Source organism: Cenococcum geophilum, assembly GCF_001692895.1.
Source record: "Cenococcum geophilum 1.58 unplaced genomic scaffold K441scaffold_8, whole genome shotgun sequence".
Classification (NCBI taxonomy): domain Eukaryota; kingdom Fungi; phylum Ascomycota; class Dothideomycetes; order Gloniales; family Gloniaceae; genus Cenococcum; species Cenococcum geophilum.
Window position 1 is genome coordinate 2,045,032 of NW_027137566.1, and position 142,880 is coordinate 2,187,911.

The window sequence follows — 142,880 nt, forward strand, 5'->3', positions numbered from 1 at the left end:
TAATTATAGAATACCGTTGTAGTAGCTGCATATTATAAGTATTTACCTAATATATATAGATAATGCTTACTTCTCTATACTTTACTTAAGCTTTTTATTAACCTCTACTGCTTAGTGTAGACGACTGCTACGCTTTTAGAGGTTATTAATTAATTTAAGCTTAACCCTATTATATACGGGGCATATATAGAGGACATCCTCATAAGCGTGCTTATAGTGTTTAATACCGCTATATTTAAATGCTTAATAAAATGCTTTTCTACTCTCCTAATTATTATTTTCTCTAAGGAGTTATAGTCGTGTAACTTTAGGGTCACCGGTTTTATAAAACAAAAATTAAATCTACTAAAGGCATAAGTATAGTATATACCTAGCATATATATTACATACCTTTAACATATACTACTTAATAACCTCATATACTATTTCTTTATCTACATCTATAAATAGCAAAGGTATTGCTTTATAGATAAAATGTACAATTCCTTCTTTTCTAGTTACTAGATATTCTGGCATTACAATATAGTCTATTACCTCTTAGATAATAACTTAGTGCTTACCATTAGAGCTAATAAGTACTCTATAGTCTCGGAGTGTGCTCTAGATATTCTTAGCATATATATAGCCTATATATAGTATTATACGTAGTCTTACCTTAAAGAGACCTATATAAAATAGAAACCGCTATTATATACTATCTTAACCTTTACCCTCCTCGCCCTCCCTACCCTCCTTATCTTTAATACTCTCTCTACTAATTATATTATCTTAAGAACTATCGTCTTTATGTTTAATGTTAGGTACGCTCTAGTATACCTATATATCCTTAGTATATGCCTAGTATATAATTATGCATACTAACTTATAGACCGTTCAGCCACCCTACTATACTCTCGTTCACTTCAGTATAGTTTTTACTTATTATTAGTATAGTAAAGCATATATAAATGCGGTTGTATATATATAGGTATAGATGTATATATATATCTATATCTATATCTTTAGGTATATACGGAGCATATACTCTTAATATTTTAGTTTATATATTCGCTTAAGTCAAATATAGCTACCAATGCGCGTTCTATATGGGTAAAAGTGTAGTACCGCTGACCTTTTTCCGGGGGCTCCATCGGTAACCACGCTCAGCTTTCGCCGACCCCCATCAGTGACCACGTTCAACGTGTCCGAGACCACGATCAGCTACGACCCGGTCTTCAAGCCCCTGAGATCCTTCCTTATAGAGTATCATATATATCATTCCATCAACCTACTCAGTGCCCTGACAAAAAATAAGGCGGCTACATAGGCAGAGACACGTGTAGACGCTATCGGGAATATAGCGGGGACCCAATACAGAGCTTCGTGTAGAGCCTCCGTACGCAGAGCTTCACGTAGAGCTTCGCGCAGAGCCTTATGCAGAGCCTCTATACGTAGAGCTTCGTATAGAGCTTCGTGTAGAGCTTCGTGTAGAGCCTCCATATGCAGAGCTTCGCGCAGAGCCTCGTGCAGAGCTTCATGTAGAGCCTCCATACGCAGAGCTTCGCGCAGAGCCTCGTGCAGAGCTTCGTGCAGAGCTTCATGCAGAGCTTCATGCAGAGCTTCGTGCAGAGCTTTATGCAGAGCTTCGTACAGAGCTTCGTGCAGAGCCTCTATGCACAGAGCTTCGTGCAGAGCCTCTATACGCAGAGCTTCGTGTAGAGCTTCGTATAGAGCCTCGTGCAGAGCCTCATGCAGAGCCTCTAAGTAATAAGACTATATAAGATTGTATAAGATTATATTAGATAATATATAATAGTTAAATATATAGCATATAACTTTACCTTAATTGCATATTAAGAAATATACAGTTACCTTTTAAAGTTGCTAAGTAGGTTAACTACGTATTATTTAACTTTTAAATATGTTAAGTTAGTTAATTGCGTGTTAATTGCGTGTTAAGTTAGTTAAATTACGTGTTAAGTTAGTTAATTGCGTATTAAGTTAGTCGAATTGTGTATTAAGTTGGTTAATTGCGTATTAAGTTAGTCGAATTACGTGTTAAGTTAGTTAATTGTGTGTTAAGTTGGTTGAATTGCGTGTCAAGTTAGTTAAATGCGTGTTAAGTTGGTCAATTGCGTGTCGAGTTAGTTAAATTGCATGTTAATTACGCGAAACGCGAAAATCAAAGTCTACTTGAATCTCATCCTGCGAATATTTTCCCGATGTACTACCTCTATTATTATACCCTTATACCCTCTATTAAGCTTATATATTAGCTACGTTTTTTAAACTATAATTTTAAGAATATAAGAGGCTTACCCCTTACTCTAAGTCCTTACTAAGTCGCTAAAGGTCTAGGGCGTTATCGACTTTAGGATAATAGTAATATTATTAAAGGCCGTCTTAGAGAAGAACTCATTATTAGAGTAGATTACCTCTGCTATATATAGAATTCGCTTATTATTATCTAACTTCTATATAAGATTAGTTACTTCTATTTAGATAGTAAGAAAATATAGGTTAAAAGTGTTATGGCTCTTATGCGCTATAATTATTCTTATACTATATTCTAGTATTTACTTTGCATTTATTAATATATATCTATTTCTTTTAGTAAGCTACTATAGTAACGCTCTAGTAACCTCTACTAATATAAATAGGGACACTCTCTTATAGAATGTGCCACGAATATTACTATTGTTTTGCTATAAGCTTGGTCGCTTTATATTAAATACTAATAGTATAACGCGATATTATATAACACACCTATTAGCCCTAGTAACTTAGAGAAAGCTATACGGAGATCTTTAAACCCTAAATACCCCGACCAACCTATTAGCCCTAATGACTTAGAGGAAGCCACGATATTGAACCCTAAATCCTCCTATACTAAAACTAATTATAGAAGGAATAGGTAAGTTCTTAGTTATCTTAGTTACTTCTTAGGCTAATACTAGCTTAGTAGTTTTAAATTTTACGTTAGCCGTTCTGTTAATATGACCTATAAAGCGTAGAGAGAAGGCAAGACCTTTCTATTTAAGAATTTTAAAGCTATAGACAATCCCCCACTAGATAAGGGCCTTTAATCTAAGGCATATAGCCTATAGTAGGATTACGTCTTTCTACCTAAGAAGGTTAAAGCTATAGATAGCTTCCTATAGGATAAGGTTTTCCTTAGAGATAATTGCTATATACTTTAGTTATATCTCAAACGTATATATCTTAAGTAAGAGTAGGGAGACTTTATATCCCAGATGCTAGAGCTTGGTGACTTAAAGAGGGAGGCTATAAAAAAGCTAAGGCTGTAAGAGGTATATATAAGGAACTGTTAAGTTATTTAAAAGGAATTTTCTTTTTAGGTAGTAGCTATATATAAACTTTATTAAAGCTTAAAGCCTTTTACTGCCTTTAAACTTCCTTGGAAAACTTAGCTAAGGTATAGCTCCTCCTTTAAAGGCACGTAATGTTATCTAAAATTGCCTTATATGGCTAAGGTTAAGACGTACTCTATTAAAGCCACTAAACGCGTCTTTAGCTCTATGCCTTATTGTATAAAACTAGACTATAGTTTTTATTTATTTTTAGGAGGGAAGGCCTTATATAGAGTCTCTTATTATTATATAAAACTTTTATACTAGAAGTATACTAAATTTTCAAGGGCTAGGAGCGGGGTACACATTAGCGCTCTATAACTTAGCTAATTACTTTTAGTTATGCGATAAAGCCTTAATAAGTAACGGTTTAAATATCTATAGGTTTTATTGCAGATAGGTAACTAGGGTAATTAGGGGAATATGCACCTAAGCACGAGCCAGAGTATAGCGCATTTGCTTTACCCCTCTTAAATAGTTAGACTTTTATATTTTAAAGTTTAAGCCGCAATCTATAGGGTAAACTACTAATTTAAGAAAGCCCTAAACACTACCTACTCTTTTACTCGTTAATCTAAAACGTACTAGCTCTTATATATTAACTAGCACTAAAACTAAGCCCTAGTATATAGCCCCGTACCTTAAGCCTATTACTTAGCTTAGAGTTAGAAGGATATTAGTATAATTTAGCACTCTGGGGCTTACTAGCTTAGTTACTAGAACGCCTCTATATTTATAATAGCCTATTAATAGATTTTTTATAGGTAATTAGTGTTCCGTTCTTGCTTTCTAGGTTAATTAGCGCCTTTAATTTTAGGCCTATATATACTTTTACTACTTCTAAACAATTGGGGTTAAACTATATTATGGTTAGCCCTCCACTAACCTTTGCTATGCATAACTATATATTTGCATTAGGTTGCTAACGCCGCCTTTTAATGCATTTAGCGTACTAGGTTTAGACTTACGCATACCCTCGTCGTTCTAGTAAGACATTAGCTACGTATAGCACGCTTAACCTTTAACCGGTCTTTAACATGTATATAGCATAGCGTATACTATCGTTTTATCGGCCGACGTATTAATAGACCACTAAGTCCAGACCTCTAGAGCCGATATTTTTATTACTTACTCTATTATAATAAGAGTATATATAGCTCCCTAGGTAATTAGCTAGTAAATATTATAAGAAACCCTCTAAACCGTTCTCTGTATCTTAATATATCTATCTATATTATAACTTACTATCCGTATCTTTTAGCTAATTAAGGATCTATATTACTTTAAACAAAACTACTAATTATTAGCTAACCCCTTACATAGTATAAGGCTATATTAGATAACGTATTAATAACTAATTCTTGCCAGCATTGCCCCACGCTAGTTAGACTATTAGCTTAAAGGGCTCCGTTTACGCCTTATAGCACGCCTAATACTATCGCTAAGCTATTATTGGCTAACTTCTAGGTACTAGCTCCCTACTAGTTGCATTATAATGTTATAATTACACTAAATACTTTATATGAGGCGGAGCATCCTATAGGGGCTATAATAGCAATATAAAGGTTATAAGAACGAAATTAATGCCTTATACTAGTGACTTACCGCGTTATTATTAAGGGATTTAAGAGATTTAGCTCTAGTAGGACATAGATAATAGAGCGTAAATTAGCTAGCGTATTTTACTAAAGGGCTAAAGTTAAAGAGTGCTATACAAGGTAATTAGAGCTAAGATAATGGTATAAGCGCTATATATTCTTTAGCTAAAATATATATTAGGCAGTGTATAGTAAATATTATTAGTAACCCTAAGGTAGAGAATAAGTTCCTAAATATATAGGCTAGTATTAACTGTATAACTAGTAGAAGGTATTACTAATTCGGCCGCAGCCGTAACTCGCCTAAGAGGAGAGAGTAAAAGTTAATAAGAGAAGGATAGGGAGAGTATATAAGAGAGAAGGAGAGGTATCTATAAACTGCTTATAGGAATAAGTTTAGAAGCGGCTTCTTTAGTAGCGGCTTAGAGTACCTAGAAGTAGATGGCACAGTATATATAGAAATAAGATAATAGGGAGGAATGGATTAACGGAAGCAGAGTTAGGGATAGTATATATACTATAGTAGAGTTTTAAAAAAAAGCCTTATAATAGATAATTGGGGCGTAATAAAGGGGGCGGCTAAGACGGGGGGAAGAAGAGCGAGGAGGAAGATGGATAGAGTAGAGAGAAAAGGTTAAGAAGGATAGAGGATAAAAGACGGCGAAAGGGGGGCCTTTTATAGTGGTTGTTGAGGAAGATTGCCAGTTGGGGTGTAGCGCGAAAGTCGTAAGTAAGGCGCGGATTGCCTAAATAGGGAGCCTCCAGTTCCTGATACAGGCTTACCGTCTAATTATTTACTAAATATTAAATATTTACACTTAATATTCAATATTAATACAATATGTTTAATACTAAAGGTTATTAAATATTAATAATTTTTGGAGTTAAGGTAGTAAAATAAGGTGTAAAATGCCTCGGTATATAACTCTAGCCCTTAAGCAATACGTGCGTATTTTAAATTTATTAGGTAAATATATATAAAGTTAAAATATATAAATATTAAATTTGGTTTTGCAGAATATTGTATACTATATTATTAATTTTTTATATGCCCTATATATACCCAATCCTTAACTACCTAATCCTTAACTAACGCTATGTCTCTCTTATCTACTAATATAATAGATAACGATAATATATCTTCCTTTACTATTTTAGAGCTTAATTTAGATTAGTTTACCTACTCTAGTAATAATAACGCGTTAAGCGGCTCTATACTAAGTATACTAGGTATAACTTTCTTTTAACTACCTTATAGAAAATGAAAGCTTACTACTACTTCTACTTAGTAATTTACCCGCAATCCTCTTCCTTATAAAGCTACTTATAACGGTAGAAATTAAATATAGTACTGCTTAATATGCGAATGGGACTCTACCTCTTTAATATTTATTCGCGCCCACCTTTTTAAAAAGTATGGTATAGAGATCTAAGCTAGAGAGGTTAAAGTAAAGTGACTATGGTAGGAGCGTCTTATAAATATACTAAATAAATTAGAAGGCTTTAAATAGCTTAAACGCAAAGCTAAAAAAGAGCAGATCTTTAGGGCCGCTATTAATCGCGAAGCCTTTAATAAAGCTCTTATATAGCTAATTGCTGTATACAATCTACTGTATAATGCGGCTACTTAGCTAGAGCTATATACGTTACTTATAATGGTTAATTATACTATAGAGGAAGTTATAATTAATGTAGTAGGAACTATACTAAAGCTAATTAAGCAATTATACTTAGTATATCGCGATATTCTAAAATTGTTGGTTATATAGGGTGACTCACCAATAACGACTACTCGAGTAGGTTATAGTGATGTTGGTTAATAAAGCTTCTTAATTGGAATGAGGAAGGGCGAGGAGCCTAAGACTCCTCGCCACGCTAGTGCCGCGGCGTCACGTGACGACCGCTTGCCTCATTCCCGACACTAGCAACTCTTCTTTTGTGGTTGCCATCTATATATAAATACTGCTTGACTAGTATAACAAATATGAATCCTTTTTACTTACTATTGCCATTATAATATAAGTCTCGCTGTCCTAAAATTTGCCTCTTAGCACGTGGTGCTCTCTTGCTGAGGGGTCGTAGGTAGACGTCGTGTTAGGGCCGCCAAGGCGCTAGTTGTAAGCGAGCTAATAGCGATTTTCCATCCCGGGGATAGAAAATCCTAATTAGCTGGGTTGAGTTAGGGTCTATAGAATGTTATACCCCCCCCTTTAAAAAAGTCTTGGTAAGAGAATCTAACCAATTAGACAACTTTAACCGCCGGTTAAAGTTCCTAGATATTTTAAGACCTTATATAACTAAGAAATTTCTAGGGACTCCCTTTTAACCTAACCTTTAACTCGTATACGTAGAGTATTTGTGTTAATAAATGTCTCTAGTGCCTTATTTGGGTTCGCCTTCGTTATTATATCTACCGGGTTATCTTGGCTATTAATCTATTAAATTTTAAAGAGTTTTTAACGTTTATAGGATTGCCGAAGTGCCATAATATTAATTATAAGGCGCTTTTTCTTTGTGGTACTAAGCTTAACTAAATATTTATAGAGGGAATATAAGTTAGTGTATATAATTATAGGGATAACGGGAAGTTCGAGTTGATCTGTAATTATCTTTAGGGTAGTTCTAATTAGTAGTAAGTTCTTTGATTAACGTCTGATACGGATCCTATCTAGGCCCACGCAGACTACTCTGTACACAAGGGAAACTTATAAATTGACAAGAAGAAAACCCTTGTTGATGTAGGGGACGGAAAAACCCTATGAGCCACCTCAGTAGGATGAAAAACCCCTGTTTTGCCATGTCCGTCCGTAGCGGCGGCCCTGCGGGCCTACGGCTACGTCCTGTCCTCCTTGGATGATTTGAACTCCTTAGGAACCACTGCTTCCTTCTCTAGCTTATCCAAAGCTAGGGTTCACTACGTCCTAGCTAGGCCTTGCCGATCGATTGCTGTGCTTATAGTTGTGTCCCGTATCTTGACCACCCCTTGTATACTATCTCTTGTTGACCATTGCNATATACGCCATGCCTCCCCCCCCCTGGGCCTATNGAAGGCGTAAGGGGGATTNATCCGCTCTAACTACCTAATACTAAANAGCGAGCGGGATGTGTGTGTGTGTACTCNNGGTATNTTTTATGCCTAGGCCCCGGTTGCTAGGCCCTCTCTAAGGGTCACCACTCCATCAAGAGGAGACGAGGAAAACCATGTCTTGTGATCCGGCTGCNAGTNAGTACGGCAGTAAGGCGGCGAGTGACCGCATGCTCCGCGGGCGATTGCCCTAGGGGTTGGGAGGGGCCGTATATTTGCTCGTTCGTTCGTTCGTTCGCGTTTACTTGTTCGTCGATGTGAGGTCGTCGATGCTTTCTACTGGGGGACGGGGGATGATATCGAATACCGCGCATCCATGTTGGATCGTACAGGTGCCCTGGATAGGAGAACAGCGTAGTAGTCGTCGTATTGTAGAGAGCCAACAGTAGTGGTTTTCAAGATCTCACCATCTGAAAAATTTTCACCACCGCCCTCAACGCCCACAACCACCACCGGTCCTGTCCGCACGCTGTGCGACGTCTCTGCGTTGGCTCTGGATCTGAACTTCGAAGACCAGGTTCGTAGCCGTCACCACGTACAGGTGCAGAGTCCGATTTCGACGGCCGGGTAGTTCTAATTATAATTGCTATATTAACTCCGCTAACCATTCTATATATCTTTAATGCTAAAACACTTTAGGTAACGCGCTTGCTCTTAGTTGAGCTCTAATAAATAAGATTGCTATAGATTGTAAAGTTATTCTCTCTAGTAAATTCGTTTGTGATAATAATCTTATATCCTAACTAGGAGCTAAAATCTTTATTATTTATAAATGATCTATTAATAAATACAAAGAGCTTAGTGGTAGGAAGATTAATAGGCATATAGAGTAGTCCCCAATCGAGATGGTTTATTTACTAGGAAAGACATTTATTTAGGGTAAGAACGTCGTCCTTAGTTGGTTTCTAGTGTTAGGCGGCAACGGAGAGATTAAATAAAGCCTTAGGTTAATAAATAGAAGTAATATAAGCTCCGCGAGCATATTACTCTATATATCCTTGCTTTAGAGAATTAACGTTAATAATGTTAATCTTCTTGCCTTAACCCTTTTAGCGTAAAGCAATGGAATCCTCGTTTAGGGAGAGGATGCATCTATTAAAGAGTAATAGTGTTGTTAAATTAAGCTTTTCTTTTAGCTTTGCTATAAGATTTGCCTTTATTAGCTTATCTTCTTTAAGAGCTAAGAATCGGTCGTCTCCTAAGATAATTGTATTATTAGTTTATATGCCGACGATTCTAAACGGAGTTCCTGTGGTTATAATGAGGAAGTAGGGATTGAATATAGATGTAGTCATTAAAAGCTTCTCTTTGTGGTGCTTGCTATAAGTAGCCTACTAGTGAGTTCCTGCCTCTACGATTCCGTATAATGGCTTGAGCATAACTATGATCGTATCTTTGGGATATTGGTAGCGAATTTGCTCTAGAAGGTGCGCCAATATTAAGCGCTAAAGGTGCGTCTCTAATTGGGTGTAGGCCTAAGTAATATCTTATAAATAGACCGCCATTCTATTCTTTATTAAGGAGGGAGCTAGCGTAATAATAACTTGCTAACTAGCTCGTTAAATTATAAAAGATTGCGTAAGAATTACCTCCTTGCTATTATTGTTGTAACCTTAGATAATAAGCCTTAATTTCTTAAATAGGGCGTTAGTAGCTTTGTCTTTAATCTTATTAACTATTCTTAACTTAAAGATACAAACTTCGTCGAACTTAGTAGGGTCATACTTCTTAAATTTAAAGACTCCTCTTATAATAAGACTATTAATCTCCTGCTTATTAGATGCTTAGAAAGGAGCTTTAGGAGTTATAATACGACCTTCCTTTTAGAGCTGTTTTGCGAGCTTAAAGTTAGCCTTCTCCTTAGCTGTTATAAAGGCCATTAATAACTTAACTCTATTCTTAATAGCGGTAATAAATTACTCTTTAAAATTAATAAGATGTTAGTAATTTTATAATCCCTTTGGGCGACCTTTACCGCGTTATAGTTACGGCGTATCTACTACAATTATATTAGAATTGTAGTTGCCTTTTAGAGCACATTAATTGTGGCTTTCCTTTAGGGCATTTTCTATAGCATTCTATAAAGGCTTAGAGCTATTATCTTTATAGTAAGGCTTAATAATAGTTAAACGGAATTAAGTGGGTCTGTAAGGTATCTAAATAATATAAGTCTAACTATTAATTATAATAAGTTAATATGGGCCTAACTATCCTCCCTTTTTACGCTATACGCGTACCTTAGACTAGAGTGGCAGATCAAGCGTAGTTAAGGTGTTTAGGCCATTTCTTATTCCTAGTATGTTATTGACCTAGCGTATAGCGTAGAGACGTTATACCTTCTTTATTGTCTTGCGAATAGCCTTAGCTTATTATATAACGGAGGGAGATAGTAGAGAATTGTTAGTTATTTAAGGGTAGGCGCTAAAGACTAGTAACGTAGGTACAAGTCCATCTAGGCTAGCGGAATTGTTAACGGCTTTAACAGCTATTTATAAGGTAAGTTCTTTGCTAGCGTTCTCTAGTTTTAAAGAGATAATCTTATATACATGGCGTAATAGCGCGTGATATTACTCTACTTTTTTAATACTATTATATGCCTTAACGGGGACTTCCTTAACCTTGATTGCTATTGCCTTTATCTATTATTAAAACTCTATAGATAAGAAGTTCTTTCTTATATTATAGATGATTTAATTAGGGGGTCCTAGGTAGATATTAATCTAGTATAATTAAAGGGTATCCTATACGTTTCTAGCTAATATATCCTTTAAGAAACATGCGGCTTGGAAGGAGGTTAAGAAGTTAATAACTTAAAGTACTAGCTTGCCGCTAAGATATATAACGTTAACAATAATATAGAAGTTAAAGTCGTAGTTATCTTTAAGGGTGAACTTAAATTGGCTAGGGGACTTCTGGTTTATTTAGTAGTAATAGCAGTACTTTATAAGATGCTTAATTGCCTTAACCTTGACTTTATGGCCTACTTGCTAAAGAACCCTAAGCAATTAATAGACGGATGGGTGGCTAAAACGACGGTGTAGTTAACGTAACTCTAACTTAGTTAGGTGGCTCTAAGTAACACTCTTTTCTAGTTAATAAAGGAGCAACTAAGGGTGACCCTACTTACGTACGATAGGTATCTAACTATCTCCCTACACAAGCATATTCTTAAGGTTGTCGAGCTTAATACCTAATTTATTTATATCTCTGATGTAAAATAGAAATGGAGTATTTATAGGAATAATATAGAAAGTGATATACCCTAAGGGGGTTTGGACCCTAATTGTGCTAAGAGAGATTATAGTACCCTTGCCAAAATGAATTGTATGTTAGCCTGCCGTTAAATAGTTAATCTAAATAGAGTTATTAAGCTGCTAAAGGGCTTAAACTTAAGGTTCTTCTACTGTAGATACTTCTACGGCTCTAGTATCTAGCATAATACTATAGAAGATATTTGCTAAGTATCTATCGTTAAAGGAGAACGCGGAGCTCTTCTTTGGCTTGTTAAAGATATCTAACTTTATAATAGAATGGAGCGTAGATTAGTTATTAAGAACAGTAACGGTTTGTATGCTATCTACCTCACTATACTTAGTAAAGTATTAGTTGGGTGAGTAGTCCTCGATTTCCATATCTATAAGGAGCTATTCAGCCTTATTAACCTCACCCTTAAGATCTTCTACGCCTTTATATTAAACTAGGAAGCTTTAGAAGTAGGCCGTAGTAACCTTATAATTTCTAACGTTTTTTATACTCTAGCGAAACTTATTATATGCCTCCTTTTATTTATTAAGAGAATGCTTAGTTAACTAGTAATTTAGTTTCTTATAAACGTAGCACTTCTTCTAGTAATTACTTCGAAATGAACCTCTATAAGGACCTCCACCTTTGCCTTATAGTTGTTAATTATACCCTCTACTATATTGCCTACTACGGCCACTATATATTCGATTAGTCTAGTTATAGTTATATTGGTTAGGCGGGTTGATTAAAGTAGGTTAGAGTTGGGCGTTAAATTGCTATACTTTTTAAGAGCGTAGAGCGGTGCTAATAGAAGATCTTAATTAAGTATATACTCCTTTATAAGTATTTATAGGATTAAAGAGAGTAAGGTTGTATTCTTTAACGCCTTAGCATGCGCTAATGACTTAATTATATAGGCTAAAATCCTCTTAATATGATTTGGATAAACTACGCTAAATTATTTGAAGTTAATTAAAGAGCTTTTAAAGACAATTAAGCTAAGGGACACCTAGGTTTGTAGCAATAATCCTTAAAAAGGTAGTCTCTCTCTATTCTAATATATACTGCTACTTATTCTCTTTTATTTTAAAGTGGCATCTTAATATATATATTATGCGGTTAAAATTATATCCTTTTCCTGCTAAATGATCGTAATAGAAGGTACTAGCTCGGCCCTTAAGCATAACGGAATAGGCGTTATAGTATTAATTAGACTCTATTCCTACCTTCTAGTAATAGTTATAAAAGATATATAGTTTTAAATTAAGAACATTATATAATTCCCCGCTAAACTTCTTCTCCTAATCTAAGTAGAGCTTTGCAAGCTCTGTAAGCAATTTTAAACTACCTCTGATTTAAGATTAAGATAGAGGAGGTAGGAGTTATATTATAGGCTGTAGTGGGGACGTAGGTCTGGTCGGTGGAGTCTAAAGGTCATTAAATCGCAAAGCAATAGGATCCTACGCCTACTCTTGTTAGGGTATAGTATCCGACGTTAAGGTTACGGGTTAAATTAGATATAGAGGAGTTAAAGGCGGAGGTAGGTTCGTCTCTAGAGGTGTATTACTTAGGTTTTATTGTGAGTTAAGCTTCCTTATAGTGCGTAGTTGGTGCTTAATTTCTTATGGAGTCCATTTGTGCTCTTCTTTTACATTAATAACCTGCTCCTAAATATTATCTCTAATAGTACCCCCATCTATAGGTATAAATACTCTATACTTCCGCAAGAAGTTACGGAAGTCTTATATAATATCCTTCTTTATAGGAGCCTATGTTTTCTTTATCTATTTAATAAAGTCCTCCCTTATACAGTACTATAGCATAGTGTTGTTGTATTCGCTATCTTTATAGTATGCTATACGGTATAATAAGAATCCGTTTAGGTTCTATTGCTTAGCGTTTATAAAGTCGATTATATTAGTATTCTATATTTCTAGGTTAATATCCTTCTCGTACTTCTTTAGATAGGTTAACGCTATAATAGCGGACGTGCGTAGGTGGAATTGGGTATTAATTGTGATCTTAAAATCTGCGAAGGTACACGGAGGGTGTTAAGGTAGTTGTTTAACGCGTTTCGGACATTAACTTAGGACCCTAGGTTTAGTAACACTTCTGACCTAAAGTACTTAACCAAATCTTCGTAAACGCGGTTGTTCTATATAATGGACGCAACTTAGTATCTTCTAGTACTTAGTGACACTTCTATTACTAGTTTTCCGTAAGTCTAAGGTAGCACAGTATCGCCGGAATCCATTCCATATAAGCGTATATGGCACCCCTATATAAGACTGTCTCTTCTATTCAAAAACCTAGCTGCTCTGTAGTTGACTGTGTATTTAACTACTAATTAGTGTTGGTCACATAGGGTGACTTACCAATAACGACTACTTAAGTAGGTTACAGTGATGTTGGTTAATAAAGCTTCTTAATTGGAATAAGGAAGGGCGAGGAGCCTAAGACTCCTCGCCACGCTAGTGCCGCGGCGTCACGTGACGACCGCTTGCCTCATTCCCGACAAAAATAAAAGCTTTAAAGCTCCCTTGTAAAAATCCACTTCTTAATTAATATATAGACGTTACTAAATTACCACTCCCTCTAAGCAATCGTCGCCTATTTTATTAATGTGGAAATAAGGCAATTATAGAAGGCTTTACTTGCTCTACTAGAACTCCCCTTATATAATAGCGAGGACTAAGCTAACGCCTTTTTTAAACTACCGAGAGCTATAGAATTCTAGGTAGAATTGGCTATATTTATGGTAATAATTACGGCGCAAATAATAAGATGTGTTACTATATATCTGCGGGCCTTTAGGTAAAAGAACTCTCTTACTAGGACCCAGTTTAGCACCGAATTCAATATAGTAGCTATATTATTAATCTCGCCTTCTAAGCCTTCCTCTACCTTAAAGATAAAGACGTAATTAATAAAGCTATTCGGCAAGCTATACTTAATAAGAATTTAATAATTAATAAGAAGCTTATATAGAAGATAAAGGAAGTAAAGGCTATAGGCTAGAGAGAGATTAGTACGCTTAGTAAAGTTTATAACCTTATTATATATATATGGGCATTAGAGGCTTACTAGAATAAGTTTAGAGCCCTTACTAGGTAATTAATTCTTTTAGATAATAATACTTAGTGAAACTCGTAGTTTATTATAATTAATATTATAAAGAATAAGAGAGTTTAAGCGGTAATTAATATATACTCTTGGAAGTAGTATATAGAAGTAAAAGACAACTACCTCTTATCTAAGGATTGGCAGATTATTGATAAGACGTATACCTTCTTAAAGCCGTTCTATAAGGTTATAATAATAAACTAAGGTAACTTCTTATTAAACACTTTAAGTAATTAAAGGTAAGCTTTTTGGAGGCTATTAAGGCTCTACTAATTAGCAATATTAGTAATATTTAGGACTAATATTACCTAAATTAACGCCTTCTTTCTACTATTATTATAAGCTAGTATATCTTTAATAAATACTACAAGCTTACTAATAATACCCCTACGTACGCGGCCTTAATTCTACTATACCCCTCGCGTTAGAAGACTTATATTAAGAGGTACTAGAATAAGAAGTGGTATAAGTAGTTATTTACTACAGTAAGGAAGCTTTGGGAGGATTAATATATAAAACGCCTAGTTAACCCTATAGCCTCTAAATCTACTAAATCTACTGCCTCTACTAAGCCTTCTAAAACTGAACTCTATATATAAATGCTTAATGTCACTAGTAGTATTAAGGAAGAGTATAAGGAATTTATTAAAGGAAAGCCTACCTTAATAAGAGGCATAGCTCTTAACTAGTGGCTTAATCTAACTTATTAAGCTAACTACCTACAACTCTCTTAGATAGCTATTGATATATTATCTATTCCATCTATATTGGCAGAGGCTAATCGAGTATTTTTAGGTGCACGGCGAATAGTCTTATAGGACCGTATGTTGTTAGGAAGCACGAATATTAAGCATACGGAGTGCTTAAAGAGTTGGCTGCTTAGTAATATTACAGCTAAGGGGAGGCTTGTGGCGGCGAACGCAGCAATAAAAGCTCTTGCGTACTTAACAGATTAAGGAGAGCCTAATAAGCCACCGCCAACTACACCAAGCCAAGGATCGCGAAGTTGACGATAGTGGTAAGAGCGGAGGTGAGAGCGGAGGTAAGCGGAGGTAAGAGCTGTTGTATTTTAGAGCTCTACTAATGCCTAGAGCTATACGGAGCTTAATTATAATATCAAGGCTCTATATATACGCAATCTGGATTCAATATTCAATAATCTATTCAATATCAAAATCGTCTTCAATATCAACTTCAATACGGCCTCATATTGATATTGAATACTGATAAAAGCACTGTTCTAGGATGCTGCCGCAGGGGAAGAGCAGCAATCTTGATTCTCCGGAACAGAAATACAGCGCTTAACGAGGTTATGAAGTACTAATGCGTGGATGTAAGTGCGATTGCTATTAATGGCAATGTTTGGAAACTATGTCCAGATGAGACCAGAGCCTCAGGGCGATATCCAACTGCTTATTTGCTTCATCGTGCGCCACATCTTACTTCTTTCGACTTCATGACACCCCCCACCGCCAGAGAAAAAATGCGAACATTTTATTCCGTGGCAAGCTCTGAAATTTTTGAGACCATAGAATTATTTCATCCTCCTATGCGTTATAATAATTCACAAGCGGCTACGGTGGGATAAGATCCGCCGTGTAGCATAGAGTATTTCTGAATCATACGTAAGGTCCCTCTTCTATCTGCTCCTCCAGAATGAACAAGAGTGGGTTGAGTACTTGTTTCTCTACGTCAATGGTAACCCCTTCAATTATACCATCCAGATGCTGCCTCTCTTCGCGAAAATAAACCGTGCTTATTTCCTTGGAACAGGGACTCCTACTTCAAGAACCCATAAAGGGCAGTTTGAAGCGGTTTTCATTTGCGTGGCAATGTGTCTACCCCCACGAACCCATTCCTATCACCATCTAGTCGTAGAGCATAATTAAAGCAAACAATCCCAATTAGTGTATCCGGAGGCTAGATACAACACGCCATGGGTGTCTCCTGTTCAACCAGTTCTAGCGTTTCACTATGTAGTTATGTGGCATGTTAGACCTTGTGTCTGCTCATAACTAACAGTTTAGCACGCCCATATAGACAGATTTGGCAACGTCTGTAAGTTCTCAGTATATATACCTCCTGAGAGTTCCAACGTAGAGGCACCACGCATCCTTCCTGTAGCTTTTTGCGTGCCATCATGTTTTTAAAATATTGGATTCTGTTCGGGATTTGGTTCATTGGCTCTTTCAGCCAGGCAGGTATCACGATAGATGACATAGGCCAGCTGGTAGGTAGAGACACAGAATTGAACGAGCGATCTGTTTTATTCAAGGTGGCTCTAAGAGCCCTAATATACATAGGAGAATTGACCCCCTACAGGGGTCCCTAGAGAGTGATGATACACGTTGAAACTGACGTCGAACAGCACCCGTCCCACCTCTGTAGTAGGGCTACCTCAGTGGCCAACAGGCTCAAATACGAACCTTACTGTTCTTTCTGTGCTGCAGGTTATTTAAGCCTTTTGAAACCCCCCGGGCTTGCTGATATACTGAGATTAGATCAATAAGGATTACTATTGCTTAAACAATACTCTTACCGATGGCTGTGCTATTGAAAATGGTTCTAACTGTGACCGTCGTAACTCTACAGAAACGAGTATTTGGCAATCAACTATAAACTCCTGTATCAAGATTTATGTACGTCGAGTTCTGATTGGGCTAATATGGGCAGTTTTGTTTGCAGAAGCCTGTATCTGCTAGTTTATTTTCACCCCAAAAACATACCGTATAAGTGCTATGTAGAATGGCTATTAACCGATGCTTAGAGCAGGTGTGGCTGCTATGCCAAGTGGACCGAATTCAGCGACAGCTAGTTCAATCGCTTCGACAAGCGCCTCGACAAGCACTCTGCTTAAATCTATCCTGCAGTCCTCTTTATCCTTCGATACTACCACCCGAAAAAACTCCAGTAGGTCCAGTTTTCACATTACCTACTAGCGGCCTGTCTACTGGCGCCGCAATTGGAATTGGAGTTGGGGTCCCTTTCTGCATCCTCTTCGGAGCAGTTATTACTTATTTGTGCTGCATCTATTTCTACTGGCGCAAACCCCAACGAGCTCTAGCTGAATCAACGGCCCCAGTGTAAGAGATGGATGGATTGGATTTAGATCCAAATCCAAATCCATCAAATCCATTGGATCTGGATCGAGATCTAAACTTTATCCATTCTTAATAGGTTGCCTAGGGCCTAGGCTTTAATTTTGCTGTATATTAAGCTAATTCTAGCAATTTTCGCCACTTACGTTATATAACGGTATAGTGTGGTTTTTATTATAATCTTTAAGTTATATAACTATAGCTATTTGCTAAGCTCTACTATAGCTGTCTACCGAGTTCTACCGTAACTGTTTACTAAGTTCCACTGTCCACCGAGTTCTACTACAACTGTCTACTAAGTTCTACCGTAACTGTCCGCCGAGTTTTACCGCAACTGTCTACCGATTTCTACCGTAACTGTCTACTAAGTTCTACCGTAACTGTCTACTAAGTTCCACCGTAACTGTCCATTAATTTCCACTGTAACTATTTACTAAGTTCTACCGTAACTGTCTACTAAGTTCTACCGCAACTATCCACTAAGTTCTACTGTAACTGTTTACTAAGTTCTACCGTAACTATCTACTAAGTTCCACCGTAACTATCTACTAAGTTTTACTGTAACCTATGGACCCTAGCTTCTACTAACTAATTAGGATTTTCTATACCCGGTATGGAAAATTGCTATTAGCTTGCTTATTACTAGCGCCTTAGCGGCGCTCGCGAGGATTGCTTAAAATAATAACCTCCGCCTCTTAGACCTAATTAACTCTAAAGAAGTTAACTTTATAGGCTTAAGTGGAGTTATATTAAGTCTTAAATTAATAATCTTATTCTTATCCTAGGAGTAGAGATATAAAGTTGCCTAGATCGTACTCTGCTTAAGGTAGTTACGGCGTTTTATAACTATCTAGCTAAAACGGCTAAAGATATATTTTGGCTTATTGCTTATAGCTAGAATTAATAGGAGATTAATAGCCATTTAAGCAAAGTGCGGGTACTATTTGCGGCCGATAGTTCTCTACCACTTAATTGGAGTCTTGTAATCTTTAACTTAATTCTGCGTATAATAGCGATTATATTTATTCTGCACGGTAGTAGAACGACGTTAATAGCTGCTCTTCTAAAGACCTTTTATCCTATAGGCCTTTATAATATTAAGCTTACACCTAGGCTTCTTTTTTTCTAGGGATAAAGCTTCCGAGATAGGCTGTTACTTATAGTCTATAAGCTATAGACGTTTAACTAATTTACGGGTAGACGTAATCTAAGTCTTCTTATGCTCTTACTGAGCTTCTATATACTGCCAATTGTATCTAGGATAGAGGATAATTGCGGCGATATAGGCTGCTAACTTATTAATCTTTATATAGTACCATTAAGCCTTATTAAGTGCGAACTTGATTTATATAGCGAAATACTATTCTCCTTTAATTAATAAGGGCAGTGTAGATTTAAAGCGTTTGTATACAGAGGTAAGTTCTTTAGTAATACATTTAATATCCTACTAAATATTAACTAGCCTATATAACTTGCTATTGCCTAGTTAGCCTTATAGGTCTATAGTTACAACCTAGTATGGTTTAAGTAAATTTTCGTACTATATTAGAACCTCCTAATCGTCTATAGTAAGTATATCTTTAAAGATTATATTTTAAGCGTTATCCTAGTCTTCTGGCTAAGTAGATTCTAGCCTCTCTTTTAGTTATCTTGTACGTTACTGCTCTAACTATATAAAGTCTTTAAATAGCGCGTAAAGCTAATTTAGTGTATAGAATTTCTTGTAAGTACTATTCTAGCGGGTAACGTTAGATCGGGAGAGGTCTTAGGTTGTTATTATATCCTATTAGTCCTTTAGGAGAATACTTTAGAGATACATCTTTTAGCCTAATAATTTATTAGCACTATTAACTAATTTATACTTTTAGAACTACTTACTTTTATGCTACCAATGTCTTCTCTAAGGGCTCGTATATACCTATATAATTAAGTTATAAGCTTTACTAACTAGTCCTCGCTTCCTCTATATCTATAACTGCGCTTTTATATCCTTAGGTACTACATCCTCTACTTTAAATAAATCTGGGTTATAGCCGTATAAGAGGTGGTGGGCAATAATATTAATAATATAGCCTAAACAACGTAGCCGGCGCTTAATTGGATTAAAGTCGAACTCCTTTATAATGGCCGTTATCGCCGTATCGTTATTAGCCGCGTTATCTAGCATAAAATACCTAATCTACTTATTCTTAATGCCAAAGTCTTTAATTACGGCAATTACGCCTTTTATGATATTAACGCTAGTATATAAACTAGTCTGCTCTAAAATAATAAGAAGAGTTACTTAAGGCTTAAAATCTTTATTAAGAAAGTGGGCAATAACACTATTAAGTGAAAGAAGGTTGCCCGATATCTATAGGTTAAAAGATAAATAGATTTTACTAACTATGCGTTATAGCTCTCTCTTTACTGCCGCCTTATAGTAAGTATAGCCCTTAATAATCTAAGATCTGACTAACTATCTACTAGGCATATATTCTGCTGCTTAAGGCAATAGATATTTAATAAACTTGCGAAAGACCGGCCTATTAACTTGCCTAAAAGATACGTTGTTATAGATAATCTATTAAAGAAGAAGTTGCCTAAATATCTTCTTATTAAACGCACGCGCCAACTTATTAAGAACCTACTGCTCCCAGGGATTATTTATATTAAGACCTTTAAGTACGGAGATTAACTTTAACGCGTACGGCACCTTTTTACCCTTCTTATTAAATATACGACTATAGACCACTTAAATATGCTTTATGATATTAGAGCTTCCTTTATAGGTATTCTAGAAGTGGGCCTTAATATTATGCTTGTAATGACACTCCTTATAGAGCTACTACTGGCTACTAGTTTTATGGTTCTCTATTAGTACGCCTAGCCGCTAGATTAGGGAGGAAAGCTTACTGTTACCTTTAGAGATTGGGATAATATAGCTAGGTAATTTATTCTAGTTAACCTAGGACCAATTAAACTAACTCTTATCTTTAGGAGGAGCCTTACTAGCGCGCGCTTTAGTAGACCAATTAGCGCTAAACGTATTAGACGTTGGAGCTGTTATAAGAGTTAAGATCTTAGGTATATTGGGATTAGGTGTCGGCGTTGTTTAAATTATAGTAGATTAATTAGGCTCGGTTATATTAGAGACTTAATCTTCTGGCCTTACTACTATATCTAACAAGTCGGGAGACTAGGTGGTATAGCGGTAAGGCTGCTAGGTAGGGCTATCTTGTGGCTAGAGGTATAGAGGTACGTTTAAGGGAGGTAGTGGTGGTAGAGGTAGTAAAGGTGGTTTAGTAATAGCCTTCTTCTTTCTTAGCTTTGGAGGTATAGTTAATGGTAATAATAAGAATGAGAGGTAAGAGATTTTATTATTTTTACTGCTATCTTACCAGCTTACCCCTTTTACGCCATCTAATGGTTAGTGTAGTAATTAATGTATTACGGCGTTGCCTTAACAACGCTATAATAGATAACTATTGGATCTAGATCCATATCCACGCCACCAATGGATTAAGCATGGATTAGTGGATTAATGGATCCCGATCCAATCTCGATCCATCCATCTCTTACACTAAACGGCCCAATCCGATCGTTAACTCATTTAGAGCCTCAATAATGAAAGCAGTGGGAGTGGCAATACAAGGCACTGAGAAGAGCCCTCCACTATATGAAGGGATCAAAGAAGGTGGATTCTCGGCAGAGCCACACATACTGGACATGGAGCAGGAACCTTTCGAGATCGATGGATGCGAGACGCCGAGAGGAAATGCATCTGAACTTCCGACACATACAAATATAGCGGAGCTATTAGAGTTGGATGATGGCATTTTAGTGGCGGGCAATCCACCGCATCCGATGAATAAGGAAAATGGAGACAAAGGCGGAGTAGACGAGCCTGCACAGGGGAAAAGTGAAGACACACAAGCTGCTCCTAAAGGTGAATTCCAGAATGTAATTGTACGGGCATGTGGTGTCGTTCGTCATGTCAATGGGAACGAAACACCGCGCACAGCAGATTTGCACCGAGAGGTAGAAGTTGGTGCTGCGGGGCCGGCTTCAGCAGCAGTGAGGATTGCGGCATGCAATAAAATGGAGAAGTTGGGAATAAAGAGACGGAAGGGGATGCTTTGCTGGAGCCCGAATTCGAACAAGCAAAACTCGACGGAGGAACGGCGAAGCTGCCAGAGCTTGACTTTGGAAGAGATATAGGGTTGGAGGGCAATGTACAAGAGTCTAACATGGCCACTTCTCGCCAAGACTAATAATCAAATAAGAGATAGAAAAGATCGAAAGATGAAGAAGGTAAACCCGTAGGAGATGGGGAAAATGCTACTTACTGCCGAGACCTTTCTAGCCTGCTAAGACTAAAGACAAGTAATCTAATTGTGGCCATGAAACTTAAAGTAATATCTTACAATAGCCATCCTCTAAATTTTCTAAATTACCTCTAATATGCTTCATTTAGTCGTTACTGCCCTAAATCCTTTTCATTAAACTCCGCCCACATCTTAAAACTCTTGCTGCGCAGTCAAAATCCCGCCTACAATCAGTACCACGCCTGTATATATCATTAATCCCACAAACCCTTGGCCAGGCCCTCCTTGATCTCTGATAGCACCCTCAATCGGTAGTCCAGTAAGAGCCCCAAGTGCGACAGCGAGACGGAAACCTCCGAGCTTCACGCCGATTTCCTCCACCTTACCCTTAGCGAGTTCAACCACACATGGTGGACCTAGGCTGACAAAGCCACCGCTCGCGAGGCCAAAAAGAAGCGCAAAGATAATGATACCGGCAGCCGATGGATGATAGTCCAGCAGACGCCAGAAGGCGAGGACGAGCACACCCGATAATGTCGAAACGAAATACGTCATATCGAATTGCCCTAGACGGTCCGAAAGAAATCCTGGGACGATACGGCCGATCATGGATCCCGCATTGGCAATAGCTACGGTGTATTGGGCGAGCTGGAGAGGGACACCGGCCTGCACGGCTATCTGTGGAAGATAATTCAGTTGTGCGAATAGGCCCACATAACAAAGAAACAACCGAGTACGAATGCAATCCAGGGCCAGCTTTTGAATGCATGGGGGCCTGCACTCTCTTTCTTCTGCTAGCCTTTTGGTTCGGAAGATGTGCTGACTAACATGTTTGCGATGATGAGTAGAATGCTTTCCATGAGTGCGGTCCAGCGGACAGTGGTAGGGAAACCGTTTGAGGAAATTAGGCGAGGGACCATGAACGGGTAGACTCCTCCTAAGCTGCTGCCGGCGGCGACAATTCCAGTTGCAAGCCCTCGTTTCGATGAGAACCACTGCGTAGCTAATAATAGGGCTGGTAGAGAAATGCCAGAGCTTGCGATCCCAAAAGCAGTGCCTTGTGCGAGCATGATTTGCCAATACTTTGCACAGAGACTGTGCATGCAGACAGCGAAAATGGCAAGGACCGAGAAGGGAATGCTGATACGTCGTGCACCGTAGACGCCTATAAGCTGACCGGCTATTGGACCAAACACAAATAATAGGAAGACATGGAGGGCTGTGGTCTAAGCCAATGACGGTGAAGAACGATCTTTAAGAGGAACTTCTTGATAGTGGTATTGGAAAACCCCACAACTGGTGATTATAAACGAGATCTGAGTCTCCTAAGTACACTTATTGGGCGGCTTTACGCATTGATATATCCAAATGAGCAGAATTGGAGCAAAACGCGCTGACTACAAATGCTCAAGCCTTGAATCCCCCATTGGGAGGCTCGAATGTCACACCGTGCTTTTCGATAAGCGAATGATGCCGCTCCTGATCAGTCACATCCCTTGTTCTAGCATTTAAGTCAAAGCTTAATTGAATATTCTAATCTTGTTTCCAGTTTGCGGCGTCCGATGCAGATATACTATGGATTGACATTCATTCACAGGTGATTCTTCAAAGTGGCCCCATGATCGTAGTGCGGATTAATTCGAGACTCGATGCTCCGGGTGAGGATGATGATAATTAGTACGAAAGACAACGTATCACCTTATATAGCCTCCTTGACTCAATTGTTATTTGTCCGTGCAACCGAGTGTACTCGGAAATCGATGTTCGGAGAAGACTTCGAAATCCGAATATCCGACTCCATCCGGTAGTCAGTGCACGCGCCAGCCTCCTGAAAATGTTTTAAGCTGGGAAATCCGGATATGGTCTAAAACTGTCGGCTTTCTCAAAGATTTATAGAAATCAGGTAATGAGATTATGTTTGCATTTGCTCTGGCTTTACGTGGACAACGGCCAATATGCTTGCAGCGCGCATTTATACCATTCGTATGGATCATTTCTTATTGCGCGGGGTCATTTTCGTCGCTAAGGTTTTGCTGCCCTGGCTTCACAGGCAAAAATTAAGTCACACAGTGTACTCGACAGGATCAAGGTCGACGGGATCACCCCAGAATCCCTTTAGATTTGTTAGTGTAAGACCTGGAGGAAGCTCTCGGCGCAGACATACCCAGTTAAAGTCCATAGAAACATCTTGCATATCCATTCCCGCAATACTATTTAAATTCATCTGCCCAAAATCGACCTGCCCAAATGGGTCTGAAATGTCAATAGGTGACTGGGCGGGATACAAAGGTGGCTCGTCGACATAAAGCGAAGGACCCAAGTCAATCGTAGGTAATTCCGAAGGTAGCTCCATTGACTTGTTCAGCGGGCAGTTTAATTCTTCATTGGTGGACATCGGATTAGAGAGTGGATATGTACAACTCGGTCGGCTCAATTGAGAAGCAAGATGGTCTGATATGACTTTGTCAATCATGCTTTTTACAACTAGCCAAGCTTTGCTTGAAACATTCTCTTTGAGTCTTCTTGAGGTTTGAAGGGCACGCAGTGCTCGTAGTCGGTCAGGCGTCTCGAAATCTGGGTTGCGTAGTTCTGAGAGAACATGCATTATTGCTTGGAACGCTGCATGGCTTCCTATGTGCCATCGGAAGCGTTCCGCGTCCGCGTCTGCGGTCGCGCCATTAATGGTGTCGATGAGATTTACAGATTTTTCAAAGATCCTAGTATATGGCGAGTTAGCAAAGTTTACCAATGAAAAATTTGCGCATGAAGTGAACTGTCAAAGTGCTCGGAATGTTCGGAAGGGCGCCGAAGAATATTTGAGCTATTCTATACTTCGGAAGGCTTTTGGTTTGACTGACATTTTCCTGATATCCGTTGAAAAGACCGCTTCACGATAGGCACGAGGAATCCTCAACCAGAATAGGACCCAGCATCTCCATTTAAGAAGATCAGCGAGACTCAGACATAGTCTTTGTAAAGGGATCTCTAGATTACAATGTCGCAGATACTTGTGCCGGTTTTCTTCGAGCATTTCTTCGACTATGAGCTGCATTTCTTTGTATATTGATTGAAGTTCCTGAACCGGGTTGGGAGCGGATGTGCCTCGAAGCCCGGAACCTAATATTCTACGCTCAAGTCGATACGTACTTTGGACTATTCTTCTTAAGCAGCGCATGCCGTTGAAGCGAACAAGCTGGAATGTCATATCGGTGAATTTAGCATCGTCGCAAATGTCTGTCGCCGGGCTGGCACCCTCTACAAGATCTTCATCATTTACATTCCGTGGCATCAACGTTGTGAAATCGTCATCAGCAACCGTGGGCTCTTGGCCTTTGCATTCAGCGGCACGAAATTCGAGGTTACAGATCTGGTGCCATAGCCGTCGGCGAAGCTCAATCGTCACGACGTCCATTGACCCAACCGGGAATAGAGACGGATCCCGATGTAAGCCTTGATTTAACGCGATCCTTATGGCAAGTCCAAGAAGCGTCCACGCTTTGCCCATGTCGTCCTCTCTTGTTATGCATGTCTAAAAAGTTAGCACGCCCTGAAATACCCAGATTTTCCCTAAAGCGTTACAATTACTTACAAGCCACAATAGAAAACCTTGTAGCACTTCTAGACTAGAGCTCGTCAAGAAATTGTCTCTTGCAAGGCTTACTTCAAGACCTTGCTGATATTTTTCTAGAAGCACATCTTTCTTCGCATTAAAAATTTCTTTTACGGTCGAAGATTTCAAGCTGTTAACTGCAGAAAAGAAAATCGCAAAGGCTATGGGATTTGCCTCACGGACATGAGAGTCAAAATGGCGTAACAAAGTTGGCCGGTGGACAATTCTTATCAGTGGATCAACGTTAGAAAAGAAAATATTAAGAAGCGAGTCGCAGTGCCCATGTGATTCAGGTAGGAACGATGATAGACTGATTCCACGCGTCCCACTTCCAAGCGCAAACAAGGTTCCCAAGGCATGGGTAGCCGGCCGGTGTAACTTGTCCGCAGAATCTTGTTCAGAACGATCGCCAAGCAACGCTTTAATATCTTGAATCTGGGAGCAACGTTACTAATATGATCTACACTACTACCACTTGCGCCGAAGCTAAATCGAGTATCAAATCTAATTTTTCATGGTGAACCGTCTGTTTAGAAGGATTTAGAAGAAATAGCCGGTGCCTAGATAGCATACTAGACATAAAACTCGTAGGTGGGGAAAGAATCTGCAAAGAAAAGGGGGAGTAACTCGGATAATTCAATCAGTGTTGCTCACCTCGTCAGCCAAGAGAGCCCAGTGCAGAGACGAAACGAATTGAGACTGCCCATCTTCAAGGAGTAATGTGCCATCATGACCGTCAGAGGAGATGCCGGCGCCAAGGCTGCAGCCACTACCCGAAGAAGGTGTCAGTTCTGATTCGTATTCATGACCGCCTTGTCGGTCAGTTAGAGCATCAGTGGATGGCCGGTTTTCAGGCTTTTGTGCTCCAACAGCCCGTTCCAGTAACGTTTCAAGTCTGTCAAGTCGAGATTGGACATCGATGTTGCGAGAGGGCTTTGTGGCTCCAGGCGGTGAGGTTTTCGTCACTCTGCTGGATAATAGAGGAGATGACTGATGGGTTGAGTTCTGATCACTGGCATATATACAGACATGGTTACCGCGCAGACAGGCTCCGCAAGCTGGATGGCCATGATCACACCGAACCTTTCGACGCCGACAAGTAAGGCATGAGGCGATTGTTCTTTGGCGGCCAGTGGATTGCTGTTTTCCCGACGGGATCGGGCTAAGCACAGGAGATGCGAAGTGTCCAAGTTCTGCCATGGAAACAAGGAGGCCACAAGTTACCTAAGATAGCCTTCTATAGATTTGCGCAACGGGGGCACAAATGACGTTTTGCAGAGGTTGATGGGAAAAGTGTGCCGGGCGATTCCTAGTGGTTCTAAAGACAAAGATGTGCCTTAGCAAAAAGCTTGGCGGTCGGATCACGGAGCCGAGAGCCTTGTAAATCGCGATGACATCAAAGAGGCGTCAAGACCAACAAAAACAACAACCTACCAGCCGTTATCCCTTACAACTCGCCCTTCCTACCACGTCACTACGCGGCCGAACGCGGCATTCCTACCAATTTGTTCGGCCTCGACTTTTCTCCATCTGGGCTTTCCCAAATGGGATCAATTGGCCACCTTGCGCAATCCGACATCTTACACCAATGCAGTCTCTGCGAGAGGATTGCTAAGCGGCTGACGGCTGACCTAATATCAAATAATCCTAACCCTGGCAAAAAGTACTCACAGCTAGTAGGATTGGTAGACATGAAATAACAGGGATATCGTTGTTATTGTAGACCAATCCGCACGTTGATTCCGTATTTATTTGATAGCCTTCATGACTTGGCTGTTTTCTTTTAGATATACTTTGACTTATCTGATATTTAATTGGAGATATACGATTACTCCTCAACTGTACAAATGGCCCCACCTGCAGAATGGAACCTCACGCACGCACAGTCAAGGGATCGAAAGCCTTCTGGATCACTATCAACACTGGCGCCAGCCCAGCTTAAAAGCTAGAGGAGTCCAAATCGAAAGTCTTCCGGTTGACCCTCCCGCAAAGAACGATCCATTTTCCGCCGTTGCTACTGCTTTGGCGACCAGATTGCGAATCGCCATGCCTGGATGATAGTCGTTGAACCACAAACAAGTCTTACCGTCCGAATTATAGCATAATGCGCTTGAAGCACGGTAGGTAGTTGGGTTCTGAATTGCAAGATTGAGTGGCGCTTGGGTATCTACGATGATGGCTTTCATTCCCGAATTTGCTGAAGCAAACGAAGAAACTCTGCTAAATAGCATGCTGTTGAACTTACTGATCACAACAGCCTCGCCTTATTGGGAAGATGTGGATTGCGCAGGCATCATGGGGGTCTTGTCGGTCACTGACGGTACTCAAATTAGTATTCAGAGCGCCGCAGTTGGGACTCAACGTGCCATGGCTAGGGGACCTATGCAAAACATTCAAGAACACAAAATTTCTTGCTTCTGCGTTAAACAATATCCGCACCTGGGAGAAATAGCTATCCATTATTTCCCCCAGAGATGTTGTTTCTCCAGAATTCCACCACCAATTTCCGACATCATTGACTCCTATCAGGATGCCAGAAAGTGAATCTGTCGCCGCCCATGGAGCATACGAAGGCTTGCTTGCGACATTATCACTAAACTGCTTTACCAGGTCGATCAAACTCAACACTGTTGATTCGCGTGGAGCCACAAGAGTGGCGTTCACCGTCGCACCCTATACGTAAAGTTGTAAGCATATGTAAGGGTCGCGTTGTAATTTTCAATCAAATATCCTATCCAGTTTGGCCCACCAGATGTTGTCCAACCTGGGTATGTCGGATTTCCCAATGGGTTCGAAGAGGACGGTTTTGTGGAAGTAATGTCAAAGCCTGTTTGAGAGTACGAATCTCTACTTTGATACGAAATAGGAGCCAGTAGCACATTAATTGACTCATTGAAGTAAACTTATAATGTAAAAGGGTAATTTTGGGCGTTGGCGAAGCCCAGCGTTAGAAAGCCTGCCGTAATAAAAACGTTCTTAGCCATGATTCCTGGTTACAGTTTGAATAATCGGTGGATTTTCAGCCAGGAGTTGATTTGAACTAGCGACAGTCCACCAAATAGGGTCACATTGGATGCTTTTGAAAGCAAAGAGCTTCTTCTCCTCTCCTAACTACTGACGTATCTATGTTCATTTCGATTGCTACTTTTATTAGCAGGAATTATTATTTAAAAAACCCTTCTCTGTAATAATTTCTCCTTAATTATATTAGAGCCTACATTCACGCGGAAAAAGGGATACAGTAAAAACTCTCTATTACGGTATTTAATTACAACGATATACTTTGTATTACGATCTACGTCTCTTAATCAAACCTTTTTTTTGCTGTATTTCACGATAAATAAAGTCGAATTATATATTAAATTTGAGTTTTATTACTATAATATTGAGTTATGATTAATTGATTAAATCTACAGCTTTATTTTGCCAAGACTTAATTGAATCAAGAGCCTCTAGTTAACTCGGTAAAAGGAGCACCTTTTGTAACCAGAAGAAATTTTATAGAGGTCGCCAACTAAAGTTCTTGTACCTTCCTAATTATATATTTCGTTAGATCACTGACTAAGCTGGCGGAAAATATATAAGAAGCTCTATGAGGAAGAATCTAGGAGCTCGATCGCTCGAGAAAATATCTACAAGGTGGCCTATCACGTGCACGCCGCCGAGCTCCAAGAGACTCCCCGAGTACTCCCCCCCACCAACATATTTTATTACTGAAGGCTTAAAACTCGCATTTAAAGCTTCAGATAAGAGGCCGTATAGAGGCGATTGATTGATTAACCAACAAGCTAGTTAGTTTTCAGGTTGCGCGACCGTAGGTTCCTGCATTATTGCGGGCGAGAATACGCTTGGCCGCACAACCCGTAGTGCTAACCAGTTTTTACTGCAGCTTCCTCCCCGAGTCAGCTAAATATGTAAGTGTTGCGGGACTGCCCGCCTCGCTTATCGATGTGGCCGAAGATCCTTCGGACCGGCGTTATGGATAAAGTATATTGCTACCCGAACTTTATTAGGATTTCCGGGTCGAAGGGCCGATATTAAGCTCCGGTCTAGTCTGGGGCTAACCGCCGAGATTGAGCGGGTTCATCGATGTATAAAGCCCGACTATGAACCCGCAGCTATGAAATAAGGCGACCTGTTTGTGTGTGCGTGAACCAATATTCCAGGGATATCCGGAATATATTCCCACTGGCCACCTACGTTCCTGCCCTCTGCGTGCCCCCTTACTTTCCCCACTTCCATAACATACCCCTCTTGGGTTCTGTAAGATATATGGGCTCCTTGCCGTCTTTCCCTCCAACGTGGAATCAAGTGGATTTGAAGAGCGCGATATGGACACGGGACGCCAATGTCAGCAATGGCTCGGCCGCGGACTTGAAGAGAGGCAAAAGGCACTGGCGCTTAGATTAGCTGAGAATCGGAGTTTTCGTATCAGGATTATTACGTTAAAGCCAAAACTAGACATATTTTGATTCCAAATTTCTCTTCCTGGAGAATGTGACCTTTATGCATGTGGGTAGTTATCACGTACGAACTAGTCTTGGCCAATCGCAACCTCGCTTACGTGGCGGTAGTCACTAAAAACTAGGGACGTTTGAGCGTGTTTCACTCACCTGGAGATACTTTGTGGGATAGCAACACGAAGCAGCCTGCGCGACATCGTGCTTCATAGCTATTTTGAGTGTATCTGATTACTCAACACTAAACCCACTCAATGGAACACACTTAAGTCCGGGCTATGTCCGTCGCCCCGTCATCTCCACGGACAAGTGACGCATAAGCTAGCACCCAGTGATCTACAGGCGGCTGATTTAACAAGAGAATATACTTTGCAATAATGCAGCTCTCCAAAACCTCGTCAGCGAGTTATTTATTGCTTGCCCCTCCTAGACATATTGAGGGATTGCGCAACTACAATTCACATTCAGCGCAACATTGCTCCACGAAGAGTGACTCAGCTGCGGGGGAATGCAAAGGCAGATGGCAATATTCGGAATTACCAGAAATTTAAGTTGGCTCCGAGACTTGGATGCGTCAGCTTACGTCCACGGGCCAATCTTCTAGGCTGAATTTGTTAGTTAAAGCAGCCTCTCCTAAACTTGGCGTATATAATCGATTCTTATTGGGTAAGCCGCATAACAAGCTGCCAACGTTCACAGCCATGGGGTGGAGGTGATGGTGCACAACTTATCCTAAGGGGGTTAGTACAGGCTTCGCGGTTCCGCCCTCTCTAAGGCGGTAAGCGATCGTCGAGCGTCAGCATCAAGCATAATGCTGTGCTGTAGTGCTCAATGGGATGTAGCACAGTATAAAAGCAAGGTGGATATCCCTTTGTTGCAGGAGTAGGCCTTGCCATACCATTATCAACGCAAAACGAATACTATTCTATTCATTGAATTGATTATTCAACATGACCACCAACGGCACCAACTCCTTCGTGCAGACTAAGCTCTTCATCAACAACGAGGTATTTACCCCTCCTTACACACCCATTGGCTCTTTATCACATGTCACCTAGAACTGACGAACATACAGTATGTCGACGCTAAATCTGGCGAGACTCTCAGCGTCTACAACCCAGACGATGAATCGCTCGTTGCGGAAGGCATCCAAGTTGCTAGCGAGGCCGACGTTGACGCCGCCGTAGATGCCGCAGAGGCAGCTTTCAAAGGGCCGTGGTCCAAATGGACCGGTGTTCAAAGAGCGGCGGTCATGCAAAAGATGGCTGACCTTATTGAGAAGCATGCGAATGACATAGCACCTCTCGAGACCAAGGCAATGGGAATGCCTCTGAACGTTGCCCTGTTTTGTGTGAAGATGTCTGCGGATATTTTCCGATGTAAGTGGAGAGTGGACAATGATATGAGTTAATTGATGCTTATCTCGAGGTAGACTACGCCGGCTGGACGGATAAGATTGCTGGAGAGCAGTACCCTGCAGAGGATGGCGTGTATAAGATTGTGCAGTATGAGCCTCTCGGTGTATGCGCCGGCATCGGTGCCTGGAACGCGTCGACACTATTCTTCAGCTTCAAGACTGCCGCAGCTGTTTGTACTGGAAACACGGTAAGCATAAACATCTTATTACCTAGTGCTCCCAACCCTATCGCTTGGAGTTTGTGACACAATCTAACATGCTGTTGCTTGCAGTCAATTTACAAAGGCTCTGAAAAGTCGCCGCTAGGTGTTTTATCTCTAGGTGCACTGGCGAAGGAAGCTGGCTTCCCTCCAGGAGTTGTCAATATTGTTACTGGAGATGGACGGACGGGTGCCATGTTGGCCTCTCACATGAAGATCAATAAGATTAGCTTTACTGGGTCAGGATTCGCAGGAAAGAAGGTACAAGAGTTGGCCGCCAAGAGCAATCTCAAGCGTGTCACTCTGGAGCTTGGGGGGAAGTCACCGTCAATCATCTTTGAAGATGCTGATATTGAGAACGCACTAACTCAGTAAGTCCATAAGCCCTTAAACCCTCTAAGAATCTTGCTAATGGGATGCATGAAGCCACTCTTCGAACTTCCTTTTCAACACTGGCCAGGCTTGCATCGGTATGTCCTTATCTTCCTAGCATTTGCAGAATACTTTTATTAACACCTTTCATTAGCATCATCACGTACGTTTGTCCATGAATCCATTGCACCTAAATTCATCGAAGCCCTCAAAGCCCGTTATGAAACCGCAAGCAACGGCATTGGTGTCCCCATGGAGCCCACGACATTCTTCGGCCCGCTGGCAGATAAGAAGCAATTTAACCGTGTGATGGAATTTTTGGAAATCGGGAAAACCGAGGCCGAGCTTATCACTGGCGGCAAGCGCAAAGGCACGAAGGGTTACTATGTGGAGCCGACTATCTTCCTCAACCCGAAGGAGGATGCGAGGATCTACAGGGAAGAGATTTTCGGACCTGTCATTGCCATCAAGACTTTCAAGACGGAGGATGAGGTGGTTGAAATGGCGAATGACACAAGCTATGGCCTTTCATGTGAGTATGCCGAAGAGCTAAACGGATGTCGATAACTGACCGATAACATAGCTTGTGTCTATACCAATTCTATTAGCCGTGCCCTGCGAGTCGCTTCGAAGCTTGAAGCCGGTGCTGTGAACATTAATACATCTCATGTCTTTGCCCTCGATGTTCCGTTTGGAGGCAAAAAGCAGAGTGGGTTAGGAAGAGAGGCGGGCCGTGCAGGCGTAATGACCTACTTGGAATCCAAGACGGTTTTGATCAAGTAAGTGGTCCCTAGAGCCAGATAATAATCTGAAGTATAGTTCTGAGCTGACTGAATGGCAGTATGGCTGTATAATTTCTACGCAGAATCGAAGACTGATAAGCAAGAGGGTGAAGCGAGTCAACCTCCTTGGAAGAGCTGAAATTCTTGTGAAATACCCGTGACTTTCAAACCAAAACGAAGGCAGTGTATGAATTTAAAAAATGGCCTGTGCATGTTTGCATTGTTTGGGGGGGGTCACTAACCTGAATGACTTGAAAATCCCATCTTTTGTTCCAAAGCTCGCTTCTGTCAATTTCTATCAATTGGGGCAATTAGTCAAAGCAATGAGAATGTGATTTGATCCTTGCACCTCAATCATACCCAGTATTTGTCTCCCTTTAGGAGAGGCTTGTACTGCCTATATTACCATACAACACCACCTGCACACACAATAACGTGCGACCCCAGGAAGCGAGACACCCCCCCAAGCGAGACACCTACCCCCAGATGCATTTGTATTAATAATAAAATCAACAACGCCTCTATATTAAATCTAAATAGCCCAAATTAAAGCGATTGCGCTTCTTATTACAAAAGGAAACGGCTTGGAAGTTTCCGAGTGCGTTGTGGGCGTGATTTTGCCCCCGGCGTTGACCAATTAAATGGCTTACCACTACACTCCTCTGAGCCTCCCTTCCAGATCAACTCACTACCAAATTCCTTTGCAGGCTGAGGATTACACTAAAAGACGTGTATAAATGTTGCCTAGTTCTGATTATATTCACCAGGGTTTAATACGGCTCTAGAATATAAAGCAACGTTAAGCTCTAGTAGAAAGGTACCTTCCTTATACTCCTTTTGAGTCAACTTTTAAGCAGTAAGCTCCTGTTTTACTAGATCCTCTGCCTTTAATCGATCGACGTCTTCCTAGGTAAGGACTCTACCCTTACTTAGAAGTCTCCTGCTGCTTTTCTTGTCTATTTTAAACTTTTAAAACTTCTTATTCTCCTCTCTCTGTATATGCGCATTAGTGGCGAAGCCTATAGCAGCTTTAAATAGCTTTTCTACGCGTTGTAGAATAGGGGTTTTAAGCATACCGTCTAGTCGTTTAGTTGTCGACTCAGCGATCTAATTCCGTAGAAATTTGAGGTCCTGTATTAATCGGGGTGTCTTTAGCGTTTGGGAATTAATATTTATAATTAGCTAATTTATTTCTAAGCCTGCGGAGGCTTCCACGCGTGGTAGGGTCTTTAGAACAGCGGTAGGATTGTATAGAAGAAGACTAGTAGCTTTCTAGGCGTTGCAAACGTTCTTATGGGTGAACGCTTTAACGCGCGCTACTAGGTAAAGCTTCATAAAATATTCCTTATTAACCCCTGTATGGCCATAACGACAGAAGTCATCTACCTCTACGCTGTAGTAGTACTAAAGAGGTCCAAAACAGCCTACATCTAGTGGCTGAAGCTTGTGCGTTAAATGAGGTGGGAGAGCAACCAAAATAATCTTATTCGACAGTGTATACTCAATAAACTGCCAGGTAACGTGGCTTGAGTGATTATCCATTATAAGTATGTGATAGCTTCAAATATCGCCCTTATCGTCCTCCACAAGATGTCGCGTGTGTATATCGTAGTATTTAATATAACGTAGGCCTAGCGAGTCGTCCGTCCAGCCGTTCGTTAAGGTCACATAGGTATACCCACAAAGACGTTCATCCTGCTCAGTAATTTGATACTAAGTCTCCTAGTGTTGTTGCCCTTTCCAAATTATGAACGGAGGTAGGTAAGAGCCGTTGGCACTAATCGTCTCTATTATAGAGACTAGCTCTTGTGTTCCTGGTTATAAAACAGTCCGATTCTTTAACCTCTCCCTACTAGTTTTGCCATCTACGATTACTCGGGCTAATGCTGCGAGGCCTAGCATAATCCCTTTTTTGTTAAAATTGTGCATGAATTTAGAGTGCTTAATTAAGTATTTATCCCGTACGCTTCAAAAGAACTTAAACCAGTTGTAAATAATAACTGGATTATTATTCCAGGCCCTCTGGCAATCCAATTAACGACTTATAATAGTATAGAGCTCGTGGCGTTGCATAAATCTCTCCCCCTAATATTTGCCTACGACCCTGCCTTCTGCCAAGAAAAAGTTCGCGATTGTAGGAAGCATATTAACTCTTATCGGAAAGCCCTAGGACTGACATTTGTGTATCCATTTAACAATTTAATCCTCCTGATAAGAATGCAGCAGGGTTTTATAGGCTAGGTGTCTAGGGAGACGCCCAGCAAGGCGATGGGCAACGGTAGAGGGAGGTAGTGCGCGAACGTCGGAGGCTTTGCGAATTAACGGCTCAACGCCTAATCCAACGTCTTGTATAGCTTTTTATATAGAGATTTCAGCTTCACGAGAACTTAATTTAGGAAGGGACATCTTGATTTGTACAAGGAATTTCGTGTTTGGGTGTAATTTGGCAGGGAAGAAGAAGACCGCGTACAAACGCGTATGTCTCGCTTGGGGGGGTGTCTCGCTTCCTGGGGTCGCACGTTAACTTTTGAAGTATGATCTTCATCGTCTGAGGGGTGAACAATCTGCGTTTGGGATTGTAGTTAGGGAGGGCGGAGAATGCGGAATTAATCTAGACAAAGGATTCAAGACGCGTAAGGTATGTGTGAATTTCCGTTGTTCGCGGAGCCTAGGACGCACACTGGTGTCTAATAGCTTCAATGCGGGGATTTCCGCGGGAACTATGCCAAGTCAACGTAACTGTAAAAGGCAGGTACAGCCATACGCAAGCCAATCCCCCACAAGCTAGCCCCTTACCCACATCGATGAACTCTCCGCTAACTACTGATTTATAGCATCAAAGAGCCCGTGATCAGAGTGACAACGTCAATCAGGCTAACGAGTCGTAGTCACACACCCTTGCAATGGCCCCTCTTAAACGCATACTAAGGAGAACATCAGACGAGGTAAGAAGGTCCATGCGAGCCAGGCTTCTAGATTCCCCCGAAAAGTCGCTGATTGTGGTCTTTAGTCTTTTCAATGACTTTATCTTTCTTTGTACTCAAGCTTTGAGCATTCAGGGTGTCTTACTAGTCCGGAATTTCGAGGCGATGAAATGCACTATGGCCCGCAAATTCTAGCCCGAAGGTTGTGATACCGGAGGATGAACGGGCAAAAAGCAAGAAATACCGGGATTGGTGCTCATATATAAGGCCGCGAACTATGCCGCTCAAACTCGGAGTACCTGGATCTGTTATACTCTTCCACTTCTGAATTCATTACCTTAACATGACACCTCATCCTTTGAGCACGCTCTCTGTTGAGGAAACCCGTCAGGCAAGAGACGTAATCCTTGCAGCGCATCATGACGTAGTCGTTGATTTCCGAGAAATTTATCTCCAGGAGCCTGTGAAGGAAGAGCTCAAGAAGTATCTGGATCTGGAACACTCCGCTCGCCTCTCGCCAACGTCCCCCCGCCCGCCCCGTCTTGCGAAATGCCAATATGATATCACTGGCGTGAACAAGATAGTGGAGTACTACGAATCTATTGTCGACGTCAACTCGAAAAGATGCATCAAACATGAGGTCGTCGGGGAGCAGCACCATGCAGCTTTGACCCTATGGGAATTCGAAACTTTGGTCAATGTCTGCAAAGCATCACCGTTGTTTCAAGCTGCCATTGCCGAATTCAAACTACCCGAAGGTTTTGAAGTGATAGTGGAACCATGGCCGTATGGCGGATTAGACCTAGGAGAGGAAAATCGACGTTATTTCCAAGGGTTATGCTTTGCCCAGAATACTCGTTCCAAAAATCCAGACTCAAATTTCTACGCATACCCTCTGCCCCTTATCCCAATTATGGACGCCCACAAAAAAGAAATCATTCGCATCGACAAGCTTGCCACTGGAGGGAAAGGTGACGGTCTGAATGAAAAGACGCATTCAGAAAGGATCATCGACCATTGTCGAACATCCGAATACGTACCCGAACTTTTGGAAAATGGGACGCGGAAAGACCTGAAACCTCTCAATGTTCTACAGCCGGAAGGGCCGTCCTTCAAAGTCACCAACGAGTCTCTCGTCGAGTGGCAGAAGTGGAGGTTTAGGGTCTCTTTCAATCCACGAGAAGGAGCAGTCATTCACGATGTGCACTACGATGGAAGGAGTGTACTCTACCGGCTAAGTATCAGTGAGATGGCCGTACCATACGCTGATCCCCGACCACCATTCCAACGCAAACAAGCTTTCGACTTTGGTGATGGTGGTGCTGGAAACTGCGCCAACAACCTTTCTCTGGGCTGTGATTGTTTAGGTGTAATCAAATACTTTGACGGCGTTATCATCGGGTCCAACGGAGAACCTAGGGTTCATCCTAATGCGATCTGTTTGCACGAGCAGGACAATGGGATTAGTTGGAAGCATACCAACTGGCGAACTGGCCGTGCCGTTGTGACTCGAAACCGTGAACTGGTTGTCCAGTTCATCATCACCCTAGCCAACTACGAATACGTTTTCGCTTTCAAGTTCGATCAATCCGGAGGCATCACAATAGAAGTAAGGGCCACTGGCATTGTCAGTGTTGTCAACATTGACCCTGGAAAGACAAGTGACTACGGCAACGTAGTGTCTGGTGGCATTCTTGCTCAGAACCATCAACATATCTTCTGTGCACGGATCGATCCCGCTATCGATGGACATAGCAATACCGTTTTACATGAGGAATCGCACACTATGCCGTGGGACAAGGAGACAAACCCGAGTGGAAACTTTTACAAAGTACAAAAGACAATCATTGAGCACTCTGCTGGTTTAGATGCATCGCCGCAGCATAACCGGACATTTAAGATCATCAACCCAAATAAGAAGAACCCCGTTAGCGGCAACCCTGTGGGATATAAATTCGTACCGCCACCCACCCAAAAGATTCTAGCTTCTCCGGGTTCAATTCAGTCCAAGCGGGCATTGTTCGCCCGTCGCCACGTTTGGGTCACCAAGTACAGAGATAACGAGCTCTATGCCGGAGGCAGGTTCACCATGCAGAGTCAGCTTGAGGTTAATGGCGTTGCGGATGCGGCCAAGCGAAATGACCCAATCACAAATGAGGATGTGGTCCTCTGGAGTGTCTTTGGCCTTACCCACAACCCCCGTGTTGAGGACTGGCCCGTCATGTAAGCCTTCTCTTCGCTAGCGATTCTTTGGGATTCAATTTACTGATGTCATACAGGCCCGCGGATATCTTCCAATTAAACTTCCGACCCTCAGACTTCTTTACCGCAAACCCGTCCATAGATGTGCCCTCGAACAAGAATAGGTCATCGCAGCTAGTAATAAATAGCTCTTGCTATTCGGAACAGGGGAAGCTGTGAATAGAGGGAAGGTTTCTTGGGCTAAGCCTCTGATGACTGTATTCCAACTGTATATAATTACACCAACAAAATGACTTTTTGATACCTCTTTGTAAAAATTGTTTCTTAGTTGTATTCCCCAGCAGATTGACATCAATAGTATATCCACGGTCTAGGTATCAGTCGCGAATATAAGCGACCTTAGCAAAGGACCCTGCTGTGTCAAGGGATACTCAGTATTCTGTTCAAATGCTGATAGCTCGCGACGAGCCGATGTATCAACGCAAACAGAGCCAGCTGGCGGGCCGCGGCGGCGCCCAACAGTTAGAGGTTGGGGTGGGGATAGGTAAGGCAAATGCGAGGTGATATTTTGGGTATGAGCGCGCGACGGTCGCGCACTGATGTAGATGCAAACAACCTAAATTCACGTGATATCCTAACTTGATCAGGAAGGAACTAAACTTAATCAGTGGGGGGGGGGTTCCGCGTATCAATTGGGGGGTGTCCCTCTACCGCTGTCCTAAAATTAAGCTATTAAGTAATTAAGTATAGAGGAAGTAGCGTCAAAAAAGGAAATAAATAGGCTTTTAAATTATATAAAGGACGCTTATATTTTAGAAACTAACGATGACGTCCATCTCTAAGTTGGTCCGTGCGGGAACACCAGAATTCCTAAGCACGAACGATTTGATTTGGTTGATTTAATTGGCCAATTCTTATTGATAACAGATGGACGTGCGAAGTTAATACTATACTTTAATACCTTATTAATCCTTCCTTTATAGCTACCTTTTCGAATTAGATACATAACTGGCGCTCCAAGAGCTCCAAAGCCTTAAATTCTACTCCACGCCACCAATCAAATCACCGGATCCACCGCAATGAAAATCGGCTCCGGCCAAACGCGCCAAATGGGTTCGTCCAAATAGATCACTAGTTCTCAGCACTTTCGACTTTCGAAACTGTGGAAGAAAAAGCCTCCCGCCGAGATATCCTTTCCCAATCCTGATACGATCCATTTGTCGATCGGTAGTCCGTGCACCGATTGTAAGAATAGAGGAACTCGTGTAAAGATTGATCTATGAAGAAAAAGAGGCTATATATACATGAGGTGGGGGGTACAGGCAACAGAGACAGGTACTAGGCAACTGAGACATTCTGTCTCAGCTCGACACCATTACATATAGGACAACCGCATTGACTGCTTCGTCGGCGTCACGACCACGATTCTAGGCATGATTATGCTCATCACGCCGTTATGGGTTCTTGCTCTTATGAGGGGCACAGTCCACAGGCTGGGTGTTATTACGGCCTCCACCGTAGTCCTTCTGGGATTGGTTGCGTTCGTGATCGTCACGAAGCCCTTTTTCGTAAATGACGCAGACTTTAAAGCAGATACACGGCCGTTTTAGTGGTCTTCCTTAAAATTACCGGGTAATTCATGTTACATATGGGCAGAATTTTAACGTCTTGGATGAGAGAAACACCATGAAATACGTTGGTTACTGCACTGCCTCACTTGTAAAAAAAAGGGTACTCGTAATTATACTACAGTATCACGATTCAAAAGTAATCAGAGTGAATTAATAATTAACCAATATTACAAATACAAGACCCGAAAGAAGATATGTTCGATAAATTAACGCTATGATGGCCTGCAAAATTTGAAAGGTGTGGTTTGAAGGCTACCATGGATACACGTGGAGCCTTATACGGAATCTCGCTATAAATTTAAAAATAAGGATAAATGGGCCAAGCTTTATGTGAGAAGCATCAGCCGCTTGAAGAAATTTATAGAAAACGAATATATTATGCGGAGTTTAAGAGTGAACCATAAGGAAAATGTTTATTCCGGTTCCTTCCCCCTAGCAGGGGCTTGTTTTACATACTTTTAAAATCACGCCACAACTCGCATTTACTCCATCTCGAAAGCCACATAAGATCTATCCAGGCGGCACTCTATCATTTCTCAGCCGAGGGCTGCAAGGGAAAAAGGCGTATTGTGATCGAAGCAGTCTTCTCTACACTCCGCTTTACCAGTACTGTTGAAATCTCAATCTATTGCGGACCACTACCGTACTTCCAGGGGTCTTCACCAAGTAATTCCTCCGTACTATAAGTTCGGGAAAGACCAAAAGAGATCGGAACACGATTTGATGCAGCGATGATGCAGCAAAATCTGCTTGAGGGCATAATGTCTAAATATATGGTCGACTAGAGATGTCAGGGACCTAATGTTGGTGTTGCGTTGTGTCTTTCTAAAAAGGTGACTAGCAATAACCGGCTGGGTTGCCATGGAAGGACATTCCTGGTGCTAGCAGAGGAGAAGTCACCAATGTTGCCTGAGTAACGGACGCTTGAAAAGCGTATATATTAGAGGGTAAGTGCGTTTTGGACGAGGTTGGGAGAGTTTTAGGAGCAATAGATTACCGTAATAGCTGGATTCCAGGGGGATCAAGTCAAGATTGGTCGATCGGTATACTTGCTGATAGTTTCGGAGAGTTGTGTGATGATATTCGAGTGATTTCTGGATAGAAATGATGTGCCCAATCTGTTGAGATATTGAGAATTGTAGGGGTTGGAATCGGTTTGTCGAAATGCCCGAGACGCCCAGTGCTTTATTATGGGTCGGTTATCCCTGAACAGCTTTTCATTTGGTCGAAAGCTTCAACTAACAAGTTCAGGAGCTAGTACAGCCCTGCCGTGACTCTGTTCTTGGCGCGCGTGAAGATCGGCCGTTCTTGGTGGCACGTCGACAGCTGACGTCTGCCTTCACAAGTATGAAGCTTTGGCTGTAGATAAACCCGTTTGCATTGCCGCATCTCTCTAGCGCGGGTGCGACTGCAAGTTCAACCCTTTTAGGCGTAGTGTCATCTTCATCGATGTTCTCCATCTCCGATTCGTAAAACTGGTATCCGTACTGCATGTGGGATTTTCCGCCGGTAAAAGTAACAAAACGATAGTCAGCTATCTGCTTCTTGAATTTCAAATCAAGCGCCACTGCAGCTGAAACAATGGTCTTTAATTCTTCTTTGCCCAGTCTTAGGTTCTTGGTTGCCCAAGGTCTCAGTTTCCTCCGAATTCTTCCAGCAAACTTAGAGATCCATTTGAGAGTGGGTTCAGGGTCAAAGTTGGGTCTCCATTTGCCCTCAACTTGAGGGACCAGCAAGTTGACAGTCATTGCACGCCATTGATGGTATTCTGCAGCGTCGTCTTCGTTTTTAACAGCTAAGGAATTAGTGATTACGCCAATTCGACGAAAGGACTCTCGTATACATACCGCGCCTGAGAGCATCATTCAAGGGGCGAAGCTTTCTATCACCGAGTTTCCCTGCCCAAACATAACCGCAACCACTCAGATGGCTGTTAAAGATGCGGCTTTGTAATTTACTCCATATATATGCTTGGATTAGGAAAGGCCTGTCGTAAGGATTTTTAAGATACGCGGAGTAATTGTCCGTGAGATTGCCGAAAAGTTCTCTTGACGTGAATAGTGCCGGCCGTTTCTGCCTCTTGGGTGGCCCATTAAAATACTGATCAGTCCAATTCCGTATTCCATTTCGCAGTGCTAGCAGTTCTTCCATCATAGTTCTCTCATCTGAATTGTATTTTTTTTCAGACCGAGTGGTTCCATTCTTGAGGGTGGAATTTTGTAGCTGCAGCCGGAGCGAATCCCGTTCTCTCGTTACCTGATAGAGTCGTTCCATCAAGTCGTCTTGGCTTGACCCGTTTTTGAAATTAGGCCTGGATGCCGATTTTGGTGGAAGAAAAGGCACAACATTCGCATTTGTACGGATTGGGGTAGTCTCCTCAATGGACGACTGGGAAGACTGCGCCCAGTCATCCCCATTGACCGCTAGAACCGCAGTTCTTCCACCGCTCTTCTGTCCGACTTCGAATGACTTCCGGTAAGTCTTGGATATCAATTCCTCTTCGTCGGACCACTCATTCTCAGAATCTCGTGCTGATGGACTCTCCGTGCTATTGGAGAGAAACGGGTTCTCAATCGGCTCGTTTACGGAAGGCATATTCAGGACGTTGGCGGAAGGGCAGGTCAGCTTCAAGGCGGTAAGAGTCTGGTCTCGTACGTCTAGTTCAGGCGTCAGTACTCAAAGAGTGGTGTCAGCTGTGATTTCTTACCTGAGCTATCCTCGGTCATATCAGACCTGAAAGCATGGCGCAGCCCTTGACGATCGTGAGAACCATCCGGTGCGCAATGTAGCCTTTTGAGCGTAAGTTCTCCGCCGGGCTATCGGCAGCAATGCTCACAGTGCTTTTTGGGTGGAGAGCTGCACAGATGGATCTGGTAAGGCCAATTCGAAGGCCACTGTACTCGTTTGAGCTTCCATGGGGGCAAAGCTAGCCTTGCACGGATTCATCGGTGTTAGCTTTGGCGGTTATGCCAGCCAGTCAAGTGTTAAGCAGGCGACTGACCACTATGAGGCGTGATAGGGCGGGGTTTCATGCAGGACCGGTCCGGCTTTGTGGTTCTTGCGGCCCGGCTCCCAAAACGATACGTATACACGTGATTGACACCGCCACTGCTAAAGGGGGTAAATAAGAGACATCTTCAACATCACTTTAGTAACGCAAAACTGTAACGCAAAACTCCAGTCCTAACTGACAAATCTGTACTATTGCTGTTGTGTATCCCCTTATTTGTAGTGTGATATATCCACCACCAAACCCTCAATTGCCTCCGGATGAGGCTTAGCACACAGCTGCTGCAAAGCTACTCTTCTCGTAATAGAACCCAGCTCGATATGTGGCGCATTGCATGCGGCGTTTCCATTATAATATTCATGAGCCCAAGCTCTGACGAGTAATGTGACTGCATCTCGAAAGCGAGACACTTAACCAACCATTCTTGCGAGCGGCAAGACACGTTGGCCGCTATCTCAATCCATTGCATCTAAGACACATATCGCTTAGCCATCACTCCGTTCCCATCGCCGTTATACGTCAAAGTTTAACGCCATTGTCTCTGTCACAAAGCTAGCGCACATCACACCGATAGCTCCACCACCTTAGCGCATCCGGTGGAAAGCACATGTTGATCTTAGCAATCAAACAGCACAATTTAATACCTTTAAAGCAATAAGCACGACCATTTTGACGTATTTTAACGTATTTTTGGGTATCAGTCCGCGTAGTTTGATCTGCGCGATCAACACGCGCTTTCAACCGGATGCGCCAAGGTGGTGTACATTGTTTGGATTATGCCATATATAGCCTTCCCGGAGAAAATCCTGCGTTGTCCAAAAAGAAATATAATGGACCTCAAACGCCCGCAACACATCCACCCTATGAAATGTTAAGAACGTTGCCTGGAAAGCAAGAATGATGGCATTTGCCACATTTCCATAAATGGGAGGCAAATAGAGCGCACGTCCCAACCCTAAAGTCCGCAACAAGTCTATCAATAACTCAATAACAAGCCCAACCCATCTAACCACCCCCTGATGATCCTCATGCTATCTACAGCACCCAGGCGTGTCTGGTGGTTAGCGTGTTTTACTAACTTTCCCTTAAACAGCAAAAATACCAAAACTTCCCCTACAAAAAGGCTGTGCAGACATGGCTGCGCTAACCACCGGAATTAACGAGAGGGTGTACACCCTCCTGTCAATTCTGGTTGTTAGCGCAGCCATGTCTGCACAGTCTTTTTGTAGGGGAAGTTTTGGTATTTTTGCCGTTTAAGGGAAAGTACGGCCGTGCAGATGTGGCTGCACTAACAACCGGAATTGACAGGAGGCTGTACATATAGATGTAATAACTCTCGCCACGTCATTCAACAATCGTTAGACCTGCATCCGGTACTACGTGTCCTAGCTGAACCGTTTGGCTTCTGAATTGAAGGTAAATTCGTCTACCGAGCCGCACCATCATCTAGCAGAACCATCCACGAAGCCCTTTCTTTCAAGAATATGTGAAGCGTAACAGGCGGAATTTTGCACCGTGCACCGTCTTTATCAATCGAGCCCATCGTCGAGCTAGTATACCGCGGCTTGACTTTGTACGTCATGGAGATCGGAGTTCCGCAAGCGCTGTAGAACGTTCTACCCGCGACTTCGGACAACCCGAGCGTTTGAAGGGTAGACCATGCAATAAATTTGATCGATGAGGTTTGGCACTCTACCTAGGGAAGAAAAGCAGACCCAGAGAGCTTTCGACAGGCTGAGCAATGACAGTATGCCGCCTCTTCGGGCGGAGTTGCAGACAAGTATCGCACCCCTCCGCAGCGGCATCCACCAGCAAATGCAACGTTGGAGATGCTCGAATCCAATCCTAGTTTCTCATATATTCAGTAGCCAATCTAATCCTTAAGAAGTAAAGCATTTATTATTAGGGTTTTCTACCTTTTTTTGAGAGTTTACCAATGGGCTTCACTATTGCTCATCTTTTCGAGCAATACCCAAGAAAACTGTATCGACTTCTTCAACTTTTCCATCCACAGCGGCTTTACTCCATTCTTCTCTGAAAATCTCCTTGGCCTTATACTGCACCTTTATAGATGCTCTGAGGCGTCTCGCTGCTTCCTCGTCGATATTCTTATCGAACACATCATCCGCTTCACTAACGTCATAATATCTCTTCCCATATCCTCTCTGGTTATCAGCCCGCACAATGTCTAGGACAATGAGGCCTTCACCCTCCAATAGTTCTCTGAGAGAGTCTTCCGACTTCACCCACTGCCGATAATATGGAATCGGGACCCGCATACAACCTGCAGCCCTCTCAGCTACTTTTCTAAAAGCAAGATTCATGGTATGTGTCATATCCAGAGCGATTATGCCTCCCGACTTCAAGTATTTCGTCCAATGCTTCAGCGCAGCTTCCGGATCCAGGAAAAGCGCGAACGCGGATGCAAGGCCTCTTCTCGCTCTTTCCGAGCAATCGCCTGTGCCAGCATCCCTTCGCTAACATCAACTCCGATGACGCAGCCACTAGGACCAGCGGCGCTTGCTGTTAGGAAAGAAATGAGCCCTGTGCCGCATGCTGGGTCGAGGATCCACTGCCCGGGCTTGATCGGGAGATAGGAGACGAAAGTTTTGGCCAAAGAAGGATGCTAGGAATCATTGTATGAAGGACCGCGAGGGTCATGGAGACGTTTGGCGGAAAGGTGCTGCGGTTCTGCAGGTGTAAGAGACCTTCTGGATAGGGAGGAGATTGTCCCGTTTGACTACTGAAATTTTCGACGAGCTTGGAGTGGCGCAAGTTATCAGAATCGTCACTTTTTCCAACTTCTATAACTTTGCATACAAGCTTAATTCGATAGGCACTCTAACCAAGCGTGATAAGAAGGGGAACTACTGACGTCTGCAGCTCAGAAAACGAGGAGTTGTGGTTCAAGGGGGGATCATTCTTCTTCCGAGACGATCCTCTTAGGCCAACCAGCTGTTCCATGCTTCGACTCAATGTCCTCTTTAGCAATGTGACATTCAGGCATTCCTACAGCATGCTGCTTGCCGCTAGAATCGTCGGTGCTCGTATTGGAGCTGCTCGTTTCCTCTTACTCCACCACAGGTGATTCATCGTAAAATTCGCAAGGCTACAGCGATGCGCACGACCAGCTTCCACCCCCCCCCTTAGCGAGAGCTCCAAAATTTTACATTCGGTACGCGCATCCAATCTCGCCTGATTGCCACCAACTGTACATAGTAATTGTAGCGAATGACTATGGCTACATGCAAGGACCTTTTTGGTTNCCCTGGGGAATCGCCCCGGTTGGCCAGGGGANTCAGAATTGAAGCAACTCAGAACTTGCCTGACGTACGCTTCCTNNACATACGCCCCCTCTTTTNCCTATGCCTCCACCAAAACGCGAATACAACGATGTCTCTGCAATTGCCAATGAAATTTGGCAATATCGTACGGGTGGAAACCTCACGATATTAACGAAGATCACGACACTACAGAAGCAAGGTTCTTGCAGCCAAGCATACGGCTTCGCTACAATTACTACATACAGTTGGTGGCAATCAGGCGAGGTTGGATGCGCGTACCGAATGTAAAATTTTGGAGCTCTCGCTAAGGGGGGGGTAGAAGCTGGTCGTGCACATCGCTGTAGGCGAACCCCACAGAAACAGTTACCAAATCTCCTATTCAACCGGATTTTCCGCCCCTCCCACTTACTTTGATTAGCTAACTTCATTAAGTGGATGTGCAGCCTTCTAATCTAGCAGCATGCCCTACGGATCTGATGTGTAATTTTGACGATGCTTGGCACATTATGCCTATCTCTGTGGACTAATACAAATCGATTCTGGTAACCGCACTGCTCACTCAGCAGAGCATTCCGTTCCGAATTGATCCTGCCATTTGAACCCCAGATTTGTACGGTCGGAATCGTGATTGGGTAGTGGACTACGTTCCGCCTCAGCCCTTTAATAATACAGGCTGACCCGCCAGAAAAAAGCCTTGCGCATCCGAATGGAGGCACCGACCGATGCTGGAGTTAAGATTGGACTACGAGCTCTACGAAATCTAAACAAGGACACCGGGCGTCGGAAATGAGGTAATCCTCGCTTGGTATTCGAAATAATGAAGTGTGGCTCAATAGTTCACGCCTTGACGGATAACTCACTCTCCCCTTTCGCGTTGCAAGTATATCGGCCAATTACTTGCTTCGGTTCACGTATCGTGTTAGGCTTCGACAACGGAAAAGGCTTGCACAAACGGGCACAAACGGGCACAAGGCAGTCGTACGGGAATAACGAACCACCTTCGTGGAGGGGGATTAAGCCTAGAGCAACCTGGCTTCGGAAAGCTAGATCTCGAGAAGTCAGAATCGGAGGTCCCAGAGCCAAGGAATCCTAATCCAGTGAAACTCGGTCTTCAATTGCCCAAAAACAGTTTATGTCAATATCCACACGGCAAACAGGCAAAGGACGAAGACGCAAAAGACGAAGAGGGAAAAGACGAAGAGAAAAGGAATGAAGAGAAAACCGAATTAAGCAGTTGCTGTAGTCCAATCACTTTTGATTATGGATGGTATTGATGTCGACGCTAGCTACAACGGCATGGCTACGCTATATCTGGCGACGGGAGATGGAGAGGTGGAAGTTCTCAAGGAGCTTCTTAAACACAAGGTGAATGTTGAGATAGCTCCAAAAGGAGAAAAACTTCTGATTTTAGTTATATCCCAACACCGTTGTTCCGTTGTCAAGGTACTTAACGCTGGAGCCAATCTTTCTGCGCTACTTCGATATATGCACGGCGTGTTACCTAACAGGTAAGCGATGTCTAGGAAACCACAAACTGAGGGCTGGGTTCTTGGGAAATGGTATGATTTCCTATGAAGAATTTAGACTCTGGGTTGCAACACCAAAGACACTAGCTCGGCTTCGAGAGTCATCGGCTATCGGAGCGTACGGGACGTCTAAGACTGCATCCGAACAACTAGAGGGGGGAGTAGCGCAAAGTCTTAACGAGTTTTATCAAGAGATTGCTCAAATGACATGGGAGGTGTGATTCGAACTTGGTATTCGTTCAGCTTCTCGGGCTGCAGTCCGTCAATGTGTTTCTTACAGGTCCTGGAGCGGGCTGGCATGCATTATCTAAAAGCAGTTCCCACTAATGTCAAATTCTTGGCATCCTTCTGCAGATGGTTCTCAACGGGAATGTAGTGTCGATATTAAATTGCGAGGGACGGGTTGAATCAGGAGCGCGTCTTGTTCGGATTCTCTCTTTTTGTGATCATTTATGAAATGTCAAGGTCAATAACTCGTTGAAGGGGGGAAAGAATCGCTTCTGCCTGCATATTGGGTCCGTTGTGTGGTAGGCACGAGCTGGCACAGCTGGATCCAGGCAAGCCCTTTTCCGATGTGATTGAAGGCCTCTTCGACGCGGTTTTTATCGACAGCAAAGGCGATTTAACTCAATGCGAGTCACTAGTAAATAGGATTGGAGTATTTTCAAGCCTACATTGGATGACCCGCAATAGCATAGATGTTGTTCACCTAAAGAGTTGCTTGGCGGAGTTGTTACCAGGTGAGAAAGTTACATATGATTTTTGAGGGGGCGATGAATCTGGAATAGAAAGTGGTGTGCTGCTTAAATTGGTGATCGGGAAGCGGCTTGCGTTTCTAAGGGATTTTCTCGTGTGGAGATGAGGATTAGAGTTGCTGAACTCGCAATTCAGGCAATAAAAGATGCAAATATGGCAAAATTTGAGAGGTCCTAGTAAGTGAAATGCGTGTAGTGAAATGGGAAGATAATCAACGTTCATATCAAGATAGTATCATGATATACAAGAGGCCTGAAGTAGTTTTCAATCAGCCTCCACATGCAGCACGAAGTATTCCAAACCACGGAAACCCATCCAAATCTCTTTATTCGTCTCCTGAAAGCGCCAGCCACTTCCATTGCTATGTTTAAAATCACTACACGCTCAGGTGCTTTGACAGTGGGTGAACACTCACACATATTTCTTCCCTCCATCAACCTGGAACCCAGGCAAAAGGCCCTCCACCGTCATGCCGGTTTCGCTAGTAAGTATACTTTGACCCTCGAGCACCGAATCTGCAATAAGCAAATTGCACTGGACAGGTCCATCAAGCAACCCTTTCCCCTCGCGGGCCCGGCGCAGGGTCAAAGAACGCCGAACTCCTCTACTCCCTGAACCAAATCAACAAACCCTTCCATCCCCCTCATCACCGCCTTGAGAACCCAGGCGGAGGCTGCTGAAACCCAGGCGGCAGCCCAGGTGGGGGAGCCTGTCCCGGCGGGGGGCCAAACCCAGGCGGCGGGGGCGCAAAGCCCGGCGGGGGCGCAGGGGCCGTGAAGCCGGGCGGCAAGAAGCCCGCGGGGCCGCCGTAGCCCGCCTGGGACGGTGGCGGGCGGGCCGGGAGGCCAGAGGGCGGTGGTGGTAGTGGAGTCGTGGAGGGCGGGCGCTGCTGCTGCTGCTGCTGCTGCTGGTGCGGGGGGGGCGGCACGCTCTGGAAGGCGGCGGGCGGGGGGTGCGGCGGGAGGCCAAAGCCGGATGGGGGCACTGGGGTGCCGGGGACGCTGTGGGCGTCGCCGTTTAGCACGGTGGGGCCGCTGGGAGCGGGCGGCGCGAAGAGCTGTTGGGGGAGGGGTTGTGCGGTGGGTTGGACGTTGTGCTTGCGGGCTTGGGCGGCGAGCATGCGCTCGGCTTGGTCGCCGTGGCGCTCGCCTTTGCCGTCTTTTTTGTAGGCGTATTGGACCGAGATTTCCTTGTTCATGAGGTACTGGCCGTTCATGTTGGCGATAGCTTCGTCGGAGGCTTCGAAGTTGGAGAAGGATACGAAGCCGTACCCTTTGGAGAGGTTGGCATCGTCGCGGGCGACCTGAGGTTGCGGTTAGTTCGGTGCGTGGCTTGGGAGCGAGAAGGGGAGGAGAAGGGGACGCTACCTTTGGCGCAGATATCAGGCTCCCGAATCGGCTGAATGTGTCGTAAAGTGTCTTCTCATCCACCATGGGGTCAATATTGCCGATGAATAGCTCCGCGCCTACTTCTACCGTCTTCTGCTTGTCGGCTGATGCTTTGTTGACCCTGATCGGCTTGCCGTATAGGCGGACTTGGTTCATGATTTTCGCCGCATACTCGGCGTCTTCTTCGCTAATGAATTCGACAAAGCCATAGCCTTGGTGGGTCTGCGTGACACGGTCCTTGGGTAAATGGACGTTTACAATGCGTCCGGCCTGGAGCATCAGCTCCCATACTAGACTGTCCGTCACTCGCTCATCGAGGTTGCCGATGTAGACGGTGGCTTCTTTGTCTTGCTCCCTAGGAGTTGTCAGCGAATTAAAGTGTGAGAGAGTGCGGTGGCAGGGAGAGATACTCACCAATGCCTTGCGCCCGACATGTTCGGTGGGTTGGTAAATGTTGTGGTGGGAGTGGAGAGCTTGGACGCGGCGAGGTCGAGAAAATCGGTAGAAGTGTTGCTCAAGGCGGGGTTTCACGGCAGAATTGCAATCCTAAGAAATTTTAGCCCGCACGACCTGTTTAGCAACATTCGAGGGTTCAACCTAGCCAGTCGTCACTACTACCACCACGTCTTTACGGCCTTTCCACCAGGAATCCCTTTCAGCCATCCCCCGCAACGATGCAGCTATCAGAGGAATCGAAGGTCTGTCTGTTGAACTAGGACGGGTCAGGCACGTTATTCTGACAATGTCTTTCAGGAGCGCATCGCCAGAATTATTGACGTCTCGCGCATTACTTTACACTAGTATGTCTTGATGCAATGGCAATTGGTGGAATCGCCGAAACTCACGGATTGCAGTGGCTACCTTCCCCTGATTCTCTATCTTGGTATGCATGTCACTATCAAATAAGAGGGCTGCCGTCATTTAACATTTGTCTCAAGGTTATACCCGCAGCGAGCCAAGACCTTCTCTCATCCGGTCAGTGTCTCTCGCGGACATGTCGCGAGTGATATTGACAAATTCCAGGCTTTTCTCTCCTCTTGCATAGACTCGGCGAAAAAAAGTCCGAAAGGGTGGATTCCGGTGACTGCGGAAGTGTAATATATACCGGGGGCGTACATGGCTATAAGTGATGCTTATGGTTGCACGAGGATAGTCAGACGGCGAAGGAAATTGTTGGACTGGCTGCCGGCCTTGGGCTGAATCTCTCTTCTTGAAGCGTTGTTGATGTGGCTTTGTAGACGGCTTTCTGCAGTCTTTCTTCGGACAAGTAAGATGTGAAGGTAGGCTCATCTAGCCCGTCCAGCCTGTCTTGGAAGCAGATAGGTGACGCGGCCCTGTAAAACACGAACATAATTTTCAATTACACATTAGTGTGTGAACTGTGGCAAACCATGGCGAATCATGGCGTTCTTTTGCATAGCTGCAGCGACGATGGAAGCATTTCGGTGTATTTGGTGGAAATAGCAGGTCGACTGAGCGAGGCGACCATGAAGCGGCCACGAAAATAATATTTACTGCACGCACAGGACACATTGCGGTTTGCTGCCTTACACATAATGTGAGACGCCTCGAACCGAACATTGGCGGGACATGGCGGGACATGGCGGCTCATGGCTGCACATGGCTGAACACCAATGGTGTTGTATAAAACCCCCCACGTGTTGTCGTTCATCGGCCTTTTCCCCCCAAGACCCTACCAAGACTGCCCCACAGACTGCCCATAGACTTCCCCAGAGGCTGCCCATTGTCTGCCCATAGCCTGCCACCCTTCAAAACCCACAACTCTCACCGATCAGCCAGTAATAGTATCCTCCACCACCGTGGCCATGGGCGCGAAGGATCTTCGCGCACGGTCTGCCTTGTGGGTAGGCAGCTATTCGTCCCCCCACTCGTCACAAGCCGTTACAGGCAATGCAGTCTCCAGAAGGACTTGGATTATCCCATCCTGCCGCTGAAAATATATTATCGACTGCTGGGCTTATGCAATCCCTCCCCGACACGTCCCAGACATGACTTCTTGAGCTGGTAATCTGTAACTTTCCGTTCGCTCACGAGCGGGTTCCTACATCTTGCACACCATCACCCTGCCTCTATACGCAATTTCCCGACCTTGTGTGCCCCGCGCGCCGGCGCACCGCCAAAATGAGTTTACCTTCAATCGGCGACATTCTAATGCTCTCGCAGTTAGCATGGAAGATCGGCCGCGCTTTTACTGCGGGACGTAAAGGCGCTCCTGCTGAGTTTCTCGACGTCGAAACCGCCATCAATGGCCTTGCCAAGGCCCTCAAACTCCTGGCGGAAACTCTCTTTGCTGAAGCCGACGACAGTGTGCTGGCTAAAGCCGACAGCGAGACCAAGTCTGGTGTTGCTACCATCTTGCTATCATGTCAGCGCACCCTGCAGGACCTGGACTCCTTGATGGACCAGTACCAGGTTATCAAGAAGCATCGCACAAGCGGGGGCTTCACCATTGAGAGGTCATGGAGCGATCTTGTGCTCTCTAATTATCAGTCCATGATGTGGACGACTGAGGGAGGGGATGTACAGACTCTGAGGAATATGGTTAATATGCATACCAGCACCGTTGCGCTCACCATGCAAGCCTTACAGAGGTAGGCTTTACACCGCTGCAAAGTGCGAGCCTAGTACGAAACTGACGATGCCTAACTCAGCAAATCCTTGTCGCGCCTAGAGAGCACCGTGACACCCATGGCCGAAAAGATTGATGACATCCGTGACACCAGCGGCGACCTCAATGGCAAGCTTGAAGAAGTTCACCGCGTTGTCGTTGGAATAAATGGCGAGACTCCGCGCATACCGCCGGTACGGGATGGCGACAGTAGGCCATCGAGCTCTCTCCACCTCGACACTCGCCAGCAAAACAACCGTTCTCCGGAATCCTTTAAGCCTCGAGAAGTGTTTCAACAACGCCAAAACAGCCGCTCTCCAGAGTCCTTTCCTCCACGAGATGTATTCCCGCAACGCCAGAGTTCTCGCGCCAACCCCCCCCTGACTCCTGAAATCGCCGCCTCTGGACCCTCCTCCGCAACATCCTCCATCCACCGCATCTCGGGTTTCAGCTTTGGCGGCTCGCAGGGCTACCACTCGGGCAGCTACGCAGGCTCAGAAGCCGGATCCAGTAATGGCTACACCAGCCCCATAGGCGGCAGGTCTCCCATGGCAGACCGCTGGCATTCAAAGCGCGAGCCGACTCTCGTCAAAACCCCCGAGCTGGAGGAGCCGCGGGAAAGCCAGACGACGATCCGCCTGCCTCCCAACATGCCGCCTTTGCCCCCGCCCGCGATGGACATCCAGCCCGATCCGGGAATCCGGCCCGTCATGCCGCTGCAGAACCTGCGCTTGGTCCCGCCGTCGGCGCCGGAAGTGGTGATGCTGCACCGGAGCTCGACGACTGCCAGCCAGCAAGAAGCGTTTGAGAGAGGAGCGTTCAGGAACTCGGCGATTCTGTGCGATTTGTAAGACAACCCCCCTAGTAATCTCTAGCGCTGCAACGCGACGCAAAAAAAAATTTGTTTTTTTAAAATATAAAAAGGAAGAGAAAAGAAAAGAAAAGATTAATTTTACTAACCAATTGGGCAGACGCGGCGGCCTCGTGGAATACACGCACACGGTTGAGACGGAGGAAGACCCGTACGGGGTCGAGATGGTGCAAGCGACAGCCGAGTGCCGCATCTGCGTGGTGCGCAAGCGCGAGACGATGCAGGACCGGTCGATCCGCATGGTGACGTCCATCTGGGCCTTCAGCGACGACAACACGGTGCGGTTCCAGCAGAAGCTAGCCGACGGCGAGCTGTACGTCCCCTACTCGTCGTACTTCTCGCCCGAGAAGATCTCCGTCACCGTCCCGACCGAGGTCAGGTTCTACGGCATCAGGTATGGCACCAAGCCGACCAAGGTGCAGAAGACGAGCTGGATCAACTACGTCTTCGCTGACGTGAAGAGTAAGCCGATTTCCCCCCTATCCTAGTTTCCCTTCCCACCTCCTCTCCGGTCCACGCACTCCAACCCTCCCAACCCCCTTTCAGTCCACGCACCCTAACCCTCCCTCCGCAGGCGCCGCCCTCTTCCAAAACGAGCTAATGGGCCGCACGCTCCTGGGGACCTACAAAACCGAAAAGACGCTCCGCATCCACGAGGGCCTCTCCGGCGTGCTCGCGTACCAGGAGCAGATGTGCGGGATGGAGAACCTCCGGCTCTGGGAAGACGAGTCCACCAACGCCGTCATCGCGACGATCCACTTCTCCGCCCACTTCCGCAACGGCTACCTCGCCTTCTACCTCAATAGCAGCGCGAACCCCGTCCGGGTCAAGGATGAGGGCGGCCGTGAGGTTAAGATCAAGGGACTCAGGGTTCTGCTGGATGGGAAGGCGGATGGGAAGGGGCTTGTGAGGAAGGATAGTGGGGCGGGGGTGTTGGAGAAGGCGGCGACGACGACGACGACGGGGGGGAGGGAGGGGGCTGGGAAGGAGGAGAAGGGGGAGAAGAGGAGGAGTGAGGTCGACAAGAGGAAGGTTGTCAATGGGGCGCGGGTGGAGTTCGCGAGCGAGGCGGAGAAGAGGGCGTTTTTGGCGGTCGTCAAGGAGGTCCAGCGGACGATGAGGGAGTTGCCGGATTTGGTGGGCGTGTGAATAGGGATGGAAGAGGAAAAGACCCGGGGGTTTGGGTTTGGGTTTGGCATAGGGGGTTTTGGATTGGCTACGATATACTGAGTTTTGTTATGCGGGCAATTTGGACGCCTTTGGGCTGGGTTTGGATTGGCAACTTTTTGTTTTTAGCACCCTGAGGTTTTTTGAGCGCGGTTCTATGTGTCTGGGCGGCTCGTAGTTTTTCGCATTGTATAGCAGCACAGCGGTGAATTTGCGTTATTTTCTTTTTGTTGCTTTGCTGCGACGGCTCGGGAAGTGCATGGCTGTTGCGTGTGCCAATAGCGCTGGGCTTTTTGTGGCGAAAAAAGGGGCGGATGACATGTTGTGGGGTTGGGTTGAGAGATATCTAATTAGATCTGGCATCACCCAGCTCGAGCGGCTAGGAAAAGTTCTTGAGGATTGAGTTGGACTTGGCTTCTGCAGTGAGTGATGTGGTTGGAACTTAGGAGGGGTGGGGCGGAGCGCGCCGAGGTGCGAGAGGAGGAGTGGAGAAGGTAGATGCTAGATGGGGAGGGAAGGTCAACGCGAAGGGAATGCGCTGTCCTTCGAACGCTGCACGGGCTAACTAACTGCACCGTGCCGGCGCATCCAGCGGTTAGAGTATTTAATCGATTCCCCGTTACCAAAATCAGCATTGCGTGAAGGCCGTGCGGGCGTGGCTGCGCTAATCGAGGGGATTGAGGAGAAGGTGTCCCGAGGTCCAGACTCTTCCCACAATCGTGTAATTGGCGTCGGCCAAGATGCAGCCAAACGGAGTAAAATATGGTTGAGGTTCTACTCGATTAGACGAAATGGCCCTGAAGCCACAGAGGGTGTTCGCTCCACCGGAAAGTCTCCCGCAGAATAAAACACGAGATGCGCGAAGAGTCTGGATAGGGTATACTCTATAAACTACTAGCTCAACGCCCGGCTTCATGGTTAAATAGAATGCTAACTCCCACGCTCGCTAACGCCGCCCTCGTCCTGCAGGACGGCAATAATGCTCTCTCCGGCAGGGACCCATATATTACAACCCCTACCTCATGCCGAACCGTGACCCAATAGTCGCGAACCTATCCGTCGCTCTGGCGGGACTCTGTGCAACCGCCGCACCCTCCATGACCCTGATCACAGAGGAGAGTTAACCTAGATTTACACTGGCTGGGAACAGGGCGGACTTACTTCTCGATCAGCAGCGCGCCTTTCTCGCGGTCTACTTTCCCGTACTTGCGGTTCCGCTGTGCGATATCGAAGAACTCGTCGAGGTTGTCGGTCCCCATGAGAGCGACAGTCTGGAGCAGCTCGTCGAGGTTCTCTTTAAGGATAGGGTTGTTGAGGCTGTCGACGAAGGAGGAGAGGAATTCGGTGTCCGTGGCGAGGGCTTGGACAGCGAAGGGCGTGATGCGCTTGACGGTTTCGTCGAGGGGGAGGTTCTGGGAGGAATGTAATTAGTGGGGTGACGAGATTTTCCGCATTGAGCGGACAATGAGAGGGAGTGAACGCACTAAAATCATAGTGGAGGCGTGGCTGAGAGCATCGAAGTAGATGAACTCTTTGATTTCCGTAGGCAGCCCGAGAAGAACTGAGTTCATAATATTTGAGAGGTAGCGGGTGAGCTCTTGCATGTAGTTGCTGGGCTCAACAGTGGGCCTAGTGGACATCCTGAAGCTGTGTTAATACCTCAATTAAGTCACGTTCAGGGCTTTGGCGTTGCAAGCACATACCAGTCGTATTCGGCTGTCTCGATCAGATCGTCGATCTTCGAATTCACCAACTCGAAAATACGATCCGAGGCCGTCTTCTTTGCGGTTCGGAACTGCTCTGTTGCTGCGAGAACTACCGGCCCAGTGTCGGAACTTGATGAACGCGCTTGAAAGAGCAGGCCTTGCAATTCCTGGCAAGCGGTTTCGAAATGTTCCAAGTTAGTGAGAATCTGGACAATCTGTCCAGGATACTGTGAGCTGAGCCGGTCGACTAGCGATTGGCAAACTTTCTCGCATAGGAGCTCATCGAGGGACTGTATGGACATGTGTTAGTTTGCTTTTGCTGGTTTCCACTGTTCAGCTCTTACCGTTTTAAGGGTTTCGTCAATAACACTGGATCGTTTGAAGTGGTCGTCGGAAAAGAGGTATATCTGATTGAGGAAGTTGCGTATATCGATACAGCAGAGCGGATACATTTGGGAGAAGGGGAGCACGCAAGGGAAGCTAACATAATTGTCAGCTGGCCCGAGAATGGCGAGTAAAATACGTACGTGAGTTGATCGCGGTCTTTATCTGGCGTGTACCAACTGACATTAACGACCTTGTCGTATTCTTCATGGTTGTTGATTGGCATGGGCATGTAGTCATCCGTGGAAACAATCTGTATCCCCGTCAGCGGATGGTTACGAAATCGAAGCAGGTACTAACTTCTTGGAAATCTTCACTGAAACGTTGCTTGAGAAGTTCCGAATATTTTTCAAAGAGGATGAGCACTAAATTGTTGAGAGTAGAAACGTTATAGCCCCAGTGCTAGCAGTTAATCAGTACAGAACGAATATGTGGTGAGAAGTAAGCCAACCTCCAGAGTTAGGATAAACAGAGCAACTCTGCCCTTGATCTTTAGAAGTAGTTCGTCGTTGTCTACTGTGTGCAATGCGCTGGAGATCAGTTTGATAGTGCTTTTGCACATGGAATCCCAGAGCTCATCGACCTATGAGACCATCAGCTTCATTACTCTTGTGCACCGTCCTTAGAGTTCAGTGGTTGCCAACATCAATTGCGGCCCGGAAGTTTTCAGTCTTCTTCATGGTTGCTTTCTCGACAATGGCGAACCCAGCAATACTTTCTAGTAAACTACTCAAATCCGAGCCATCATCATCTAATAGATTCAGTGATGACGGAATAAGGAGCTCCTTCTGCCTCCGACGAGTAGCCGCATATTCTGCCCGGAAGTGGTCGCTTCGGCCAAGAGTCTCATGGATGTGCATGCACTCAAACAGAGGCGAGAAGTCTACCTGGGTCTCCGTTTCGTCGTTATTGAGAATGTCGAATTCGTCAGTTTCGTCGGCAACAAGCTCCATCGCAGAATTGAGTTTAAACTTCAGGAAATGTTCATCCTCCTTCATTCTCTCCTCATGCCTCGTCCGCCTCATATCCGTGTGATAAAAAGCTACTTCGCCCAGGTACTGAGAAGCTTCTCGAATGCGGTAAAGCCAAGTGTTCAAGTCTGTCATCACAGCCTCGGCAATCAGTCGCTGGGTTGCTGGCACAGATTTCTCAATCGTTTCGGCAATTTTGTATCTGCTGATTTCCTTCAGATGCACATTTTGTAACTCATCCAGAGCACGGAGCGCGGCATAGTGATTCTTCTTAATAAGCAAATCATGAACCTGGTTGGCAAGACGAAGGACATCCAAGCATGCATTAAGTGCTTCAGAGGTTTCATCAATATTTTGCCGTACGCCGCGAGAATCCACTAGGGATTTCTTCTGCTCCGCGAGCTTTTCCGTGCTAGCTTGAATGGATTGGTTCAGTTGGAGAATTTCCGTCGTCAATCTTACGGTACCCTCCCGGACCCTCAGCAACGAATTTACAGAGCTAACGAATTCCTGGTGATTGTTGTTGCACATCTTCTCAATATCAGCCTCCCGCTCAGCGGAGAGTTGGTTGAGAGCCTGGATGAGATATCCTGCGCGATCTGAATAACGGACATCTTTCATAACAGGGACAAGCTGGTCGATATAGTCAGAGTCAGAGGATGACTGGGTTATCTGGCGCAATGCGTTAGTTTTATTAGGCACATTATGCAGTGCAGCCTTTGATCTACCTGCTTAACTGCCATATACAGGTCATCCCCGGGATCCACAGCGGAAGGCATGATGCTGTATTTTCCAAAGAAAATTGGTGAAGTTTCGCAGGTTAATTGTTTTCCAAGATTACATGATGAGTTTTAAGTAAAATTCACAGTAATTTATCCGCGTGCGAGCATATATCCCCAAGAAATGACACTCGACGCGTTCAATTGCCAATCCATAGAAGCCGGTGAAGTCGTAAGCCATACCGGAAAATCATCGGGCCTTTCGAGGCTTGGCTGACATGGGTCTTCTGCGATGACGGAGGTCGAAAAGTCCCAAACCCCACTAAAAAACGAGAATTCTGGGCAGGGTCGGAGTCATAGAGCAATCTTCAACAACATCACTCTCAGACCTCAGATATATTCGAAAACAAATAGGGCGTTCAAAGTCTGCAATTATGGATTCCATGCTTCGTAAGTAAAAAGACTCCCCAATTGGAAGAAAATTAATCCAGCTCCGCTAGCCATCATTGGGAGTTCTAAGTAAGTTTTTTACCATCATATACTATGATAGCTAGCTAATGATAGTATAGATCGGCTCTCCTACTTGGAGCGGGCTTTGTGTACGTCTATTCCCCTACCCACAAGTAATATTTCATAACGCTAGAAAAGCACCCGTCCCACTGCCGAGATTCTTGGGAATGCAGGCATCAACATCACAGTTGGTATGTCGCCAATTTGGATATAGAGGATGAATATTAATGGCCGATTCAGCATGCAGAACACTCGAGAGAGCAGAGAAATTAGCCAGCGGTATCAAAAATGCCCACGCGATAAGCGTAAATACTGTCGTAGTTCAACATCTCATCTAAATTTACTAACCCTCTCAGCTTGACGTCAACGATTCCGAGGCTCTTGACAGAGAGGTCGCCAAAGTTTCCGTAGTCATCAGTCTTATTCCCTAGTATATAGACCAATCTCGTCTTGCCTAAAGATTTTTGTTAACGATTTCTAGTACCTTTCACGCCACCGTCATCAAGTCCGCGATCCGAAACAAGAAGAATGTTGTCACTACATCATACGTTTCCCCGGCCGTATGTTCTCCAAAATAATACCATAATGTGTAGAAAGCGCTGACTTTAAAAGATGATGGAGCTGGATAAGGAAGCGAAGGAGGCTGGCATTACGGTCATGTACGAACACCCAGTATTGCGCAAGGGAGAGCCAAGCTAATTAATTCCAGGAACGAGATTGGGTAATAGACTTACAAAGTGTCCAGATCCTCCAGAAATACTAATGTTCTTACATGCTCGATCCTGGTATTGACCACTTGTCAGCTGTACTCACGATTGATGAGGTCCACAAGTATGGTTTCAGTCATTTAGATAATTGGAGTGAACCACTACTAACAATTAGTACAGGGCAGGTGGTAAGGTCTTAAGTTTTCTATCCTACTGGTAGGTTTGAAGAACAGCTTTCATCGTGATAAGAGTACTGACGTATTGTTAGTGGAGGACTGCCAGCCCCAGAAGATTCAGACAATCCACTGTATGCAATCCAATTGGGCTGGGGACCACAGCTTAGGTAAATAACAGAGTACAGTGGTTACAAGTTCAGCTGGAGCTCCCGTGGTGTGCTACTTGCGCTAAGAAATCCCGCAAAATACGTGAGCGCAGCAACTTTCAGAGCATATGATTTGAAACTAACTATTCTTTTTCAGTACAAGGACGGCAAAATCGAAGAAGTCGAGCCTCAGGATCTGATGGGCACTGCGAAGCCATATTTCATCTATCCTGGCTATGCATTCGTGGCCTATCCAAATCGCGACTCCACCCCCTATGTACGTCTTGGATACCCGTATTTCCCAACTAAATTAGGACTAATCTATTGGTGCAGCGGGAACGGTATTACATCCCGGAGGCTCAGACTATTATGTAAGTGGGACGCTTGTGGATCTGAGACTCTTACTAACACCTTTTCAGTCGCGGGACTCTGCGTTACCAAGGTTCTTGAGACTCCGTTATCGGTTACTGAAGTCTATCTAATTCAATTAGGTTTCCCCGAGTTCGTCCGTTGTCTGGTGGACATGGGCTTTTTAAGCGGTTAGCGCAGCTTCATGGCATACGATTTATCCAAGTGTGTGCTTATGCTGATATTGTATGCAGAGGAGGAAAAGGATTTCCTCAAACCAGGCAAAAAATTGAGCTGGAAAGAGGCTACTGTCAGTCGATTTGTTATACATAATATCGCCTGTAAACCATCTGACCTCGAATCTTAGGCTAAAATTGTCGAATCAACATCACTAGACGAGACGTAGGTGCACTTCCAAGGGTTTTAGACTATTTAGTGCTAACCTTAATGGTAGCGACATCATCTGGGCTATTAGCTCAAGAACAAGCTGTAATACTCATTTCTCGGGCACATAACCACGAGTTATTCAAAACTGACCGCTGCATAGTCAAGGACACTGACGAGAAGAACCGCATCATTGATGGGCTACGCTGGATTGGTATGTTCAGCGATGAAGACATTATCCCTTGCGGTAATCCATTGGATACTCTATGCGCAACTCTCGAAAAGAAGATGCAGTATGAAGAAGGCGAGCGCGATTTCGTAATGCTGCAACACAAATTCGAGATCGAGAACAAGGACGGCAGCAAAGAAACACGTACCTCTACCCTCGTCGAATATGGTGACCCCAAAGGATATTCATCGATGGCTCGGTTGGTGGGAATTCCTTGCGCGGTCGCGGTGCTCCAGGTACTTGATGGAACGATCAGCGAGAAGGGAATCTTGGCGCCAATGACGCCCGAGATCTGCAGGCCACTGTTGAAAACATTAACTGAGAACTATGGAGTTCACATCCGAGAAAAAGTTATTTCGTAGGCGTGTGCATGCACTGGCCATAGCCTCAGTGTATGGAATCAACATGGACGGTGGTAGGACTCGCTTCGGTTATCAAAAGCATTCACTCTAAAAGCATATCTAGAGATATACTAGAAAGAAGGGGCTTCATTACAAAGTGGTAGAATAGTTTATGTATCACCCGTATCACAAATGTGCCCAATTCATGATGCTCCATAGCATATTCCGAGTTTGATGTTTCACCAGTAACCAACGGCCTAGACGCTCTTCTAGGTTATCAGGATTTCCTCCGAATATTTGCATGTCTCATCAGGATGGCAAAACTTATTGTGATTGAGTTCTTGGGTTGCCACAAATTGGACAAAATCAGCAACTTTTCCAAATCACAGTAATGGGCGATTTTCCCCAGCTCACTCCGAGTTGAATCGTCAAGCTTCTTATTTACTCCTTCGTTAGATGCGTAAATGGTAATTGAGTTGATAAAGAAGAGCTACCAAAAAGCCTGGTGTTCCAACGTACAGTTATGAATGAAACACACTGCAGGTGATCGATCGTGCAAAGGCAGGGAATTTTTCAGCAAAAGAGACAATTGACAACTTAAATTTCCCCTTACGAGTTTCTTGTGACAAAGGGAGTGTTGGTGAAGCTGGAATAGGTTGCCTGAACCTTATTAGGCTAAGGCAGCCGTCCCCGGAAACAGCGACTCCTATGTTTGGCTCGGGTGGCGTAGAGCCTGTCGCCTTACATTAACTTAACACTAAACTGGTATCGTGACTTTTTATATTCTATATTCTATAGTAGCCTAGAAGGCTCTGTGCCGCGGGTATATTGGCCTGGCGTCGATTACTACTATATTAAGCTTAGTTCAGGGCATTTGACCCACCCAATTCGTGTATTTAATGAGGCTCTAGAGCCTCTCGCAATAGACAGGAGGTCTCATCCTTGATCGTCCTGTTCGACATTCTCTCTGCTCGCGGCTCTGCTCGCGTCTCTGCCCGTGCCTTGCCCGTGCGCCTCTTACAAAGGGAGACGCGTAGAGAGCGACGCGTATAAAGAGACGCGTAGAGCATAAGAAAGAGTAAATATAGATAACGGGAAGGCTAAAATAGGCCCCGAGTAGTGTCTTGGCTCCCTTTCCCGCCTGCTGAGCCGCCGCTAATCAAAATATTTGGATGGTAAAGTTACTCCAAGTGTTACTGTCCGGATCCTGGCCGGTTGTCCACCTCACTGAAGAACGCATCGAGGGTCTTCTGTCGATCTTCTGTCGGCACGCTATCCTTGCCATATACGGATCTTGCGGCCAGTGATAACAGTGAATTGAAATCAGACATTAATCTTGATGATTCTTGGGAGATATCCATAACGCTTCCAGCGTCGTGAGAGCTTTCTGATTCTGCTTCAGCCAGGGCACTCTGTTCTGTCACTTTCCTCTCCAGGCCCTCCATTCGCTTATAGAGATCTCTCATCATATTAGAATAGGGGGCTCTTTCTCAAGGACCCGCATCTTGGCATGTAGTAAGGACACAAATTTTCGCACCATAAACACACTCTACCCCTGACCGCCGGCAGAATTGCATATCGGTAATGCCCGCGAAGATTTCATCTATTCAATTAGCATGTCAAGAGTGAGCACAACCATCATAATCTCATTCACTAACCTTCCTCTTGCTTGCATATTTTGCAGCTCATCGGGGCAGTCGACCTCGCACTCTCCAACCCTGATGCGGCCGCACGGGGTGGTGTCTTTGGGTTAGTATGGCCCTCCACGGATCCTGGCTGTGACATGATTCCATTGGGAAAGCTGAGATTGGTGACAGCTCCATGGTTGATGTGTGGTGGGTCGGTATGAAAGCTGTTTACATTCAACGTCGGAGGCACATGAAATAAAGCGGCGGTCGCGGGAAGCCAAACCCGGACTCGGGAAAACCTATTACGCCTTTTTCATCAACCTGTGCTTATATTTTGTTCCGCAAGAATAGAGCCATACTCTCCAGTGGATAGGCGTTTTTATGTCGTTGAAAAATTCTGATGTCTCTGGGAATATGTTCTAAGACTTTCAAATTTAGATCTGCATGTTCTGAGTTTACAGCTATTTTGTGGCATAAAAAGTCACGATAGCTAAGAGCGCATAGACCGGAGGACATGTAACCTTCGACCCTCTATCATTGGGGGTGTATCGGGCATAGAGTGCGCTTCTGATCACGGGAAGCTAAGTTTTCGGTAAAGAAATGTCAGAAAACTCTCATAATTGTAGTGCTTTCTATCCTAACCACAAAGCGCCATCAGATGGTATACTTAAACCTCGGATGCCTATATCCTAACGTTCCTTCGTCTCCTTCTGCAAGTCGAGAGTCCCTTTGCCCAGTAGCTCGCTTGCGATTTTCCCAGGTACAGTATAAGATGGCGGTGATAGACAGTATCAATGACATACATAGCACACCGATGTTGATCGCGTGGCCAGTGGTATAGTGAGGTCTGAGAAGTGTCAAATTTAGTCCCTGCGAGACGTAGGACGAGCAATGAAAAAAAAAACTTACGCATCCTTTTGCAGGTAGGTGAATGTAGCAATGAATGCTGCCATATTGGCAATCATAATCTGGGCGCCAGTCCCAGTAGCTCGGACATAATGCGGAGCTAGGTTATTTGCTAACCATCCCATGACAAGTGGGCTACACGGAAAGACGCCCGCCGCAACTAGGAAAGTTCCTCCGTATCGGGTAAGGGGTCGTGAGCTGGCTATCAACATGATGTAGCCCACTATAGCAACGGTTGTACCCACAATCATCAGCGGCCCGCGTACTTTGAGTCTATCGGAGAAGTATCCGACAAGGAGCACGGTGAAGAATCCGCCCATATTGGGTGGCACCGTAAACAACTGTGCTTTAACAGAAGTGTATCCGAGGCTCTTGATGATTGTAGGTAGGAAAAGAGAGAACGAGTATATGGGTGTAATTATTGCGAAGAAGTTGAGCGAGAGAAGGATGGTGTTCCAATTCAGAAGAGCACGCCGTACCCAAAACCATGAGAAGGATTCTTGCGCGACATCACCAGATGGAGTAGATCCGTGTGCATCGAGTTTCATGCGTGCTAGAGCGCCATCAAGTTCTTCTTCAGTTAAAAATTTTGCTTCACTAGGTGTGTGTGGAAGAAAGAACATCGTTAGAATCCCAAAGAGTATCGTTATCCCGCCCTCGACGAAGAAGATGAAGGGCTAAATAAAGCGTTAGCGATATCGATAGACAGAAAATAGTATCGTACCCAGCCATTGTAGCCTCCGGATTTGATCTCTGCAAGCCCGGTTGCTAGAAGCCCACCGAATGCTCCACTAAGAGGTGCTGCACAATAGAAAAGTCCAATTCGATAAAGTAGTTGATGCCGTCGGTAGAACATTGCGAGGTAGATAATCATCCCTCCAAGAAGACCACCTTCCGCCAGGCCAAGGAAGAATCGTGCCACTAAGAGCCCTGCATAGCTCTTTACGAACCCGATGCACATGCTCACTATACCCCAGGAAATGATAAGGCACGGCAAGTAATAGCCCGCCCCGAAATATTTGAGCAACAGGTTGCTGGGAATGTCATAGCAAATGTACGGAACGTAGAATATGGCTAATGCAATGTTGAATTTGTTGGCTCCAAGATTGAGGTCGGTAGCCAGGCCGTCGATTCGAGCATTTCCAATATTGCTTCGATCAATAAATGCTAGAAGCCAGAGACCGAAAAGCCATGGAACGATATGCTTGTCAAACTTCCGTGTGATTCTCTGGTCAAGCTCTGAACGGATTGGCGAGGAGTCTTCACAGGTAGAATTGATTTTTTCAATGTGGGCGGCATCTTTGTTGTATGGCAGATGCTGAGGTTGTGAATCTATAAGTGGAGAAGCCATGATGGATACAGGAAAGATAGGCAGGGCGGAGGGGAAAGCTTTTACGAAATTGAAAGTGCAACAGACCTCAGATCTAGGCGGAGTGTAAGAGTAGTACAGAAATCCTAAAGGAGTACAAATGTTTGCTTCGGGTTCTCCGCATAAGCCCTGTCGCACGTAGCGGGATGCATGATCGACTGCCTGCGTCGACCAAGCGTGAAGAAAGGGGGAGGGATCTGCATGGGGGCAGATCGTAAGAAGACGGCAATGAACAGCGGCAGCATAGCATTGTACGCAGTATAGGAAACATTTTCAGAGGCATATATGTTATCGAGTGGGCGAACATGTAGTCAGTTTTGGCAAGTCGCCCTTGCACTGAGCGGGAGACAGCATTATTTCTGCAAGCAATCTTCAGTGGCGGACGCCGCCAAGCTTTTCGGCAGCCCCTTCCGTCAAAGCTCCAGCAAAGGCGGCTCAATTAGAAGACTGCAGCACCTCACCTCATGATTACTACTACTATCGCGACAGGATGCGACTGACAGAGGATGAAATATACCGCTCGTCAACACAGTTCAGGATATGGTCCTATACAGCCGACGCTCTAGCATCGCTGCGCTCCAGTACCAATGTCACCGCGTCTCAGCGCGTCAAAGCTGCCGTCAGGCGCCACAGAGAGGCACGGAAAGAGAGCGCAAGCAATAGCGAGGCTGAAAAAACCGGCGCAGAGAATGGAGCGACTCCAACCGCAATTTTAGAAAAGGAGGTAGATTGCCTCACACTCGAGGAGGAACAGAAGGTTGTGGATGCCTACTGCAAACAGGCAATACGGCTTGGAGAGTTCTTCAACTTTCCTATCAATGTCATTGTAAGTTCAATTCCGTACATAGGGAGCTTGTCACATTAGATCTAATTGTTATTGTCGTTTTAGGCGACGGGAGTACAATATTTGAAGCGCTTTTACTTGTTCAACTCGCCCATGACCTACGAGCCAAAGGTCATCATGCGGAGCGCCATGTTTCTTGCCACCAAGACTGAGGGTTTCCATATCACGGCCGAGAATTATGCCTCCCGTCTCCCAAAAACAACTGCTGAGCAAGTCCTCGCGCCGGAATACCTCATTACCCAAGCATTACGATTTACGTTTGACGTTAGGCATCCATATCGTGGGCTGAATGGCGGGCATATGGAAATGTCAGCGATGGCTCATGGAAAAGCTGCTGTCCTCTCCTCAATTAACAAGTCATCCGCAGAATTGCAAAATGAGATTCTCAAGCTCCCTCTTCGACCCAACGGACCTTCGTCACAAATGACTGTCCATAGCCTGGAGAAAAGGTTGGGAGAGGCTACTGCTAAAGCAAATAAGACTCTAAAATCTTCCGCTATTCTCACGGATGCTTACTTTCTGTATCCACCCTCGCAGATATGGCTTTCTGCTTACCTACTAGCTGATGAAGTCCTCACTCTCTTCTATATTTCGACCAAATTCCCAGATGGCGTTAACCCCACCACTCCCACTGGTGTCTCAAAATCTCGGTTGATCGCCACAATCCGGGCATGTGCAGCTCTTCTGGCTACTGGGTTGAGTACGGTAAATGTAGGCGTGGAAGAGAACGTAGAAGAAATTCGAGCAATTGAAAAGAAACTCCGTCATTGCCGTGATCCGGACAAAATGGACTTGGTGAAGCTGAATAAGGCGCATAAGCGGGATGCTGGGACTGACGGGAAGCTAGAAGAGAGCGTAGTAAAAAGGCGGAAGCTGGAGCGCGAGAAGAATGAAAAGGAGGCTGACGAATTCTGGGGACCAGAGTTGCCGACAATAGGGAGTCGCGTTGCGACTCCTGCCGTTTGAGGTTCAACGGAAGCATTGCATGGCGTTCGGGATATCCTGTGGAGTATTTCCTGCGGCTTTTGGAATGGAATCACATTGGGCTCTTATTGTATCCACTCGAGCATTGGAGGCGTTTGGGAGCTCCTCATCTGCCTGCGGATTTTGGAATATTGACAAATCTAGCAAATGGCCATAGGTATCTTTACTAATCAATTCATCCTTACTTTATTTACAGGCCAGCCATGTGTCTTTGAGTGGCCTCTTATAACCTCGAAGGGATAGACCCTCAAACTCTAATTCTATTCTTCGGTTTGGCTTATCTTGGGCTAGCTTTGTCCTTCCATATCTCGAATTTTATGCTACAACTCGATCGTTCTCTAATAAGTTACATGAGTTCTAAAATCTAACATGCACCGCTCAGTCTCCTAATTCTCTGGACAGCGTCTTCTTACCACTAGTTCACACGTATCGCTGCCTCAAACCTTTGAACACGGATCCAAGCTTGCTCAAATGAAGTAGCTGTCACCCTTTCCTTTAGCCCAATCATCTCATGATCGACATACCAATCTGAATTTACTTAGTTATCCTACCTCCAAATCCACTGTAACTTATTTCTCCTGAAAATACCTCGCTTTCAAACTACAGAGCCATTCAAGTCAGCTCTGCTTATCCTCCTATTCAACGAGGACCTCACGTCACCTAAGTTTCCCAACCGTAATAGAAAAGTCAACGCTCATTCTCCATCCTCCCCTCATATATTCTGTTGTGGCTCGTACGCCTATACCTTAGCACCTCACCCTTGTACATATTTTGAATATTCTCACTACATAACAGCATACGGATTACACTCTGCGCCGTTTTGAAAGGACTGATACGCTGAGGGCTCGTTCTTTTCACACACGCAGTTCCTATTGATGAAGGGGAACCGAACTACTATGTACAGTACACTGCAACTTCCCGACCATGAAGATTGCTCAGATTGCCTTAAAGAATCCTTTCCCCAAGCCCGACCAACCCTAGCCTGGAGAAGAGTGAAGGTTCCTGGTGAACAGAAACAAGTGGCGTTTAAACATGGGAGCTTTTAGAACCTGACTGCGGCTTGGGTTCGGCCCCACCTACAGTACTTCGTGCACTAGAGATCCTCTCTTAAAAACCTTGGGGCCCATAATGCCCAGAAATATCTAAAAGACATTGCTTTCGGATCTTATAAGGGACAGAACAAGCGCGTAGAGTGTGATTTCGATCAGCTATCTATCGCTCTCCAACAACAGACTGATAGCTCTCACCTATGCATCAAAATTAAAAATCTTCACAGTACATGCAACCTTATTGAAAGGTAGCACCGGACTACAAAACTTGCGCATACTTATTTTTCTATCAAAAACTATCGATTTTCCGGCTCTCGAGACCTAATTCCCACTGCCTAGCGAGCTAGAGGTGGATTTATTTACCTCTTTACCTTTCCCTAATAGAATTTTTTTTAAAGGGGTGGTCCTAGCTTACAAGCGAAAATAAGTAATATAGAGATAGTGTGGGGGGGGTACAGGCTCTCGCAGACAGGAAGTCACGGTGCGGTCGGTCGGAATCAGTCGGTAGAAAAGTCAGAATCAATCAGTAGAAAAGCAGTCAGTAAGAAGAGAAGAGAAGAATGTATTCCGATAGCTGGTAAGTTAAGAGAAGGAGGAAAACCGAAGGCTCTATAAATATAGGAAAATAGGGGGGGGTACAAAGACATTAGGCAACGACCATTCTACACTACCGGGAATCTGATTTATGAGATAAGCCGCGGCCCTCCATTGCAAATCTTGGCATAGATATTATATCACGTGCGTAATAAAAAGGGAGGGCACATAAAAGATAATCTTATTTTTAATAGATTCTCTTTTCTGATCTTCACGTGCTATCACGTGGCATTATTGCTAAGCTACTTCTCTTAAACTATATATACCTATTTCTCTACTTTAGGTCTACTTACTACTACTTTAGGTCTAATTATTACTTCCTTAGGTATAGATCCGGCGCTCCAAGCGCTCCACGGCCTCAGATCCACACCACGCCGACTGCAAAATCACCAGATCCACAGCCAATGAAGAGAGACGCCGGCCGGCCGCTCCAAATAGGCGCCAATCCAAATAGATCACTGAGGCACAAGGCTTACCGTTAACTCCGAAGTTGTAGAGCCGGTCTTTGAAGCCATAGGCTTTAAGGAGATTTCCAAGAATGAGGTGTTGGGAGTTGACAGGATATGAAGCTATTAATCTTGGTAAGGGTATATCAAGGAAAAACCGACTCATGGAGTAGTAGAAATAGTGAGGCAAGCAAGTCTAGGAGAGCTGCTGAACACCATGAGTTGTTGCGAGTAACGTGCAAGTGAAGTTAGATAGACTTTAGGAGTTTAGAAAACATTAAGAGCAGTGGCGAGAAAGCAAGAAATGATGGAAGGAACAGCACGACTATTAATAGAATGCGAGACTCTGTCGTGTCTTCAAAGCGAGATGCATCATTTCAAACAGTGGCTGAGTGCGGGAGTCTGGAGTCGTAATTAACTTAAGTGATCACTGCTCAAGGAACTGGGTTGGGAAGTAATGCTCGCCGAGTCTATTTGCTTGATTAAGTCTAATTCTCAGTTTCAATCAAAGGGAGATTCCTCGCCTAGAAGGCAGAAACTTAGTAATTGCCTTGCAGGCATTCATTGATACAGGCGGCCGAAGCAAGCCGAGAACAAACCGCTGCTCAGGAACAGAACCTGTTTACGCAATGGAATCCTAGTCTAACCCCTCTACAAGTACAGCCCTTCAGGTTCGCCTTCGCTCTTTGTCTTCAGGACGCGTTCCCTGGCTGCCCTAAAGTCCTCCATCTTCACCCTCATCCTTCGTTCTCTTAACGCCATAAGACCAGCTTCGGAGCAAATGGCCTTAATATCAGCACCGGACAAATCATCTTTCTGGTTAATGAATTCGTCGAGATCAACGTCGTCATTGAGAGACATTTTCGAGGTGTGGAGGGTGAAGATCTTTTTCTTAGTGGATTCTAATAGAAAATTAGTTAGCACATAAGAGCACATGTAACAGGAGAGAAAGTTACGTACGATCAGGGTTTTCGAATAGAATCTTACGGTCAATACGGCCAGGACGGATGAGAGCCGGATCAAGAGTCTCGATCTTGTTGGTAGCCATAATGACTTTCACGTCACCACGATCGTCGAAACCGTCCAGCTGATTGAGCAATTCCAACATGGTACGCTGGATTTCACGCTCACCACCGGACGTTGACTCGTAACGCTTGGTACCAATTGCATCGATTTCGTCAATAAAGACAATGGAAGGGGAATGCTCAGCGGCAACCTATCAATGTCAGGATGAATAGCAGATGTAGTGTGGATAATTCATACCTGGAAAAGCTGTCGGACAAGCCGCGGACCATCACCAAGATATTTCTGGATCAGTTCGCTTCCGACAATTCTCAAGAAAGTTGCACTGGTCTGGTTTGCCACAGCCTTTGCCAGTAGGGTTTTGCCAGTGCCTGGAGCACCATACAAGATGACCCCCTTTGGTGGCTTGATACCCATTTCCTCATACAGCTCTGGGTGAAGCAGAGGAAGTTCCACGGCCTCCCGAACCTCCTGGATCTGTAACTCCAACCCTCCAATATCCGCATATGACTCTGTAGGGGCCTTATCTAACTTCATCACTGAGACTAGAGGATCAGAATCCTCAGTCAACACCCCCACAACCGATACCGATTTGTGATGGAGGAGGATGCTTGCACCAGGCTCAAGGAGGTCTTTATCGACGAAGGACATGATAGAGACGTAGTATTCGGGACCGGTAGCGCTTGAAACAATCGCGTGATCATCATCGATGAGTTCTTCCAAATTACCAACGCCCATCGGGCTTCCTCTCATATCATCCACTCGAGACCTCTCGTCGGCGTTTCGATCGATAGCGTCAGAGTCTCCTCCAGCTGAGGCAGGAGTTGCAGTACTTGCTGCCTTGGTCTTTCGAATCCGTTCCTGATTCTCCACGTATTCCTCTTCTAGCAGCAGATGATCATGGATACGTTGCATCCGTAAATATCTCAGCTTACACCGAGCCGTCGGGTACACTGTAGGAAGTTTGGCTGCTGCACTAGGACCAGCCGCTTTGCGCTTCTTTCTGCCGATGCGAGTGGTCGGCTGTGGTGGCGGCTCATACTTGGGCTTCTCTTTCTATCAAGCAAATAGTGTTAGTCTCACGGTTCAGCTGATGGTGATCACGTAGCTGAGATGTTTGGAACGCCGAGAGCGGCGGGATTAAACTGTTCATCTTGGTGACGAAACATACCTTCTGATCTTTCTTGTCTTTACCGTCGCCACCTGGAGGGCCTCCGCCGGCGCTGGATTGATTAGCGCCCTAATAAAGGTTAGTATGTTGAGACTCGGGGGTTTGGCGGCGAATACACTCACCATATTGCAAGACGAGGGCTAGCTTGACGAGTTTGGGTGGAAAGAAAAGCCAGGTAGCTGTGGTGATGAGCCCCCGATGGGAAGTGTAGAAACAAAGCGATGGCGATGGCAAGATGGTGTTTGTAATGCTTTCTGGCGGAGCTTAGAGGTGATTGACGACGCGAACTGCCCGTAAATCGAGAGCGTCCAAGCTCAATCAGCACGTGATTCTGCAGCCATCATGGCCGGCGTTTGTCGCCTCACCTTGCCCACAGACAGCGAGACACGTCGGATAGCTCTACATTGTGCGAGAACATTTCTGATTGACTATTTGCTTCCGTCGAGCCCCTCTCCTCATTCCCCTCTATAGCATCATCTTGTCCCATTAACAAAAGAGCTCATTGCATTGCACAGTCCCACCGGTGAAGTCCAAAGCTTCAGGTACCACTTCGAAGTCGGAATCACTCGAAGCTTCACACAAACCCCCAGCATTCATTGAAAACCTTTCACCAGCACATCTTACCCCGAAATCTCTCGCCTCCTTGAGTCTCCAATTCGACGTATCCACCCTCTTCCGGTTTGACTCATCCTCTGCTATACCTAGCCGCCTTCTCCAGCCAAGGCTGACTTTTTAAGCCCCAATAGTCCCACCTTGCTGCCTGCTTCCCTCAAGCTTTCGCCTTCTTCTTTCAACATAGGCTTCATAGATCCTCCCAACTCTCATCCTCATACCTACTCACGATGAGTTCCAATCGTGCTCGACGGATCGCGAAGGAGATTGCCGATATCCACTCGGACACTCTGTCACAGATCATTGTCGACCCCGCAGGGAGCGGAGACGACCTTACACACCTACGAGGTCAATTCAAGGGTCCACCAGACACTCCATACGAAGGTGGCACATACTATGTCGACATCCGGATCCCCAGCGAATATCCGTTCCGACCTCCGCTAATGAAATTCGAAACGAAAATTTGGCACCCCAATGTCAGCAGTCAAACGGTACGTAATCGTGTAGGCTGTTAAAAATTGTTTGGGTAATCGCTAAAATTTCTCTTAGGGTGCTATCTGCCTAGACACACTCTCCTCCCAATGGTCTCCGGTCCTCACAATCAAGTCTGCCCTCATATCCTTACAATCCCTCCTTAGCACACCGGAGCCAAAAGACCCACAGGACGCCGAGGTGGCCGGCATGCTAATCCGGAATCCTGCTGAGTTTGAGCATGTTGCTCGTGACTGGGCCGTCAAGTTTGCTGGGGCGCCTAAGAAAGAGCGAGGTGAAGGCAGCGGCGGAGCCACAGCAGAATCTATCAAGAAGAAAGCCCTACAAGCTAAGGAAAATGAGGAGAAGGCTAAGATGGCTGCGTAAGAGAACCCTCCCCTTATCATGTGGCAGGATCATGACTAACTCTCTCCCAGGTATCATGGTTACAACAAGGACCTTATCGATCGCTTCGTTGCAATGGGCTTCGATGTCGAGCAAGTGGTAGCGGCTTTCGAATATGTGGGGATTGACAAGATGGGAGGAGAAGACTATGAGCTAGAGGAAGCGTATATGGGTGACATCACTGCTCGACTTTTTGGCGAGGCGTGATTACCTGAAATAGTGTTCTCTTCTTACTTTTTTGCATTATTTTCTTTTAATTCAGACGTTTATAAGACTTATAACAAGCCACATATTATGCTATCGGGAACATTTCTGGGGTGGAAGGGGTTGCTGGCGTTTGCTGTGGGAGGAGAGTTAGCAAGATTTCTTCTCCTTCATTACTATCTGTTGGCGTCAGCTCTGAAGGGATGCTTGATCAGGTTCACTAAGCTTGTGCACTATCGGTACAATTAAGAAGCCCTATCCTTCCAACACCGTTTGAGGCTCTCAGGCCCAGCGGATGATTCCGGAATCTCCCGTGACTATGCTCTGTTGCGTAAATTTTGTCACGCTAATCCAACGTCTCTCAACCGATTTGACCTCGGAATACGCGCAAGATCTAATATAACGTCTTTCACCTTCTGTAATGCTAATAAATCGAACAAATAAGATATTATTGATTGTATAAGATTGATCAATCTCGTCAATTTGCCTCTATTTAAATCTTAGGTCTCTCTACTTGACCATTCTTTTAACTGGTCTTAGCCTTTGTACTCGCCCTACAGTGGTGTTCACGGTTATCTCATAAATCACCCCCGGGAAGAAATTGCGCCACGGCGTGGCGCTAAGGGCTAGTGCTGCGCTTATGGAGTCCTGTAAACTCCTAAGCCAATAAGTCCACCTTACCTTAGTCCTGTGGATTCCTACAAGCTCCTAGACTAATCAGATTATACTAAAAAGAATTTCTCCCTAATGGTCTAAGAGCTTATAGGCGCCCTTTATATAAGAACTTAATATTTCTTATTAGGCAATAACTCTTCTATTATAACGCTATATCTTATACTCTAAATTAACTCTAAAATATTTATAATTAGAATTAGTTAAAAGCTATTTATTTACTTTATTTAATTAAGAAATAATAGACGTCGCCGGCCTAATATATATGCCCCTATCTAATAATTCGCAAAGTCCTTTATTTAGCGCCCCTCTTAGCCCTCTTGCAAGCTTTTGCAGTGTGTGAGAATTAAATAAGTAACTTAATTGTAAATCTGTGGAAATCAAGTGATATAAATATATAAGGAAGGTGTAAGAAATAAGATGAAATGGGATACTAATGCGTAGCTAAAATAGGGTGATATGCAGTCGAGATAGGGTGATACGTAGGTGAGACTACATAGTGTTTTAGGGTACGCATGGTGCTAGTAGTCGGTTACACCTCTTCTATACTTAGGGAGGATATAAATAGACTAGCAGTAAAAGCGTGGGAGGCGCTAAAACTAGTTAAACTATAAAATAAGGGGTAATAAGGTTATATAACGAGTTACCGTGTTTATATACTTAACGTACTAAACGTATTAATGTATTACGTATTAATATACCCAACGTACTAATGTACTTAGTATCTCTTAGGAGTTAGATTGTATATTTAAAGAACTATAGTCTCTACCTTAGATAATTATCTTCTTAATAATAAATCTTAATAATTAAAGTTAATCTATATCACGGAACCCTACCGCAGGGGCCTCTATAGGAGAGCCCCGTGCTCTCGCGTATACCTCGCGTACAGCTTATGTCAGCTACGCGTAGGTATATCACCTCCTTACGCCCTTGACCCTTACGATCGATCGCGCAACGTCTTGTAGACTCCTCGAATACATACGCTTTGTAGCCACTGCCCCCGTCCCGTAACAATCTATTAGGCACTTACTCCGCCGTTATTACGTTTATTAATTAATTAATTTATATACCTAGCCTATTAACAAGCCTACCGTAGTATTTCCTATAGGCTTTTATAAGGGTTCTTTTAGCCCCTTACTTAGGCTTACAGCCCTCCTATTCTCCTTATCAGTTTGTCTTTATACTAGGGTATTACTATATCGTCCTCTTTTATCGACTCTCCTATAACTTATACTTGGCTTACCTACTCCCTATTATATACCTAGGCAATATGCCTTATATTTAAACCGATCCTATACCCTTATAGGTAGTAGCTAGCAGTAAGTCAAGGGCTTCGCCCTTAAGCAATTTTACAATCCTCTATTTTTACTTAAGGCGACTACGTGTACTATAGAGTAGGTATACTAGTAGACGCCTAGCAGATTATATCCATATAATAGTATTAGAATATAGATTAGGTCCTTTACCTTTACCTAAAATAATCGCGTATACTATAGAGCAGCTATACTAGTAGATACCTAGTAGATTGCATTTACTTATAGTTAAATAGATATAGATTAGGAGATAAGGAAGACAGTAGCTACTTAGCTAAGGGTTGGGGCTATCTAGATCGTACGCGATTATCTCTTAAGGTAATTGGTATACCTATATATAATCGGTAGTGCAGTAGTGTAGCCCTGCCCTGACGGCGACCTAAAGGTAATTTAATTGCTATTTAAAAGCTTTCTACGTCAGGAAAAAAATTACTAGCATTTATTTTTACTTTTTAGCCATTTTAGCATTTCCTAGCATTTCCTAGCATTTCCTAGCATTTCCTAGCATTTCCAGCATTTCCTAGCATTTAGTAGCTAAATGCTAAGACTTAATTATAAATGCCGCATTTAGCAGCTAAATGCTAGTACTTAGTTATAAATACTATATTTAGCGGCTAAATGCGGCATTTATAATTAAGTCTTAGTATTTAGCTACTAAGTGCTAACTATAAGATTACTAAACATATATAAAAGTATAAATTTTATAAATTTTATATTTTATATATACTTTATTAATATTAGTAAGCATATATAAAAGTGTAATTTTATAATTTTAGTAATTTTTATAATTTTTATATTTTATATTTATATATTATTAATAAATATTAAAGTTACTACCCCTATAAAAAATCTCGCTAAGGCTCTGGCATCATAAAAAAATTTACTAGTATCTTAAGTTAAGTTTATGCTAATCTAGCTATTTCGGCATTTAGCCGCATTTAGTTACATTTTGCGGCTATATACTATACCGCTAATAATAATGCTATAATTTGCGGCTAAACGCTACCTTAATAATAATAGTGCTGTAAGCTACAGCTTATTATAGTATAAGCCGACTATTACGGTATAAGCTAACTATTAAGGTATAAGGTAAAAGTATATAATTAATGTCGCGTGAAGATCTATATAGGAGGTAAGGTAGTATATATACGCGTCGCTTAGGGGTTAGGTCCGTGCTTATGTATACGCGTATACTTATAAGCCAAATTATAACAACGCGTGTTAGTCCCGTAATACAGCTTAATACTCTTTTAGAAATAATAATACTAAAAACATTTTAGTTAACTAAGTTTACTATATACGCTACGCTACTACTTATAAGTTACTAAAAGACACGTCCCTTAGCCCATATATATACCACTATATAATTATAACAGGTTTCGCTATATAGCAACTATATAGAGTGTTTGGAACTATCTATAGTTATATTATACTCTTACAATTATTACTAGTATTAGATAGTCTTAGTGTCTTCCTTCTTACCTTAGCCTACTTTTAAGCTTAAATTAGCCTTCTCCTTATATACTAACTTCTACAGTAACGACGTAAATTTAGTTAACTTTAATATACTCTACTTAATACTTAACTTCTAATTAGCTATAATAGTACTATAGTAGACGGGCTTGGTTTATCCTTATTAATCTATCTAAGCGAATAGTTACTTTACCTCTAAGAGCTTATGGCTTAGCTTAACCATAATAGTATAATTTACACGCTATAGATTAATAGCCAGCCTAATTAATATAAAGGTGCAAAGTAGGATCTACTTAAAGTTATTAGTGTTAAAGGTTTGCTTAGCCTCGGCCTTCTTAATATTAGATATACTAGCTATATAGTAGAGTACCTTATCTTTACCGTATTCTTTATATAGCCTATTAAACTAATAAGCTAGTATAAGAGGTAAGCGAGTGGTAATAATAATCTTATACGCTAAACCATCCGTCCGTTTTTGTAACGGAACCTTATAGCAAGAACTACGATGGGCTCGTTATTGGGCTAGGTGTATAGGAAATGCAAGTACAAAAGTCAACAACGTAATAACAACTGGTGGAGTGGTTGCCCAATAGATTAACTCTAATTATATTCTAAGAATTACTACAAGGAAGGAACTATCTAGGTAGGGACTAAGGGTCCTTAAATACACAACTATACTCCTATAAAATCCTTCTTGTATATAATATATATATACTCTATCTACTCTATTATAGATCTTATAGATTATATAGATTATACAGATCACATTATATAACCTTAGTTACTATTCCTTATTACATAGTTCTATCGGCTCCATCTTAGACCGTGCCTAAATTAACTAACTAGCTTCTTCCGTCTCTTTTCCAAGTAGTCGTAATATTATACTTAAAGCGTCCGTAACACTATCCCCCTCCTTTTTATCTTTGTCCTTAAAGATTTAAAATATCTCTAAGTTATTTACTAAAGGTATAATATCCGTCTAATTAATTTAGTTAATATTATTACTTATTATACCTAAAGCAATTTCTTCTTCCTTAACTACTTGTCGTGCTTATACTATTGCTGTAATATTATCTCTTAGTGCGATTATGCCGTCTCTATATTTTCGCTGTTTAAAAGAGGGGTTAGTTTGCGTTGCGTTGGCGAACCTATCTTTATAATAACCGTTTTCTTACTTAGAGTGTATTAAAGCAAATATTCGTTTATTTTATAACGTTTGCTCTACTTCTAACGCTAAATATACGCGACCTATTACTCTTAATAGTTATCTAGTTCTGTGAGGCAGTATTGCCAGGGTGTACGGTAGGGAGCAGGCAAGCCGAGCATAAGTCACATAGGGAGTCGATGGAAGAGGACGATATGGTAATGAGGGTAGGCAATAGCCTAGTACAGAGACGAACCGATGAGGAGGGAAGGGCTGCAAGCCTAAGGTGCTTATAAGGAGGTGCCAAGGGCTAGCCGAAGGCTAGCCTTGGCGACCCCTAAGAGCCCCTAGGCGATGCAGCCGAGTAAGGGCCAAAATAACCCTTACAAGTTCCCTAATTAATTTATTTTAAGGTCTTGTGTTTAATCTACTGCTACGCGGCTAAATAATAAACTATCTATTACTCTTGCTAAATTGCGCTAATCTTAGGACGCTAAATAGAAGGCTGCTAATGCTCAGCAACGGGCTCTTAAGTCTTATTTAGCGGCGTCCGCTCAACTAATTTGTCTTAAGAAGGTGCGTAAGAAGGTTTATTTTAAGAAGTGGAAACTTATAAAATAAGGTTTATAGGAACTAGGTAATAAAAGAACGGATTCTCCTCTAATAGAGAAAGAAATAGATCTAAGTAGTTCGGCAACTGCTCTTCTTAGGTCCCCCTTAGGTGACTTATTCTTTAGCAATCCTTTTTTATTAATACTGCCTAACCTAATTTCTTCCGATACTCTTATACCTTTCCTATAGCGTTCTTTAGATTCTCTAGTAGTTCCTAGGTAGTCTTAGTGTAGCCTATCTACTTAACCTTATACTATATTTCGTTATTAATGTCCTTATAATTAATAATCTTTAAAACTTACTATTTATCTTCTTCTTATTCTCTATACGTGTCTGCTTTATAAACTAGTGGCTTAATATTTCTATATACTAGCTCTAGCATTATAATATGCTGTATAGGGTAGATCTTTATTTTAGCTAGTAGGTTTAACTTAAACGTAACCGGTAAAATCCTTTATATAATTTTAAAAGGTCCTAGTCTAACATAGTCTAACTTCTTACTTAGTCGTTAACTCTTAAAATTTTTATGTAGTAGCTATACTTTATCTCCCTCCTTAAGATCTAGTCCCTTAGATCTCTTAGTATTATAGTACTTTTTTATTCTCTTTTATACTTTCTTTACTAATTCCATAAGGTCTATATAAAGATTTATTAAATCCTTTATTCTCTCTTTAGCTATACTACTCGTTTTCTTTACTTATTATAGTAACAACAATATTCTTAGCTTATATCTATAATTTACCTTAAATAGTAATATGCCTATTTCTTCTTAAGGTGTTATATTATATGTAAACTATATAACTAGTAATAGCGATACCTAATTATTTTATATATAATTAATATAATACCTTAGATACTGCTCTAGCGTTTAATTTAATCTTTCCGTTTAGCCGTCTGTCTATAGATAATATACAGTAGAAGTTGCTACTTAAACTCCTTACTCCGCTAAAAATACTTCCTAAAATACTACTATAAATCTTAGATCTCTATCTAATATAATCTTGCTTAGTGCTCTATATCTTATAAATACTTCTTTAACGTAGATTCTAGCGACGTCTTCCGCTGAAATTTCTTCTATATATGCTATAAAGTACCCCCACTTTATAAGCTTATCCACTATCACTAAGATCGTGTTATAATCTTATCCGGTAATAGAATCTCTTAATTTTAGTAACTTAATAATAAAGTCCTATAATATAACCTCCTATAGTCTCTCTGGTATTTTAATAGGTTATAGCCCTCTATATAGCTTATACCTTATCAGTTTATTTCTTTAGCAATCTAAATATTTCTTTATAGCTTTTCTAGCTATTCTTTAGATTCTATTAATAATATACTCTTCCTAAAGTCTTAACACTAAGCCCGTAGCTCTATTATATCCTTAAGTTAGTCCCTTATAGAAGTCTTCTATAAACTATTCTACTATACTTTTTAGGATATACTTTACTTCTTAATTTTCATATATATCCGCCTATAGATCTTCTAGCTATACTTCTAGAATTCTTTATACCTAAAAGCTTTCTAGTATCTCGTAGACTTTCTTTGGTTTATTATCTTCTTAAGTTACTATAATTTTCGGATAATTATACCTAATTAATCCGTCTATATCTTTTTATAATAAAGCCCCTAATAGCTTTTCCTTATTTTATAGTTTAGCTTTACGGCTTAGAGTATCTACCCGTGTATTATCTATACCTTTAGTATACTAAATCTTAAAATGGTATTCTATAAGCATCTTTACCTATCTAACCTATCTTTAGTTAAGTTCCTTTATTATTAGGAATCCTATTAGGTTCTTATAATCCATCTTAACTATAAATAGTTTCTTTATACCTTATAAAAACGCTCTTTATTTCTTTAATACTATAACTATACCTAATAACTCCTTATTATAGATGTTATAGTTTAACTCTAGTAGTATTATCTTCCAACTATAGTATACCACTAGGTGCTATTTATCTTAATGTCTTTATATAAAGCACGCCCCTAGTATATAGTCTAATACATCTATCTTTACGACTATCTCTAGTCCTAGTTAATAGATCTTAAGAACTAGCTCCTAGGTAAATAACTCTTTAACTTTCTTAAAGAGTTCTCTTTATTTCTCTCCCCATACTTATAATTCTTCTTTCTTTATTAACCGCGTAAATGGCTTAATATTCTTTAACTACTGCGCTATAAACCTTCTATAGTAATTACAAAACCCTAAAAACAATCTTAACTATATAATATTCTCTAGTTCCTACTAATTTACTATAGCCTTAATTTTCTTTAGATCTATACTAAGTTAGCCTAGTTTAATAATAAATTTAATAAAATCGGTCTTTCTAGTAAAGAACTCGCATTTCTCAATTATTACTAGCATTTGTTTATCTTGTAGTCTCTTTAAGACCCATTTAATATATTTCCCGTGTTCTTCCTTAGTTATTAAGTAAATAATAATATTATTAAGATATACCATAATAAATTCATCTAAGTATTCTCCTAATATATTGTTAATACGCTTCTAGAACGTTGCTAGTATGTTTATAAGCCTAAATTATATAACTAATAGTTNNTATAGTCCTTCCTTTAACCTAAAGGCTGCTTTTTATTTATCGCCTTCCTTAATCCTAATCTAATAGTACGCCTATCTTAGATCTATCTTTATAAAGATTTACGCATTACCTATTCTATCTTAAATTTCGCTAATTAAGGGTAAAGGATATCTATCCTTCTTAATAATGCTGTTTAACTGTCTGTAGTTAATATATAGCCTTAGTTTGCTATTTTTCTTTAGTACGAATAGTACTGGATAACCCGCTAATGACTGCAATAGTTTAATATATCCCTTTTATAGATTTTCCTAGATAAACTCTTTTAACGCTCTACCTTCTTCTTTAGTAAGCTTATAGATTAGAAAGAACTTTAGACTTATTTCTAGTTCTAACTCTATCTTATAGTCCCATACTACGTGTTTTAATAGCTTTTTACTTTCCGGTAACTATAGTTTCTTGCCGTACTTATAGTATCTCTTTAATATATAACTTAGTCCTTTTTCTATTTCTTTATAGGTTGCTCCTACTTAGTACTATACTAACTTAGCTTATTATTACATCTTGCGGCATTAAGTATCTCTTATATTAATCTAACCTATAATCTAATTAATCCTTAGATTATATTTCTATAACTAAGGTATACCTAATACTGCCTTATCCTATCCTAATGGTAGGATATTAAAAGATATCTTAATTTATCTCCCTTTAATAGTTATCTAAATAGGTCCTATTTTAAGATTAATAATCCCTCCTCTATAGGTTATTAGATCTCCTAAAATTGTAACTAATAGGTAAGGTTACTTCTTTTATTTATAAGGTAGTCCCATTCTCTTAACTACTGCTAGTAAGATATGGTTTTGCGTTACTCCACTATCTATTAGCGCTTTAAACTGCTAATCTTACCACTTAATTTGTAAATTTAGGTATTATCCTTAAATTCCTTTAAGGGTCTAAGGCTCTACCACTAGCTCCCTCTAGTTCTGTAGGCCTTTACTTTTCCTAACTATTAGCTGCTTAATCCTAGTATACTTGGCTTACTCTTTAGCTAATGCCTAGTTTACTTTTTATCTTTAATATACTATAGACACGTATTTTCTAAGCATTCTTACCACTATTATCCGTCTAAGCATTCTTCCGTAAGGAATCTTCCTAGTTAAAGTACTAAACTTCCTTCCTCTTAGACCTTTACTGGATGCCATCTATATATATATTTAGTATTCCTATACTATTACTTATCCGTTATCTAGTATATCCTTATAAAGTATTTCCAATTCTTTTCCTTTGGATTCTTATATATTTTATATATATTATCCACATATATAATCTATAATAACGTATAGTATACTAGGTGCTTTAGGTTAACTCTTAGCTTATTTTTATCCCTAAGTTTAAACCTTTATCTTACTAATCTAAATATTATAACTTTATTTGCAGGTACTAAAACGCGTCTTTTACTTCTCTAGTCCTCTAAATATTCCTCTAAATCCTTTAACGTTATAATTAAGGCTCCTTTAATATACGTTATAGCCTTCTCTATAATTAGGTGGTTTTAGATAACTTTTTTATCTAACTATATATAGAAATCTTCCTACTTATTATTATGCCTTTGTCTATACCACTTTTAGTATAGCTACTAAAGTATATACGGTTTGTCCGTAAGGAAGTATCTTCTTATTACTATATTATAACAGCCCTTTATATATCATTCTTTAAACCTAGTTAAAATCCCTAAATCCTCTTTACTTTCCAGTTTAGTAAGCCATTTAGCTCTTAATGTACCTGCTCTTAGCCTATTAGTAATTCTTTATACTAGTACTCTATCCTTTATATATCCTAATATACTAGATCTCTTATCTAGTTTCTATTCTTGCTATATAATAATTCTTTACTTAAACTCTTCTATGGTTTCTTTTAGTTTACGTCTTATACTCTAATCCTTAAAGTTATCTTACTTCGTAATCCCGGTATTAAACTTTTAATCTTTAGGCTAAACACTACGTTCCCCTAGTAAGTCTTTTAGGTTTATATATCTGTCTCCTAGTCTAACTACTGTTTATATTATAGATTCTCTAATCTATAAAGAAGCTCCTTGCCTCTTACCTATAGGTGTCCTTATTTATACTCCGAAATCTTAGTCTCTTAGATTCTTTAATCCTAAGCTTGCTTCTAACTTAAGCTTAGCTCCCGCCTTAGTCTAACTAGGCATCTATAGTGTTCTTATCTCGTCTTAAAAGTCTTAAATCTTACTTATCTCGTCTTAAGAGTCTTATGCCTATAGGAAACTCCGTCCCGAGCTCATTCGTATATTTCTAAACTAAGCTACTGCCCTACTCTATCGGTTTTCGTCCATTGTGGGTCCTTAGGTGTGCCTTATCTCGTCTTAAGAATCTTAGTCGTCTCTTATCTTGTCTTAAGAATCTTAAGTCTTTAGCCTTTTACCTTTATTGAGTGCCGAAGTAGCTTACTATCCTACTTCTCTTACGTCTCGCGAAGCGATAGACATCGTATCTAGTAGGGTTTCGATCCCTACTAATATTCCCTATTTTGTAGTGGAATTATCCTCTGCCTTTAATATAATATCTCTAAGGTCTACTTGCTTCTAGTCAGCGGCCCTTATTGCCTTATTATTACGGAATATTTCACCTATATTAAATTTATCGTCCTTAATGTCCGATCTACGAACTAGTTTGTTAGTTCCTCTATATCCTATAGGTACTAGCTCTTATAGCTAATAGCTTACGCTATACTTAGCGTCCTTATAAATTTAGTATGCGTTATTATAATAAAACGTAAAACTTTTAATTAAACATTCTTTTGTTCCTTGTAGTATATTATTATCCCTCTATACGTATATATCGTCTACTAGTCTTATACCCTTTACTATGTAGTAACTCTACCCACTTCTATAGTCTCTAACGTAATAACCCTATTTTCCGTAATTTATATAAGCTCCTTCTTTAAACCATTTCTCTTGCTATAGAGTCCGCCTAAATATCTTCTACTGTTAAAATCCCTAATTTAGCCTCTACTTCTTAGACCTTTAATTACTTAATCCTTATCCTCTAGGTTTCTATAGTTTACTCCATCTCTTATAGGCTTCTTTAGTACCACTTAGGTCTATTAACTCTGCGCTATACTATATTTTCTAACTTAGCTTTTATTATTGCGTACTCTGCGCCTTATATAACTATAGAACTCTATCCTAGCCTCTCTTAGCCTGTTCCCTTTAGAAGATCCTATTATTAATCTTAATTACTTAATCTATTAGTTCCCTTAGAGTGTCCGCGTCTTCCATTAGGATAATTACATCCTAAACTTTAGCCTTAAGTCCCTATTTATACTGTGCTATAAGCGCCCTATTATTCCACTCTATTTATATTACTAGTGTCTAGAATTATATCGTATACTTAATTGCTAAAGTTCGTTGTATAAGGTTCTAGAGTTTTCTTTCCGCTATAGTTATTTCTTCTAGGTCTCTAAATATCTGTGTAAGTCGTTTTATAAATCCTTCCTAGCTTAAAAACATAAATTGTACGTCTTAGTTAGTAGTTATTATTCTATTTACCTGTATCTCTATAAGGTAAAGTTTAAACCACTTAAGTGCTTTTCCTAATAAGAATAGTCCTGCGTAGGCTATCCGATCCACAGGTATAGGTAACTTTACTCCTTCCTGTAAGACCTTAAAGTGCATCTATATAAGGAATCCTTTAAGCTTTAACCTCTCTCCTATAAATCTCTCAATTAATAGTAGCTTAATCTTTACTACTTCTATCCCGTTAAGTCTTTCTTCTAACACTATATTGTTAGCTATTAGCTAGTTAACTATTTCCTATAGCTATCCAACCGTCACAGGTTGCTATAAGTCAGTATCTGCTATACTAGTATCACCTCCTATCCTTAAAGTAGTTGCTGCCGTTAATAGCGTCGTGGTGGCTGCTTTTGGTGGCATATTATTTAACTTCTTATATTAATACCGTAACTAGGTAGTAATTGTGTAACGGAACCTTATAGCAAGAACTACAATAGGCTCGTTATTAGGCTAGGTGTGTAGGAAATACAAGTATAAAAGTTAACAACGTAATAATAACTAGTGGAGTGGTTGCCTAATAGATTAACTCTAATTATATTCTAAGAATCACTATAAGGAAGGAACTATCTAGGTAGGGACTAAGGGTCCTTAAATACACAACCGTACTCCTATAAAATCCTTCTTATATATAATATACGTGTGCTCTATCTACTCTATTATAGATCTTATAGATTATATAGATTATATAGATTACATCATGTAACCTCGGTTACTATTCCTCGTCACATAGTTCTATCGGCTCCATTCTAGACCGTGCCTAAATTAACTAACTAGCTTCTTCCGTCTCTTTTCCAAGTAGTTATAACATTGTACTTAAAGCGTCCGTAACAGTTTTTCGTTATAAACATAATTATAGATTTTTTTAGCTTTAAAGAAACTTGCATTTTATTAAAAATAGCGGTTAAGTATATTAGTAAACTCCTTACTAAGCGGGTTAGTAGTCCACTTAGTGACGATTAGGTCCTTAAGTGTATAACTTTAAGTTTTTAGGCGTTTATTATTAGACTTATCGGACTTAATAATAATAGGGGCTTACTAGTCCTAGTATTGGACAACCTAGGCTACGCTTACTACCGTTTTCGCGTTAGTATATAACTTAACTTAGGTAAGTTTTAGTATTTTAGGTTTAGTATTTAGATTACTACTATCTTCCTCCTATATGGCCAGAAGTTCCTTATATTAGCGCCTCTACTCTATCCTTACTTATTCCTCTATAGCTATAATTATAGCCGCCTTAGTATTATTAGGGTTGGCCTATAATATAACTAATTTAAAATAGCTGTTCTTTAGAATAAGCTTTTACTGGTTAAACCAGAGTGTTAACTCCCCTCTACATATTTAAAACGTTGGAATGACTATATAGAAAAATACAGCTAGTTTACTAAATTTCTTATCTACTATTACTCTAGATGGGTTAGTCTTTATATCCTTATAGAGATGGTTAAATTCATTCTTCTTTAGCTAGATATTTTCTTCTTTAAGCTTAAGCAGTACTTTAAACTCCGTTCCCTTTAGCTTATCCACTTTTTCCTACTTAGGCCTTTTTAATTCTGCTATAATGAACTATATTAGTTATATTAGGTTCCCGTTATTAGGCATACTAAACGCACCCTATATAGTAGGGCTATAATTATACGCGATACGGTACTTCTTAACTACATCCTTAATAAACAATATTAAGACTCTACCAGTTGCGTCTAGGTGGTATTTATCCTAGAGGATACGCCTAATCTATATTACACTCTTTAATTTCTAATACAATTTAGGGGTTTTACCCTTTAGGTATTTCTATATACTAGTTTATATAGTAATAAACCCGCGTATTAGTTATATAGTAATACAATTTTATATAGTAATTAGAAGGAATTAGGTTAAGTATCTTAGCGCTAATAGTTCCGTCGCATTAAGGGTAAGGTAATAATTATTCTTAAACCTAGCTTTACCCTATAGGTATAATAGGAGAGTCTTACCAACCAGATATATATTATTGTTATTCTCCTATTATTCCTTATTAGTCCACTTAAGAGCCTTATAGATTTACGGCTATTTATCCTTTTTTAGTTTACTAAATATCTTAACTTTATCGTAGCTAGGGGTGAGAATTGTAATCTAGGGCGGGTTAGGGCGCTTTATAATCGCGCCGTCTTATAATATTACACTTACGTTCTTTAGGAATCCTAGCAGGCCTAGGGTTAGCGTAAGAATAACTAAGCAGCCTCGCTATAGGTCTATAGGGTATAGCTTCTTAAAGTTATCTTTACAGTAGCATATAATCGGCTACTTTGCTATTTATAGGCATTTTATATCTAGCGGATATATCTTAAGTAGGTAGCGGCTTATATCCCTAGCGGCTTAGGCCTCTTAAATATCCATTACGTTCTAATAATAAAAGTAGTTTATTAGCTATTAAGTAATTATTTATACAGTTTTACCCGCGCTAGGTTCGTCTATATAGATGCCGCCTCCTTTAATCGTCCTCTTTTACTTAAATGCCTAAGCTATATATACTACTTAGTATAGGCTAAATTTAAAGCCTAATATAAGGCCCTAATTAGGGAGTTTAATTAGGGTAGTCTTAAAAAGTGCTTTTAATAAGATAAGTAGGAAATACTCTAGAGTAAGTAAAAGATCCGCCTCTATTATATGCGCTAGTGCGCTATTTAGGTTATCCTTTCTGGCCTTATAAAGCTAGGCTAAAAAAGATTACTAGTTAAGCTCTTCCTTTACGTCTATGTTTTGGTTATTATTATTAACTAAATCCTTATCTTAGTTGTTATTATTAACTAAATCCTTATCTTAGTCGTTATTATTAACTAAATCTTTATCTTTGTCTTTACTCTCCGCGTCCTTAGAGTTAGTGTAATATAAGAACTAATTATTATATCCATTGGCACGTTACGGCAATTTACTATCCTCTACAGTAATATCTTAAAGGGTATTAATAGCTGGCGATACGGTAGTAGGGTTGTCTATTATATCGTTAGGCTAGTATATACCTTTAGGTTTAGTAATAGGTTATAGCAATTTACTATTATCTACGGCAATTTCTCTAGTACCGCTATTACTTGCTAATATAGGCTTATAGGCAGATGGGTTATATTTTCCCTTTACTAATTACCTTCTATACATAACCGGCTCGTTATTACTGTTTTCTATAAGGGTGTCTACCGCTAATTTTACTTAAGGGCATTTCCTGCTTTTATTTAGGTTGGCTTTATAACTATTTAACTTCCTAGACGCGGCTAGCTTACTTTTATTATTCTTTACTAGAGCACTTATTACTAATCTTAGTTAAGGCCACTTATTATATTTACCTAATTTAGTCTTATTATTATCCAATTTCTTATATCTAATAGGCTTACCCTTATTATCTTTTTTAAAGCTATATACTGCTAATCCTAATTAACTCTACTTCTTGCCTTCTCCTAGTTTACTCTTACCGCTAGCCTTATACGGCATTAGGACTTACTAGCTATCTTTTACGCTACATCCGTTATATCTAGGCGCCTTAGATTTAATAGCTAGCGGTATATTATTAGTAGCAGCGACTTAGGAGTTTAAGCTAGAAGGTAAGAGTAATGCTATAAGCACGGCCTCCTTTATACTATTTCTCGCTATTTCGCTAAAAGCTATAATAAGTGTGCCCTCTAACTATATTGCGAGGTTTTTATATCTCTACGGCGATATATAAATGTTCTTTTTAGGCGGAATGTTAATATTAAGCTCTATATAGGCTTATAGTTCCTCCTATAACTTACCTAGAGCTATATATAGATTTTTACTTATTAAATATAAAACTTAGACTACCCTAACTATTAACCTACCCGTTAAGCCTATAGATTAAATTTTAATCTTAATATCTCCTATATTAATTATATTACTTACTACTAGGGTTGCTAGCTAAGGTGAAGGGATACTATATAATAGGGTTATGGTAACGTCCATAGGCTATATCGCATACAGCAGCTAAGGTAGCGTTATCTTATCTTATGCTTTAGTCTTTAGGGGTATTATATATTTACACAGAGCGTGCCTACTCTTAAAGGTACTTAGTACCCTCCTTACGCGATTAAAATAAGTACTTTTTATAATTTTTAGGATTACCTACAGTTTCTAATCCAGTAGAGTATTAGTAAATTGCGGGAGTTACTTATAAAACTCCTTAATATGCCCTTTTTTTATTATTATAGAGTTACCGTAATATATTACGTGCTTAGGCTTAACTTTAATCGCGATATCTTTAACCGTCTCTTTTAGTCTATTATAGTTTTCAATGCTTATTCTAAAGCCTTAGGTAATATCCACATCTTTAGTTAGCTTTAGGTTCGCCTTATACCACGCGTCTAGCTTTGCCTATATTTACATCATTATTAAGTCGCTTATTTAGTTAGGTATATACAATATTACGGTATATATTAAGTAAAAGGTAACTATTAAAGTAGGAGGGCTTTATACGGTAGCTGGCTAGAGCTATACTAGTATAACTCTAGTGTTAGACATAGTTAGAGGTTAGTTATAGAAGAAATAAAAGGTAAGATAAGTAAAGTTAATTAAGAAGAGGTAAAGAGGTAAATCTTATAATTACCTACACGTGCCTATATAGAGGTGAAATTGGCTATAGTTTACTGCTACTAGTTAGGGTAAATATAGCTAGACTTAGTACTGTGTAGTTAAATAAGGGCACAATTATATAACTTATAGGGACTACCCTACCTAGCCTATTTAGGGCTAGGTAGCGGTTTAGTACTACTAAACTTTTACAGTTTTTAATATAAGCAATTTATTAAGTGCCTGCGAAGGAGTAACTAGTTATTATAGTATAGTAGAATATAGGAGGTTGTGGGCGTTACTATATTTCTTATTATTATATAAAGTTAGTATATATACGCGCCGCTAAAGTTAGAGGGCTGGCCTATATCTATATATGTGGGCTCTATTACTATAAAGTATTTGCTATATAATAGGTAGTATTTCTAGTAAACGGTAACGTATTATACTTATTATAGGCGTTACTATATTTTTTATTATTATATAAAGTTAGTAGATATATACGCCACTAAAGTTAGAGGGCTAGCCTACGTCTATATATACGGACTCTATCGCTGCGAAGTACTTAATATATAATAGGTAGTACTTCTAGTAGACGGCGACGTATTATACTTACGTTATAATCACTAGTATTATTATTATACTATATAGCACTTAAGGGCCTGCTAGATAAGTTTATCTGGAATAATAATTATCTAGTATATAGGATTTACGTCTATATATAAATATCTAGTATTTATTTAAACGCATATCTACTATAAAAGGAAGTAGGAGGTTTTATATCTTATATTATAAGTTTATACAATTAATAGCATTTTATAGCATTTTATAGTATTTTAGGGTATTTTAAAATAGTAGACATGTTATATATACTAGCATCCAGCCACTTAGCAATATTAACTTATCTCACTATTTATCTATTTGGTGTTATATAAAAGGTTAGTATTTTACTATAGTATTTATTGCATTAGAGTCTCTTAAATTTAATATCTTTATTTTAGATCTGTCTAAAACTATATATAGTTTTATAATATCCTACCTCCCACCCTATACTCTAATAAGAGATTATTTAATTAATAATACCTTTTTTCTTACTAACTAAGGGAGGAAAAGACTTATACTTTCTAGTAGTAGTAGGCTATACTTATTAGTAACATTTTTAACAAATTATAGTATTTAAGTTTCTGTTTACCTATAACGTAATTAGCCTACCTATAGTAAAGTACTTTTACTTTACTACTTACTTCTCTTTTTCCTTACCCTTCTATATGTTTATATACTTATATTATAAACTACAAGAGCTTAATAGTGCTAGACTATTGCCTAGCCTATATTAAGAAATAGGCTAGGTAAAGTAGTCCCCATAACTTATACTATACCGCGTCTTCCTCTATAGATTAGTCTCGTTACTATAAATTTACCCTTATATATATTTAACCTACAGAGTATATAATTGTATACTTTACCGCTAAGGCCTTACTTATATAATTTTATTAGGGCGTGCCTTATTTCCTTACCTTTACTAGTTAACCTAACTCTACTAACTACCTACCCTTACTCCTACTCTACTAGCATCTACCTCTATAACTAGTGCCTTTATAAATCTATCTAAGCTATAGAGCCTTATAACGTAGTAAGTCAGCCACCTTATCTTTAGCCTTAGCTATATAATAAAAAATCTATATTTACTAATACGTTTATATAAACCACTGCTTAATATAGCCTACTACTAAAATAGACCTACCTACTAATTATTTTATAACTTATAACGTTAACTATATCTATAACCACAAAAAGTTTACTAAGAGCGTTATAGTTTTTAAGATTGCCTTAACTATAGCGTTTATGGGCTCTAGTGTCTTATAAGGCAATAGTAAGGGCCCTATACTTAATAAGCCTCTTCTTCTAAAGCTTGGCAGTCTATACCTCTTAGCTAATGACGCTCTAAAATGCCATATCTGTTTGTTTACCGGCTATATACGCGCCAATTATCCTCTTAAGAAAGCTTCTTAACTTTATTACGGCTGTAGTAAGGCCGGTTATCTTAAAGCTAACTACCTTAACCCTATATATAATAATTATAGGGAAGCCAATTATCTTAAGAGCAACTATCCTAGTATAACGTGCAACTAATGTAGTGCTATAGGCTATAGAAAGCAAGACTGTCCCTAGCTATTAGGTAAAAAGAAGCAGACTTACCTAAACCATAGCTCCCTAGACTATTAAACTATCTTTTATAGTTAGGTATATAAGAACTACAGAGTTATAGGGTATAATATTAATAATTATATAAGTAGACCTACTTTAATTCGGGTAATAGACGCTATAACCGCTCTAGGTAAGATAGATATATTAGGTGCTACCGCTTTAAGTATAGCTACTACCTCTTTATCGCCTAAACCTCTTAATATAGCCGGCTTTTATTTAGTAGCGGATAGCCTAGTAAATAATCTAGATACCTATATAGAGGATAGCGATTCCATAATAGCCGAACCTTTAGATACACTTTAGCTTCTAAATAATAACTACCTTATAGTTTAGTTTATTATGCAAATTATTAAAGAGCATATTATAGCATATAGCATTATATTTTAGGTGTCTTATAAAACTAGTAGAATGCCTACTTATTATTTATATAAGATAGCGTCTGTCTAATTTATAGATGCTAATATTATTAGTAACGTTAAGGTTAATACTACTAATGCTACTTCTCCGGTTACTTAATAACTATTATATTTAACTACGCTTAAGCATCTTACTCGCATTCTCCTACAAGATGTCGCGACCCTATAACTTTACTATATTAGGTTTGTTATCGCCTCTAATAAACTTATATTAGGTACGCGCACATTACTTAGTAAGTACTTCTTTATTAATAGGGACTTCGGCCTATTTACGCCGTAAATCTATAAAGCTTAGGACATGCTATTAAATAGTCCTATAGTTATTATCCACTTCTTTACACTAGGCACTAAATAGCTTAATAGTTATATCGCAAGCCTAAACGCGAGCCTATAATAGCAGAGCGTTAATAATCCTTTAGGTTGCTAGTAGAAGAACTATAATATAAATATCTAGCTTAGTATATAGCTCTTAGTAAAGGACTAACCATCATATAAAATCCCCGCGAGGTATTAGTTTAATAGCGTTCTTAAGTATTTTATAGTCTAGTTCTATGCTACAGTTATAAGCCTTAAGGCCATTAATCAGAACCCCTAGGTACCTACTATTATTCGTCTTATTACCTTTCTAGGTAGCGCGGACTAAGTCTACTACACTACTATCTAGATAGTTAATAGTCTTACCCTTTATACTAACTTTATTATTAATATCTTATTCCTAGGTAAAGACGTAGATAGCTAGGCTAGCTAGAAAGGAGTTATTATTAATACTACTCCCTTTAGCTCCGGCTATAACTACTATACTTTTATCTTTTAACTATAGGTAGGTTATAAATTTATACTAAACCCCGCATTTGCTCCGGAGCATATCCTAAGTAGCAATAACTTTATAATAGTTAGTAACCTAAGTAAGGCCCTAATTACGGCATAGGGTATTAAATATCTTATAACTAAGCGTATCCCTAAGGTTAGAATCTCCTAAAAGATTAACACTCTACGCCACCTATAGTAAGGAGGCAATAGTTTCTATATTAAGCGCCAAATTGCGCTATCTAACAACTTTATAGATCTCCCGCGTATTAATTACTTTAACTATAATATTGCTAAGGGCTCGACGAAATCGGCCTCTGCACCTCCACGCGGTGGAGCCCGGGAACCTGGCAGCTACTATTGATGTTCCATTTAGATCGTGTCAATAGACTACCAGAGAAAACGCAGAGACGTGTGTACGGCTGCGCAGCGCCTGCGCAGCGACGTGGTAGTGGTAGTGTGAAAATTTTTCACTGGGGGGTGAGCCCCAGCAAAAAGTTTGAATACAGCTACCACGTCTATCGTACACGTTCGGTCATTCGAATTGACAAGAAATTATCCCTCCGGCGTACCCCCTCCCTCCTATAAATACTACATACACCGCGCAGCACCCACATATACGCGAACAATCCGCGCCCTAAGCGTAGCAGAGGCCCCCTATTTTAATATTACCTGGTAACCTGGGTATCTAGTTATAGGGACTGGTCCCCCCTATTAAATACTAGAGCGTCCTCCTACACCTTACGAATAGGTGTAAGGGCCTGGGTTTAGGCCCCAGGGCTTAAGCGATACCAAGTTATATACACCCCGTTGTAGAAACCTTTTAATAAAGGAATGGATAAGAGACCTTAGTATATAGGCCCGGGCGGAGCGCAAGCGTTATTATTAGGAGATATTTACAGGAGACTTGGAAAAGGAGCTAGGGATAGGCACACGACTTTATATAGGCAATATACAAGCGTGGCAAATTGGTTTAAGTGGTAGATGGGGCAAGATAGGCATTTTAGACACTTTCCCGCGTAAGGGGAAAGTCTCGGAGCAGTAACCTGACGGTGTTTTTCCTCCCGTTGATGTAGTACGGATGCTATCTGGAAGTATTACCTCTCACGTCTCCCCTGGAGGTTTTTTGTTCACCTAAAAAATGGGGTTTTTCTCTGTAAATAAGGAGGTTTTTTCCCATAGGAATTAGTCTGTGTGGACCCATTAGGGGGACCAGGTCGGACGGTAAATTGAATCTTATAATATTGCTAAGTATAGGAAGAACTTAGTTAATAATACCCTTAAGGCCGTCTTACCGCTACTTAATAAAGAGTAAACAGGTGCCTATACTGCGCTTAAATATATAATAGGCGGTATTTTACTAATATAAGGCCCTAGTAGTGTTAGGAAATTAACCTTCCTAACTGTCTTAGTACGATACTAGTATTAACTTAGGTCGCCCTAGTAGGATCCTACTAGAATTTAAGTCCTATTGCCGCTTAATCGCCAACTAGATATACTAGCTAAGACAATTAATAATACGCTTATAAAGGACTATAAGGCACTAATTATATAAGGCCGTCCCGCCAAATTTCCTATCGTTCTTTACCGCTATATGCGCTTAACGGAAACTAAGGTCTATAAGTAGGATGCCGTTATACAGCAAATAGCAATAGGTATTAATACTCGTCCTAAGTATTTTAAGGAATAGGATAACTATGCTATGATTAACGAGAACGCGTCTATGCTAAATATAGCATTCCTACTCTACCGTACGTTTAAGGCTAGTAATGCTACTAGCTTTAATAAGTAGTTATAGGTTATAGATTTATCTAAAGGTTAGTAGTTGTTATACCTTATAGGTGTCCTAGATAGCGACGGAAACCTATATCCTATTATAGACCCTAATACAACTAAATACGCCAAATTCTGCCAATACTTATACTAATTTACGCTTAGTAATAATATAACATAAGATAATAAGATAGGATTAATACTCGCGGCTAATGTAGTTATCGCAGACCTGGCTAAGAAGGCTAATGTTATTCTTATAATACCCAATATAGTCTTATAGACTTATGTATATTCTATTAGCGGGCCGTCGAAATCGGACTCTGCACCTGTACGTGGTGACGGCTACGAACCTGGTCTTCGAAGTTCAGATCCAGAGCCAACGCAGAGACGTCGCACAGCGTGCGGACAGGACCTGTGGTGGTTGTAGGCGTTAAGGGCGGTGGTGAAAAATTTTTAGATGGTGAGATCTTGAAAACCACTACTGTTGGCTCTCTATAGTACAACGACTACTACATTCTCCTATCCGGGGCACCTGTACGATCTAACATGGATGCACAGTATTCGATATTATCCCCCGTCCCCTAATAGAAAGCATTAATAACCTTATATTAACGAATAAGTAAACGCGAACGAATGAACGAACGAACGAGCAAATATACGGCCCCTCCTAACCCCTAGGGCGATCGCCCGCGGAGCATGCGGTTACTCGCCGTACTGCTATAATACTACTAAAAGCGGCAGCTGGATAACCCCGTACGGTTTTCCTTATCTCCTCTTAACGGAGTGGTGCCCTTAGAGAGGGCCTAGTGACTAGGGCCTAGGCATAAAAGATACCCAGATACACATACACATATCCTACTTTTGTCTTTTAGTTTTAGGATAGTAGAACGGATGAATCCCCCTTACGCCTTTAATAGGCCTTAGGGGGGGGGAGGTATGGCGTATATAGCAATGGTTAATAAGAGATAGCATATAAGGGGTGGTTAAGACACAGGGCATAACTATAAGCGTACAGCAATCGATCGGCAAGGCCTAGCTAGGACGTAGTGAACCCTAGCTTTAGATGAGCTAGAGAAGGAAGTAGTGGTTCCTAAGGAGTTCGAAACATCTAAGGAGGAGGACAAGCTGTAGGCCCGTAGGGCCGCTGCTTATATAGGCATGGCAATTCGGGGTTTTTTATCCTACTGAGGTGGCTTATAGGGTTTTTCCTTCCCCTAACTATAGGGTTTTCTTTATGTAAATTATAAGTTTTCCCCCTGTGACGGAGTAGTCTGCGTGGGCCAGTAGGATCCGTATTAGACGTTAATCAAAGAATTACTACTACTATATTCTATTAGCGCTATATATATAGTTTTCTACGATAAGGCTGGGAAGGCATTTAAGCTAGGTAGTCTTACTAGGTTTGCCTAAAGTAGACTATATTTAATCTAGGGAGGTCTATAAATCTAGGCTGGCGACCCTATACTTTAGGTTCTCCTTAGTAATATATACTAACTAAAACTAATCCTTAGTCCTAATTTTAATAATCCGTTCTACTATTAGAAATTAATCTCCCTCTATACGCTTTTTCTTACGGCTAGTATAGATATAGTGTAGTTTTTACTGCAATATTAATTTATTAAAGATATTGCATATTTTATAAATACTGTCCTGCTATATGGCTAGCTTTATATAAGCCTAATAGTTAAGAACCGAGAGTAGTTAAAGCTGGCGGCGAGCTTTTTTAAGGATATACTGCGCTGCGACTACCCTGTCGCCTTCCTTGCCGTTAATAGTACTATATAGGTAAACAAGCTTAGCCAATTAATGCATAACCTAGTTTACGCTTAACGCGTATTCTAGGTAGCTATGGCGCTAATAAACTTTAGATTTAAGCTATTAGAGGTTAGCCTTACCGTTCTATATATAGCCTAACTTGCCGTCTACTCCGCAGCGCTATATACACTTAAAGAATAGTACTACGCCTAGTAAGATAGTAGTAAGTGGCGGGAATTTGCGCTAGTAGTTAGTAATATTAAGGTCTTTACCGTTAACGGCATTTAAGGCGGCTAGGTAGAGTTATTAGTATATAATATAACAGTCGCCAATTTACTAAAATTTGTCTAGGATATAGTAAGGAACCTTTTTATAATTACTAGACTATAAGCAGGCCTTATTATTATTAGTAGTCCCTAGGTAGTTTATAATTATTATACTAGTAATAAGATCTTTATAAATACCATATACTATAAAATTAAGAAGTAGTGTAAAGATAATAAGGTATTTATTAACCTTAAGAATCCTAAGCAGAAAGAGCACTTCTAGTAACTTATTGCCCCGTTTAACGTTAATAAAACTATATAGCGTGTCTACCGCTAGTATATAGCTAATTACACGCCCATTTTATACAGTATGGACGTTAACTTTAATATTACTATCCCTAACTTTATAGGTGGAGTAAATATTAGCGGTACTAGTAATTATACTAAAGCGTAAAACGAGGCTAATAAAGAGGGCGCTAATAATAACGGTTAGGACGGTGCCGGTAATAATAGCGAGGATAATAATAATAGAGAGGATGTTAGTGGCGTTAGAATATAAGAAGGGTAGTAAGGATAGATATTATAGACTTTATTAGCAGCAAGACCCTTAAATAGGGACACTAGATAGAAGTTAAGAGCGGCGGTAGCTATAGGCCTTTAGTATTTGCAATTTTGCTATAGCACTAGGTAAAATACAGTATATTGCGATATTATATATTACAGCTAAATAAGATAGACTCTTAATAATTATAATCTCTAAAACAGATAAGCGTATTACGGTAAACACAGCCTAATTTATAAAGCCTAGTAATCTTGGCTTCTATCCTTTATAGGCTAGTGGTTAATTAATACTAATTTGTAATTTAGATTTTAAGGGGTTATTTAGTTGCAATTTATTACTTTTAAATCTAAACTAAAAGTCTAGTAGAAAGAATGCGTTCCTTCCTAATTTAATACGCGTTTATAGCTCTATAGGTTATATAGACGTATATAATCTAAAGCCTTTAGATTTAATCTAGAGTTTAAATAAGGAGCTTTAAGCTCCTAATTTAAACTAACGCCAAAACCTTAGTTTAGATTCTATATATAGTAAAGTTACTAACTTTTTAGTAACTTTTAGTATGTTTTTTAGAACATTAAAATTTTATAACTAAAGTTAAGTTAAACTAGAATTTAACCAAACGGTCGCCTTAGAATTAGATTAAAGCTTTAGATTAACTCTATTTTAAAGCCCTTATTTTAATCTAAACTTATAACTAAATATTCCCTAAGTACTTAACTAGTTAGATTATAGTCTAGATATCTTACTAGCAACCGCGACTATTATTAATTACTCTCCGTATAGTATAGGCCGCCTCTATTTTTACTAAATTATAATAACCTTAAATAGAATCTAATCCTTTTCTTACTATAGCTGCTGCTAAGGTAACGTAACCTAACGCCCTTTTCTACTTATATTAGGTATACTATTCCTAGTATTAGCAGGCCGTTACTATATCTTAAGAAACTTATCGCTAATGCTATAGGCCCTTAGAATAATATATATCCCACTATACTAGCTACTAGCTAGTAAAACATAGGATAAATATAATATTTATATAGTTACCCCTAATAGAAGAGCCTATAGTAAAGGCAATTCGCTATACTACGTCTAGATAACCTAAGATTATATATATAAGCAATAATCTCAGAGCTTCCTAGTATAATAGGAGGTCTCGCTATAAGGCAAACTTAACTAAAGTTACTATCTCCATATAGATTAAATTAACTGTAATTAATTAATGCCTTCTAGCCCGCCTAGTAAAACGTATTACGCTAAAGATAGGGCTAGATAAATATTAGTAATATATTATAATTATAACGGATATCTATATACTATCTTTGCGAATAGCCGTAAATATAACCTAGCCCACCCTATAATAAACTGCCCTTAATAGAGTAGCCCTTAAAGCCCCATCGTTTTAGATAGGCATAGTCTCTATATAGGCGGCCTATATCCACTCCTTGTTATAATCTACCCTGGCCTCTAAAAATATCTTAACTATTAGCTAATATTTAACTATACGTAGGTCTTAAGGCGTATTAGATAGCAATACTAGATTTAAGGCCACGTCTATACTTAGGACTAGGTTTATACTATTTAGTTTCCGCCTATAAAGTAGTATAATAAGTTATTTAAGATTATAGCCGCAGTTCTGCGTATAGTTAAGCTAAGATAAACTCTAAGAGTTTGCGGCAGCCGTATACCCCCTTTTCGTATCTACTATATAGTTAATGCCAGGCCGTCCTAGCACCTTTATTTTCTTATATATATTTAACTATACGCGGGCTAGCATGTTCTATATGGCCTTATATACCTATAGCGCTAGTGCCTTCTTATATTCTATTACCTAATAGATAACTTTCTAGATCGCCTACTCGCGCAGTAAATTATTTAGTTATCTATAAATTAAAACGTATAGGATACCGTCCTTAATAATAACCTACTTGAAAGTCCGCTTAATAGTATTAAGTCTCTCTATAGTAATGCCTAAGCTAGTAATAAGCTATATATCTTTTTACGGGTTTATAGCGCTTATAGAGTTATACTACACCGCATTTATGGTATACCGCTATTATATATCGCGTCCTATCGTAAAAAATAGTCTAGTATTCTAAGTAGGGAATAGTAGTATTTAGAATCCTATACTTAGTATAATAAAGAGGTAGCGCAACGTTAGCAATAAGTAGAGTCTCCTAACCTAATATAACGCGATTTAGTATAAATTAGCGTAAAATATAACGGGTTGTGCTATCTAGCGCGTTAGTGTCTACGAATATCGCCATACTCTTATTATACTCCTCCTATTTTAACTGGCTTATAATATAGCATAAGCTATAAATACTACTTCAAACATACGGTTTCACACAGATATTATTTTCGGCTCCCTTCTAACTAAACTACAGTAAATTATAGCTTAATGCGGCAATTTATAAATAAGCTTTATCTAGCGGTAATATGGAAAGTATAGGACTAAAGTAAAAAGCACGGGTGGTTTAACCTATTATAAATAATATTATCTAAGATAATAGAAACGGAAGAAGGGTAGACATAAGGGCGTTAATATTAAAAAGATAAACGATAATACACCCTTACGCTATTAAAGCTTAAAGAAGTATTAGACAGCCTATTATAGGGCTAAGCTAAAGTAATATAATAAGTAGCTACTTATATAATATATAGACGACAATGCACTATTATACTATTAAACCTTAGAAGGGCATTATATAACTAATTATAAGGCTAAATTGGAGTAAGGTAATAAGTAGCCACCCATATAAGCTCTAGGCGATAATATTATTAATAAGCTAAATAACGGGGCTGCGGATATACACTATAATAATAATTCTATAATATTTAATAGGGTATATAACCTAGTAATAATTAAGACTAATTAGTAAACTTTAACTAGAACATCTATGGACGTCTTTTAGACTAAAATATTTAAAGAGGCCGCTAGCCGCGCTATGGAAAAGCCTCTAAGACGGAACTAAGGAAATTTATAAACTATAAATAATACTATAGTAGTATATAATATTATACCGCGTATTAAGCGTACTAGTAGTACATTAGATAAAATACCTCCCCTATTTTATCCATTTAGTAATAAAGTAAAAAATATATAAGTCTTATAGTAGGTAAGCTATAGGACTTCTAACCACGCTATTAACGAGTAGTTTAACAATATTAGGCTTTAGGGAGTATTTACTAACCATTTTTCTTACTAGAGTGCTAATAATATTAAAGTAAAACTACTTTTAAAATAGATATAATCTAAGAGTAATTAACCGCAGTAGATTAAAATAATTGTAACCATAGGGGACTAGTAGCTACTAGTACGTTACCAAAATGCTTTAAAGATTATATTCTTCCTTATTAGTTACGGCCCTTTCTAAGGAGATATAACTTTCTCGCTAGTAAGGTAGTACTTATTAGTAGGAATAAGAATATACAATAAGCTTAATACAGTAGACTAGTAGTAGGAGACGTAAGAGCAGCTACTGCTTAGTGTAACTATAGTGCTAATTATATTAGCTAGTAATAAGACCTAACTAATATAATACGCCAGCGGCAAGAAAGTATGGCCGCTCTATATTTTAATTGAAAATATTAAACTGCATATTTAACAATCCATAAATTAACTAGCCCTATCACTACTTATATACCTCCTAGTCTATATACCTAGTAGCCAAATAATATAACTAGCGGTGCAATATAAGACCCTTATGGCTATCCTTAAACATATACTTTAGCGATAACTATTAGATAGTTTATATAGAGCTATTCATTAATAAAATGGGTTAATTAATTAATAATATTAATCGCCTGTTAACCTAGGGCCCCTAGGCTTAGATGAAGATATTTATAAAGCACGGGCCCCGTGCACGTAACTCGTACATATCCTACGCCACAGAGAATACAGATTATCTAATATACCCCCTTAGCTTTAAGCTCTTTAAGGTTAAAGCTAACCACCTTCTTATGTCCGTCAATGTATCAATTAAACTATAATCTCATCTAAATCCTTCTATCTCGCTCTAATATTCTCCCTTAGGTCCTCCAGTTACTTCTCCTTATTTAGCCGCTCCTTAATATCCACTATCCTAATTATATTAACGAAGCTTTAAAACCTCTACTTAGGCAAGGCCTTCGTAAGTCCATCGGCGATTATCTCCTTTATCACTATTTATTAAAATTATACTCGTCTCTTTACGTATTCCTAACGTAGCTAGTGTTAATAGATATTAACATATTAGAGCTTTATAATTAGCTTTACCGTATCTTCTATAATTAGTTAAAGCGTCTAGGTATTATTACAGTTAATAATTAAGGGCTTATTTAGTTATAACATTATTACTTTAAATAGCCTACTAATAAAGATAGCTTCCTTTACTGTCTGTAATAGGGCTAAAAGCTTAGCTTCTATGCTTAACGTTATAACTATACCCTGCTTATTTACTCTCTAGGCAATCGGCCCCCTAAATAGCTTTATAATATATCCTTATAAGCTCTTTCTATTAACAGAGTTATTTACAAATAATGCGTCGCTAGCATAAATAAATAATTACGCTTTACTTCTACCATCTCCATCATCTCGTCCTTAGTCGCGTATTCCTTTATCTCTCCCTCTACCATTTATTCCTTCCTTATCTCCTCTATAGTAGATTACTCTACTCCTCGTGCTATATAGGTACTAAATAACTCTATCTACCGCTTATTAGTACTCTTAGCTTAGGTCCTAATTAAACCTTACTAACTATAATACTGCAAAGGCAATATCCGGACGCGTTATAGTAGCTATATAAAGTACTAAACCTAGTTTTCTCTAATATAGCATTATAGAAGCTAGTAGGAATATAGGATAGACTAATAGGTCTATATTAGGGGACGGACGCGTTAGATAGATTATATAGTAATTAATAGGGAGGAGTTCTAATTCTGCTATAGGAGTATCTAAAAGACGCCCTCTAAGATCTATCTTATACTAATTAGCTATCTTCTTAATATAGGCTTCCTAGGATAGCTATAGGAGCCTCTAGCTACAATTGCGTAGCACATAAATTCCTAAAAACCATTTTAGCTCGCCAAAGATACTTATCTAGTATTCCTTACTCAGCTCCTTAATTACTTCTTAAGCTTTCTTCTTATCTATCTTTCGGTAGTAGAAGACAATATTATTAACATAGAAGAAGACAACTATTTTACCTTTTAGCATAACATATAGCTCCTAGGGTACTTCTTTAAAACCCAATTCGTTTAATAAGCTTATGAGATTCTTCTACTATAATAGTAGTAATCGTTATAGTCCGTACAGGGCTTTTCTTAAGCGCAGTACTTTGTCTATCTTTCCTTTATTAAACCCTAGTAGTAGCTTTATATAAACAAACGCATTAACAGCATCTATCTATATTGTCTCTAGGTCGAATTTTGCAGTGATCACTATAAGGGTTTGGAAGGTTATACTAGCTAATATAGTAGCTCTTATAGGTAGGTCTCCTAGGGCCTATTAATTTCTACAGACTACTAAGCGTGCCTTGCATTTCTAGAGAAATCTATACTTGTCCGTCTTGTAAACAAACACCTATATTAAGCTAAGGACCTTTTTTTATATTTTTATATCCATTGTATTATACTACGTACAATACTGCGCATGCAGCCTCTAGGCTATGGCGCTATAGTTCTATATACATGAATCCTTNCTAGGCAGCTTAACATGTACTAGTAGCTAAGTGGACACTCTGGCCCGTTTTTAAATACTAGGGGAGTCCTAGCCTATTGGTGTTTTGTCCTGATATTTTGCTTACTATGGTCCAGTTTACACCAAGAAAATCACACAAAAATCCTGGCTCTTTTATCTATTTCTGCCGTATTCTGCCGTTCCTAGAGTAGAAAAAGCGCTCTAAAAGGTAGATTTTTGACATAGTTTTGCATATAAGAATAAGAGAAACCATATAGCTTACTAGCTTGAAAGTAGCTACCAATTACCCCCATACGACTGTTTAATTCTATACCCTATTCCTTCTCCTTGCTAAAGAAATGGGTAGGGAATTAGTAATTAGTAGGTACTCTCCCCAAAAGTAACCTACTAATCCTAGATTTACGCTCTAGAAAACGGGTATTTTATAAGGGCGAACCTCGTTACGTAAACCCACTCCCATAGGAAAATTTTCACGAGGTTGTCTTGTATAGGGTATAAACACCAATTCGCCTATACACCTTATATTTAACGTGCTAAAGTAACACGGGCCGGCCCCCTTCCCCTATCCCCTACTATAGCTACCCTAGCAGTGCATCGTCTGCGGTACGCCTGCGGTGCGCCTGCGGTACGCCTGCGGTCCTCTATAGTTTGATTACCTATAGCGCGACAGCCGTAGACCGGTTGTAGTAGAGGTCGTCTGCTCTGCAGCAGACTGGTTATAGAGGAGGTCGTCTACCCTGCAGCAGACTAGTTGTAGAGGAGGTCGTCTGCCAGCTAAGGACCTACTATCCCTTTATATACTTCTTATCTATTTCTTAAAACGACCTTATTTAATAATAAGATTAGAGATAGGCTCGTTAAGCCTCTTAGAACTAATCTTAAAGGGGATATATATTAAGGTCTTAAATTAACTAGGGTGGCGGAGGTAGGTTCTTCCTATATAATCTAACATTGCGTATTCTGCCTAATTTCAGCTTGCTATTATTAAGTCAACTATTAAGGTTAAACTTCCTTCCTGCTAAAAAGGCGCCGTAATAGGCTAATATAATCCTTTTAGTAATAAAGTCTTCAAACCTATTATCACTAGCTTCCTTAAACAAGTCTTTAACTAAGTTATTAGACACCCCCTAAGTGTTAAACGCATCTCCTGCTTAATAAGCGACGTCTTAATTAGTACCTTATACATCTAACTTTATAGGATACTTAATGTAAAAGGCATATAGAGATTCTTCGTCTTCTTTTATTAGAGGTAGTGTATAGTATATATCTTTAAGAGCTTTTATAAGCTTAAGATCTGCTAACTTATTAAAGGCTTAAACTGGCTCATTAACGTCGTCGTCTTTCTCTTAAATTAACGGTTTAAATACTTCTTTATTATCTTCCAGAAGGACCTCGTTCTTAGTCTAGGTATTAGGTAGTTAAATCTTCTTAATTAGTATATCTAATTTAGCGTATAGGTCCTCTAAGATGTCCGTTTGCTTACCATTAAAGAACGTCTTTTTATTAAAGATAATATCCCTTATAGAGATGACGATACCCTTATATAGGATCCAGATCCTATAAATATTGGTAGAGTTATAGCCGACGAGATAGCCGATATGGGCTCGCGGATCTAGCTTACTCAGCCTTTTCTTTCTTAGCTAGGCGTCCAACATTATCGCGTACGCCCTACAGCCGTAGGCTTTTAGGTGCGCTAGTTGCGGCTTTCTTAATCTCCTATTAGCTAGAAAGGTATAGAACCTCTTATATAGCGATATCCAACTATTGCTTTCCCGTGGCGTTTAATCTTAAAGGTAGACTATATAGTTAACTATCTCGTTCCATAGGTCGTATAGTAGATTAGCAGCAATTCTCATTACTTATACTCTCTTAATAATTACACCCCCTAAGCGTTCGGCGGTACTATTCTAAGCTTAGGTATATAGCGCTAAAGGCTTAAATATAATCCCTTAAGTCTATAGCCATTTAAGGGTTCTCCTTCTCCCTAGCTTATTGTCTAATCTAATAGTATTAACTTTAAGGTTATACCTTAGACGAATCCACTAGACAAAATCTTTAAGTACTTATAGTGTCTCCTTTTCCTCGCCGTGCGTTATTATAAAGTACGGGAAGGATCTTCCTAAGTAGGTATTATGGATAAGTATAACTTATATAAATCCGGCATACGCTTCCTTAAGGTCAGTTTAGTTAATATAGAGGTTAAAATAGGGTTTATTAATCTTCTATTTTAAGAACCTTCTTAAAACCTAACGCTTAATTTTGGCGAGACTGTAATATTAACATTCTGTTGTCTTTAGGCCTTAAAGCTTAACTTTTAAGGCGTTAAGACCTAAATAATAAAGGCTTATAGGTCCTAGATGACCTAGACGTAGATACTATAAACATATATCTCCTTTTAAATCTAGATAAGTGTCTCTTAACAATGCTCTACGCTTCCTTTAGCGTAGTATTCGGCTTATATTAAACGCTAATAGACTTCCTAATTAGACGTATTTAATAGTCTATTATCTATAACGTTCTTCCATTTAATATAGGACTAAGTTATCCTTCTAAACTAGAAGATTATTCTCTCCTTTATTGTCTTAATAGTACCCTTATTTTTAAAGTAGACGGAACAACACTAAATTTATATTAAAGTCCGTATAAAAGGCAACGTCCTTAAGACGTAGGATTCCCTTACTCTTGTCTAGTTTTATAACTTAGATAGTGATATCACTATAGCCTAGTATAGGCACTTTTAAGCTGCCGGCGATAACGTATTTAAGTCTTAGAGCTTTTCTAAAGTTATAAAAACGAGAAAGGTTATTAAAGATATAGAGAGTAGTTCCTAAGTTAAGAATAGTTAATAGCTTTAATAGATAGATTTAACCTATATAATACAATTCTAGGAATATTGCATTAGCTTCTCCCTTAATCTTAACTTCCTAGCTCTCGTCCTATTATTATTAAGCCTTATCTTCCTATTCTTTAAGTCTAATCTTTATAACTTAGTCAGTAAGATCCTTATTCTTTTCTACCTTCTTTAGCACCCTTTTAATGTAAGCATCTCCGATCGTAACTCCTTCGGGTTTTTTATCTTTAAATAAATACCAACAGTCCTATAGGGAATGTCCTTATTTCTTACACGCTAAGTATATAGGTAGTAGCTTCTTGCAGGACGTCTCCTTATCTACCAGTGACCCGGCTCTCTTTAAACGTCTAGTATATACTAAGGTTCCTTTTCCTAGACCTTTAGTAGTATTAAAGTAATCTATTATAGCTTACTCTATAAAGTCTGCATTAAAGGTACTCCCTCTTATAGTAGTATTAGCTTTCTTTAAGGGTATTCTAAGTCCTTCTTATAGCTCCTTTACTACTCTACGGTATTCAAAAGATCTTAACTTCTAAGGGTTATTTAACTCGGTAGTATACTTTATATAATAGGCATCGCTAAAAGGTCGAATAACTTCTGCTAATTCTTAAAGCCAGATTCTATCGGACATTTAAGGGATCTTATACTTCTCTCCTAGTACTATTATATATTCCCATTAATCTAACCACTAATTTAATTTTAATAAGTGTTTAAACCCCTTAAGAGCTTCTATATACTAGTGTTATACCTTTTTCCTAATAAATAACAAGGTAGGTTCTATATTCTCCTTTAACTAAGATATCTATTCCTTAACTATAAGAGAAGGGTCAAGTAGTAGCTTCTTCTAAATTAATACTATAGACGTAATTTAGGTACAAATCTTTTAAAGGTGCTCTTCTTGTTTTAGGAAATACTTTATATCCTAGTCGTAGTATCGTCTACTATTCTTATACGCCCTCTATTAATTCATCAAGAGCTATACATATAAGGTTGCATTCTTATTAAAATCTATAACTTCTAGATAGGGTGGTTCTTGTAATAGACCTCGTTAAGGTGCTTCCTTATCTAGGTTAATATAGGCCTAAATTCGTTTGTCTACAAGGGCTTATAGTTGCTAGATCTATTGCTCCCAGTCTTCTAGCTTATTAAGGATAATTATAGTAGTCAAACTCGACGTCGGTGGAGTCATTTAACTGATAGGTAGATGGGAATTGTGATAGAATTCGTCGTCAGGATCGTCCTTGTCGTAGGATCGTCCTTATTATCAGGATCATCCTTTAACGATTAAGGTAGAGTCTCGTAGAATCTCGTGGAATCTCGTGGAATCTCGTCCTGTGACAATTAAGGTAGGATTTCAATCAGGGTCGTCTTATGACGATGAGGTGTCAGAGTCTAACGATGAGGTAGAATTTCTTCAAATAATTAAGTAATAGCTAAATAGCTTCTTAAGTCGGCGGACCGGGCTTATAACTATTAGATAGTTTATATAGAGCTATTCATTAATAAAATGGGTTAATTAATTAATAATCTTGATCGCCTGTTAACCTAGGGCCCCTAGGCTTAGATAAAGATATTTACAAAGCACGGGCCCCATACACGTGACTCGTGCACGTCCTACGCCACAGAGAATACAGATTATCTGATAATAACCCTACTACTAGTATAGTTATGCTAATAATGCCTATAGCGTTAGAGAAAGCTAGTAAAGAAGGAGTACGTCTCCTATATGCAGATGGCTAGAATTAATACTACTTTCTACTTCTAGCTATATTTATAGCTGATTATAAAGAATAGGTCACGCTTATAGGTATTAAAAGTAGCTATAAATATTTGACTTATTATATATATATAAATAAACAGCATAATCTAACAACTGCTATTTAGTAACTATGGCTGTTTTATATATACTAATTAATAAAAGACCAAATATAAATATAGTAGGAAGGTTGCGATACTAATAAGAAGGATAACTTAGATTATATTCGGCCGTTCTATAACTTTATATAGGGCTATAATTTATCTAATATTTATAAGATAATGGCGCTTAATTTCCTACACTAGGTGCTTAAAGGCCTTACTAGTAAATATCTTATATATTAAATTAAGGGGCTTATATAAAGCAAAATATAGGCCAGAAAATATTGGGGCCTTAATATCCCGCGCATAGATGGTTATAGCTAGGAGATATTAAATATTAATACACTTATTACTACCCGCTTTATATAGGTGGAATAATTTACTAATATAATTGTCGGTATTACCCGGGGGGGTACTGCAATTGCAATATATGGTAACTGGTTCTTAATTTATTCGTGTCTATTACAGAAAATCGTAAGGATCGCGGTGCCTAAATAGGGGGCTGATAAGTCACCGTAAGGATAACTAATCAGAGACATGACTACGTAACCTCTACTTATATAGACACTGGCGACATTTATAAAAAGGAAAGAAGGTATAAAAGTATAAAGGAGAAGTATATAGGTCAACAGGTGCTTAGGGCAGTAATCGCGAATGTCTTGGGTATTGCGAATATTACGGATATTGCAGACGTTGCGGATATTGTTACGGATATTGCGGATATTGCTACGGATATTGCGAATATCGCTACGGATATTGCGGATATTGCGGATATTGTGAATATTTGGATATTGCGGTGGAGATAGGTAGACGCGTATAAGGTGTTACCGGGGTGTCTATAGGGGAAAATAGGTAGAAGGGCTGATAACTAAGCATTATATATTGTTGTTCCTCCTCCTCTTAGGTCTAGTTGCTGTTGTCGGGTAAATTGTAATAGGGTATGCTGCTATTGGCTAGGTTACCAAGGGTTGTACTGCTGCTGCTAGGTAGGCTATTGGGATATAAATATAATAGGTGTTTAAGGTGTTATAGGGGTATTCGTAGAGGGAGCTATAATATTTATGGAGGGAACCGTGACGTTTATAGAGGGAGCCGTAACGTTTGTAGAAGTAGCTGTAACGTTTATAGGTAAGGGGAGCTCGGTTATAGGAGGAAAGTTATTTAAGATAGCTATGACGTTTATAGGCAGGGGGAGCTCGGCCGTAGAAGGAAAGTTATTTAAGATAGCTATGACGTTTATAGGCAGGGGGAGCTCGGCCGTAGAAGGAAGGTTATTTAAGATAGCTGGGGCTAAGTTATACTGTTGCTGGGCAGGTTACGGAGGTTCGTATAAGCTTGGCTGCTATAAATCCTTAGCTTTAGTTAAGGGAGAGGGTAAAGCTAGCGGGGCTTGCGCGGGCGGAGCTTGTGCAGACGGAGCTTACGCAGGCGGAGCTTCTGTAGACGGAGCTTGCGTAGGCGGAGCTTACGTGGACGGAGCTTGCGCGGACGGAGCTTATGCGGACGAGGCTTATATAGGCGGAGCTTACGCGGACGGGGCTTGCGCAGACGGAGCTTATGCAGACAAGGCTTATATGGGCGGAGCTTGCGCGGACGGGGCTTGCGCGGACGGAGCTTGTGCGGACGAGGCTTGTGTGGGCGGAGCTTGCGCGGACGGGGCTTGCGCGGGTAGAGCTTGTATGGACGGAGCAGCTTGCTGGGGTATAGACGCAGCAGGTGGTTAAGGTGTCCTAGGGGTAGTGGCAAGTAGGCGTAATTTAAGACGATAGTTAATAGCATACGAATTAAAGGGTCCTTCGTTGTTAATATATAGCTTAATTTCTACATCTAACTATTCCGTACGGTCGTCCTCGTAAGCGACGTCGTATAGTGCTTATGGTACTAACTTACTCTTTTTGTTAAAGACCCATACTCTATTACGTCGGAGTAGTTATTTAAGTCTTTTAATTGCAGACCTATTAGCGTCCTTAAATGTTTATACCTTAAAATTATTAAAGTCCTCTTAGTATAAATCCCATAGGGTTTTGTCCTTAAAGTTATAGCTAGTATACTTATTAATTTTAAAGTAAATATAATTGGTGATATCCTCTACAGTAGTCTCGTTGGTTAGGGTGATCCTATTAGCCCAGTTTGGACGTTAGGTTCGTATATCGGACATAATTAATTGGCGTAGATCGTGGTATAGGTTGTAGTATAGGTCGTAGTGTAGGTAGGGGTGTAGGTAGGGGTGCTGCTAACGCTGCTAGGTGTACTGGCGCTTAGTAAAGAGGTCGTACTGGGTATTAATTTACGTGGTGGACGCGAACCAAACGAAGCCTTAGTAGGAGTCGGTTCTTCTTAGCAAACGCGACGTGATTAACAGGCCTTAGTAGGAGCGATCGCGTGTTGTCTCTCATAGTAGATTTTGCGTGATGGACGCGAACCAAACAAAGCCTTGGAGGAGTCGGTTCTTTAAGTTCCTAGGGCCTATACAGGAAGGGTTCTCCTTAGCAAACATAACATGGTTAACGGGCCTTGGTAGGAGCGATCGCGTAGTGCCTCTCTTTGTAATAACACCTGGCTAATCTGTGATATTAACTAATTAGTATCGGTATTACCTAGGGGGGTACTATAATTGCAATATATGGTAACTGGTTCTTAATTCATTCGTGTCTATTGCAGAGGATCGTAAGGATCGCGGTGCCTAAATAGGGGGCTGATAAGTCACCGTAAGGATAACTAATCAGAGACATGACCACGTAACCTCTACTCGTACAGACAATAATAGTATAGGATAGCTAGGTAAATGTCGGCTAATAAATAGAAAAAATATATAAATCTCTATTATGATAATTAGTCCCTACTATAGCACTCTTACTAAAATAGAATAAAGGCGCTATGCTATTTATCTAGGTGTTTATGGACTTTATTATACTATCTTAATATATATTATATAACGAATTAACTATCTGGTACCTAGTAGTAGCTATTTATAGAATGGATAAGATAAAGGATATATTCCTTCCGTTTTAACTAAGCAAGGTAGAACTACTACACTTTAATATTCCTAAGCTATATACTATTACCTACTATTTAGAGAGTATCTAGTAATTAGGAGTAATTAGAGGTATAGATATAAAGTATTTAAAGCAAGCATATAAGCTGTAAAAGGTATTTTACTATAGGACCAATAAATAGAATAACTATAAAGAGTAGATGCTACGATATAACACTATATATCTTAATACTATACTTTAAAACAAACTTAAGCTATAGGCGTTAACTAATATAATTAATATAGTAGACCTAATAAGCGTAATATAGATAATACGACTAGGTCCTGCAGTTAATATATGCGTATATCGCTCGTATATATAGAACTTCGACGACTATATAACTTAAACACTTTAAAACTAGAGAATTAATATATCTATCTAGTGTATGGTTAAGGAGGTATAGCGCCGGATAGAGATTACCAACCTTATATCTAAACTAGCCCCCTTTATAATATTAGGAAAATTTTTTTTGGGCACGTTGTTGTAAACGAAAATCGGGGTCTGTAAAACCTGCGTAAGTCGCAAATTTGGCAATTTGCGGCAATTTGTAGCAATTTGCTACAAACACATAGGCTACCTATACACGCGCCTGCCTTATCTATATGTTTGTAGCAAATTACTGCAAATCGCCACAAATTACTAAAATTGCGACTTACGCAGGTTTTACAGACCCCAATTTTCGCTTATAACAATATGCCTAAAATTTTTTTTCCTAATAGCTAGAGGCTTTGCATAAGGCTCTATACAAAGCTCTACATAAGGCTTTACATAAAGCTCTATATAAAGCTCTGTATAAAGCTCTACACAAAGCTCTGCATAAAGCTCTATACAAAGCTCTACACAAAGCTCTATACGAAGCTCTACACGAAGCTCTACACGAAGCTTTGTATAAGGCTTTACACGAGGCTCTACACAAAGCTCTGTGTATAGAGGCTCTGTATAAGGCTCTATACGAAGTTCTACACGAATTTATGCATGAAGCTTTGCACGAAGCTCTGCATAAAGCTCTACACAAAGCTCTATATAAAGCTCTATACGAAGCTTTATACAAGGCTTTACACAAGGCTCTATATAAAGCTCTATGTATAGAGGCTCTACACAAGGCTCTATACGAAGTTCTGCACGAATTTATACACAAAGCTCTACATAAAGCTCTACACGAAGCTCTATATAAAGCTCTACATAAAGCTCTATATAAAGCTTTATATAAGGCTTTATACAAGGCTCTACACAAAGCTCTGCACAAAGCTCTGTATAAAGCTTTATATAAAGCTTTGTATAAGGCTCTATATAAGGCTCTATATAAAGCTTTGGGTATAGAGGCTCTATATAAGGCTCTATACGAAGCTTTATACAAAGCTCTATATAAAGCTCTACACAATGCTCTATATAAAGCTTTGCATAATGCTCTATATAAAGCTCTACGTATAAAGGCTCTATATAAAGCTCTATACAAAGCTCTATATAAAGCTTTATACGAAGCTTTATATAAGGCTCTATACAAGGCTCTATACAAAGCTCTAGGTATAAAGGCTCTGTATAAAGCTCTATATAAAGCTCTATATAAAGCTTTGCACGAAGCTCTATATAAAGCTCTATATAAAGCTCTATATAAAGCTCTATACAAAGCTCTATACAAAGCTCTATATATAAAGGCTCTATATAAAGCTCTATATAAAGCTTTATAAAGCTCTATACAAAGCTCTATATATAGAGGCTCTATATAAGGCTCTACGCGAAGCTCTATATAAGGCTTTACGCGAAGCTCTATATAAGGCTCTACGCGAAGCTTTATATATAAAGGCTCTACACAAAGCTCTATATAAAGCCTTTATATATATACGCGTAACACACTACTATTAGGTCCCCGCTATATTCCCAATAGCCTTTATATATACCTCTACTAAGTATACCCCCTATATACACCTAGGTAGCCACCTTATTTTTTACCCTTCCTTATATCCTCCCTATTTAGGAAGATACTAGAATAACAGCCAGTAGATAACTATTGCTAGAGCTAGACGACTGTTGCTAGAGCTAGACAACCGTTAGAGCTAGATGACCGTTATTAGAGCTAGATAACTATCGCTAGAGCTAGATAACCGTCGCTAGAGCTAGACGACCGTTGCTAGAGCTAGATAACTGTCGCTAGAGCTAGACGACCGTTAGAGTTAGACGACCGTCGTTAAAGCTAGACAACCGTCATTAGAGCTAGACAACTATTACTAGAGCTAGATAACCGTCGCCAGAGCTAAACGACTGTTATTAGAGCTAGACGACCGTTGCCGAAGCTAGATAACCGTTGCTAGAGCTAGACAACTATCAGAGCTAGACGACCGTCGCTAGAGCCAGATAACCGTCGCCAGAGCTAGACGACCGTCAGAGCCAGATAACCGTTATTAGAGCTAGATAACCGTCGCCGGAGCTAGATAACCATCGCCAGAGCTAGACGGCCGTCGTTATCGCTATATAACCGTTGCCAGAGCCATACAACAACCGTTTAAACGACTAGCCAGCGAATATAATAAACGATTTAATCAATCGATCGAATTAAGGTGATATAGATAGGTAGGCACAGATAGGTAGGCATAGATAGGTAGGTATAGACGGGTAGGTATAGACAGACAGATAGGTAGGTAGGTAGATAGGTAAGTAGGTAGGTAGGCAGGTAGGCAGGTAGGTAAGTAGGCAGATAATTTAGAGCCTCCGTAAGAGGCTTCCCCTTAACACCTAAAGTAGATAGCTCTATATTTTATATAGTTATAATATAAATATATTTAAAAGTATATTATAGAAATCTATAGAAATATATAATAATTTGGTTATTATATAATATAATTATAATTTATATAGTTACAATTTGTACAGTTTTTATAATTTGTATAATTCGTACAATTTGTATAATTCGTACAATTTGTATAATTCGTACAGTTTTTATAATTTGTACAATTCGTATAGTTTGCGTACTATTTATTTATAGGGTAGTATTTTGCCGTAATTTGTTATTAGGTGCTGCAAATTTGTTATAAAATGCGCAAATTGCTATTAGGGTGCTGCAAACTTGTTGTAAAACGTGCGTTTTGCGCAAATTGCTATCGACTATATCCACCTGCCGCAACCGTACGGTTTGTGGCAATTTGCCGCAAACCGCAACAACGAGCCCTAAAAAAAATTTCCTGATGAAGGGAATGCCGTAAGTAAATTAACGGAATCTAGTAAATAGACTAGGACGTTAACCAACTAAAGGCTAATAATAATTAGGTATTAAAGATGCCCTTAAGTATCTATTATAGTATTATATACTATATTCGCTTTAGAAAGAATGCTACTAACACTAATAAGCTTAATAAGGTATTTGCTTAATATACCCCATTATAAGCTAATACTAAAGCCCCCCGCTATAATGCTGTAATAGTATAAGAATATAAGTGGGCAAATAATAGCCTTTATAGCAATAAAGTAGGGAGGCTTTGTCTGCTATTTATAATCTAGGATACTAGGCGATTAAATAGTAAGTGTAAATACCTAAAATACGCTAGTGCGTTAGTAGAGACCCTTTAAGTTTATAATAGTAGTAAGATTAATATAAGAACTAGAATGCTTAGAGTATAAAGTATAAAGCTATCTAATAGCAGGATAAAACGCATGCTGGATACCCTTTAGATATACGATATTAACTATATCACGAGGCCTATCTTACTTATGCTAACGGATATTAATATTATAGACTATTTCTTTATAAATAACTATAGTAATTAGGATATATATAATACTATATATAATAAAGACTTTAAGCGAATAAATAGGGCATAGGTTAATATATATATAAGGAAATAGGCTCGCACTAGGCGGTAAATAAATACGACTTAGCTAAAACAGTAGTAAGTTATAACTAGCGGCGCCAGATTATAATAAAGGGGTAGATTACTATAACTATAATAAACTAGAATATAATACTACTATATATTACCCTCCACGCGCTAGCTACCCTTTATATTTTATATACTATACTATCTACCTTAAAAGTAGGTAAATATCGCGAGGAACTAGGCTTCTATGCGGTATAGAAAAAAATATCATATAAAGTAGGACCCTATACTATAGTAAGGCAATCTAATTACCCCGTTACAAAGCCTAATAGATAGTTAGGCCGCCCTCCTAACTTATTATTATAAGTTTATTAAAGCTCCTTTCTATATACTTAGTAAGAAATGCCTAATTTATATTATAAAAGTTAACCGGGTTATTGTTTAAAGTATATTAGGTATAAGACTCTAAACTATTTAACGTTTCCTAGGAAAGTAAGGTGTATATAAAAGTTAAATAGTTCTACTAAACTAATATACTTATCCTCTACCTATCCTATAGAAAAGTAAATAAAGACGCTATAAGTTAAGTAGTAGCTCCTAAGATAATCTAGATCTTAAAGGGGATAATATTGGGCTCTATACCGTAACTATCTCCATTAAAAGGTAAGGCTATTATTAATGTGCTATAGTATAACCTATTATCGTTAATTTTAATAACGTTATCCTAATAGATAGTCCCGTTCTTATTAGACGAAAGCCCGTAAACCCTAAGCAACCCTAAGATATTTAAAACCCACACTTAAAAGAAACGCATACGTTATTTAAATAAATAACTACTATAGGATGACTTTAGACGATATATAAAGCAGCTACTTAGCCTAGTTAATATAAAGATATATGGTATTACTTAGACACGTCTTATTATATAAGTAATAATAAGCTCTATACCTAAAGAGCTTTATTTCTCTCCCTAGCCGGAAATAAATATAAGTGGTCTAAATACACTAATAAAGTAGATATAGAAAGAGGTGATTACTATTATAGACTATTACGGAAACCTAATAAATAGAGTATTAAGTATACCACTAGGGCCAGCGGCACGTAAGGTTCGCGGTCCTTAGATTTAGTAGTACTATACTAACCAATTTTCTAGCTATATAACTAGCTTAGTGTATTTTAGTGTTATATAATAAATATAGTACGTAATACCGTTGCCGGGAGCTATTACTACCTTAAACTAGATACTAAGGCTATAGTAAAGGAAGTAGTAGAACTACTTAAGGATAACCGCTTTACGCTTAGTAGCCTAGTTAGTACTTTACCTTTTACTATACCTAACTAACTAAGGCTAGGATAGAGAGATAAGATTTAGGGCGCTAATTATCACACGTTATATTAAGCGCGTATTCTTTAATTCTAGGCTAAGGTTACTTGCCCTTAATAAGAATAGTACTAACCTCTTCTTACCTATTATAGCTAATACAATATAGCTTATATATATGGCGATTTAATATACTCTTAAGGACTATAGAAGCGGAATATAAGTTATTTATAAGTTTAAAGCTAACGCTATAATTATAGGTAAATCTATAGGAAGCCTCTTACTATACTTACTAAAGCGTATTATAGATAGTTGGGAGTAACTATAAAATACCTAGAAGAGTTACTAACCTAAGTATAATAAAAGGCTATATAGGCTACTTTTATAATAAGTTAATAAGATACGGAATATAACTAGAGATAAGATGCTATAAACTTAATAGGTAATTAGTAATCTGTTTAAGGATATTATAGAAGATTTAGAGGAACTAGATCCTAAGTATAATAACGGGTTTACTTAATAACTATATACTATAAGTGTAAATATATAATATTATATTAATCGCATCGCAACGTTATATTGCGATACTCGTATATACTATAGCACTTTACTGCCGTTTCCTATATTATAATATTACGCTATTTTAATTATTATATACGGGCTAATAAAGATAATATAATAGGATAACGGTAACCTAGCGTATTTATTGTAAAGAATAAAACCCGAAACTATATATAAGGTCTCCTTCTTATAATATACTAATAAAACGATTTTAATACTATATAACTATAATATTAATGCTATTTAAGCGCGCCTTAAACAAATTTAAGGTAATAATAAATAGGAAATAGGAATTAATCACCGTATCTTACGGTATACTTTTTGTCGGGAATAAGGCAAGTTGCCGCCACGTACGGCAAACTGCCGTCACGTAATGGCAAGTTGCCATCACGTGTCGCCGCGGTACTAGCGTAGCGAGGAGCCTTAAGTTCCTCGCCCTCCCTCATTCCAATTAATAAGCTTTATTAACCAACATTACTGTAACCCTACTCAAGTAGTTGTTATTAGTGAGTTACCCTATATAACTAACACTAATTAGTGGTTAAATATATAGTTAACTATAAAGCAGCTAGGTTTTTAAATAGAAGAGATAGTCTCGTATAGGGGTGCTATATACGCTTATATGGAATGGATCCCGGCGATACTATACTACCTTAAACTTGCGGAAAACTAGTAATAGAAGTGTTACTAAGTACTAGGAGATACCAAGTTGCGTCTATTATACAGAATAACCGCGTTTATAAAGATTTAGTCGAGTACTTTAGGTTAGAAGTGTTACTAAACCTAGGGTCCTAAGTTAACGTCTAAAACGCGTCAAACGACGTCTAAAATGCGTTAAACAACATCTTAAATTGCCTACCTCTTAACAGTAAACCTATGAGATCCTATAAAACCAAAAATCTTACCTACCTTCAATGTACGACACCCCGTTAATTCTATACCTACTATAGCGTTAACCTACCTAAAGAAGTATAAGGAAGATATTAACCTAAAGATATAGAACAAAGCTATAATTAACCTTGTAAACGCTAATAAATAAGACTTAAATAGATTTTTATTATACCGTATAGTATATTATAAGGACAGTAAATATAATAATACCGCGCTATAGGAATATATAAAGGAGGACTTTATTAGATAGACAAAGGAAATATAGGCCCCCGTAAATAAGGATATTATATAGGACTTCTATAACTTCCTTTAGGAGAATAGAGTATTTATCCCTAAGGATAGGGGTACTATTAGAGATAATATTTAGGAGTAGGTTATTAACGCAAAAAAAGAGCACGAATGGACTCTATAAGAGATTAAGCACCAACTACGCACTATAAGGAAGCTTAACTTATAATAGAACCTAAGTAATACACCTCTAAAGACGAACCTACCTCCGCCTTTAACTCCTCTATATCCAATTTAACCTATAACCTTAACGTTAGATACTATACCCCAACGAGAGCAGGCATAGGATCCCATTGCTTTGCAATTTAACGACCTTTGGACTCCACCGACCAGACCTATATCCCCACTACAGCCTATAATATAACTCCCACCTCCTCTACCTTAATCTTAAATTAGAGGTAGTTTAAAATTGCTTATAGAGCTTACAAAGCTCTACTTAGATTAAGAGAAGAAGTTTAGCGGGGAATTATATAATATTCTTAATTCGAAACTACGTATCTTCTATAACTATTGCTAAAAGGTAGAAATAGAGTCTAATTAATACCACAACGCCTATTCCGTTATGCTTAAGGGCCGAGCTAGTACCTTCTATTATAATTATTTAGTAGGAAAAGGATATAATTTTAACCGCATAATATATATATTAAGATGCCACTTTAAAATAGAAGAGAATAAGTAGTAGTATATATTAGAATGGAGAGAGACTACCTTTTTAAGGATTATTGCTATAAACCTAGGTATCCCTCGGCTTAATTATCTTTAAAAGCTCTTTAATTAACTTTAGATGATTTAGCGTAGTTTATCTAAATTATATTAAGAGGATTTTAGCCTATATAATTAAGTCATTAGCGTATATTAAGGCGTTAAAGAATATAACCTTACTCTTTTTAATCCTGTAAATACTTATAAAGGAGTATATACTTAATTAAGATCTTCCGTTAGTACCACTCTACGCTCTTAAGAAGTATAATAATTTAACGCCTAACTCTAACCTACTTTAATTAACCCGCCTGGCTAATATAATTATAATTAGACTAATTAAATATATAGTAGCCGTAGTAGGCAATACGGTAGAGGGTATAATTAACAACTATAAGGTAAAGGTGGAGGTTCTTATAGAGGTTTATTTCGAAGTAATTACTAGAAGAAGTGCTATATTTATAAGAAACCGAATTACTAGTTAACTAGGCATTCTCTTAATAAGCAAAAGGAGGTATATAATAAGTTNCGNTAAAGTATAAGAAANGTTANAAATTATAANGNTACTNNNGCNTACTTCTAAAGCTTCCTAGTTTAATATAAAGGCGTAGAAGATCTTAAGGGTAAGGTTAATAAGGCCGAATAGCTCCTTATAGATATAGAAATTAAGGACTACTCTCCTAACTAATACTTTACTGAGTATAGTAAGGTAAATGGTATATAAACCGTTACTGTTCTTAATAACCAATCTACGCTCTATTCTATTACAAAGTTAGATATCTTTAATAAGCTAAAGGAGAGTTCCGCGTTCTCCTTTAATAACAGATACTTAGCGAACATCTTCTATAGTATTATGCCAGATACTAGAGCCGCAGGAGTATTTATAGTAGGAGAACCTTAAGTTCGAGCCCTTTAGCAGCTTAATAGCTCTGTCCAGATTAACTATTTAACGGTAGGCCAATACACGATTTGTTTTAGTAAGGGTACTATAATCTCTCTTAGTATAATTAGGGTCTAAACCCCCCTAGGGTACATTACTTTCTATATTGTCCCTATAAACACCCTATTTCTATTTTGCATTAAAGATATAGATAAATTAGGCGTTAAGCTTAATAACCTTAAGAATATACTTATTTAGGGAGATAATTGGGTGCCTATTATGCGCAAGTAGGGTTACCCCTAGTTGCTCCTTTATTAACTAGAAAAGAGTATTACTTAAAGCCACCTAACTAAGTTAGAGTTACGTTAACTATACCGTTATTTTAATCACCTATCCGTTTATTAATTGCTTAGGGTTCTTTAGTAAGTAGGCTATAAAGTTAAGGTTAAGGTAATTAAGCACCTTATAAAGTACTGCTATAACTACTAAATAAACCAGAAGTCCCCTGGCTGATTTAAGTTTACCCTTAAAGATAACTATAACTTTAACTTCTGTATTATTGTTAACGTTATATATCTTAGCGGCAAGCCAGTACTCTAAGTTATTAACTTCTTAACCTCCTTCTAAGCCGTATGTTTCTTAAAGGATATATTAGCTAGGAACGTATAGGATACTCTTTAACTATACTAGATTAATGTCTACCTAGGACCCCCTAATTAAATTGTCTATAATATAGAAAAGAACTTCTTATCTATAGAGTTTTAATAATAAATAAAGGTAATAGCAATTAAGGTTAAGGAAGTCCCTATTAAGGCACACAATAATATTAGAAAAGTAGAATAATATTACGCGCCATTACGCCGTATATATAAGATTATCTCTTTAGAACTAAAGGATGCTAGCGAAGAACTTACCTTATAAATAGCTGTTAAAGCTATTAATAATTCCGCTAGCCTAAATAGACTTATACCCACGTTGCTAGTCTTTAGCGCCTACCCTTAAATAACTAACAATTCTCTACTATCTCCCTCTATTGTNTAATAAGCTAAGGCTATTNNNAANGNAANNAAGNAGGTANNACGTCTNTACGCTANNCGNTANGTTAANNANGCACTAGGAATNAGAAATGGCCTAAATACCTTAACTACGCTTAACCTGCTACTCTAGTCTAAGGTACGCGTATAGCGTAAAAAGGGAGAATAGTTAGGCTTATATTAACTTATTATAATTAATAGTTAAACTTATACTATTTAGATGCCTTATAAACCTACTTAATTCTATTTAACCGTTATTAAGCCTTATTATAAAGATAACAGTTTTAAGCCTTTGTAGGATGCTATAGAAAATGCCCTAAAGAAGAGCCACGATTAACGTGCTCTAGAAGGCGATAACAATTCTAATATAATTGTAATAGATACGCCGTAACTATAACGCGGTAGAGGTTGCCTAAAGGGATCATAAAACTATTAACATCTTATTAATTTTAAAGAGTAATTTATTGCTGCTATTAAGAACGGAATTAAGCTATTAATGGCCTTTATAACAACTAAGGAGAAGGCTAACTTTAAGCTCGCAAAACAGCTCTAAAAGGAAGGTCGTATTATAACTTTAGGAGCTCCTTTCTAAGTATCTAATAAGCAGGAGATTAATAGTTTTATTGTGAGAGGAGTCTTTAAATTTAAGAAGTATAACTATACTAAGTTTAATGGAGTTCGCATCTTTAAGTTAAGAATGGTTAATAAGATTAAGGGTAAAGCTACTAACGCCCTATTTAAGAAATTAAGGCTTATTATCTAAGGCTATAATAATAATAGCAAGGAGGTAATCTTTATATAATTTCCCATAATTTAACGAGCTAGTTAGCGAGTTATTATTATATTAGCTCCCTCCTTAATAAAGAATGGAATAGCGGTTTATTTGCAAGATATTATTTAGGCCTATACCTAATTAGAGACGCACCTTTAGCGCTTAATATTAGCATACCTTCTAAAGCAAATTCGCCACTAATATCCTAAGGATATAATTATAGTTGTGCTTAAGCCATTATATAGAATCGCAGAGGCAGGAACCTATTAATAGGCTACCTACAGTAAGCACCATAAAGAGAAACTTTTAATAACTACTTCTATATTTAATCTATACTTCCTTATTATAACTACGGGAACCCTATTTGGAATCGTTAGCATATAAACTAATAATATAATTATTTTAGGAGACGACCGATTCTTAGCCCTTAAAGAAGATAAGCTAGTAAGGGCAAATCTTATAGCAAAGCTAAAGGAAAAGCTTAATTTAATAACACTATTACTTTTTAATAGATGCATCCTCTTCCTAAATAAGGATGTTATTACTTTACGCTAGAAGGGTTAAGGTAAGAAGATTAACGTTATTAACGTTAATTCCTTAAAGTAAGAATATATGGAGCAACGCGCTCGCGGAGCTTATATTGCTTCTATCTATTAACCTAAGGCTTTATTTAATTTCTCTGTTGCCGCCTAATACTAAGAACTAACTAAGGATAACGTTCTTGCCCTAAATAAATATCTTTTTTAGTAAATAAACCATCTTAATTAGGGACTACTCTATATACCTATTAGTCTTCCTACCACTAAGCTCTTTATATTTATTAATAGATTGTTTATAAACAATAAAGATTTTAGCTCCTAGTTAGGATATAAGATTATTATTACAAATAAATCTACTAGAGAAAACAACTTCACGATTTATAGTAACCTTATCTATTAGAGCTTAACTAAGAGTAAGCGCGTTACTTAAAGTGTTTTGGCGTTAGAGATATATAGAATAGTTAGCGGAGTTAATATAGCAATTATAATTAGAACTACCCTAAAGATAATTATAGATTAACTTAAACTTCCTATTATCCCTATAATCGTATATACCGACTTATACTCCCTCTATAAGTGTTTAGTTAAGCCTAGTACTATAAAGAAGAAGCGCCTTATAATTAATATTATAGCACTTTATTAATCCTATAAACGTTAAAAACTCTTTAAGATTTAATAGATTAATAGCTAAGATAACCTAGTAGATATAATAATAAAGGCGAACCTAAATAAGGCACTAGAGACGTTTGTTAATATAAATACTCTACGTATATAAGTTAAAGGTTAGGTAAAAAGGGAGTCCCTAAAAATATCTTAGTTATGTAAGGCCTTAAGATATCTAGGAACTTTAACCGGCGGTTAAAGTTATCTAATTAGTTAGATTCTGCAGACCCTAACTTAAACTAGCTAATTAGGATTTTCTATCCCTAGGATAAAAAATCGCTATTAGCTTACTTATAGCTAGCGCCTTAGCGGCCCTAATAGCCCTAATATAATATCTACCTATAACTCCTTAGCAAGAAAGCACCGCGTGCTAAGAGGCAAATTTTGGGATAGTAAGACTTATACTATAATAGCAATAGTAAGTAAGGAGGGTTTATATTTATTATAATAGTTAAGTAGTATTTATATATAGATAGCAACTATAAAAGAAGAGTTGCTAGTGTTAGAAATAAGGTAAGTTGCCGCTATATACGGCAAACTGCCGTTACGTAATGGCAAGTTGCCATTACGTGTTGCTGTGGTACTAGCGTGGCGAGAAGCCTTAAGTTCCTTGCCCTCCCTCATTCCAATTAATAAGCTTTATTAACCAACATCACTGTAACCCTACTTGAGTAGTCGTTATTGGTGAGTTACCCTATATAACCAACACTTTTATTAGCGAGTCTAAGGTTATAAATATTACGGATAGTGCTATACTAGAGGATATAAAGACCCGCCTATAGAGTAGAGATAGACTAGTAATACTAAAATTTGCTAATAAAGAGGATAAGAGTAGAGAAGGTAGTGGAATAAATAGGGAAAATAACGGCAATAAAGAGGATAAAAGTAAAGAAGGTAGTAGGATAAATAGGGAAAATAATGGCGAGAATAAAGATAATTAGGGGTTTAATAGTGCGGTGCTACTATAGTAGGAGTTACCTCCTATAGATCCTGCTGTTATTAGCCACTTTTTAATAGCTATCCCTATCCTACTTAAAAATAGAAAAAGCGCCTCTCTTCCTTTTTGTGTATAAAATAGCTTCTTTAAAGAGAGAGAAGAGCCTAGTTTTTTTTGTATTTCTCTTCTTTCTTCCCTATATAGGTTGCAGTCTAGTAGTAAATGTCTAGGGGTTTGTAGTGCTCTATATTCCCTAAAGCATCTACCTTCTTTATCCTCTCCTATTACTTTAGTAAAGGATTTAAAATAGCCTTTTCCTAGCTTTAGCTAAAAGAAAGCCGATTATAGCCTTTTAGGATATTTATCCTTAGGGGTTTTAAGAGAAAAGGAATGGCTTCCTTTACAGATCCTAGTATAGTGTTTTCCTTTATTCTTATTCTGCTGCTAGTTGTTTTTCCACTATTCTAGTATCTCTTCTCTTGCCGCTCTCCCTATCCTATACGCTGTCAAGATAGGCGTCTAATAGATGTGGCCCGTGCGCGAACACCAAAATATAGCAAACTTAAAGTTAGGATTCCATTAATATAAGGCCCCAAATTATTATAATAAATCTTAAATATGCCATATTATTGAATTAATCGCGATTAGATTAATTTAAGGTGTTTCTGCTAATAAGGTCCTTCCTTACAGAGCGGTGCGAAGCTATATAGATTCTATGGTGGGGACTAATTCTTATTTTGGTGTTCGCGCACAGGCCATGTTTATTGGACGCCTTGACAGCGCATGGGATAACGTAGTTGACCAGGAAGCGAGCCACCCCACATAGCGAGCCACACAAGAATATTCCTACCATTTTTTATTTCATAGCAAATTATACCAAAATCGAAAAGCCTTAGCATATTGCACGATGCCAAATCAATCTTTGCCCTCTCGTAAAGCCGAAACCACCATATAAAATATTATACAAGATCTTTCTTCTAGTGTTGGGCCGTCAATTCGCAAGGCCTCTAGCGCCTATGGAGTACCTAGATTTACCATTAAACATCGTCTTACTAGCCGTCTCCTACGACACAAAGCTTACCTAGGTTTATTATATCCGCTATAAAAATAGTAGATTACTAAATAGCTCTATAAATATTAATCCTAGGACCTTCCGTTAAAGGCTTATATACTTTTAGAAATAGCTTATTCCCATTTAGGCGAAGGCCGTACCTTAAGTAAGCATTAGGGGCAAAGATTTGTTCAACGCCACGGTCTTAGTACTATACTAAGTTATTAGCTTGACTGTTAGAGAGCTTAGAATGGCGATCTAGCAGTTATATATAATTAGTTTAGGTTCTTCCGTGCTATATATAAGCGATATTAAGTTAAGTATTTAAATTTTATATATAACTTTAACAAAAAGGGGGTATTACTAGGCCTTATATTGGTAGCCTAAGTAATTATATTAGGTAAGATATATAGGGAAAGGTTAAAAAATTAAATAGTTATATAGCTAGGTACTTATAAGTCAGTATCTATAATTAAAACGATTTACGCTAACGGCTCTCTACCGCCTACCTTCTTAATTTAGAAGACGTAATACTACTAGGAAGGATAGTATTAAATTAGTAAGTAAAATAAGAGCCTTTGCGGATATACGTACACTATATTTCCTAGTAAGTAAATAAATAACTCTTTAGGCCTATATTATATTAAACATTATAATAAATATACAAGACATCTTATAGAAGATCCTGACGGTAAAATATAGTAATATTGCCTACTTTTAATAGATAATTATTAGAGCTACCCTACCTAGCAATTTGTTAAGTATACGCTCGCGCATAAGATTGTCTTAGCAGCTTTACCTCCTTATCTGACTTATAAGCTTTAACTACTAAATATAGGTTATTTTAGGCCACTTTCTTACTACTACGGGAAGTAAGTAGATACTTTCTATCGATATAGCCACTTAAGCGTTAATAAGGAATTTTTTAAAGCTCTACCCAAAGGCATATATATAGGTATTTACCCCTAATACGACCTATAGCGCCTAGAAAGCTATAGGCCTTCTATCTTATAATTCTACTACTATTTTAGAGACTTTTACCCATATAAAGGTAAGTCTAATCTTAATTATGCTTACTAGGGTTTAGAACAACTCTATTTAATATAGTGACGTTAAGTTCTAGTAGAGTTATTAGTGTCTTTAGAGTGCGTAAAGTAGTAGGTATATTTAATTCCTTTAATCTCTAAAAAGGATTAAGGAGCTCTTGCTGCACCTGGCCTAAAAAGATCAAAAACAACTAAAAGAACCCTGAAAAACACCTAGAGAATCCCCCTGAGATACATGCATCGCAGGGGAGGCATATATTAAACGACGGTAGTTTATACTCGCGTGCGCCCACCAGAACCACGCCTAGCAATAGCCCTCTATAATAAGAACAGGCGAATACCACACTATAAAGCGGAAAGACCTCTATTAAGAAGGTATCTAATAAAATATAAAGCCTATTAGACGCGTTTAGTATCCGCAATTACGGGGGAGTAACTGTTAGCTATAACGAACTAATACAGCTAGCAGAATGGCTCCGCCAATTCAGCGTATCTTAGGCGCCCCTCCAGCAAACCCTTAACTAAATCCTCCAACGGCTAAGCAAAATTAAAAATAAATAAAATCCCTCCTTACTGGCAAACCGCACCTAGGCCGCCGTAGCTGCGCCTCTATAGCATAGGGAGCCTACCCCCCTAAAGATAATATCCGGGTATATAATTATAATATAACCAAATATAGAGAAAGCAGAGGGGCTTAGGGGACAATTAGAAATAGAAGTCCTTATAGAAATTTATAAAGAGGTCTATAATGCCGTTATAGTCCAACACCTTAGGAGCGGAGATATTAGAGTTACCCTAAGGGACTAATAGGTAAAGGAACGAGCTATAAGGGCAGGGGACAGGCTAGGAGAACGTATTGGCATAAAAGTGCTCCGTAAAGATTACCCAGTTAAAGTCCTAGCGGTTCCCCTAAGCCTTAGGGTAGAAAAGGGACGCCAGGTAGATAATACGGCAACTATATATAAGATAGTAAAACAAACGGAACGCCTTATACTAGGACTTAAGATTACCTAAATCTAATAGCTTTAACAGGAAAATGTAAACTAAGTATATAATAAAAACAATAAAAGAATACGAGGGTCGCTAAAGACGCGCTAGGGAGACGCCGGTCGAATATATAGCTCCCTTATTATTAGTATACATACACCAGGAATGCAAAAACTCCTTATCTAAAAAGGTATTATTATAAATGGCCTTATATACGACGTAAGGCTCTATAACTATAAACTCCGCCTAAAATAATACTACCGCTGCGTATAATAGGGATATACCTAATCCATATACGCAGTATAGGTGTGCTGCGGCTACTATACAGGCCCCCACAATATAAGAAACTGCTTAAATTAAGACTAAATAAAATGCGTAAACTGCTACTAAAGCATATATAAGGCGTGGGAGAGAGGAGACTATATTAAATATAGGAGACGGAAGATAAGGGCCTAATAGCTACGGGAATAACTATACGCTAGGTTATATAAATAGAAATAATAGGCGATAAGCTAGGGGGGTATAGGTGCCTTTTTAGCATTTCCTACCTTTAATACTAGGGGGCTAGGCTAGCCATCCCAAGCCTTAACGGGCTAAAAGTATCGCCACGTGATATTACTAAACCGTATAGGGATATAAGGGTTACAGGGGATATAAGGGAGAGGACACCCTATAGGAAGACTATTATGGATAGCTATAGCAAGCTTAAGACTAGGACAATTAAGAATTAGACTTAACGCGGCAAATATAATATTTATAGCCGACTCTTAAAGGGTATATAGCTAACTAGTAAGAACAGGGGAGGAACTGAAGATAATAACAGATTTAGATATAGAAGCGCTATTAGGAACATAAGACATGGGAATAAAAAGCTTTATATAAAATAAGTAGTAACCAGGATGCAGATATAAGAGATAAAAGCTCTAAATATTCTAGAGAAAGTAAAAACAGAGAAAGCGAGGAATAAAGAAGAGGCGAAGGACCCCCGCCGGGGGTCCACTACCTATCTATTATATAGTACAACTACAGTAACACAAACCACCGTCTTACAAGGCCCTTGCTAGACAGCTTAGACCCAAAAAAATACTACATCCTTACTATATAAGAGCCGTATTATAATGCCTATATATAATTAATATACTGCCCCTAAGGATTCCAGCTCCTATATAAACTAAAAGCAGCCATATACGTGTGCTTTATAATTAGTAAGGCTATTAGCCTATCCTTATAGTTATAGTAGGCAGTTAACCTAGATATTGCAATTATAATAATCTAGACATATAGGGGACCGGTTTAGATTATTAATATATATAACCTTAGGGTCAAAGGGGTCTTATAAATAGAGAACATTATATTAGTAATAAGCTTACTAAAAACTAAAGATATAGAGTCTATCCTATTAGGAGACATAAACCTCTACCACCCGCGGTAGGGGGGTATCTATATTGCTGCCGAACGATAGGTAGAGTACCTACTAAAAGCTATAGACACCTGGGGCCTTAAGCTAGCCACCCCCCTAGGAGCAATTATATGGCAACGAGGCACCGCCAGAAGTATAATTAACCTTATATTTATAGACGAAGGCCTATACCAGAGACTTAAAAGGTGTAACCCTAAAGAAGAATAGGCACTCGCTTTAAACTATATCCCTATCTAAATACAGCTAGATCTAGATATTAAGGCGTAATTAAATAGTAAAAGATATGTAATAAGAAAGCTTAAGACAGACAGCTTCCTTAATATAGTTAAACAACAACTTTAAGACCTAGAAGAAATCCACCTAATACCAAATAAGCGAGGCTTAGTGGCTACCCCTAAAGAAATTAACTAAAGACTAGAAAGGATCTAGGCAGTAATTAAAAATGGGTTAGAAAAGCACTGCCTAGTCTTAAAAGCGGGCCCCTATACGCGATATATATAGTCCGCATAATACGTAGTTTTTATCACTAGCTAATAATAAGTAAGAAGAAAATATATAAGCAGCTACAATTTTAAAGACGAGAGACATTATAAAGATATAAGAAACTAGCTAAAGAATACCCTAAAAAAAGAAGTAAGGAATAGCTGGAGACGGTTTATAAATGAGTATACTACTAACCTAAGCCTCCCCTATAATAAAGGTTTTTAGAAGATAGCGAAATAGGTAAAGAGAAAGGTAGGATATCTAGTAGAAGACCTATACCTTCCGCCTTTGCGAAGACTAGGTGAATTACTGGCTATAAGCGACAATAATAAGAAGGCAAAAATCCTTATAGAAAGATTTTTCCCTTAACTAGCTTTAGCAAACCTTAGCGATATTATAGGCGAAGCACCGGTGACTTACCTAAGGGTTAACAGTAATATAATAACCGAAGAAATGGCTAGAACTATTAGCCGCCTTTTAAATAATATAGCACTAGGACTAGATGGGATTCTAAATAAAGCCTTAAAGACCTGTAGACTACTAATAGCACCTTAGCTTACGGATATAGCTAGAGTATACTTTATAATAGGCTACTACCTAGGACTTAGAAGAGCTATAACAACGTTTATTCTATGTAAAGAAGGCAAAGCAGACTACTTATTTCCAGGGAGCTACCGCCCTATTACCTTAAAGAATACCCTTAGTAAGATCTTAGAAAGGGTAATAGCGGACTATATAGCAGACACGGTAAAGAAATACGCCCTACTACTACAAAGCTAAATAAGGGCAAGAAAGAACCGCTTAACACTATTAACACTTACGCTACTTGCTGCCACTATTAAATCAGCATAGGTAATGTAAAGGGACTTTATAGTATTAATGCTTAGCCTAAATATTAGTAGCGCCTATAATAATGTACCCTATAAGCGTCTCCTATATATCCTTAGAGTAAAAGGCTTCCCAGAATAGATTATACAATTTATTTAAGGGTTTATAGGCTAAAAAGAAACATTGCTAGTCTTTAGCGGATACTAAAGCCCTCCTATTACAGTTGCAACAGGAATACCATAAGGATCACCCCTCTCGCCTATACTTTTCCTTTTCTTTATAAGCAACCTGCTTAACTCCTTTAAGGAAGGGGCGACTTAGGGGATAGACTTCGTTAATAATACAAACCTAATTATATATAGGCCAATAGCCGTAAAGAATTGCAGAACGCTAGAGAAAGCTTATAATACCTATATAGAATAGGTAAAACGATATAGAGTCTAATTCTTACTAGAGAAGTACCAGCTAATCTATTTTATAAGAAAACGCAACTAATCTGCAGATCTTTAGCATATAATTCGCATCTAAGGCTTTAGGGGTTAGCCAGTTTAGGGCCTAAAAGTATTAGGAGTATGGGTAGATAGTAAGCTCTGGTGGAGCGTATATACGGCCTAAGCGGCCTATAAGGGCTAAGCATAGTATATTGCATTATCTAGGATCATTAATTCTATATAGGGCCTATGCTTCTAGAGGTTACGCCTACTATATATAGTAGTTGTTTGGCTAACCATGATATATAGGTCCAGTATTTGGGCCATTAGAGAATCTAAGAAAGGCCCCCCTAAATCGCTCCTTAAACCACTCTAAAAGGTCCAAATAGCCTACCTCTGGAGTATAATAGGCGGATATAAGCGAACGGCTACAGCACTGCTTAAGAAGGAAGCTAATATTCCCCCCCTATAACTATATATTAAAGCTACTGCAATATAAAGGGCGTAAAAGGAACGTAACTTTAATATTATAAAGTATATTAAGACACGCCTAAATAAACTATAGAGGGACCTTAGGGCGCCTTATAGGAGAACAAACTAATAACCCTAAAGTAGGGAAGATATATTAGAGAAATAGGTAAAGAAAGCGGAAGAAAAATGGTGCTGCTTTAGGGCCTAGGCCTATATAGAGAAGGAAGGGAGACACGTAAGAGGCTAGTAAGGATAACAGTAAGAGAGAGAAAAGAGCTAAAGTAAAGTATAAAAGAACGCCGGGAAACCAACTACCGTAATGTAATACTGGCTAGACTAACGCTAAAGAGGTGTATAGGAGTTAAAGATATAGAGGTTAACTAAGGCAAGAAGAACCTAAGCCGTAGCATGGTTAACGCTATAGGGGGTAAATACCCTAGGGCTCCGAGAAGGCCTAATAAAGGCAGAAAATATAATAGCAACACTCTTAAGAACAGGAGTAATAGGACTAAAAGACTGGCTCTACTGGGTAGGTATCCTAGTAGGTAGTCTCTAGATTTGCTTTTCCACTAGCATTATATACCGTAGTCTGCTATAGTGGTAACGCAAGCTATATAGAGCTGTCGTAGGGCTTATAGAGATAGATCTTTTTATATATTACCTAGTCTTCTAATTAAATAGAAGGCTGTTTTTGCTTTAGAGATTTGTATTTTTATATATTGTTTAAAAGTAAGCTTAGAGTCTAGAAATACCCCTAACCACCTAACTAGGGGTTTAGGAGATATTTCTACGTCTCCTAGCTTTAACCCTTCTTCTATAGTAGTGCGTTTACTATAGAAGTGTATAAGCTCTATTTTACTAACATTAAAACTAATAGCAGCTTCCTTAGCTTTAGATATTAGTTCTAGCGCTATTCTCTCTAGCTTTTTACAATTAGACTTGGCTGAATTTAAGGTAACTATAATTGCAAAATCGTCCATATAGCTAAGAGAGTAGGCTCCTTCTGTCTGTATGCTGCAGATATTGCGTATATATAGTAGAAATAAAATAGGGGATATAGGCGATCCCTGTGGTATCCCTATATTTGCCTATTAAAGGAGAGCTGTAGCTTTCTATTGCTAAGGAAAGTAGCTACCTATTGTGTAAACGCTATAGGTAGTCCTAGTTCCTTACCAGCGGAGATTTAAATAATCCGACGGTCAATATTATTGGCCAATATTTAGTATTGGCCAATATCGCCAAATTGCCCAATATTGGCCAATAATTCTTGGCATTCCCCACAACCCTAAATTTCTTTTATAATATTTATTATATATATAATAAAATGGCTTCTAATAATAAAATATTAAATTCTATACTATCTACTAGTACGGAGAGATTAAAAGATGAAAGGAACCCCAAAATCTAGTGCTATAACGTGATACACGGGGTTTTGCTCGTCCCCTCGGCTTTGCTGCCGGCTACTACCCGGAAGGAATGTGAGGCTCTGCGTATAAAAGCTCTGCACGAAGCTCTGTACGAAGCTCTGCGTACGGAGGCTCTGCACGAGGCTCTGCACGAAGCTCTGCGGAAGCTCTGCGCGAAGCTCTGCGCGAAGCTCTGCATAAAGCTCTGCGCGAAGCTCTGCACAAAGCTCTGCACGAAGCTCTGCACGAGGCTCTGCACNAAGCTCTGNGTACGGAGGCTCTGCACGAAGCTCTNCACGAAGCTCTGCACAAAGCTTTTATATAGAGCCTCCGTAGTAGAGCCGTCCAGAACCGTCGTACGCAGAGCCGTTCTGCAGAGCCTCCGTATGTAAAGCTTCGTACAGAGCTTCGTGCAGAGCTTTTATACGCGGAGCCTTATATTTCTTCCGGGTAGTAGCCGGCAGTAAGCCAAGGGGATGAGCAAAACCCTAAGTGTTACGTTACGTGGTATCTAGGATAAGTAGCTATATAGCGAAACTAAACAGATCACTATATATACAGTTATATAAGTTTAATTTATTTTAATGTTGCGGAAATATAATTTTCTAGTATATATTGGTTAATAACCTAATATTAACCAATATTTTATTGGCCAATAAGCGATATTAGATCGACATTATATTTGCTTATTTTTAACAAGCCTATTCCTTACAGATAGATAAAAGCTAGTTTTTAGAGATATAGTTAAAAGCCCCTCTTATGTCTAGGAATAACGTAGTGGCTATCCTTTGTCTAGCTTTTTTCCTACTATTTTTAGATTGGATATTATTTAGAAGTAATAAGACTGCGTTTATTACGGACCGCTGTCTTCTTCCTCCTAGTTAAGAATCTTAAGGTAAGCTAGTAGTACTAGCTAGATATCCTAATCTAGTAGTAAAGATCTTTTCTAAAGTCTTTCCTAGGTAGTTTAGTAAGGAGATAGGTCTATAGGACTTTAATAAAGAATAGTCCTCCTTATTTGCTTTAGGGAGAATAACTCCTTAAGCTTCTCTCTAGACCTTTAGCTGATAGCCTAGGATAAATAAAATCCCATAGATTATATATAGAAGATCTTCTATAGTAGGGTAGGCCTTTTATAGAATTGTAAAAGATATCCCATCTAGTCCTAGAGCCTTTTTATTAGAGCTAGAAAAAATTAGTTATTTAACTTCTATTTTCTCTAGTTCTGGCTATTCCCATTTATTATTTATTATATAGTCCTTCCACTCTATAAGGCTAGTAGAAGGGGGGGGGTTTAGGGAGTAGAGTGGTTATAAAAGCTTTGTACTAGTCCTTAAAGCTTTTTACTAGTCTAGTAGTCCCGTCTTTACTATACTATAGACTAGGGATTATTCGCAATGTTCTCTCCTTTATATATTTTAGGGCAGTAAAGACTTCCTTTCCTTATGCTTTTTCTAGGAAGCTATTCTAGCAGCTAGTCTTAGCTTCTCTTATTGCGTAGAAGTATTTAGCTTCTTTATAGGCTTCTAGTCTAGAACTTCTAGTAGGTTGTTCTTCCTAGTTTTGCTATTTTTTGTCTTTTCTTTAGAAGCTCTTTATTCCACTATAGTTTAGAGAATTCGTAGGTTCTAGATCTAGGGATAGCTTTCTCTACTACTAGCTTTATACCTTTAGTAAGATCTATTACTAGATTATCTACTAGTATACTTAGGCTTCTATCCCTAGGTCTATAGGAATCTTCTAGAGAGGCTAGGGGACCTTTTCTCCTATCTCTATATAGGGGTTTTCTCCTACTAGTTCTTCTAGTACTAAAAGTTTCGCTTCTAGTTCTAGCTCTAAAACTTACTCTTTTAAAAAGGTAGAGAAAAGCTCCCAGTTTGCCTTTTTATAGAGAAAGGAGTTTCTTAAAGAGGGTTTAGGTATCTTTACGTCTCTTTAGTAAATAGAGAGAATGCTATAGTCTTGTAATTAGATCCTGTTTCTTCTATTATAGTCTAATTATCCTAGGTATTTTCTTGAAAGTTTCCTAAGTAGAAGGCTAGGTCTATAATAGACTTTTCCCTTATATTAGATCTATAGAAGGTCCCTTTCTATTCGTCTGAATTTAGTAGTTGGTAGTTATATTTGTCTAGCCAGTCTACTAGTTCTTTAGCCTCCCTAGTTAAGTTCCTAGCTAGCGCGTTCTACCGTTTATGGTGTAGGTTATAGTCTCCTATTAGTATAAAAGGGAGATCTATTTCTAGTTCTAGAATGGCCCTAGAGATAGTAGTTATACTACTTCTTTAGGTTCTAGAGTTTTCGTCTAGTTATCTCTTATTATAGATGTTAAATAGTAGAAATCTTTTAAGTTGGCTATAGATTTCTAATACTATAATATCTATATCTTGGCAGATATCCTCCCTATTTCTATATTATAGAATACTAGAAATAGTTTTCCTTATATAGATAGCTACTCTAGGTTAAATAGCTAGATTACTAGGTTAAATGTAGGATATAAAATAAAAAAGTAGGATTCTTTTTGTCTATCTTTCTAGGTACTAGGCTCTTATACTAGAATAATATCTATTTTTTTCTTAAATCCTATTTCTAGTAGGGTTTGCTGTACTTCTTGTATTTTTCCTATATTATGTTATATAAAGGAGATTTCTCCCCTAGTTTTAGAAACTAGAGAGATCTCTTCTTCTTCCTATATAGAACCTTTTAAGCTTATACTTATTAATATACTAGCTTAGCTGCTTTAAGAGACTCGCAGTCTTTACTATTAGCAAAGTGATTTTCTTTACAATTGCTGCAAAGAGGGGTAGTATGCTTATAAGGTCTTCCTATTATATTATAAGTGGAACAGGAGTAGTTCTTAGATAAATATACCGCTGCACAAAATTAATAGGCCTTAGTAGAGCATCTATCTCCTATATGGCCAAATTTTTGGCAACTTATACACTGTGTAGTAGGAGAGACTTTTAGGTATTTAACTACCTTAACAGCTACCCCTTTAATTAGAATTTCCTTTTGCTTAAGGATTTCCTATCTTTTCTCCTCATTTTTTATAGTAAAGACTATAGAGCCGAACCTAGTTTATGGATTATATCTCTTTTCCCTAGATAAGATCTATCTAGGTAGTCCCTGTATTCTAATAGGATTAAAAGTCTCTATTTCTTCTTTTAGAAGTTTAGGGCCTCCTTCTCCTAGGAAAGGGGAGATAGGGATGCTATAAGCTACTACCTAAGCCTAGGGCTCTAGTTTTGTTCCCTTTTAAAAGAGAAGCAGTTAGACCAGATTTCCTTATGTTTAACTAAATACTCTACATCGTATTCTTTTATAGTTATAAGGAGAATATTTTGCTTTTCTCTAGTTCTAGCTATAGTAGCTATTACTAGCTTCTCTATTTATAGTTTGGATATAAATAGTTAATTAACTTAATTTTGTAGAGAGAAGATATTTAGAGGCTGGTCTTTTTAGTCTGTAACTAGAATTAGTCTCCTTTTTTATAACTGCTTCTTTTTTCCTCTAGTAGAGGTAGAGCTAGTAGAACTAGTAGGGGGAGATAAGGAGGGAGGGGGAGAGGAAGAGGTAGTAGAGGAGGAGGTAGTAGAAGAAGAAGGAGCAAAAGTAGAAGAAGAGAGGCCCTTCTTTAGCTTCTCTGCGTAGGTTTGCGTTTTTAGGGCTACCTCCTTATAGAGAGCTCTTACTTCTTCTACTAGTCCTTTTAGGACATCTCTTTCCTTTCTTTCCTTTTCTTTTGTAAAGGGATTTTCTCCTACTAGGACACTCTGTACGTAGTCCCCTAGTAATTTAACTTACTCTTTTTCTTCTTTTTCTTTTAGCCCTATATAGGCCTAGTTTAGGTTATATAGAGCCATTTATAGGTGCTATTTTGGAGAAGAGGTAGAGGAAGGTATACTAGCCGAAATAGGCTTAGGTATTAGTAGCCTTCTTCTTTAGTTTAAGTTCTCTTTTCTATTTTTAGAAAAAGATTACCTTCTTTTCTTTTTATTCTTTTTCTCTACGTCCTCCCTAGATAGGTAGGGAGAGGGCGGGAGAGAAAAGGAAGAGGAGGTAGGTAAGGTAGGTAAGATAGCTAAGAGTTTATCCTCGCTTATCTCTATAGTGTCTTTACCTCTAGAAGGCTTAGTAGCCTAAGGTTCTCCTATCCCAAATAGGCTAGAGTAAGAGGGGAAAGGGAAAGTAAATTCGTTATTACTTATCTCTATATTATTGTCTTTAGGAGGCATTTTAGGCTTAGTAGCCTAAGGATTCTTTAACATTTTATAGGGGGGTTTCCTAGTTTTTTTAGTAGATAATAACCTCCTTAGGTCTCTTATCTCCTAGTCCTAAAGGTAAAAAACTAGGCAAAAAGCCTTGCTAGTTTTAACTATCCTTTTTTACCTTTTCTCCTTACTAATCCTACTAGAGGATTTCTAGGGAGACTAGGCTAGAAGGTAGTAGAAAAACTAGCTGAAAAAGGCTAGTGTAGTTATTTTCTTTTCCTTTTAGAAGTAGAAAAAACTACTAAAAAAAAGGACTTGTTAGGCTTTTGCTAGTAGAAAAGCCCTAAAGGTAATCCTCCTCTTACTAAGGAAAGTCTGACTAAAAGAGATATAGAAAAGTACCTACACCCCCTATTTTATTAGGCTTTTACTTTCTATAGAAGGAAAACCTAGGAAAAGTCTATATTTTATAGTTTTGGTATTAATAGTAGTAGTAGTAGTAGTTTTAGTGTTCTTGTCTATACTTTGCTTATACGTTAAGACCCCTTTTACTAAGGCCTCTATCGCAGAATAAAGGGGGTAATAAGGGGAACAAGTCTACCTCTAGCTCGCTAGGTAGGCAGAATTAGGTCTTAGGAGTTAGGAAAACGATAGTTTTTAATAGTAAGATGGGTATACGTAAGTTTGGAAGTGCGGCGCTACCTTTTAGTAAGGTTGCATGTGCGGTGAAAGTTTTATTAAGATAGTTTATTTACTAGGAAAGACGCTTATTTAGGGTAAGAATATTATCCTTAGTTAGTTCCTAGTGTTAAGCAGCAATAGGTAAATTAAAGGAAGCCTTAGGTTAATAGATAGAAGTAATATAAGCTCTACGGGCACGTTGCTCCATATATCCTTACTTTAGAGAATTAATATTAATAACGTTAATTTTTTTACCTTAACCCTTCTGGCGTAAAGCAATGGAATCCTCGTTTAGGGAGAGGATATATCTATTAAAGAGTAATAGTGTTGTTAAATTAAGCTTTTCTTTTAGTTTTGCTATTAGATTTGCCTTTACTAGCTTATTTTCTTTAAAAGCCAAGAATTAGTTATCTCCTAAGATAATTATATTATTAGTTTATATACCAATAATTCTAAACGGAGTTCCTATAGTTATAATAAGGAAGTAAGGATTAAATATAGATATAGTTATTAAAAGCTTCTCTTTATAGTGCTTGCTATAGGTAGCCTACTAATAAGTTCCTACCTCTGCGATTCCGTATAATAGCTTCAGCATAACTATAATTATATCTTTAGAATATTGGTAGCGAATTTACTCTAGAAGGTGTGCTAATATTAAGCGCTAAAGGTACGTCTCTAATTAGGTATAGGCCTAAATAATATCTTATAAATAAACCGCCATTCTATTCTTTATTAAGGAGGAAGCTAATATAATAATAACTCGCTAACTAGCTCGTTAAATTGTAAGAGATTGCATAAAATTACCTCCTTACTATTATTATTGTAACCTTAAATAATAAGCCTTAATTTCTTAAATAGGGCGTTAGTAGCTTACCTTAATCTTATTAACTATTTTTAACTTAAAGATACGAACTTTATTAAACTTAGTAGGGTTATACTTCTTAAATTTAAAGACTCCTCTTATAATAAGACTATTAATCTCTTACTTATTAGATGCTTAGAAAGGAGCTTTAGGAGTTATAATACGACCTTTTTTTTAGAGCTGTTTTGCAAGTTTAAAGTTAGCCTTCTCCTTAGCTGTTATAAAGGTTATTAATAACTTAACTCTATTCTTAATGGCGGTAATAAATTACTCTTTAAAATTAATAAAATGTTAGCAATTTTATAATCCCTTTAGGCGACCTCTACCGCGTTATAGTTATGGAATATCTATATTGGGAAAATATTCGCAGGATGAGATTCAAGTAGACTTTGATTTTCGCGTTTCGCGTAATTACAGCCGTTCTCAAAATATCGGTAAAAATCGCCAAGCCGAAAGAGCCGCATCGCACCCCACCAAAATTTGTATGCGGGGTTATTCTTTCGATTTCAACCACCGCAATTGAGATTAATATGGGTCGCCGCCTTCCTGATGAAGTTGTTTATAGAATTAGGATTCGTATTGAAGCCAATGAGGACGTAGCAGCTATCGCAGCTGCAGTAAAAGTAGCTAAGAAGACGGTTTATAAGATGCGACTAAACCTTGACATTTGGGGCGAACCGTACGCGCCTCCTACCGTTGTTCTTAGGCGACCAAGAGCTCTACTACCTTACCAAGAAATGGTGAGGGATGATGTTATGGTGTTGAGGTTTTTGCTAACTGCTTATATAGAGGCTTCTTGACTACCTTGAAGATCAGCCTACCGCGTATCTAGATGAGATGCAGGCTTTCCTATTTAACGAATTTGACACCTAAGTCTCTATCCAAACTATCTGCCGTATTCTTGAGAGCGCTCGGTGGTTACGGAAGGCAGTTAGCGTTCGTGCAGCTGAGAGGAGCGCTCTCCTCCGTAACGCCTGGATTGGTATCTAAAAAAGCTGGACGGCAGAGCAGCTTGTATTTCTTAATAAGTCGGCAGCAAATAAGAGGACTGGTGATAGGAAGTACGGCTGGTCGCTAGAAGGGACTATATGTGGTGTAGCACGCCCACTTAAGAGGTTAGAGAGATGGAGCCTTCTACCAGCCTTGATAGTTAACGGATATTTAAGCTACCTTATCTTTTAAGGCTTTATTACCTCCGAGATATTTAAAGCCTTTGTAGAGGAGCAGGTGCTTCCTAATTGTTCGCCATACCTAGGGCCGCGCTCAGTCCTTATTCTTAATAACGCCTCTATTTATAAGTCGACACGGCTTCAAGAGCTCTGCGAGTAGTATAGTGTTAAGCTCCGGTTTCTGCCACCCTACTCACCAGATTACAACCCCATTGAGGCTACGTTTAATGACGTTAAGGCTTAGATTAGAAGGAACCAGTGGCTGGTTAAGGACTTTAAGAGCTTTAAGAGCTTCCTATATTTTGCTGTTAGTTAAGTATATGGTATATATGCAGGAGCGCACTTCCGAGAGGCAGGATATATTGTAGATTGATAGATTAATAGATAGCTACTATCTTAGGCGCTTAAACTTTAAGATTAGAGGCCTAATTCTATATAGCGTTCCAATCTTAAAGCTGTAGTTCTCCCATTGCTCTAACGTTATGCCTTTACCTGGCTTCTATAACTTTAGCGAGTTAATATTCCATTCTTCCTTTACTAACTTATCTTTAATTGGCTTTAAAATAGCCCTCTGCCTCTCGCTATTGAACTCTAGCTGGTAAGCCAGCCACTTAAAGAACTAGCTAAGTAGCTTAACTGGATCTGTTTCTGACTGAACGGGGCTTGAGTTTTAGGGTGCTTTGACATTTAAATATGGCGGAGGATATTGTTGAGGAAGGTAAGGATTTTGGCCTATAGATTTAAGCTCCTTTATAAGCATAACTGACGCTAGCTTCTTAATATGTGATATAGTAGAATTTTCCTTCTCTACCACCTGCTCCTTCTGGCTCTTCCAGCTTCTCTCTTTATAGCCGACTAAGCTGATAATGAGATGTTGCGACGGCTGCTTAATAGTAGAGTCACCTAAAAGGAGCTCCTTATTCCACTGCTGGAAGTTTTCTGCACTAATAGGATAATGGTTAATTGCGGTATTGGGCGAGTCGGGCAACTTCTTATTCTGCTAGCATGTCTTGCCTTTATTACGGTAATACATATTCGTACAAGGCCACCTATCTGCGATTGCTGGCATCCTATTGCTGGAGGCCTCCTCACCAGCAATTACGTTAGGGAGATTGGTAAGTTGAGCCTATATAGCTGTCCTTCTGCCCGCGGGCCTACTGCCTATATACTGACTTAGAGTTATAGCAGAAACCTAAGTCTCTGGCTCCTTCTCCTTAACTAAATATAAGGTAAAGTTTAAGGATAGAGACTTTGACGGCCAGCACCTATGCCACTCCTTAATTATAGCGAGAGCTCAATTAAGATCCTTACTCGACCGAATATCCTAAGGGTAGCAGTCAGCTTGCTGCGCCTTCTCGTAGGAGGTAATAGCTTAGAGCCGAGTGATCTTAAACTTCTGTGGTAATAGAAGAAGTACGGTCTCGTTCTGCCATTAATCCAGCTCGAAGTAGTATATATTTTTAGTGTTAAGAACATCTGATCTTGTGCTAGGGAGAGTATTCTTTTTACTACTCGCAACTGCCTTCTAAATACTTATAAAGCGTGCGGGCGGCAGCGGCGATGGCAAGCCTATATCCTTATCTTCCACCTCTACAAGCTCCTGGGTATTCTTATCCTCGCCCTTATTAACCTCATCTGCAGATGTAGGCTCTGCGGGCGTTGCCAGCGACGGCAATAGCGACGGCGATAGCGACGGTGACGGCGACGGCGATGGCGACGGTGACGGCAACGGTACTAGTATTGTCTTCTGCCTCTTCTTTGCCTTCTTTGCCTTCTTCGCCTTCCTTTTTACCTTCTTCTTAGGCGGCTGTAAGATAGCAGAAGCAGGCGCAGATTAAGCCCGCTTTCGTTTAGAAGGCTTTAGTGTACGGCCCGACGATTAAGTAGGTAGCTGTCGGGGCGCCATAAGTTGCAACACCAAGATTTCTATATAATTAACTTAACTAGGTAACGCGCTAGGTTTAATATTTAGGCACTTATAGTAGGTTGTTAACGCGTTATAGGTGGTTAAAATTGAAAGAATTACCCCGCATACAAATTTTGGTGGGGTGCGATGCGGCTCTTTCGGCTTGGCGATTTTTACCGATATTTTGAGAACGGCTGTAACATGCAATTTAACCAACTCGACACGCAATTAACTAACTTGACACGCATTTAACTAACTTAACACGCAATTTAATTAACTTAACACGCAATTAACCAACTTAATACGCAATTCGACCAACTTAATACGCAATTAACACGCAATTAACTAACTTAATATATTTAAAAGTTAAATAATACGCAGTTAACCTACTTAGCAACTTTAAAAGGTAACTATATTTCTTAACATGCAATTAAGGTAAAGTTATATGCTATATATTTAACTATTATATATTATCTAATATAATCTTATACAATCTTATATAGTCTTATTACTTAGAGGCTTTGCACGAGGCTCTGCACAAGGCTCTACACGAAGCTCTACACGAAGCTCTACGTACAGAGGCTCTGCACGAAGCTCTGCGCATAGAGGCTCTGCACGAAGCTCTGCGCATAAGAGGCTCTGCACGAAGCTCTGCACGAAGCTCTGCACGAAGCTCTGCACGAAGCTCTACACGAAGCTCTACGTACAGAGGCTCTGCACGAGGCTCTGCGCGAGGCTCTGCGTACGGAGGCTCTGCACAAAGCTCTGCACGAAGCTCTGCACGAGGCTCTGCGCGAAGCTCTGCGTACGAAGGCTCTACACGAAGCTCTGCGTACGGAGCTCTACACGAAGCTCTGCACGAGGCTCTGCGCGAAGCTCTGCATACGGAGGCTCTACACGAAGCTCTACACGAAGCTCTATACGAAGCTCTACGTACAGAGGCTCTGCACAAGGCTCTGCGCGAAGCTCTGCGTACGGAGGCTCTACACGAAGCTCTGCATCGGGTCCCCGCTATATTCCTAATAGCGTCTACACGTGTCTCTGCCTATGTAGCCGCCTTATTTTTTACCCTTTCTTCCTTCCTTACATCCTCCCTACCTAGGGAGGCACTAGAACGGCAGCCAGTAGAGGACCGTTGCTAGAACTAGATAACTATTGCTAGAACCAGACGACCGTCGCCAGAACTAGACGACCGTTACCAGAACCAGACGACCGTTACCAGAACTAGACAACCGTTGCCAGAGCTAGACGACCGTCACTAGAACTAGACAACCGTTGTTAAAGCCAGACGACTATCGCCAGAGCTAGATAACTGTCGCTAGAACTAGACGACCGTCGCTAGAACCAGACGACCGTCGCTAGAACCAGACGACTATCGCCAGAGCTAGACAACTGTCGCTAGAACTAGACGACCGTCGCCAGAACTAGACGACTGTTACCAGAACCAGACAACCGTTACTAGAACTAGACGACCGTCGCCAGAACCAAACAACCGTCTCTAGAGTTAGACGACTGTCGCTAAAACCAGACAACTATCGCTAGAGCTAGACAACCGTCGCTAGAACTAGACAACCGTCGCTAGAACTAGACAACCGTCGCTAGAACTAGACAACCGTCTTTAGAGTTAGATAACCATCGCCAGAACCAGACGACTGTCGCCAGAGCTAGACGATAACGACTAGCCAGCGAATACTATAAACGATTTGATTAATTAATCAAATTAAGGTAGCATAGACAGGTAGGCATAAATAGGGAGATGCTAATAGGTAGGTAGATATAAATAGGTAGGTAGATATAGATAGGTAAGTAAATATAGATAGGCAAGTAAATGTAGATAGGTAGGTAGATATAGATAGGTAAGTAGATATAAATAGGTAAGTAGATGCAAATAGGTAAGTAGATATAGATAGGTAAGTAGATGCAGATAGGTAAGCAGATATAAGTAGGTAGGTGATATAGACGGGTAGGTAATATAGATAGGTAGATAGATATAAATAGGTAAGTAGATATAGATAGGTAAGCAGATATAGATAGGCAAGTAGATGCAGACAGGTAGGTAGATACAGACAGGTAAGCAGATGCGATGCAGACAGGTAGGCGATGCAGGCAGGTAGGTAAGTTAATAGGTAGATAGGTAGAAGAGAACCATCGCTATATTATATTAAATTATCTAAAATAATAATATTTATTTTACTAGCCTTATAAATAGCTTTAAAGTAGCTTTTATTTATTTAAAATATGCTATTAGTATAAAAGAGGTAAATATAATTATAGTTGCCAAATACGTAGATTACTAGCAGGTTGCGCGTAGGCTGCGTGTTAAAAAAACACGACATAGGCTAGTCGGTTAAGTTGCTAAATAACCTCAACTGCGCGCCAATTGCGTTAACCACTAACCATTGAGGCTATTGAAAGGGTACCATATTTTCCCGATGTACTATAATTATATTAGAATTATAGTCGCCTTCTAGAGTACGTTAATTATAGTTCTCCTTTAGGGCATCTTTTAGAGTATCCTATAAAGGCTTAGAACTATTATCTTTATAGTAGGGTTTAATAATAGTTAAACGGAATTAAGTGGGTCTGTAAGGTATCTAAATAGTATAAGTTTAACTATTAATTATAATAAGTTAATATAGGCCTAACTATCCTCTCTTTTTACGCTATACGCGTACCTTAAACTAGAGTAGTAGATTAAGCGTAGTTAAGGTGTTTGGGCTATTTCTTATTCCTAGTATATTATTAACCTAGCGTATAGTGTAGAGATATTATACCTCCTTTATTGCCTTATAGATAGCCTTAGCTTATTATATAATAGAGGGAGATAGTAAAAAATTATTAGTTATTTAAAGGTAGGCGCTAAAGGCTAGTAATATAGGTATAAGTCTATCTAGGCTAGTAGAATTGTTAATAGCTTTAATAGCTATATATAAGGTACGTTTTTCGCTAGCATCCTTTAGTTCTAAAGAGATAATCTTATATACGTGGCGTAATAACGCGTAATATTACTCTAACTTTTTTATACTATTATATACCTTAATAGGGACTTCCTTAACCTTAATTGCTATTACCTTTATTTATTATTAAAACTTTATAAATAAGAAGTTCTTTCCTATATTATAGATAATTTAATTAGGGGGTCCTAGGTAGACATTAATTTAGTATAATTAAAGGGTATCCTATACGTCCCTAGCTAATATATTCTTTAAGAAATATACGGCTTAAAAGGAGGTTAAGAAGTTAATAACTTAGAGTACTAGCTTGCCGCTAAGATATATAACGTTAACAATAATATAAAAGTTATAGTTATAGTTATTTTTAAGAATAAACTTAAATCGGCTAGGGGACTTCTAGTTTATTTAGTAGTAATAGTAGTACTTTATAAGATATTTAATTGCCTTAATTTTAACCTTATAGCCTACTTACTAGAGAACCTTAAGTAATTAGTAAACTAATAGGTAACCAAAACAACGGTATAGTTGGCGTAACTTTAACTTAGTTAAATAGCTCTAAGCAACGCTCTTTTCTAGTTATTAAAGGAGTAATTAAGGGTAACCCTACTTGCGTATAACAGGCATCTAATTATCTCCCTATATAAGTATATTCTTAAGGTTATTAAGCTTAACGTCTAATTTATTTATATTCCTAATGCAGAATAAAAATAAAGTATTTGCGGGAATAATATGGAAAGTAATATATCCTAAGGGGGTTTGGACCCTAATTATGCTAAAAGAGATTATAGTACCTTTGCTAAAATAAATTGTATATTAGCCTGCCGTTAATTAGTTAATCTAAATAGAGCTATTAAGCTACTAGAGAGCTTAAACTTAAGGTTCTCCTACAGCTCCTATATCCGGCATAATACTATAAAAGACGTTTATTAAGTATCTATTATTAAAGGAAAACGTAGAACTCTCCTTTAGCTTATTAAAGATATTTAATTTTATAATAGAATGGAGTGTAAATTAGTTATTAAGAACAGCAACGGTTTATATACTATTTACCTTACTATATTTAGTAAAGTATTAGTTAGGAGAGTAGTTTTTAATTTCTATATCTATAAGGAGCTGTTTAACCTTATT

At 39.8% G+C, this 142,880-nt stretch overlaps 15 protein-coding genes across 15 annotated transcripts; 7 read left to right on the top strand and 8 right to left on the bottom strand.

Annotated features, from left to right (window-relative positions):
* Window positions 1-21,205: 21,205 nt before the first annotated feature.
* K441DRAFT_674715 (uncharacterized protein) lies at window positions 21,206-21,697 on the top strand (the record flags this gene model as incomplete). Its single annotated transcript, XM_067650783.1, has 1 exon — window positions 21,206-21,697. One exon carries the CDS (start codon window positions 21,206-21,208, stop codon window positions 21,695-21,697), a length of 492 nt encoding a protein of 163 aa, XP_067507569.1.
* Window positions 21,698-21,996: 299 nt separating this feature from the next.
* On the bottom strand, window positions 21,997-22,874 carry K441DRAFT_674716 (MFS general substrate transporter; the record flags this gene model as incomplete). Its single annotated transcript, XM_067650784.1, has 2 exons — window positions 21,997-22,482; window positions 22,629-22,874. The coding sequence occupies 2 exons, from the start codon at window positions 22,872-22,874 to the stop codon at window positions 21,997-21,999; spliced, it is 732 nt and encodes a 243-aa protein (XP_067507570.1).
* A 992-nt stretch (window positions 22,875-23,866) lies between these two features.
* Window positions 23,867-26,614, bottom strand: K441DRAFT_685082 (uncharacterized protein; the record flags this gene model as incomplete). The annotated part of the gene is made up of 5 exons (XM_067651845.1): window positions 23,867-23,917; window positions 23,969-24,521; window positions 24,663-25,333; window positions 25,394-25,849; window positions 26,069-26,614. The coding sequence occupies 5 exons, from the start codon at window positions 26,612-26,614 to the stop codon at window positions 23,867-23,869; spliced, it is 2,277 nt and encodes a 758-aa protein (XP_067507571.1).
* Window positions 26,615-30,824: 4,210 nt separating this feature from the next.
* On the top strand, window positions 30,825-32,646 carry K441DRAFT_545148 (putative aldehyde dehydrogenase; the record flags this gene model as incomplete). The annotated part of the gene is made up of 7 exons (XM_067642798.1): window positions 30,825-30,881; window positions 30,950-31,253; window positions 31,307-31,479; window positions 31,564-31,862; window positions 31,918-31,961; window positions 32,018-32,395; window positions 32,447-32,646. 7 exons carry the CDS (start codon window positions 30,825-30,827, stop codon window positions 32,644-32,646), a joined length of 1,455 nt encoding a protein of 484 aa, XP_067507572.1.
* A 2,845-nt stretch (window positions 32,647-35,491) lies between these two features.
* On the top strand, window positions 35,492-38,162 carry K441DRAFT_630016 (copper amine oxidase-like protein). Its single transcript, XM_067646255.1, has 3 exons — window positions 35,492-35,590; window positions 35,656-37,792; window positions 37,849-38,162. The coding sequence occupies exons 2-3, from the start codon at window positions 35,913-35,915 to the stop codon at window positions 37,988-37,990; spliced, it is 2,022 nt and encodes a 673-aa protein (XP_067507573.1). The 5' UTR covers window positions 35,492-35,590; window positions 35,656-35,912; the 3' UTR covers window positions 37,991-38,162.
* A 2,487-nt stretch (window positions 38,163-40,649) lies between these two features.
* On the bottom strand, window positions 40,650-42,128 carry K441DRAFT_685085 (uncharacterized protein; the record flags this gene model as incomplete). Its single annotated transcript, XM_067651846.1, has 3 exons — window positions 40,650-41,197; window positions 41,250-42,059; window positions 42,110-42,128. 3 exons carry the CDS (start codon window positions 42,126-42,128, stop codon window positions 40,650-40,652), a joined length of 1,377 nt encoding a protein of 458 aa, XP_067507574.1.
* Window positions 42,129-44,176: 2,048 nt separating this feature from the next.
* Window positions 44,177-45,229, bottom strand: K441DRAFT_342939 (uncharacterized protein). The gene has a single exon (XM_067641275.1). The coding sequence runs from the start codon at window positions 44,746-44,748 to the stop codon at window positions 44,359-44,361; it is 390 nt and encodes a 129-aa protein (XP_067507575.1). The 5' UTR covers window positions 44,749-45,229; the 3' UTR covers window positions 44,177-44,358.
* Window positions 45,230-48,443: 3,214 nt separating this feature from the next.
* Window positions 48,444-49,832, bottom strand: K441DRAFT_342915 (RNA-binding domain-containing protein). Its single transcript, XM_067641274.1, has 3 exons — window positions 49,781-49,832; window positions 49,346-49,721; window positions 48,444-49,281 (listed from the first exon to the last, which is right to left on the bottom strand). Exons 1-3 carry the CDS (start codon window positions 49,798-49,800, stop codon window positions 48,625-48,627), a joined length of 1,053 nt encoding a protein of 350 aa, XP_067507576.1. The 5' UTR covers window positions 49,801-49,832; the 3' UTR covers window positions 48,444-48,624.
* Window positions 49,833-51,508: 1,676 nt separating this feature from the next.
* On the top strand, window positions 51,509-54,015 carry K441DRAFT_674723 (uncharacterized protein; the record flags this gene model as incomplete). The annotated part of the gene is made up of 4 exons (XM_067650785.1): window positions 51,509-51,978; window positions 52,039-52,842; window positions 52,967-53,328; window positions 53,441-54,015. The coding sequence occupies 4 exons, from the start codon at window positions 51,509-51,511 to the stop codon at window positions 54,013-54,015; spliced, it is 2,211 nt and encodes a 736-aa protein (XP_067507577.1).
* A 1,033-nt stretch (window positions 54,016-55,048) lies between these two features.
* On the bottom strand, window positions 55,049-57,873 carry K441DRAFT_674724 (exocyst complex subunit Sec15-like protein; the record flags this gene model as incomplete). The annotated part of the gene is made up of 10 exons (XM_067650786.1): window positions 55,049-55,136; window positions 55,195-55,445; window positions 55,518-55,674; window positions 55,737-56,029; window positions 56,084-56,219; window positions 56,267-56,376; window positions 56,424-56,525; window positions 56,575-56,706; window positions 56,768-57,727; window positions 57,823-57,873. 10 exons carry the CDS (start codon window positions 57,871-57,873, stop codon window positions 55,049-55,051), a joined length of 2,280 nt encoding a protein of 759 aa, XP_067507578.1.
* Window positions 57,874-58,141: 268 nt separating this feature from the next.
* On the top strand, window positions 58,142-60,899 carry K441DRAFT_655019 (saccharopine dehydrogenase-like protein). Its single transcript, XM_067647773.1, has 21 exons — window positions 58,142-58,263; window positions 58,314-58,332; window positions 58,383-58,412; window positions 58,462-58,514; window positions 58,564-58,628; window positions 58,680-58,753; window positions 58,805-58,883; window positions 58,936-58,982; window positions 59,033-59,044; window positions 59,098-59,154; window positions 59,211-59,246; window positions 59,299-59,337; window positions 59,392-59,455; window positions 59,510-59,629; window positions 59,686-59,723; window positions 59,772-59,794; window positions 59,844-59,891; window positions 59,955-60,010; window positions 60,068-60,102; window positions 60,155-60,189; window positions 60,248-60,899. The coding sequence occupies exons 1-21, from the start codon at window positions 58,248-58,250 to the stop codon at window positions 60,673-60,675; spliced, it is 1,374 nt and encodes a 457-aa protein (XP_067507579.1). The 5' UTR covers window positions 58,142-58,247; the 3' UTR covers window positions 60,676-60,899.
* Window positions 60,900-62,884: 1,985 nt separating this feature from the next.
* On the bottom strand, window positions 62,885-64,875 carry K441DRAFT_630030 (MFS general substrate transporter). The gene is made up of 3 exons (XM_067646256.1): window positions 63,913-64,875; window positions 63,192-63,865; window positions 62,885-63,129 (listed from the first exon to the last, which is right to left on the bottom strand). The coding sequence occupies exons 1-3, from the start codon at window positions 64,537-64,539 to the stop codon at window positions 62,937-62,939; spliced, it is 1,494 nt and encodes a 497-aa protein (XP_067507580.1). The 5' UTR covers window positions 64,540-64,875; the 3' UTR covers window positions 62,885-62,936.
* A 138-nt stretch (window positions 64,876-65,013) lies between these two features.
* K441DRAFT_693905 (cyclin-like protein) lies at window positions 65,014-66,717 on the top strand. The gene is made up of 2 exons (XM_067652680.1): window positions 65,014-65,383; window positions 65,447-66,717. The coding sequence occupies exons 1-2, from the start codon at window positions 65,048-65,050 to the stop codon at window positions 66,365-66,367; spliced, it is 1,257 nt and encodes a 418-aa protein (XP_067507581.1). The 5' UTR covers window positions 65,014-65,047; the 3' UTR covers window positions 66,368-66,717.
* Window positions 66,718-69,125: 2,408 nt separating this feature from the next.
* K441DRAFT_674728 (26S protease-like protein regulatory subunit 4) lies at window positions 69,126-70,793 on the bottom strand (the record flags this gene model as incomplete). Its single annotated transcript, XM_067650787.1, has 5 exons — window positions 69,126-69,376; window positions 69,435-69,690; window positions 69,738-70,553; window positions 70,669-70,737; window positions 70,791-70,793. The coding sequence occupies 5 exons, from the start codon at window positions 70,791-70,793 to the stop codon at window positions 69,126-69,128; spliced, it is 1,395 nt and encodes a 464-aa protein (XP_067507582.1).
* Window positions 70,794-71,253: 460 nt separating this feature from the next.
* Window positions 71,254-72,518, top strand: K441DRAFT_655025 (uncharacterized protein). Its single transcript, XM_067647774.1, has 3 exons — window positions 71,254-71,771; window positions 71,830-72,134; window positions 72,189-72,518. Exons 1-3 carry the CDS (start codon window positions 71,511-71,513, stop codon window positions 72,361-72,363), a joined length of 741 nt encoding a protein of 246 aa, XP_067507583.1. The 5' UTR covers window positions 71,254-71,510; the 3' UTR covers window positions 72,364-72,518.
* The last annotated feature ends 70,362 nt before the right edge of the window (window positions 72,519-142,880 follow it).

Bases quoted from the DNA above. Each gene is read 5' to 3' on its own strand.
- K441DRAFT_342939 (XM_067641275.1), bottom strand. From the start codon at position 44,748: ATGACACATACCATGAATCTTGCTTTTAGAAAAGTAGCTGAGAGGGCT.
- K441DRAFT_693905 (XM_067652680.1), top strand. From the start codon at position 65,048: ATGCGACTGACAGAGGATGAAATATACCGCTCGTCAACACAGTTCAGG. The intron at 65,384-65,446 runs GTAAGTTCAATT...TTGTCGTTTTAG, and splicing joins ACTTTCCTATCAATGTCATT to GCGACGGGAGTACAATATTT.
- K441DRAFT_655025 (XM_067647774.1), top strand. From the start codon at position 71,511: ATGAGTTCCAATCGTGCTCGACGGATCGCGAAGGAGATTGCCGATATC. The intron at 71,772-71,829 runs GTACGTAATCGT...AATTTCTCTTAG, and splicing joins CCAATGTCAGCAGTCAAACG to GGTGCTATCTGCCTAGACAC. The intron at 72,135-72,188 runs GTAAGAGAACCC...ACTCTCTCCCAG, and splicing joins GAGAAGGCTAAGATGGCTGC to GTATCATGGTTACAACAAGG.
- K441DRAFT_655019 (XM_067647773.1), top strand. The intron at 58,754-58,804 runs GTATATAGACCA...AACGATTTCTAG, and splicing joins GTCATCAGTCTTATTCCCTA to TACCTTTCACGCCACCGTCA. The intron at 59,795-59,843 runs GTTCTTGAGACT...TAATTCAATTAG, and splicing joins CGGGACTCTGCGTTACCAAG to GTTTCCCCGAGTTCGTCCGT.
- K441DRAFT_630030 (XM_067646256.1), bottom strand. From the start codon at position 64,539: ATGGCTTCTCCACTTATAGATTCACAACCTCAGCATCTGCCATACAAC. The intron at 63,866-63,912 runs GTACGATACTAT...CGCTTTATTTAG, and splicing joins CCGGAGGCTACAATGGCTGG to CCCTTCATCTTCTTCGTCGA. The intron at 63,130-63,191 runs GTAAGTTTTTTT...GACACTTCTCAG, and splicing joins ACCTACCTGCAAAAGGATGC to ACCTCACTATACCACTGGCC.
- K441DRAFT_342915 (XM_067641274.1), bottom strand. From the start codon at position 49,800: ATGTCGGGCGCAAGGCATTG. The intron at 49,722-49,780 runs GTGAGTATCTCT...GACAACTCCTAG, and splicing joins ATGTCGGGCGCAAGGCATTG to GGAGCAAGACAAAGAAGCCA. The intron at 49,282-49,345 runs GTAGCGTCCCCT...CCGCAACCTCAG, and splicing joins GCCTGATATCTGCGCCAAAG to GTCGCCCGCGACGATGCCAA.
- K441DRAFT_630016 (XM_067646255.1), top strand. From the start codon at position 35,913: ATGACACCTCATCCTTTGAGCACGCTCTCTGTTGAGGAAACCCGTCAG. The intron at 37,793-37,848 runs GTAAGCCTTCTC...GATGTCATACAG, and splicing joins GTTGAGGACTGGCCCGTCAT to GCCCGCGGATATCTTCCAAT.